General features: G+C 47.4%; 3 protein-coding genes and 1 long non-coding RNA gene across 8 annotated transcripts; 2 read left to right on the forward strand and 2 right to left on the reverse strand.

Annotated features, from left to right (window-relative positions):
- Positions 1 to 8,462: 8,462 nt before the first annotated feature.
- Positions 8,463 to 22,883, reverse strand: LOC143693414 (uncharacterized). The gene is made up of 3 exons (XR_013181079.1): positions 22,834 to 22,883; positions 21,356 to 21,468; positions 8,463 to 8,532 (listed from the first exon to the last, which is right to left on the reverse strand). It is a non-coding gene; the product is annotated as an uncharacterized LOC143693414 (long non-coding RNA).
- Positions 13,301 to 26,504, forward strand: GJA5 (gap junction protein alpha 5). The gene is made up of 2 exons (XM_077174548.1): positions 13,301 to 13,522; positions 23,611 to 26,504. Exon 2 carries the CDS (start codon positions 23,660 to 23,662, stop codon positions 24,770 to 24,772), a length of 1,113 nt encoding a protein of 370 aa, XP_077030663.1. The 5' UTR covers positions 13,301 to 13,522; positions 23,611 to 23,659; the 3' UTR covers positions 24,773 to 26,504.
- A 13,133-nt stretch (positions 26,505 to 39,637) lies between these two features.
- Positions 39,638 to 47,606, forward strand: ACP6 (acid phosphatase 6, lysophosphatidic). Its single transcript, XM_054654680.2, has 10 exons — positions 39,638 to 39,968; positions 41,379 to 41,510; positions 41,604 to 41,734; positions 42,363 to 42,442; positions 43,169 to 43,256; positions 44,694 to 44,826; positions 45,556 to 45,659; positions 46,873 to 46,968; positions 47,152 to 47,317; positions 47,432 to 47,606. The coding sequence occupies exons 1-10, from the start codon at positions 39,774 to 39,776 to the stop codon at positions 47,570 to 47,572; spliced, it is 1,266 nt and encodes a 421-aa protein (XP_054510655.2). The 5' UTR covers positions 39,638 to 39,773; the 3' UTR covers positions 47,573 to 47,606.
- A 6,217-nt stretch (positions 47,607 to 53,823) lies between these two features.
- BCL9 (BCL9 transcription coactivator) lies at positions 53,824 to 111,466 on the reverse strand. Of its 5 annotated transcripts, none has more exons than XM_077174553.1 (9): positions 111,224 to 111,466; positions 68,504 to 68,586; positions 65,199 to 65,505; positions 63,300 to 63,616; positions 62,206 to 62,395; positions 61,636 to 61,735; positions 58,989 to 61,218; positions 57,058 to 57,318; positions 53,824 to 55,980 (listed from the first exon to the last, which is right to left on the reverse strand). In XM_077174553.1, exons 3-9 carry the CDS (start codon positions 65,249 to 65,251, stop codon positions 54,899 to 54,901), a joined length of 4,233 nt encoding a protein of 1,410 aa, XP_077030668.1. In that variant the 5' UTR covers positions 65,252 to 65,505; positions 68,504 to 68,586; positions 111,224 to 111,466; the 3' UTR covers positions 53,824 to 54,898. The 5 variants fall into 5 exon arrangements, with proteins under 5 accessions (XP_077030668.1, XP_077030667.1, XP_077030664.1 ...); XM_077174552.1 differs by having other exon boundaries at positions 53,824 to 56,016; positions 63,300 to 63,613; positions 111,224 to 111,465; XM_077174549.1 differs by having other exon boundaries at positions 53,824 to 56,016; positions 111,224 to 111,465.
- Positions 111,467 to 143,347: the final 31,881 nt, after the last annotated feature.

Raw genomic sequence — 143,347 nt, forward strand, 5'->3', positions numbered from 1 at the left:
AGAAAGCAGAGTTAGTGCACACATTCTGTTTTTCAAAGCTGGTGTACGTTTTGTCTCAGGACTGACTGCCTCCCTGCCAGCTTGTACTCAGTGCCCAGCACAGAGCAAGCTTGGGAATTCTGGGGCCCAGAGCTTGGCTCACTCTGCTCATGGAGACACCACAGACACAAAAAGCTGGAACCACTTGGCTCTGCAAAAGCCAACCCTGCTCCAGCACTGACCAGCACATCAGTCCAGAGCTACACAAAGTAGCCACTGCATCAGCTTACCAGTATAGCAAAGGTGTTGATTTTGTCCTTATCCACTTATTTGGGCAGCCAGAAGTTGAGGAATCCATCACCTTATCCACTACCAAAAAGCAGTCCAATAAATGCAGCAGGTTACAGTTTAAGGGATTTAATTTCTCCTCTCTCCCTGAGCTCAGTGGCACGGTCATACTTTCATTGTTTACTTTGTGACCTTCCTCCTCTTCGAAAGCCAGTGTGCTCTCAGTGAAGGTCCAGCTAAAACTCACACACTGAAGGGACCAAGGCAGAGGTTGCAGTCTGATCCCACTGTCACCAGTACTGTTGAACAGTCAGTGTGTTCCCTGACCATTTATTCTCAGGCCAGTGACGTTCTCCCAGGATGATTTAGGAGCTTGGCTTGATGAAAACAGCCCCCACAAGACAGCCTGGACAGAAACACCCAGCGTGGGGTCTGAGGGAGGAAGGGAGGCAGAGGAAAGCCAAATGGACATGAGCTGTGCCACATCAGTTGCTCTCAAGATGAGCAGAGCAGTCTCTCATCAATATTAAGACATTGTGTTTTCACCTCCAGCAGGTTTGGGCAATTGTGCCTCTCTTGTCATGGAACTGCTCACAAGAATGCTTCCTACAACCTTTTCTGTGAGGAGTTAAGGTTATCCTGGAGCCTGGAATACTTAAAGATCACTACACTTCCTCTGCCAGAGCAGCAGCTCATATTCCTGCCAGGGTTTTCCACTGCTGCCTCACTGCTTTGTCTCCTGGCCATTTCAGGTTACTCCATCACTGGAGTCCAGGCTACAGGACTCGTGCCATGGTGTCTCAGAGCAGGAGAGATGGCTCTTTGGGACAGCCTCAGAAACCCCCTGGCACATGAAAAGAAAGATGTCAATCTATGAGGCACTTGAGCAATTGTTCCCTAAATGGAATGGGAACTCGGAGGCAGGAATAGTCCCTGTGGAACCTGGGGACAAAGCATCCTCTGCCAGAGGAGTCTCAGCCACAGAACAATGCTCCAGGGAAAGCAAACAAATCCAGAATGTCTGTATCCGTTTTTCAGGACTCCTTCTTACTGAGAAAAGCCAGCCATGAATAAAAGTTGATATATTCATTTCTAACCAGGAAAACCCAAGCAACCAAAACAAAAAAGGCCATTTTTCTAGGTGCATATCTGTCAGATACACTCTGACAGATATGCACCTAGAAAAAGTAAATAAATATGTGTTAAAATGTGGAAGAGACCTCCTCAATGAGCAATTTAACCCCTCAAATAAAAAATGTTATTAATGCCGTGGGACATATGTGCCTATGTATAACATTACTTACCAGATAGGTACATGGGTAGGTAGATGCATTTGCACTAGTTACAATTTTGGTCATGTTCTTGTTCCTTTTCAGGTTGCTACCATATATTTTAAACAGTATCTGTGCTTAGGGATATGTCCCTTTCTTATTTTTTTTCTCTGTTACACTGGCAAACTACTTCATTATTTTCCTTCTTTTTACTTATTCATGATCTGTAGCAAAGCTTCCTTCTCAAACCAAGGCCACTTGGCCCCCGTAACAGCCTGATCTGAGGATTATTTTTTTAAATAACACAAATAATTTCTCCTTTTACTACTTCTCTTGAAATGCTGAAGAAATTCTGTACATTTATATGATTTACCAGTATAAAAGATGCTGCATTGACCTTGACCTGCTGCAGACCATCTGCTCCCAACAATTCACAATCATGGCATCATTCAGGTGGGAAGGCACATCCAGAGACTTGAACTTCTCATTCTTTAATTTTATCAGCTGAGACCAGCCTCCCTTTTTGACAGCAGTTCTTCCAGCAGCCCACCTTTATTTCCAGACAGCCTAGGAGTGTAGCCTGATGGTGGCAGAGCTCAGGAGGGGTATAGCTCAGAGCACAAACTGTTATCAGATAGAGCTGCTTGGAGGCTGCTCTGGGCAATACAAGAAGCCTCAAACAGGTCCAGAACTCTGAGGGCCTTAAGATGGCTTAAGGTACAAAAATGATGGATCTTCTCTGCTGTGTCTCCATTCTCCTTCACTGCACCTCACAACCCAGTCCAGAATGAATTTCTCCATGTTACCCACACTGACCATGTCACCACAGTTCTGCTCCAGCACCTGGACATGCTGTAGGGCATTTCTGACCATCACCAGCTAGGTTCAGACACTTGGACAGGAGGTAACAGCAGACTAAAGGAAGCAGAAGGCCCAGAAATTTCCATCTTTGGAGAACTCTGACCATTACCAAGGCCAGATAATATTAATGTTGGCATCACATGAAGTTTCTTCATCTCCATCATCTTTTTTTTTCATAGCTGAACCATCCCACAGCTTTGTTGTGCTTGGAAACCAAATGTGAGTTCCCATGCAGGCCAGCACAGAGCAGATTGCCTGCACAAAGCAGGCCAGACACCAGTGCACAGATCACCACTGACTTTTGCATGGATTCCTCTCAGGCTGGTCTATTTGCTTACACAGCTGCAGGCTCCTCGTTCACATCACTTGGGCAGCTGAAAGATAATTTTGCATTGTTCCTGTGCTGGAGTTTTCACATGGGCCCACTTTTCAGGGTGGAGAATGATTCTTTTTAAGTATATGAAGAAGTTTATCAAAGCATCTTTTCTAATGCAAGAATGATCAGAGTTCTGAGAGGAGGAGGAGGAGGAGAAACTGAAAGGATTGCTCAGGTGGAAGGAAAAGTTGTGTGACCTGGATTAGAAGGAATTTGACTGGAAGACTGGCTTGGATTTCTCCAGACCTACCAGACAGAAATGGAAGAAGAGCTTCTCTCAGAAGTATTTGGGAGAGGGTTGTGGGGAGTTCTGGAGCTCATGGGGCCAGCATGGACAGCCACAGGAGCTTCAGGAGAAACACTGAAGTCAGGTTTAGATTTGCCCTGGACTGTGCTACTCTGAGAGTTCTCCAGCTCTGAGGAATCTGATGGCATTAAGGCATCAGCCTCTACTCTCAAGACAGCATTTCTCATGTTTTCCAAACAATTCGGGAACTGCGAATCGGCGCAGATTTCTCAGCTCAGTAATTGTGGTGTTGCCTCAGCATTTTTCTATCAAGATTCTTCAAAGCCCTTTAGATTCTCTCCCCAAATGCAGCCATCCATCCTCCTCCATGAAATCCCAGACCTTACTGATTATTACCAATAAAGTTATTGATGTTGGAAATGCTGATACAGGAAGATGAGGCTATTTAGGAACGTTTTGCCAGATGCTGGTTGAGCGATACCGCATCATTTCATGCAGCACATCACGAAACCTCTTTCTTCCCTGCTGTGTTAAATTGTTACTTTCCCTGAGGGGGAAACATGGCTCTTCACAAATCTGGCCTGAGAGGAAAGTGGGGGAAGAGTGTGGGAATAGCAGACAACATCAAGGATTCCCATTTCCCTGTTCTTTGCTTCTTGTGAGCAGTCTTGCCTTTAACCACTGCCACTCATTTTCTGAAGTGCTCTTTCAGTGGCCACATCCTGTGCTGCCTCTGGTTTGGTGACAGCACTCCTAAATACTGAGAGCACTGTCAGAAAAATCAGTCTTGGGTTCCTCTTGGGCTGAAAGAACCAATTTACTGCTCTCCTTCAACAGGCATAGGGTAATTATAGGAAGTCTCTATGCCACATCACATGGGTATCACATGTAAAACCCATATATCCTACTAATGTGCACTGCTTAGGCACCTCTGTTTCTCACAGACAGAAAGATGAAACTGAACACCCCCAACCAGGAAAAAAATTACTTATTGTTTTGATAGCTGTTTTTTCACATCCCAATTGAACCTGAGGGGTAGTTTTTAAGGAAAATAAATTTCACACTTCTCACCAAGAAGCCAAACAGAACTGCAAGATTCAGAACAAAACCAATGAATTTATAGGTACTTCAGCTTGTTTCAATCAAGTTTAAATATTTCTTCCTTTTCCACCATTTCAAGGAAAGCAATAAACATCAGCAAGCAAACACAATCCTCTCTGGCATCACTTACTGGTCAGATTTTATCCCCAGGTTTCTGCATGAGCTCATACAGGGGTTTTTCCACTGTGCAAGCCCATTTGAACAACATCTGTCAATGACTAAGTCAGAGAGATAAAAGACATTAACCCACAAATGAAACATTTCTGTACAGGTAGCAATTTTGGGGATAGTTTTCTCTTAGGTATCCTGTGGTCATACTTCATCTTTGCCTCCATTTAGCATTAAAAATGAGAAGCTCCAGCATGCAAAGGGCCCAGTGAAAATGCAGTGCCTGGATTTATATGGAGCAAGGCATCACACTATGTATGAGCACCAAGAGGGAGTTCAAATTAAATTAAATGGGAAGCTAAGTGGGGAAAGCCCTGTGTTGGGTCACTGGCAGGACTTCAGTCCTCAGGGAACTCCCTAGCCTGCTCCCCACTCCTTGTAGCTTTAAAGATGAGCTTGTGGGCACCTGGAGAGCCAGCAGGGCTCCCTGTGTGGCTGTGGGGAGAAGGCAGGACACCACTTCCCTGGCTTTGTGCTGCAGGTGACTCATGCACACACCTGTTTCCTCTGCAGCCCCTCACCTCTCTGGGCAGGGGGCTGGCAGACAGACAGACAGACAGGGTTCCACCAGGAAACCCAGGTGTCCAGAAAAACAATTCAGGAGATTTGAATTGACCAAATCCTTCACCCTTCCAGAAAGCAAAACTGGGTACAAATCTTTTCCAAGCTTTCCTGTGGTAAATCCTCAGGACACCACGTGCCTGATGCATGCCTGTGAGAGGATTTGCCTTTATGCAGCCACACAGAAGTGCAGCATGAAGGAGCAGGGCTGCCTGCTTCTCTCACAGGGCTCATGGCACACTTGGGAAAGGAAAGCCCCTTAAAAGGCATTTTTCCCTGCCCCACATCACTGCTGGCCTTGTGAGCTCTTGTACACACACAGATATTTGGTATTCTAGTACAAAATGCACCCTTCTAATCTGCTTGGGCCAGCAGTGTCCTCCTGCCCCTTCCCCCTTCCCCCCCATTTGCTGTGATTTACTTTGCAGAAGGCTTCAGAATCCAGCCAACACACATCACAAAATTGGTGGGAAAAATCACGATTCGTGAATTTTTTCAATTAATCAAGTTCTTAATTTTACCCAGGAGGTCATGCCTTGAGATTCTTTCAGACCATCACAAAAGAGAACAAGCTGGCTGGGAGCAATAAGCACCATCTGAGAATCCTCCCATAGCTCAGGCTGTTTATTTTTCAGTTTCACTCACCATCACCCGAGCACATGTCTCTTTTCCCTCAAATCCTTTCAGCTGCTTCTTCCTCTGAAGCTGACTTCCAGGGAAAGCTCTGGAGATCCTTGCCTTCAGAGCAGATTCACATCCTGATTTCTCTTCCCTCTGTGGACAAAGAATGGAGCAGGCTGAGGTCCTTCTACCCCACAGCTTGCTTTAGGAAGAGACATGTGCTTGTGATTCTTTCCACCTCTGCAGACTTTTCCTAAGGCCCCAAGATTTAGAGCTGGGATCTTGCAGCAGCACAACTCCGGGATGGGAGAGCTGATCAGAGAGATAAAAGACATTAATTCACAAATGAAACATTTCTGAACAGGTAGCAATTCTGGGGATAGTTTCCTCTTTGGTGTCCTGTGGTCATACTTTATATTTTCCCTAGCCTATTTTTATACTATACATTTCACCCCAGGAACTTGGTGCAGGCACTGGCACCACATGGCTCCATGTCACAGCTTTCTGGGGTGAGAAGTCCCCCAGCAGCAGGCTAGGACCTGCTGTCATTCCAGGAGTTTCTGAGAAACCATGCTGGGTCCTGAAGAAACAAAGAAAAAAAATTTAAAAAAAAACCCCAGAAGTTTCAACAATCTCCATCATTTTCCAGTCTATGACATTTGTACACAGAGGGACCTTACCCACACAGCTGGCCCCAAGCTGTAACTATATCAAGCCACTCACATGACCAATACTTTGCAGGATCTCAGCCTCAGGGGCTACCAAGAGTCCAGCAGGCCTGAGAGACTGACAAAAAGGCTCTCACAGCTCACATTCAGGATCAAAACACCACTTACTAGAACAAAGCACAGATTAAGTGATACCAGCCCAGATGAGACAGACCCCAAATAAGTGCAAATAAAATATTTTTCTGCTGCCAGAATACCATCATGTGTTTTGCACATGGCATCTCTTCCTGCAGAGGCTATGGAGAAGTGATTCCACTATCTGCCTTGGAATTCCCCCAGGAAAGTTGGCCTGGCTGGCAGTGGAGGGTGCCTAACTTCCAGACTATTAACTTACACTGCAATCAATGCAACTCAAGAATGTACTTAATTTTAAGTAAACACCTACAGAATGTGATAAACTAGGATGCTGCATTGCTCAGTGCACTTCTTTGGCTGATTTGTTCACCAAGGCAGTACCTCAGAGGGACAGAAATCACAGAAACCTTCTAAAAGCTGCAAGGATACCTTAAATAAAGGGAAGGCCGTTGCATTTAGATTAAAATTACCCAGTTTTTAAGACCCAGTTTCTTAGGCCCTTACAGAGATAATGCACTCAAAGTGACTCTTTTATAAACACCAAACCTGGATAAATGAAAAGGAACGTATAAACCAAGATCTTCTATCACTTGCCAATACAAGATGCATTATTGCCCCAGGCCTCAGAGAGAACTGCAGCTTTGCATTCCCACTTTTAGTTAAGCTAATGAGGAGAAGAAGGAAGAGAATTTTTGAGGTGGGCTCTTCTTCCTTTCATCTGAAAAGTGGTTACTGAGCTGTGCATAGCTCTGCGAGCTCAGTCCCGCAGCGCCCGAGTTCCCAGAGACTGCACTGCTGAAAGGAGAGGTGAGTTCTGCCTATATCCTCCCTGGAAGCTGGTTCAACACTCAGTTAGCAGAGGGCCCTCTGAACGAGGGATGTGGCTTTGCACTGGGGAAAGGTTGCAGATGCTTCTCAGTTGCCTGTTTTATGAGGCTCCTCAGGAAGGCTCATGCTCGCAGACACTTTGTGCCTCTGATGGTTTGGCTGCCTGTTCTTCTCACCAGCCACATGCCAGCATGACTTCATGGTGTGGCTGCTTTGGGGAGCTGGATGGGGAAGCAGACTGCAGCTGCTTCTGGAGGATATAAATATTTTTTGCACTCGAGGGGCTCCAGCAGTCCAACAGGGTCAGGGACACCTGGGCTCTATTCCTGGCTCTCCTGCAGACCTGCTGCATTGTTTCACTCCTTCCAGTGGCTCTAAATGAAGACCTTTTCCTGCCAAATTTCTTTTCTTAGGTGTGAGGCTTCCACTTGAAAAATTGAGCCACAGCAAGGAATTTGGGGTGATGGGACTGGCCTGTGAATTTGATCCATTCATTTGATAACAAATCCCACAAAAGCCATTGCACTGGTGAACACCACAAATGGCTCACAGGCCAACCTTACTCACACCATTTACCAGTTAGCCATCTGCTCCCTTCAGATATTATTTTATGGCTTTCCTTTGTTTTCACTAAGGCCCAAACAGGAATGAAATTGTGGGTCCTGTAGCTAGCCCTTTTAAATAAATAGTCCTGCCATCACTCTAATAAGTTTGACAAGTTGGTCACAGGCCCTGGGCAGGAAGCTAATAAACTTCAAGTTGCTTTTCTATTGTTTTCCTAAAACAATTTGACTTCCTTTCTGATAGCCTCAAATTCCTTCAATAAAAATAGAGTAGCTGGGAGCCAGAGGAAGAGCTGAACCCGAGCCAAGCTGTGCTCACAATGCCGCCTGCGTAAGATCACATTTTATCCTGATCCACGAAGACCCTTTAAAAGAATAGCAGGCAGACAGCTGCCAGTGCATGTCAGGAACAGCTCAGGAGTGAGTCTCCCCCAGCACTGGTCCTCCAGGCTGCAGGGGATGTCCAGCCAGTGAGGCAGTGTCAGAGCACAGGCTGAGCTCCTGCCTGCCCGCAGTGTCCTCCCTCAGCCACTTCAGGATCTCTTCTGGGAGCCCGAGGCTGGCACAGAGCTGGGCTGTGCTACAGCTCACCCACCCTGCAGTCAGCTTCACCTGCTCCTCTCTCTACCTGTGCAGGCTCAGCAAAAAAGAGGTAAAGGTCTGTTCTTTCTTTTCTTCTTTTGGAAACATATCTATGAATATATTTATACACACATACTTCTGTTGGGTAGCAATTCATCCCACTGGAAGTTTGCAGGACAAGATGAATGTCTGGTGGCTAGCTAGATGAGGACTCCTTGCTTTAAAATGACTTGCTGATCCTTTGGACACATCCTTTATGCTCTCCCCGGTCTGGTTCCTCCACCTGTAAAACAAGGAGGGTGTTTATAGGAGCTGCAATTTCATTATCATCTGCAAAGCACTTCTCAACTACTCAGAGATGCTGCAGAGTTGAGAAGTGGAGGCAGGAGGGCTGAGAGGGCAGTACTTTGTTTCCAGTAACATAAAGCTGACAGCTGAGCATTTACTTTGGGATAGATGGCAATTTCTCTTCAGTGAGATGAAAACCTCTTCCAGTTTTTCTTGTTGAAAACTTTACTGGAAAATGAGTCTGACACAGAGTGATGTTTCACAACTGGCTGTTTCTTGTTTCCTCTTTTCTCACTCTGTGCTGGTATGGTACTCTGGCTTGGGAAGATGAAAACATCCATCCACACGGAATAAGTTGGGATTTTTACTAAATGAGGAACTGTAACTATAAAACTGTTCTTATTCAGGGGCCTTTGCTACTCCTCTTCCCTTGGGCCCAGCCTGTCCTTGGGAATTTGCCTCCTGCTGGAGGATGCCTTCAAACTGTCTCCAGAGTCTAATGTAAAACAGAGAACTTCCCTCTCTGGCCTTCTCTTTCAATCATACCCGTGAATGGGGATTTGAGATAAAATGTTCCATCAGGAAAGTACCTGTGGAGAAGGTACTAAGGTGCTTTAGAGAGGTGCCTGTCCAGCATGGAACATATGAGAACCAGAATAAGTGCAGTGCTGTGGCCAGGCAGCAGAGATGAACTCAGCCACCGTTGGGTGGTGGCTATTTCTGAAATTTCTCAATGCAGCAAACCTTCAGAAACAAAAGTCCTTCAGACAATCTCTTTCAGTTTTCACATCTCAAGAGAGCATCCAGCTGCATTTGAAACAGCCTTCCAGCAAAGCCAGATGCTGTGGGAGCACCTGTTTTTTGTGAAGAAACTCTTTAATATGTGAGCTCTCATCTGTACTGCTGCATATCTGCAGACCTTCTCCATGCATCCTCTTGGCTTGCTCTTATTGTTTGTTTAAATCTCAGGCACAGAGTGAATCCCTCCATTAAATATCCATGGGATCAGTGCTGAAAAACTCATTACACAAACTCTGCTCCAGATTTACCTGGCTTTTGTATGCAAGGGTGCAGATCTGATAAGGCACTGAGGCCAGTACAGGAAATAGAATGAAAAAGGGACCTCTTGGCTTATCAGGTTCAATCCCTTTGAATAACGGGCAAGTACAAACCAAATGGCCTTTTCTAAACTTACTAAACTCTGTCCTAAATCTCATTAGGTTTCCACCCTAACTTGTGCTGCTAAAATGCTGTTCCAGCACCTCCTTGCCAGCTCTGTTGCTTAGAAACCTTCTGATTTCCAACCTAAATTCATTCATGGCCAATTTATATCTATTTATTCTTGTGCCACATTGTCCTTTAGCTTATGTAGCTCTGCTCTCTCCTGAGCACTTACTTTCCCAACCCCCAATCCCTAAAAGTATTTATAGGCAGCAAATCTCTCCTCTCTTAACCTTTGTTCTGCCAGACTAAGTAACTAAGCTCCCTTATAGTATTCACCCTGCAGGCACATCACACCGTGGTTTAATTACTTTGTGTAGCTGCACTAGCATGAAATTCAGTGCAAAATAATTAATGCTGAAAAGCTCAAACTGGTAGCACATCTATTTTCAAATCAGCTCAAATATCTCTGTGCAGTCCCTGCTGTGACCGATAAGTAAACACGCTGTTGGCTGAGACACTTCCATCCCTCTGACCACCCCGCTGCCTTCCTCTGCACCTGCTCCAGGCTGGATATCCTCCGTGCATGTGGGGAAGCAGCACTGCAGACACTGTTTTGGAGAAGTCTCATCCTCCTGGATGACATTACTTCCACTCACTGCAACTGGAAATGCTGCTACATCCTCAAAGTTTGCTTGCCTCTTTTCACCCCCATGTAGCATCGCTGGTTCCTCCTCCTTTGAGCCATGAACTTTCCTCATCTTTCTCCATCTCCTTCTCCTGGGAGATGGAGATTTCTGTTACTCTTCAAACAAGTTCTTAGTGTGTGACTCTGCACTCTCCCACTTAACCTCACCTTGATCACTCTAGTCACAAAGAGCCTTCAGCTCTGGCAGTGCTGGAATCCACCTCTGCCCTCATGATACCTCCCAGCTTGGTTTCACCAGCAGATTTCATTAGCGTTTCTACATTCCGTGCCAAGGTAATTAACAAAAATATAAAAAAAAGATCAGTCCTAAGAGCAATCTTTAAGCAGCCTCACAGATAATTTCCCTTCAACCTATTAAGGAACTGGTGTATCAATTCTGCCAGTCTCTTACTCACTTGAGGATTTATTTAATAATCCCTGTCTTCTTCAGCTGAATCTTCTACACTAATTTCCTTCTTCTGGGACATCATATCATACGGTTTACTGAACTCCAGGTAGATAAGGGTTGCTCTGTTTCTTGTACCTAGGGGGTCAGGAATCCTAATCCAAGAAAGCTCTTAAGTTTTGATCAAAAGATAGCACATGTTGTTTTATTTTCCTTTTCCCTCCCAGTTTTATTTCTGCTTTCCTTCAAATTGCATTGCACAGCATCACAAACTGCTGTGATCTGCAAGCTGCACATGGCAAGCTGTCAGCTGTTCTCCCCATTCCCACTGTTGGGGACAGCATTCTCTTCCACTTGCTCTCCTCACTTAAGTCAGACAAGTTTTGAATAACAGGCTCTTGGGGAGGGGAGTCAAAATTCTTTTTCCCTGCTAAAGATTGAGCAAACCAGCTATTTTTCTAGCTGATGGGTTGGAGAAGCTGCCAGGACTCCTCTGTTTTCCCTTGAAGAGGCTGCAGTAGAGAGAGGGAAGGGATGACACATTGAGGGGCTGGCTGAAGTATCCATACAACATCTTTACTCCTCTTTCTGTCTTTTGCCTCCCTGCCTGCCTTCTACCATTTCCTTTTCGTGCATCAAAATCCAAATAGTTACCTCTAGCGCCAAAACAGAAAGAGCTCTCAACAGGTACCTCCTGTGCATCATGCATGAGTTGGACAGAAACCTTCTCCCCTCCCTCTCACATTCAGCAGAACCAGACTGTATCTGCTGGGTTCAGGATTACCTCTGTATGGCACTCAGGAACAGCCCTTGGGCAGGAAGCACAGAGGAGTGAGCAGGGAGAATCAGACCTGATCACCCTGAGTGCACAGCAAAGTGTCAGCCATGCAGGGAGGTGAGTGCATTTCAGACAGCTCTCTCACAGGACCTGTCTCTCTACAGCATGTGAAAAACACTTGACAAGCCTTATCCCTAGCCTATCCCAAAGCCATCTGTGAGCTGGACCTGTATTATTAACACCTTTTTTTTGGACACTTCTATGATGAGTTCCTTGACAATCTCACTGGCATAAAATCAACATGAGTTTACATAATAATGCTTCGTGGAAATTACTCTACAAAGTCAAAAAGCTGGAATGATATTCTCCTTCCCATGAATTTCCATTGCAGATACACAACTGCCACACAGGAGAGGGAGAAACAACTCCAGAAACATTTCCATTTTCTTAAAAGCCACAGAAGGGCTTTCAATAGAGTTAGAAATGAAGCAGCAGGTGACTATACATGTCTCCATACCAGGAGGTTACTGAGCTGCTGTGGGAATTTACTTGTCCTGCATCCTGCACTAACCATCAGTGAGGATACAGCCCTCCTGGAAAAGAGTTACACTTCTAACTTCAGAGTGAGAGTGTCCACACAGGACATGCTTCCAGAGATAGCCTCTGCACACAACTGTCCTTTGTAGACTGGCTTTCAATCTGGTGACTAAAGGAGGTGGTAAATTAGTGGGAGGAAAATTATTAGAAGAGTTTCCAGCATTGTGTCTTAGTCCCTGGACTGCTTTGGTTTCATGATCTGCACTCACTGATGCATAGAGACCACCAGGCAATGCTCTGGGTGGAGATATCCAACCTGGGAAGGATTGCTGGAGGGACAACCATCAAAGCTTGTGTGCAGCAAGTTGGTTCTCAGGTCAGCAGAGTCTTCTGTGCAAATCTCACTCTCCTGCCACTGATTCTTTGAGACCTTTATCAAAGCCAGAAGGCATCTCTGATTCTGCCTCCTCGCTGGGCCATTCCTGATGTGCAGGAATCAGAGGCTCAGCTTGACACACACATGAAATACAAGACCTTCAGACACTTGATACGTCAAAAACATTTTTAAGAGAGGCCCAAACACTCATGAGTCTGACTGTGTGTGCAGGGAGGTGGTGGTAGCGTGGTGTGACAAAAAACACCTCTCTTGACAGGCAGATTATTCTCTACTTATCAGTAAGGGGGCATGTAAAAAGTCTCTGGGAGGATTTGGTGCCCTTTAGGACAAGGCTGCAGCTGTGCTGGGCCCCTGGTCCAAGCCAGCAGAGCAAGTTCTGTGTGATTTGAAGAGGTGGAAGACCCTGCTCCACATGAACCTCTGCTTTGCCAGATTAGGCTTGAACGAGTCAGAAATACGTCCTTTGTCGGTTGAATTGTCTTTTGTCTTGTGTGGAAAAAGCTTTCCAGGGTCTGGCTGGTGTAACTGTGGGGCAAGGCTGTCTCTTTTCATCTGGGGAAGGCTTAGAGTGTTATCTGTGGGAAGATGTGCAAAGGAGCAGTAGGAGCAGCGGCTGGGCTGAAAGGGACTGCGCGAAGCCAGCAGCGAGTGCATCCTGCCGGCATGAGGAGGGTGGCACCGGGAGAGGCTGAGAATGAGAGGGAGGAATGAGATCCATGGTCTTTAAAGGAGAAACAACAGGAAACCAGGTTTGAAAATAGAAAGATTAGTCTGGAGGGGGTGGGAGAGACAAGAAAAGTAGGTGAAGAAAGAAGAGGGGGAAAGGCGGAGAGGCAGTGGGGAAGACAGAAAGTGACACAGAAAGGGGGTGGAGAAAAAGAGAGGAAGAGAGAGAGAGAGAACCATATTAAAGGAATAAAACGAAGCAACTGAGGAGAACAAGGAGTTCAACTTCACTACAAAAAGGGAAAGTGCCAAAGCAAGGAAAGGAGACTGAAGACAAGACACTGGAAATCAGGTAAGAAACCAAGAGGGGGAAATAATAGAACTGCAGAAGTGCTGATGGTAGATCAAGTTATTACACTCAAGGGGAAAACAGCACAAGGGGGAAAAGGGATTTGGAGAGGCAGGAAAAGAAGGGTGGCCAAAAAATAACTTTTAAAAAAATTACTTTTTTTTTTCATTTTCTCTTCAAAACATTCCCGTAGTAACATGGTGGGCTTGGGACATTTTAAAAATTAAATTGTTTTACCTCAGGCAGCTAGAGAATTAAGAAGTAACTTCCCTGCCATGAACATAGATACCAATAGATTTCAATGTATAGGAAAGCACAATAAGAGCCCCAAACATCCTCCCTCAGACAGTATAAAGTGCAAATTGCCATTTCTGTCAGATCCCATTTCAACATGCTGTCAAGCTGCTCGGGGGACAGTGGTGAAGGGAACTCTTACCTAGGAGAGGCTCTCGGGGTGTAAACACTTTATCAAGTGTCTGCATTAACTGCCTATATTCTGAAGTGCGCAGAATGCTTTCAAAATATTGCAGTTTCTTTTCCTTGAGAGTACAGTGTCCTGGCTGGTGTGTGTCATGGAGCCTGGGAATGTAACTCCAGAGTAGAGAAGTGCCTCGCTGGTATCTCGCAGTCACACGTTCTGTGCGCGCCGCCAGGGAATGAATGCCTTTCTCCTCCATCCCCACACTGCCCGTGGCAGCCTCAGCAAGGAGCCACACAGACCTGAAGGGACAAATGTCCTCTCCCAGATCAGCAGCTGCTGCTCTTTTTATTTTCCTTTCTAACTTCCCCCCCCCCACCCCCTTTTTGTACTTGGAATAGTTATGCAATTACATTTCTGCAATTTAACACTGCTTTTTCAAAGAATACCTCCCCTTGAGAATATGGTAGCCCTGGAACACACCCACCTGGAAAGAGGCAATCTCACTGAATGTAAAGGTTGCTGACTAATTGCCACCTCAGATCTGTGGTGGCTCCTTTGATTTCCTGAAGGCTGCCTATTTGTCGTGTCTAAGGAGCTTTGTGGCATCCTGGTTTTAACAACTTCGGTAAACTGAGGCAGAGCCCCTGTCCCTCAAGTGCTGTGACAACATTTAGATGATCACATAAGTGGTTTTTCTGGACGAATCTCAGCTAAAAAAGTCCTGTGCTGAATGAGCCTTAAGCATTGAAGTCTCCCTCCATCATAATAAACTTATCAAAATGCCTTGGTGAAGCAGTGTGGATGAAAGTTTTCCCCTACTGCTGTCTATGTGCTCCTCTCTTTTAAGAACTTCATGCATGTAACACGCGTGTGCTTATGTGTGTGCAGCTAGGAGCAGCTTAAACTGTTATTCAGAAGCCTCACAGTATCCAGCATTTGTATCAGGAGCCAAAAATTTCTGCATTTACTGCTATTTTCAAAATCTAGTCTGAGAAAAGCACACATTTCTAACTTTGTTCCCTTTTTCCTTGGGAGCAGAGCAATACTTTAGGAGAATTCCTGAGGCTTCAGGGTTTAAAATACTCATCAGGCTCTTGTCGCTTGGGAACTATGTTAAGTATTCCTGTTACTATAAGTATTTGGGGTTGGTTGTTGGTTTTGTTTTTTTTTTTTTTTTTTACTCAACAGTATATATTATCACAATATTTTTAGTATTATATGTGTATTAAAAAAATTAAGCTCTGACAGAAAATACAGAACTTCATACCTTAGCTTCTCTTCTCTTTTTGACCTTCAGACAGATTTCACACATTCTGCACACATTTGCCCACTTTCTGACTTATCCTGCAGCATTGAAAATAGACAAGGAGGAATGAGTAATTCAGCACTACCCCATGCCATTAGGGAGCACAGTTTGGAGACTGCTCCATGCTTTGGGTGCTGTTGTAAGAGGCACGAGGATAGAGGCTTAAAATTAGAAATAATTCCCAGAAGACAACAGAGAGACTTCAATATTTGGGGGGAGATCAATTTTATTGCTATTGATAAGCAACTGAGAGATCTCTGTGAGCAATACTCAGCATGCTAGCTCTTCCCTGAAACAAAGAAATATTCATGCCACACAGCATGCAATGAGCAGAGAGATGCACGCTTTTAAGTCTCTCCAGTGTATCTTTGAAGAAGGGTCAGGGGGTTTTAATGTAAGAACCACAGGGTTTACATTTATATTTCTGCCTTTCTCCATTTTTTATGTCATTATAAACATGCTCTGAGAATGGCTGAGAATTTCCATATGAAACTGCTCTCCCTTAGAAGCAGAAAAGCTGACAGATGCCTTGGTCAGGGCACAGGGTGGCTTGGAAAGTGAAGCAGTCTGGCAAGGGTGACCCCTGCAGAGCTCCAGGGTCTTCTGCTGCACTCAGATGTCTGGTGAAGAAAGGAGGGAACAGTGGGATGGGAGAAAAACTGCCTCCAGTTTGTAATCAGATAAAGCTATCCAAGAGGACTGGGGTTAATTCTTGCTTCTTAGTCCAATTTCCTCTGTCATGATGAGACAAATCACTTAAGCTACATTTCCCCACAAATGCCCATTTCTTGTCTTTTGGGTCTCTGACTTCTACATGTGGTGCAACTGGTGGGAGTGATAAACTCTCCCACTCCAGCACAAACCAGACAGAGCTCTGCTCTGAATACACATTATACACACTGCTAAGTACACTGGGGGAAAAGGCACCAACAGATTAACCACATCACCAAAGAGCTTCCAAAATTAATGAACAGTTTTTATCTTAATCTCTCACTGCCTTAGTCCCTCTCCTCACACCATCTCCTCACCTCTGGGTGGTAATGAAAGTAAGTAGATTTATAATTGTGAGGCGATCAGATACTGTTGTGATGAAAGCCATAGGAAAACCCATAAGGAAACTAATAACTCTGCCTTTAGAGCTGGACTTGAATAATGTACAGTAAATGAGGCACAGGCCACCCACTGAACAATGAGGAGAAAACAAAACGTTGAATAGCTGCTGTTCAAGAAAGCCCCCGCCAGGCTGGCACAGAAGAAGGCAGGCATCCTGTGCAAAGAATGAGGTGACAATGTGAGGATGTGGTTAAGGACTCCAAGAGGCACAGGCACAAAGAGATTGAATTAAGATTACTGAGAACAGTAACCCCAGCATTTCCTAACTCCCTACTGCCGGGCTTTGCCAATTTAGTATTAGTTGGTTTCAAAGGGGGGATGTATTTTTCTGCATATATATATATATATATATATATATATATATATATATATGGTGCATACACTGAGTACAAAAAAATAATCCACTCACACAGCCAGACTGAGGCTAGGATACAGCAATGAGGCTGGAGTGTGAAACAAATCCCACAGATTTTTGGAAAGAAGGAAGAAATGAGATTTGACAAGGTAGTAATAAGTGGGAAATAGACAGTGGCTGAAAATGTCCCCTTTCTAAGGCTGAAAGAATTAGCAATTTGGGTGCTGTATAGAGTTAGCTGGTCAAAACTGCCCAGAAAGTGAGGCAACGCTCTCTGGGGGAGCTTGACTGTAGGGAAACCACAGGGAACTGATAGGCAGGGAGATACTGGGGTGAGAGGAAGGAAGAAAGGATGGGAAAAGTCTGAATGAGAGGTCTCTCCTTCTCCCATTACCTCTTCAGCCTGTTTTATGTCCACACTATAACAAGTTGCGTCTCATGCAGTCTGTGCACAAGCCTAAAATCACCTGGGCAGCTTTAATTGCTGCTATATTGTGCCCAGTGTGAGGCCTGCCATGCCTGCACACCTCCTTACACCAGCCTTCCCCACAGACTGAGCAGGGTTTGAGATCAGCTTCTCTCAGCAGAGCTCAGGGACAGCTTTTACTACGGCAGCCCCCAAATTTCTCAGCTTGTTTTTGTTTTCCAGAGTTCCCTGTGCCCTCTTTACCTATCTCCTCACCTCTGTTTTGCCCAGTTTAGTATCATCTGCAAATTCAGAATCCCAAGAGAATTAGAAGATGCTCCCTGCTTTTTAAATGTAAGCCTGGATACCACTATCATGTAACTATTTGATGCCAGCTTTTCAAAGACAGTGGGATAAATTCATCCCTCAGCTTGAACTCATCTGAGTTCAAGGTCTCTTCTGGTCTTAGTCTCCTGAGATTACACCAGGCAGAGCTTGGCCCTAATATTTGGATATATGAAAGCACATGGGGAGGAATAGCATTAGATGTTCTGGACAGACAACTAATAAAAATTCAACTGACTCCGAGTCTGCACCTTCCATTATCACTTCAGATGAAAATATTCTATATATTATTATCATCTGTGTGTGTAACACATCCCTGATGTACACACTTGAAGGTGCTGAGTGATTCCCCTCTGTCTGTGTCCCTGTGTGTGCAGGAGGTGACGGGTCATTCAGCTCCCTTATCTTCTCACCCACTCTCTTTTTCATGAACTCTGAGAGTTTCCACATTTGGAGAGGAGGGGGAAAGCACACCTCGTCAAGAATAACAAGCTGTCTGCAACTACAAGTAGGGCCAGTGGTCTGGATACCAGTATGACCCTTCCAGAATTCACAGTGAACTTGGGAGGAGCAGAAAGATAAGAAACATTGGATTTCTGTGTTGTAGGACAAGAGCTGTTAACACAGAGCTCTTCTTCTCCCCTGAGATTTCAGCTCTAGAGTCAAAGTCACTCTGATACTGGCTCAACACAGGACTTTGAACCCAAGGAACCAGAATGGAACCTATGCAAACATGTCAATTATTTTTCTTTAAAAGCATAAGTACAAAGCTATTTATTCCAGGTTCATGTGCAGATCAGAGTTACATATTTGGCTAAAGAACTGGCCTGGTTCAGGCAGAAACTTATCATAAGCATATGTGTGCATATATGAAGCCAGAGAGATGGTGTTTGGACAAAAATACCTAATAGGTAGTTGCTTCTCCATTGTATATCCATAGGAAGGAGCCAATGCCAGTAAACTCTGAACAAAAAGATACCTGTTGAGGTGGGCTTTAGCATCCCAAATCCCCTGTAATCCAAAGCACTGCACCCACTCTGCACAGCGCATTTCTAACTCTGTTCATCATTTAATGCTGTAAGCCAAAAAACAAAACAAAACAAAATGCCTCTGGTTCTACCAGGTGTACCCACTATAGAAGGGCAGCAGGACAGGGTTTTCTTTCAGGTAGCCAAAGTCAGTGTTGTCTGAGGGCACAGGAGAGAAGGGCTGTGGCCTGTAGAAGCAGATGTGCAGTAGAAGCAGTGTTGTGTTGCTGTTATGAGGTTTCAAAGGCAGTGTTACATAGAAAAAAGGAAACAATCTTGCAAGTCACAGCCTCTAAGCTCTGTCCCCAAACTGTCTCTGTGACCTCAAACAAGCATTTTGTCCCTTCCGTACCCCAGTGATCACCATCTGCAAGACAGAGGTGACAACATCTGCACTGCATGGGATGCTGAGGCTACTAACAAGGGGCTGGAGATTCTAAAGTAAAGCAGCATTAACCAACCTCCAGTGCAGAGCTTGAATTGTCCTTCCCAAGTGCCTACAGCTGTGAGTGCACAGTTTGGCACTGTGGGCCCCACTCCTGTCTGGGTTCAGCCTAACAAGGGTGAGCACAGAGCAAAGATCTCTGCCCACTCACCCACCATGATCTGTTGTGCCACGTGCTGGCCTGGACCTGTATGAGATAACACAGCTGGAGGGAGCAAAGCCACAGGCAACTCCTGACCATGCCCCAGCCAGCCTGGATGCCCCACTGCAATGTCACTGCTCACGTGCCCAGCACCCAGAGGGGACAGCTGCCTCCTCATTCAGTAGCTTGGAGGGGATGCACTTCTGGCGTGGCATCCTCAAACAGCCACGTGTCTGGAATGTGAGCCTCTTAAAACATCCTGGGCCCTCCACTTTGTAGTGAAATCTCATTTATTCCCAGAGACACACATTTGTACCTGATTGAGCAAATCACAGAGACTGAGCAAAAATGCAATGGCTTTGAATCCAATACTTTCCCCCTCCCTGGGAACTGTGCTTGCCTCACACAAAGGAGCTTTCCTTGGAGAGCCTCTCCACGTGCCCCTGGGATCTGCCACGGGGAAGAGGTGAGCCCAGCAAGGGAGAGCAGAAACAGTGTTATAACCAGACTCTCCACTTTATTTTAGAAACATCCCGCAGAGATGGCGACCTCCTGTCACCTTCCTTGTGGGAAAAGCTAGCTTGAAGTGTTGAGCTCAGCTATTTATATCCCTGCTGATAGTCTTGCCTGTCTTCTGAAGAGGGGAAAACTTTCTTCCTAGCCACCCCCAGGGAAATAAACTCATATAAAGTTGATTGCACAGGAACAGCCCTCCTGGCTCTCTGGTGTGGATTTGCTAGCTGTTCATCAGAGCCCTGGCTAACTCCAACCAGAATGAGCGAGCAGCAGTGATGTGAAATGCTCTCATGTCCTTCAGAGCACGTGGCATCACCAAGAGGATGGGCAAAACTGCTCAGAGGGCAACAGACACTTCCCCTCCCGCAGATAAAGGTAGTGCAAAAAAGGAATGGCAGAGAGCAGCCCGTGGCTGGTGAGCCAGCCTGGCATGCTAGCAGGTGCTGCCCTCACTGGGGTATTTTTATCGTGGAATTTGGCAGTCACAAGGCAGCCTGGAGCTGAGCAGACTCCATGCTTGGCCTGAGGGGTGATGCTCAGTTTTCCTCAGCTTCAGTGGTGCTGCAGGTGATGACTGAGCTGGGCTGGCCACGGTGCTGGGTTAGTGCCAAGCTGCCCTGGTCTGTGTCACACACGCTTCTCCCAGTGCCAGGGTCCCGTGACGGCGCCCAGCTCCCGTGGGGACCCAGCAAAAACCTGCCAGCAAAAAGCATGGAAGGGCAGTGGCACAGCCCATGGCTGCTCGTGAATATGCATGACCCTGCTGCCAAGACTGCCTTCCACCAGGTGCTGAGACCCCACAGAAATACCCAGAGGTGTTTTTTGCCCGGTTACACCAGAGTGAGATGAGATTTGTCCAACTGAGCCCAAACTAGGAATATAAAAGGCTGCAGATGCTCAGACGCTGAGAGGTCAAAGCATGTGAGGGCAACAGTAGTCTGGGACTGAGGGAAAAGAGCTATATGGAAAATTCCCAAGAATAGTAAAGCTATGAGGAGAAAGGCTAGGTCAGGGGCAGCTCTGCATAGCCAGGAAAAGCTGTCAGGAGGTGACAATCCTTCTTTTCTTGCTGGCAGCAGAGAACTAGATGCTCTCAAAGACCCTTGGTCTGGCGCTGCAAAAATAGCTCGCTAGTAAGTATCAAATGTCCAAGCCAAAAATGCTGCTCTAGGAGGGAAACTCCTCTTGGTTTCCAAAATCTGTTCCCCTGTGGCCAACTACGCCCTTGCAGGAGCCACCTCAGCTCTCTATGGGGCTGTAGCAGGATGATCTGGAGGCATCTCTGGGCAGTCCCTTCTTGAGACAGTCTGTGCAGGGGAGGGCAGAGGAAATGTCCCTACTTTCTAGCCTAAGCCTCATGACTACCAGCCTCAGATCCTTCTGATTTACAGCTTCTTGAAATATTCTGTGCATGTGTGAGACAGGTAAATTGCTGTTCTGCTTGCATCCCTCAGCATTTTTTATTTCTGGATTCCTCTTGCACTTATGTTTGCTTTACTTTGTGTCCTGCACATCCTGATTTTTACAATTTGCAAGTGTCTAGGCTTAGTAGCCATCCCTGGGGAAAGCAAGCTGTTATAAAACCCCAAACAACCTGCACACAGTAGAATGGATGGGAAGAGGGCCTCAGTTTGTGATTGTACTTCCCTGTGGCAGTAAGTAAAAACAGCCTTTGCACAGCCAGGGAGAACTGTGTTCATATTTACAGAGCCAAGCAAGGTGAAACAAGAAAAGGCATGTGTAAACAACATAAACTCACCTGGAAAAGTGCTGCCTTGTAAGGAATATTCCCCACATACAGCTGTGCTACAGCACAGTGATGTTGGACACAGTAACACTGAGCTGTAGGCAGCTGGTTGCCTTCTCTGCACTCTGGGGGAAAAAAAGCAAACACGCTGATCTCAGTGCCACAGTCTGTAAATATTTCCCATCACTGATTTATCTGCCTGTGTTTAATCCCCTGGTGCTCCTGGAATGAAGCCATATGCTAATTTCTCCAGAATGCAGTAACTGCACCAAAGCCATTTCAGAAGGTAAGACAGACCCACACATTCACCAGCTTCCACCAGTGCAAACGAGAGGAGTCAGAAAGACCAGCTGATTTTCTGTGTTACTGCTCCTCCAGCTCTGGGCTGGCTGCAGACCAAAGCTTCTGCATATGCCAAGCAGCCAGCAGGATCTCCATCAGCATGATTGCAGCATGCCTGCCAGGGTAGGAAAGAGCCAAACCCCATCCTTTGCTTCCTGTATGTGCTTTCTCCCTGCTCACATGGCTTCTGACAGGTAGTGGGGTAGCAAGGGGCCACTGCCCTGTCTCCTTTCCTGAGCAACCCTCACCTTCCCCAGGGCAGCCCTCAGCAGCACCAGGAACTTGAACATTCAACTTTTGATCTTTGTCCCATCCATCCTTGCAGCTGGACACAGCGCAGGAACAAAGCATGGGATGAATTATGGCGTGTGCTGCTACATTAAATTATATCACTCACATAACTAGAGGAGGGGATATTTTTCCCTCAACAAGTGTATTTGTTCTCCAGCTTTTGCTCACAGGAAATCTACACAATATTGCTACAGTAAATTTTCAGCTTTTAACAGTGTCTGCTCTCCACAAATGTTCTTTGCACTATAAAAATAATTGGCTCCTAAAGACAGGACAAGGAATAATAAAGGAGAGTTAACAATTTGGTCCCTGTGGCTTTGGGATTTACCTTGACTAGTGCTTTTAATATTTCATTATGATGATTATTTTTACATTAACTTATTAAAATGCTATTTTCCAAAAGAATGACTGTGGGAGGACATTAGCTCCAAGGTAATAGTGCATACTTTATAGCACCCAGCCCTTAACTCTCACCAGGGAGAGCTTTGCAGTGCCCTGGCAAGGTAAGTATGGTGAGCGTAACTGGATCAAATGATTGCTCAAGCACTCCCACAGAGCCCCACAAAAGATGGACTAAACCCACAGCTCTCTTTTTATCCATCAGGTTAAGTGATTTGGCCAGAAACAGTCAGTCAGAGTCAGAAACAAGACTGAAACAGGCTCTCCTTCATTTCCACTTTGCAATCCTACTCCCAGTCCAGCAAACCTTTCCTGTCATCAGACCACCTACCAACAGCACTTCCCAGGAGTGCTGGTCCTTGGGAGGCACTTCAAAGGAGGCATTTTTCTTTGTGTCTTTCATGTGAACTGTGAAATTTTCCTCATAATTTAAGAAAAGCAGAAGGAGCAAGACTCACCATTTAGATTTTGCAGCAGTTCCTTCTCAGAGAGGCATGACAAGGTGGCAGCAGATTAGGTTTCCAGAACTGGCACAGCCCACCAAAGTCTTTACACTCCCCTAAACATTTGCAGCTTGTAAATGAAACACTTACAACTGAAAACACTGCAAAACCAAAGCAAAACCTACAGACAGGGAGCAGGTGGGCAACAGAGAGATTTTCTCTGTGCTTCAGTGGTGGCACTGAGCTCATAAAGGAAACCCAGAGCTGCACACACTTCACACCCCAGTTGTTGGTGCAGGTATTACACAAAGGCAACATCTGACAGTGCCACTGCTCAGGCCAGGCTGTAGATCCCACTTATCTCCCAGGGGATCAGCCCACTAAGGATTTCCCAGGGTGCAGTCTACAGACAGATGAATACAGCTTTAATTTCCCAGTCCACAGAGGATGCAATATGCAGATCACAGTGAAAGGACTTTCTGAATCAAAAATAAATCTGGCTCACCCTCACGGTTTTGGGAACTCATTTAGCAGGCTGTGGATGAGTTCTATAAAAAAAAGATCACTTTTTGTTTCAGTAGCTGAATTTAAAAAGAAAAAGAAATCCCAAGAACAACACAAGGTTTCCAGCGGATGTGAAATACAGTTTTCAGCAAACCAGACCTCATTCATTCCAGGGCACATGAAAACATTTCCTCTGACACAAAACAAAAAAACCCATTTCACTCCATCCATTACCAGCCAGGCATTTCCTAACTCTCCTTAGAACCACTCTCTGTTCTCTCCCAACAGAGGCTTGCGCTCAGCTCTCAAGACTTCTCACCCCTCCTGGTGAGCAGCAATGGGGGAGTGGAGTTTCCTGGGAGACTTCCTCGAGAAGGTCCACAAACACTCCACGGTGGTGGGGAAGGTCTGGCTGACCGTGCTCTTCATCTTCCGGATGCTGGTGCTGGGAACGGCAGCGGAGTCCTCCTGGGGGGACGAGCAGTCTGACTTCATGTGCGACACGCAGCAGCCCGGCTGTGAGAACGTCTGCTACGACAAGGCCTTCCCCATCTCCCACGTGCGCTTCTGGGTCCTGCAGATCATCTTCGTCTCCACCCCATCCCTGGTGTACATGGGCCACGCCATGCACACGGTGCGCATGGAGGAGAAGAGGAAGATGAAGGAGGCAGAAATGGAGGCCCGAGAGAACAAAAATGGCGGTGACACGTACTACCAGCAGAAATGCTCCGTGGCAGAGAAGGAGACTAAGCTGTCTGGCTGGGATGAAGCAGGAGGCCAAATCATACTCAGGGGCAGCCTGCTGAACACCTATGTGTACAGCATTTTGATCCGGACCGCCATGGAAGTGGCCTTCATTGTGGGGCAGTATGTCCTGTACGGGATCTTCCTGGAGACCCTGTACATCTGCCAGCGGGCACCGTGCCCCCACCCTGTCAACTGCTACGTGTCCCGCCCCACGGAGAAGAACGTCTTCATCGTCTTCATGCTGGCTGTGGCAGTGCTCTCCCTCTTCCTCAGCCTGGCCGAGCTGTACCACCTGGGCTGGAAGAAAGCCAAAGAGAGGTGCTCCCGCTCCTACAAAGCCAGCCCCAGCACAGCCCCCGGCAGGCTGGAGTCTGCCCCGCAGGCAGAGAGGGCACAGATGTACACCCCGCCCCCGGATTTTAACCAGTGCCTGTCGAGTCCCAACGGGAAGTTCATCAGCCCCTTCAGCAACAAGATGGCCTCCCAGCAGAACACCGCCAACTTCGCCACCGAGAGGGTCCACGGCCAGGAGGACGCTGCTGGGGAAGGGCCCTTCATGAAGTCCAGCTACGTGGAGAGTCCAGAGGTGGCCAGTGAGTGTGCAGCACCCGCCTTCTCCGAGAGCTACTTCAATGAGAAACGCCGGCTCAGCAAGGCCAGCCGTGCCAGCAGCAAGGCGAGGTCGGATGATTTGTCTGTGTGACCTGTCTCCAGCAGGGATGAGGAGAAGGAGCTTTCCCAGCACTCAGTAAAACTTCTGCAAAGTGGACTCCAAATTCTTGCCCCTAACCTCCCTGTTTTAATATCCTCTCTCTATCCTGTCCAGACAGCACCTCTCACAGCTCAAGGCAGGGGCAGCCACAGGCACTGAAGAGAGACATCAGTCTTGGGCTATGAAGCCCTCAGCTGTTTTTTCACCATGGGACCCACAGGGATTAGAGACTCCCCACCCTTAGGCTGGTAGAGCACAGGCCAGCAGACTCCTGCCCAGTGAGTATCCACTGTGACACTGTATTCAACAGACTGACTGGACCTTTACATCTTCTGTGGTCTCTGTTCAACACTTGCAACATCAGCTTGGCAGTTACACTGAGCTGAAGCTTCTCTCACCTGCAGGGAGCAGAAACACACCAGTCGGCTTTCTGAAAGAGAGATTTTTCTCATCTGCTTCATTTTGGCTCTTTCTAACCCTCCCTTTCTCTACCTGAGCCCAGATATTTTATACCAGTTTACCTACACAATAAATCCTACTTGAATTTTTTGACACTGTGTATATAACAACTCTTCCCCATAAATAAGGACATCTCTGGTCCCCAGTGCACAGCTGCCTCATGTCTAACATTGGAATCCCTTCCTCATTCCTAAGTCAGCAGAGCAGACTGGCCCCAGGGAAATCACTTAGATGACCAGTTGATGAAGACTGGGTAATTTTCCCAAGATACATATGTCATCAATCCTAAGCAAGACATCCATCACCAGAAATAGAGACTCTCCTGTGAGAACAGATATCTCACGAGTATCATGTAGAAACAAAGTGGTTTTCCCCTTTTTGAAACTCATCTTTCAAGCAATCTGAATTCTGCTGAAAGGGTGCTGCCAGCTGCCCACTTGAGAGAAAAGCATCCTCTGTTTATCTGCAGAAGAGGTACGGCCTGTGTCTTACCAACCTACCAAAACATTTCAGCATCCTCTGCAAGCAGAAAGAGTCCGGCTCAGGTCCTGCACATCATTCAGCTCCTGCCTGCTCTCTCAAGCTTGCCAGCCAGCACAGCTCAAGTTATTTGTCCCCACAGCAAGTGTCTGCTCTGCCCCCAGGCCATCCTCTCCACCCCATCCATCCCTAGCACACACAGTGCTAGAAATCACCCATGGACCAGATTTTTCCACCACTGTAGCCCCTCAGAGCAGCCCCTGAGGCTGCACTGTGAGTCTGGTGGGTGAGGTCTGCAGACAGCTCCCACTCCAGATACATTTCCTCAGTGCAGAGCTGACATCCCTCTGTTAAAGATCTGCTAAACAGAGCCAAGCTGCTCCCTGTTTACCCTGCACTGCCCTTTCAGACACAGGCCACAGCTTCCCAACACTGGACTGCACAAGCAAATGGCCTGGGACCAGCTGATGAGGGGACTGAGCCATTCCCTCTCTCAGGGCCACTGAAAGTGAATCCCTGCTCCTGATACACGGCTTTGGTACAGCTCCCTGTACATTTAAATACACATTCACACTCAGATGGGGGAAACCATGTTTTTGTTTGTAAGTTTTTATATATTTGTATTTTTTAATCCTGAAAAGACCGTGTGTGTTTTCCTTAACATGAGATTTTAGTCAGTCGTGTCTAGGTTTCTCCTAATAAAGTTCTAACTCCATCTCTCCTTGTGGATGTTTCTCCTCTCACATGGCTGAGAATGAGCTGCTAGCAGGGCTCAGGCTGCCCGCCAGCCTCTGCTGCTCAGAGATCACAAAAATTCCCATTGCCCAGAGTGGCAGGAATGAGGGGAGGGTTTGGCCAGGGGGATAAATAATAAACATCAGGAAATGATTGATTGACTGGATAACAGGAACCCCTCCAGCTCCCCTGCCTGCCTCTGCACTACCAAGAAAGGAGGAGCTGGTCAGGAAGAAGAGCTTCCATCCTCCTGCAAAGGCTTGCTCCCTGCATCTCCTTGCATATCCCAGCACACAGATATCTCTGTTCCCAGGGAGGACACCTATGATGTGAAGCCAACTCAGCAGGAAGAGGGAAGCAAAACCTGTCCCCCATGCATCTCATTGCTTGTCCATGCATTAAGTGAGCCCTGAAGTCTTTTTAAGAGCCAAGGCATTGAGAGAATCCACTGCTAACCATCTCTGCAGAGATCCTTTGGGTACTCAAATCTCTCAAGATGTATTTGCCCAGCCCAAAGAAATTCCTTTTCTTCCCTCAGTTATGTCCTTCCTCTGAAATTTATCCTTTGCTTTCCAACTTTCACAGGATCCCTCCTTCTGGCCTTGGATCCCCCTGTTCACTCAAAGGAAATGCCCTTCTTCACTTTCCCCACAGAATCTCCCATCCCGTGGGACTCTGCAGGCTGGGAAGCTGGAGACCAGTAAAGTACTGGGTCCCAGCAAGGAGCCTGAGAGGGGCCATAAAGAATGAATCCAGAATTCAATGAGGACACTGGGACAAGGACCCTTAACTGCTTTAGAAACTACAGGCACCCTTTAAGGAGCTGTGGTTTGGGGGTTTTCAGCTCAGGGGTGAGGATGCCAGCAGAGCAGCCACAGCCCCACAGTGCAGCAAGAAGGCTGCAGGATTGTTCCTGCAGACCCTGGGTTTTTAACTGGCATGTGTACAGCCCTGAGCATGCCTGTCCCCTAGGGTGCCACCTTGCTGCAAGAGACAGGCAATGGGGAAGCCGTGGAACACTTGGCCACTGAGTGACATTAAATTTAGTAAAGCCACTCAAGCATGAACACAGACCTTGTTTAATAAACTGTTTGTGGTTTAAAACCAGCAATAGCCCAAACTTTAAAAACTCTGAGCTACAGTCTCTGCTGGATGGCAAGGTAGAGCTGGAAAAAGAGGACAAGCGTCTCCTCTGGTGGTCTTTGAGACCAGGGGAGTACAACCATCCCAGTTCTCTCTCATCCTAGAGATTGGATGTATCAGAGCAAATAATTTTCCTCTGCCACTCATTTCTTAATGCCTCCACAGTTCTGTCTTCTAGGTATAACAAGTGGGGGATATTTGATGGATGGATGTTTGCACTAGCTGACAGACCATAAACTTGTGATTCTTGGAACCCACTGTCAAGGCTGGCCAGGCTGTCACACCATGGTAGGAGCACATTTACTACAGGCTGACCTGTCCTTTCAGACAGACTTAGTATACATTGCTTTGGACCAGATGGATGGATAGACAATCTTGTAGTAGCAACTTGAATTACCATTACATATTAAATTCAGTCCTTGGATAGGTACTCAATCTTTAAATGGCAGCATTACGAAGACAATGCCCTGAGAGGGAGAAAAGAGGAAACATGAGAGCTTTTCATTCTGTTCTTGCCCCTCTTTTCTCCAACTCTACCTGCTGGGACTGCTCAGACTCTCAGAACTGTGAATTCTCCAGCAACAGCTGGAACCAACATTTGACAGAAATGCCAACCACAGTTATCTCCTTGGTCAGCACACCTCAAACCATTTCCTCCTCTAGCTGATGTCTGAAGGAGCCAGAAGTCAGTTCTGATCTACAGTCTTGTGCTGATCAGCTGCTGAGCCTGAGATAGGAAGACAGAGGAACGTGTTTCAACTAGCCTTTAAAGCAGAAATACTTAATCCTATAAAAGGAAAACCTATATTTAAAAATACATAGAATGCCAAAACTAATAAAGTTTTGAACTGAGACAAGGTCATGCCTCTGAGTTCTTCTCCATGAACAGCACAGTGGGACAGCAGAGCAGGCTAAGAGAAATTTGAGGGAGAGGTTTAAAAGTAATGCCTGCCTGATCTAGAGGACAAGGATCAAGCAAGTTGTTTCCTCTTCCAGAATATGTGGGCAAGACAATACTCAAGCAAATTTAGTGCTGATAAAGTTTCAGACTGTTAGAAGGGAATAGGTAAGAACATGACAGCCTGCCCAATCCCCCTTCAAACCCTTTTCCATGAAGCATCACTGAGGCCAAGGAATTAGGAAGACCCAAACCCCAAAGAACAAAAGCACTGTGTGTTCACAGGAATGAGCCCATGCTTGACTGGACTGCAAATGGCCAGAGATTCAGAACTCAGAAAGTCAGCGTAGCATAGCAGAGAGCCTGACACACAGCAATGGCAGGTACTCCAGAGCAGCTTCCCTGCTGGCATTGCTGTCTCCTGGGAAGCCTGGGACTAACACAGGCACAAGGGGAACTGCTGCTCCCAGGGGAGCTCCCTTGGGATGCTCCCAGCAACCATGCCAGAAGGCTCTGAGTGCCCCTGAGGGAATCCAGCACCTCCTCCCAGCAGGGGTGACAGGAGGGGATCCTGTACAGGGCTGATGGCAGGTGCTGCACACATTTGTGAATAAAGAACATTTCAGTGATTCAGGTTAGCAGGGCACCAGAGGTATGGACAGACTGAGAATGAGGATGGAGAGTGGCAGCTCTATAAGATACACTTTGTAGGGGAAAAAACTCTGACTTTGAAGTGCAAAATTAATAGCTTTGCTTTTGCCTGAAGTGTTCGTTGCTTATATGGTCTAGATGATTAAAGATCTTTCTGGAGAGCTTGGGAATTCTAATATCATACATATATAACTTTGTCATGAAAATCTGATGACAGAAAAAGAAGGAGGATCAAATGAGCTTGTAAGACTCACTGCAGCCAAATAATGCAGAAATGCTTCATTTTTCCTCCAGTGAACATTGGTTCACATTTTTAAAAATGAATTTGCTGAGGCCACATTCACATACCACCACTGGTTTCCCACAGACCTTTGAGCAATTGAATTTGACGGGCAACAGAGTTCTCAGAAAGTAAATGTCAGTCAAGGAAACCAAATTTTAAATTCATATGGGCCAATATCCACCCCAGAGGCAGCTCTGTGTTCCTTCAGCCCTCAGGAAGAACGAACAATATTGTGTAACCAATCCAGTGCTGTGTAGCCAATCACAAACCAAACAACACACTTCCACTGGAGACTTTATGCAATAAATACTCCCCAAAAGACATTTTAAGGACAATTAAATTCATTTAGATTAGTAATAGCAAAAAACCAAAGAGAACTCTAATGTAATGCCTGCTGGAAATGGTGCTGACAACACCAAGCCAAGAGTTCAAGAAGTGTTTGGACAATGATGTGATCCTTGGGGTGTCCTGTGCAGGGCCAGGAATTGGATTTGCTGAGCCTGATGGGTCCCCTCCAACCCAACATATTCTATGATTCTGTGGTTCTATGATCACACTACAGCACCAGCACAAAACCTTCTCCCTGTCCTCTAACATGCCAGCCTTCACAGCCAACCCATTAACACAAACCCACTGGTCTCTGGGGGAATAAAAGCAATCATTCCACATACATTGGAAGAAAGTATTCCCCCAGAGCAAGTCAGAAAGCAAAATGCAGAAAAGCTGCAATATTTACATATTCCTTTAAAATTATTCCCTGACTGAGGCCTGTAGGACTGTTACATTAAGCCACTCTCCTCCCTTGAGGTGGCTACATTTTATTAGAAGATTAGGCAGGTTTTTTCTCTTTTCATTTCTGTATTACAAACTCTGTTTGCTGCCACATGACAGGCAAGAAAAACAACCTCACTGCAGCGTTTGCAGGAGCAAGACTGAGTCTGCTGCAACCCCTGCTATTTTTTGAGAGGACATCTCCACCTCTTGGGGCTGGATCACAGCAGGGAGCTGCTCAGGGATTACACAGAATCGTGGTTTGTGACTCACTATTCATATGCAAGAGCTCCTTTTTATGCTAAAGTTGTTTTAGACAGGAAAGGATAAAGCAGATGGGGCCAAATTAGGGGTCAAAATGAACTGGTAGGGACCCATGAGAGAGTTAAATTTCATGCTCTTATTGGACATGAACATAATCTTAGGAAGGCATGTCAGTGATGGTCAGCCATATGACAAAATAAAGAATGCAAAAGACACATTATAAGATTTTCCTAGAAACTGGATATGGGTGTGTGGCCATGACATTTTTATCAACAGCCCCAGCAAAACCCAGCACTCTCATATTCAGCTGCAAGCAGGGTTTCACTAGAAATCATGTTAACCACCAGCTCCTACCCTTAAAAGGCATCAGATTAGCAGCAAGAGGCAAGCCTGAGGTCAGAAACTTGCTGCTATTTGTTTGGGTTTTGGAGTAAATGCCGTGCCAGCTCTTCGGCCTGGGAACAAAGTTTGAGGTTGAAAAGTGCTTCTGACAAAACCAGTTTGATGTGTGCCAGGCTACAGGCAAGGCTTTTCAGAAACAAGTGTCCAAAATTAGACATTGCAAAATCATGTAGTCCAGTGAAACCATGTTTTCTTTCCCACCTTGCTTTTCTTCCACTTCAGCCCAGACTCAAGAAAACACTTAGGTACACAGTAGCAGAATATATATATATAGCTGGAAATTATTATAGAAATTTTTATATATTTATTTATTTATTTATTTATTTCTGCTATATATAGCAGAAATTATCACCATCTTTGCTCCATATTCACAGAAAAATGCATTTTTTTCCAATTCACATTAGTTTTTCACATTCAGTTCAATTCATTTTTTTTCAACCCTTGCAGACCATGAGAACTCTTTTCTCACCTGTTTTTTTTTTTTTTTCCTCTGAAATGAAATTTTGGATTATTTTTTCCCTCTGTGGCCTTGTATTTTCTTAGGATATAATTACACTTTGCTCTCCCTATTTCTAGCTTCACTAGACTAATCTCTGACATTTCCAGAGAAATGCCAAATTTGAGGACTTTCTGAAAAGTTCATTAAAGTACTCAGTCCTAAATCAACAACAAAGACATTCATTAAATGAAAGAGAACTTGGAATAATCCTCCCTGATTCCTGATGGATATCTCTGACCACTCAAGCACATCACAGTGAGGTACCTGAGAACTCCAGATCATCAAAGGAAAAAACATGAGATACTTTATCCCTTTTCCTGCCCTGGTGCACACGTGGCACACTCCAAAGCAGTCTCCCACACCCCAAATCAGGGCTGCCATCACACCAGGTGCATTTCTAAGCAAGCAGCGAGGCTGCAGAGCACATCCACCTCACAGCACCCCACATCCACAGCATCTCAGACACGCAGACACAGACAGGCTGCTCTGTACTTCCATGCAGTGTCACCTGCCATGTCACCCCCAGCATCTCTGCACCACAGACTGGCCTGCAGTGGGAGTCTGCAGCTTGCTCTGCTTCACTTCCCAAGACAAAGGTTAGAAGGATTTCAATCGTGATATCTTGCAAAAAGGAACAACATTTCTGACAGCTGACTGCTCTTATAACAGAAGCACTCTTACAATGAGAAGCAATATTTTAATTAACAGTTGGAAAGCACAGTCTAGGGATGAGGTAATTTCTAATTATTGTGATGGGATTTAAAAAGGGTGTGCAGTGGTACCAAGAAGTTACTGACCCCGTTGTAAATTATCAGGTAAGGTCCTCTCCCCTACACTAAGCAAACAGCCAGACCAGTCACCCCAGCATTAAAACCTACAAATCTGTGAAAAATTCACTGTGGTTGATACACTGCAGCTCATAATGACTATTTTTGTCCACAGTGCTGCTGTTTGTTTCAAACCATTTAGCAATATTCATTAGCTCCCCACTTCAAATTAGGGTAATTGAGAGTAAGAGAACATCCAATCAAGTTTTTTACTGAGGGAGAGATGCCCCTTTCCTTTCTCTGACTCAGGTGTTGACTCTGTTGAATTGCAGTCAGGTTTTACCAGGAATCTTTCTTCAAAAATGCCAAATGCATCATGAATAATGTTGCGCTGCTTCTTTCTTAAAATCTCACCATCACTGGAAATTTTAAGACATATGTTTTCCTCCCAGTTATGCTATTATTTTACAAGACAAGGACATTAAACTCCAATACCAAGACTGTTGTGCCTCTGACCCTTTTTTATGGCTGAAACCACAGACCCTCAAGCCCTCATGTGTGTCAACAATCCTTAAAATTAATACTAAAACATAGTCTTACAACAAAGACTATGTCAGCCATACCATTGTCTGGGATACTTCAAATTCTTCCTCTCCAGGAATCTCAGTCACCCACATTAAATGACTCCCAATTGAGACATGAGAACTGGCAGCAGCATAAATACCCACGGAGCACTGGCTGGTACAGCTGACAGACAGATGGGATCAGAACAGCAGCAAAAGATAACACTGAGCCTGGACAAGCAGCTCAGGCACCAGCCTGGAAATGTGGAGAGTGCCCTCAGGTTCCTACTCCAAGAAGTTTTATGTCTGACAACAGGCCAGTCATCTTTGGCTTTGCCTGCCTGAAATTCCCATCTGAAAAAATATAGTGAACCCTGCCTCCCACTAAGGAGGTGCTGAGAGCCTACAGGAATGCCATGACCTGAGATAGGCAATAAATGTACAGGGGAACCAGAATAAAAAACCTTTGTGTCTTCAGAAAAATCAGTTGCTGGGGAAGACAAATCAGGATAAAAGAGTTTAAACTCTGTGTCTTCATCAACACTGTGTGTGTACCCATGCAACATGCACAAAAGAAACCCAACTCTTTCCATTTTGTAATAGCAGTGTTTTCATATCCATAAGGGTCCAGAGCTGTCAGAAAAGACCTGAAGGAAAGGTTGTACCTGTCACTCAAACAGCTACTAATATAGTGTGAAAGAAAAGCTGAGCTCTTGCACATACAAAGCCTTCTGCATGTACTTTTGCTACCTCACAGCCTTCCTGCAGAGACAGGGAATAAGTGTTATTCCCATCTGCCAAAAGATAATCTGAGTTTGAACGGCCTGCTGAATGCTGCATGAGAAATTACTCTGATTTTGATTTAGCTCAAGCTCCCAGTGCTCCCTCGGTGTGTCAGGACCCAGTTTCAAGTTCATTACCTTCGTGTTTTGAATTAGTGCCTACTGCCTGCGTACAAATGTACTGTCTGCAGCCAACATTCCAACAGCTTTCCAAACCTGGGAAAACCCTCAGAAGAGATGCAGTTCACTCCTTCTAGCACTGTTGCATGAGTCAGGTTCCTGTGTGCTGGTGCCTGTTCTGCCATGGATTTCAGCAGCACCAGGGCACTTTGTTAAATCCCCTCCCAACACCATCACTTCTGGGTGGGCACCACGAATCATCAGAATGTGTGTAGGACTTCACCAGGGAATGGTGCAGATTAATAACTGCAACCTGCTTTGCACTGCATGGATGGGAGACACTTCCAAACTATGGACCATGAAATTAGTAAGAGACAACTATGTATTTCTTTAAATTATCAACAGCTGCTTTGTACTGGATTTCTCTTGCTGATTGCACAAAATACCAAAATGCATGTCCTTTATTTCTGAATGTAAAAAATCATAGTATGTCTCATGTCTCTGCTAGTTCTTGACTTGCAGAGGAGCATCCACCCCATGATTCTGCAACTGGTGTCACCCCAGATGTGGAGGCTGCCCAAACTCTGCCACAATTCAGTTGGTTTTACGCTTCCTCAGAGCTGGTGGTGGGGAGCTAACTGCTGTTGGCTCCCTGACATTTTACACCATCCAGTGCCTGTATCAGCCTGATATGCAAAACAGCTTCTCCATTTGACCATAAGAAGCACGTTAAAGAGACCTGCCATACATTTGCAATTAGGTGCTGAAAAATAAAGTGACAAGACTCAATGTCTGCTTTGAAAAGCTCTTGTTGAGACCAACAAGTCTGATTTCCACAAACCTGTAGGGGAAAATGTCATTTTTAAAAAGTTCCTTGTTTTTTGTTAATTTTTTTACTTTATTTTTTCCAGGGTATGGGAGCTGCAAGACCAAGAATAGCTGATGAGTTATTAACCTTTCAAAGCAGAGATTTGGCATGGGAATTCTGACAACCATCAATGTGAGCAATGCCGCCAGGCACCATTCACAATCCACAGCATCCTTCAAACCTGTCGGGGGTTTTTAGAAAGGGCTAAAAATAAATGCAGAAATGCAGCAATATATATTTACACACACACATATTATTGTTCAAAAAAAAGAACAGGTGGTCCTGCCAGCAGTGTAAACACAGATGACTCTTGAAAACAGCTAACAAACCCAGCTGAGCAGCCTTTCCTAGCCATGCAAGCAGCACTTTGAGAACTCTCCTTGAGTTCTCCCAGCCAGAATCATCTGGGATCCAGACTCTCTCTCATGACAAGGCCTGGGTACTCCCAAGTGTCTTGATTTCCTCCACCCAATATATTCACACAATTCTACCCTCTTGACCTCCTGTGGATTATTGCCCTTCTGAAAATAACACACATGGAACAGCTGGTGGGGCCAGAAATGTCTTAAATGTAAATAGCACAAGTCCCTGTTTTCTAGCTCCTCACCACTTGATCTGACCCCTATCCCCATGTAATGAAGAGGAGAATTCCCTGAAGGGGAAAAAGGATCAGGGCACTATGGACAGCCCAGAAGGATTCAAACAGCAAACGTGAGTGAATGCATGTTGAAACCCATCAAGTCCCCTACCTGCAGGGAAAGTGAAGAAGAAAACATGAAACAGTCCTGGAGTCTCAAAATTTATCCTAAACCTGCAGAAAAAAAAAAAAAGGAAAAAAAAGAAAAAAAAAGAAGGAAAAAACCCAAACCCACCAACATTTCAACTCAGATTTCAGTTATGTCTCCTCTGCCCACCACAGGAAGAAGACTGATGTCACAGGCTGAATCACACACATAAATCCTCCTGCATGGTCACTTCTCTCTGAGTATGAAAGCATGACAAAACAACTTTCCTAGGAGTCTGTAAGGCTCAACATCATCTCTTTGCAGCCCTTCTCACTGTTTTGAAAAAAAGCAAATGTAATTTATACTTACACCATCTCCTTTTTAATTTCACCTCATCCCAAAACATTTGGTCTAATAGAAATACCCTTGGTTCAATATATATCCATGAAAAGTAAATGAGGTGATAAAGCTTAGAAGTGCCAAATGGTTAAGTGCTGCCACAGGGGAGTACATCTGCCACAGCATCAGAGCACCGAGTCCCAGGATGCAGCATCTCGGGCACAGTGACAGACTGGCAGCTCTCCCACCACACCTGGACTGAAAAGGCACGGAGAGTCCACCTGACATGGCTGGGAACAGCTTATCCAGCTTGCTTCTGGAGGCTCCTACTTCCCTCAGCCTTCCTGTGCAAGGGAAAAACACTCTTTCAAAGCTGAAGAGAAAACCAGCCTGCTGTTCTCCCAGAGCGGCGCATAATTGAGTCGGCATGATGCCGCACACTACCAAATGCAGCAGATGGCTGCAGGCATCATCCAGTTTAGGATGACAAAGTTGGAACAAAAGAAAAACAGAAGGCAGGGAATGCATCTTCTGCTCTGGGTTACTGGGCAGGGGCTGAACTTTGGCTCACTCGGTCCACCGCCAGCACACAGCCAGCTTCCAGCTCTCCCACAGCCACACGGACAATGACCAAATGCCCAAGCCTGGAAATGACAAAGAAAAGTGAGGGGAAGCCACATCTTCCCAGGTAAAAGAGGCAGGAAACTACCAGCTGTCTGATGACCTTTCTAAAACACATAAAAGAAAATCTCCAAAAATCCCCTTACAATGCCAGCCCTAAATATGACAAGTCTGACTTCCGGGACTCTCCCACAAAACCTGCAGGAATTCAGAAATTAAATTATGACCTCTGTGTATTGACACACATCATTTCACTGCTGGAAGGTAAAGCACTGATGTGAAAGCATGCAGAAAATGAGACAAGATGCGTCAGACAGTGTACCATGAATGGTGCCTTGCAGGGAGGGCTCGGCCTGTGGTGGCATTTAGGGGTTTATTTTTGCCAAATCCACCCCAAAGGATCACAGACTTTAGGAGTGGAAACATTCCTTCCATTTCCCTAGGCGCCTTGCTCACAAAGCAGCTGCCTACAAGGTTCACCACAACAGACAGACTGGAGGAGACAAGAGTGATATGGCTCCACAGGAAGCTGCACAGCACACTCAAACAATTTATTTATAAAGTTCAGCCCTTTGTGAAGGCAATACAGCTTCCATGCCCAGACTGACTGGTTTATAATAGCCACTGTGGTCAGCAGTCCTTGCAGGACACAGAGACACCACCATTAGCTTCAGAATTGGGAATGGAGAAAGCTCTTTTGGCTGCAGGATGCAGCAGCCTGTGATCCCGAACATGAATCCTGCACATACTCCTGCCCATGCTGCATTTGAGATTTCAGTACCTGTGATTGCTTCAAGGGACCAGAGTGAAAGCACCTTCACTGAGCTCAGAAAGCCAGCCATGGGAACATTTTGGAGTGGAAGTAGTTTTTTGGAAGGGCAGGAAAACACTTTGTGCTACAGCAGAGCAGCCCGGACACCACCCAGAGGTGGAGCTGCCCCAAAACAAGGCTGGCACACAGAGATACCGTGCTTGGCAGGAGCTGCTTGTGGCCCACTTTGGGCAGTCACACCAGGCTGGTTAAGCCACCCTCCTCCAGCAGCCAGGCTCCCAGCCCAGCTGCAGCCTGTGTGGTGAAGAGCTGTGGGAGAACATTTCCAGTTCACTCTCCTTGCTGAGCAAAACGTGCTTGGGAAAGAAACCAAAGAAGTGAAGGCAACATGTGTATTTTCTGACCCCTACCAATCGGGGGAAAATAAACCAAACTCCCTAAGGGGCACCCAAATGCTATTTGTGCCTCTACCATACAAACATTTTATGGTAAATCTCTGATTTACACCATAAGGAGATAAAGATCTTTCATAGAATGATAGAATGGTTTGGGTTGGAAGGGGACCTTGAAGATCATCCAGCTCCAAACCCCCCCTATGGGCAGGAACACCAACTAGACCAGGTTGCTCAGAGCCCCATCCAACCTGGCCATCCTTTATCTTTGTTCAGGGACAAGGTGTTCACTTAGTGCGAAAAACAATAAACCACACCAACTCATGAGGTTAAATTGTTTCTTTTGTGAATATTTTTTAAGCATTATTTAATTTCAATCCATGTTGTGGAACAAAAAATCTAAAAATTGGCCTCATACCTTATCAATGTATCAGCCACACAATGACTGTGTGACTTGGTCAAACTACAAAACTCAGGCCTCACACCTTATCAATGTATCAGCCACACAATAACTGTGTGACTTGGTCAAACTACAAAGCTCACTATGACTCCGTTTCCTCTTCAAAAAAAGGAAGATGTAAACGCAAACTTATAAAACCAGAGTGTTCTGAGGCACGACACATTTTTGCAGCACTGTAAAAGGCAAATGATAGCAATCTAATATTTCGCAAAGATAGCAATCATTGCATTTTGGTTAAATTCCAACCAGGAGGAAATTTGCACTCTGCTTTCAGAGTGGAAAGTTTCCTGAAACTTGCTTGTTCATTAGAGCTCATTACTTTCCTTCAGTGAAAAAAATTTCACCCCTGGTGGCCATTGGATTAGCCTTCTGCTCCTCGTCTGGTCACAAAAAGCAACAGAAGGGTAAAAATAACAGGTCCTTTGAAAATGTTTCTGTAAAGATGGTGCATCTTAGAATAAATTTCTACACAGTTGGACAAAGGAAAAAAAACAGGGCAACACCATTTGCTAAAAAATTGACAGCCGCCTGCTATTTTGGAAATCTCTCCTCTAATTGCAGGCACCTGCTGTGGTGTGGTGTACTCTAAAATATATCTCACCAGTAATGCTGCTTGGCAGCAGCCAGGGCCACCCAGGAGGGACCCTGCAGTCCCAGGCTTCACAGGAAGTCCCTGTGAAGTTCCTGCACTTCACAGGAACTGGGGTTTTCTTCCAGGGTAACATTTGAGTGGAAATACAAATAAATTCAGTGTGAGCCTCTCTCCCTGCTCACTTCTATCACATCACCTCTATGTCTCTTCCACCCTCCCTCCCTCCTCTTAACTACTTTTTCCTGTTCCCTCTCCCCTCAGCATTCCTGACCCTTCGCTCTCTTGCAACAAAAAATTCAGGCTTGATTCCTTCATTTGTTGTTTTCTTAGCTTCTGAAATATTTTTTCCCATTCTCTCTTTGCTTTTGTTGTGCATCTGTGTTTCACATACTCTTAAGCTCAGAAAACTGAGGCAACCGTATCAGAACTGCAGGGATTTGAAAGAAACGAGGAGATGACCAAAATCCCTGCTCTGCAGGTTCTGGTGTCTCTGCCAGCCTCACACCACCTGCAGCGGCTCCTCCCTCTGGCCTTTGTGCAGGCCACCATCCTCTCCCTCCTCTTTCTCCTTCACCCTTGCCCTGCTCCGTGAAACACCTCCAGGGATTATGACTCCAACACCTCCCCGGGCAGCCCATCCCAATATCTAATCACCCTTTCTGTGAAGAAATTCCTCTGAATGTGCAGCCTGAACCTCCCCAGCACAGCTTGAGGCAGAGACCGAACCCCCCCTGGCCGCACCATCCTTTCGGGTGGCTGTAGAGCAGTGAGGTCCCCCCTGAGCCTCCCTCTCTCCAGACTCAACACCCCCAGCTCCCTCAGCGCCTTCTCACAACACTTGCGCCCCAGACCCTTCCCCTGACTCGCTCCAGCCCCTCAAGGCCTTTTCCGAAGTGAGAGGCCCAGAACTGGACACAGCGTTCGACGTGTGGCCGAGTACAGAGGGGCAATCCCTGCCCTGCTCCTGCTGGCCACGCTACTCCTGATCCAGGCCAGGGTGCCATTGGCCTCCTTGGCCACCTGGGCACACCTGGCTCAGTTCAATCGCTGTGACCAGCGCCCCGGGTCCTTTTACAGTGGGCCACCTTCCAGCCACTCTTCCCCGAGCCTGGAACGCTACACGGGGTTACTGTGCACACTGGCACCCCGCGAGGCCCCAGGGAAGATAACGAAACGCAAACGGCGAGGGAGGCACGTGAATGCCGGCAGCCTCGGGCGACGGCCGTGCCCCCATCGGGGCGGGAGCGCGGCCCGTCCCGCCCAGCGCCGCACGGTTCCCCGCGCGGCGCCCGCCGGAAGCCGCAGTCCCCGCCTGGTCCTCGTCCGTGCCCGTTTCCAGGCGGGGCTCAGCCGGGGACTGCGCTTCCCACCGTTCCCCGCGGTGCAGCCGGGCCGGCGGGGCCGCCATGGGCTGGGGGGTCCGGCTGTGGGTGCTGGGCGGCCTGGCCGCCTGGACGCAAAGGCGGCGGGCGGCGGCGGCGGCCGCCGAGTGGGGCGACAGCGAGGCCGGGCGGCGGCGGTATCTGGAGCTGAAGCTGGTGCAGGTTCTGTTCCGGCACGGGGCGCGCACCCCGCTGCGACCGATCCCGGGGCCAGAGCCGGTGAGCTCGGGACGGGACGGGTCGGGTCGGGGCAGGGTGGTGCGGAGTTGCCCCGAGCCGGCGGCGTGCCTGCCGCTGAGCTCCTGCCTTGCTCCCGGCACCCTGGTGGTTTGGCGTTTATTCCCCTTCCCGAAGCGATACCGAGAGTAATTTCCGAGGGGAAAGCAGCGGGATGTGGGAGCTTGCAGCCCATGCCGCGAGTGGCTGGAAAGCTGCCCAGTGGAAAAAGGCCTGGGGGTGCTGCTTGGCAGCGACTGAAGTGAGCCCGATGTGCCCGGGTGGCCGAGGATGCCAATGGCACCCCGGCCTGGAGCAGGAGTAGCGTGGGCAGCAGGAGCAGGGCAGGGATCATCCCTGTCCAGTTCTGGGTCCCTCAGTTCAGGAAGGACATTGAGGAGTGCTGGAGCGAGGCCAGAGAAAGGCCACGGACCTTGGGAAGGGTCTGGAGCACAAGTGTTAAGAGAAGCCACCGAGGGAGCTGGGGGTGTTTGGGCTGGAAAAGAGGAAGCTTAGGGGTGACCTTATCACTTTCTACAACTTCTTGAAAAGAGGTTGTAGCCAGTTATGGATCAGGCTTTTCTCCCAGGGAATAAGTGCAGGATGAGAGGAGACAGTCTTTATTTAATCTGTGCCCCAGGAGGTTCAGGTTGGACATTTGGAGGAATTTCTTCACAAAGAGGGGGATTAGACATTGGAATGGGCTGCCCAGGGAGGTGTTGGAGTCCCCATCCCTGGAGGAAGGACTGGAGGACGTGGCACTGTGGCCTAGTTGACACAGTGGTGCTCAGTCACTCGTTAGGCTTGATGATCTCAGAGGTCTTTTCCAACCTAATTAATTCTGTGATTCTTTAAAGTAGAACAGCAATAGCACATTAGTGGGACAGATGACAGCAGAGGGAACAATTGCTGCAACTACAGGAAGCCCTCAGGGGCAGGATACAGGGATGGGCATCCCGGGACTTTACTCCAAGGCCAAGCTGTGCACCTCAGAACAGGTGCTCAGCAAAGGTGTGGCTCCTGCCTCAGTGTTACCACAAGGGATCTGGCTTCCCCATCTTCCACTGAGGTGGCCTGGGGAGCCAGCAGGGGTTAGCTCAGGTAGTTTCCTGTAGCAGCTTTTAGATGTGTAACAAAGAGCAGCAATTGTGATTTCCTACAGATTCTTCTCCTGTAAGGGAAGTAAAGCAAGTACTGCATTTCCTGCACATCACATCTGCAAATCCAGAGAGTAGCACTGCTCTCATTTCTCTATGAGCTGTGTAAAGAGATCCCTTTGTCTCCGTGTTGTGTTGTTGGCAAGCCAGCACACTGTAACACTCCAACTTTAGTTTAATGCTCTTAAAAGTCCTTGGTTTAATGCCCTTGAAAGTTTTCCACTGAAGCCGTTTGTTTCTTTGTTTGTTTTTGAAGCGGGTGGAATGGCATCCCACTCTTTTAGATGTACCTCCTAAGACTAAGTTTGATTACATGGTGACAGACCTAAATGGAGGACCTCAACCTCCCTCGCTCTTGGATGAGGAATACTGTAAGACTGTTTTTAAGGTGAGAGTATATTTGCTGGTGGATTCCTCTTTCCTCTGTAGACTTTTTGATTTCCATGGTCCACTGGAGACCTCTCCTTCTCTTTGCTCTTAGGGTGGTGCAGTCGCAGGACAGCTGACCTGTGTGGGGATGCAGCAGATGTTCACCCTGGGGGAACGGCTGAGGAGAAACTATATGGAAGAAGTCCAGTTTCTTTCACCAACATTTAAGCCTGCTGAGGTCTTGTGAGTCTCTCAGTTCCCTCCTGGACCTTCCTTTCTCCCTGCCTCTTAACCAGTAGCCTTGTGCTAGGAAAAACTCTGACTAGCATATCCTTCTTCACCCCATAGCAAACTGTCTGCCCCCCCCTAGGCCTTCATCTTTGCTCAGCCTGCACTAGAAATCACTCATGATACAAAGCATCCAATTGCCCAGCAGTCCTGAGAGTGATGCCAGGGGCAGATTCATCTCACCTAGGCTGAGCCACTGGCAGTGCTGTTATGCACTTTTGTGGTGAGCCAAGAGAAACAGGCATTTCTGGAGCACTTTAACTCACTGCAAACAGCTGAAGTTCAGTGAGATGAAGCAACCCCTGCTGCTCACATCAGTAATGCTGAGAGCATCTGGCTTAGGATGAGATAAAAAAATCACACCAGAGAAGTGCCAGTTTATCTCCACTATCTCTGACATGCAGTTAAAGGGCAGTTCAGATTATAGGTGAATACCTAAGATATCTATAGTGACAAAAGATGAGTCCTACACAGATTTCCAAAGCCATGGTGGAATCCTCAGTTCCAGCAAGACCTCCCCAGCTGCAGCCATATTAACATGAAGGAGAAAGTGCTGCCTCACAAACTGCTTTCTCTCTTTCAGCATCCGTTCCACTAATATTTTCCGGAATCTGGAGTCCACACGCTGTGTGCTTGCTGGGCTGTACCAACAGCAGAATGAAGGTTGGGGAGACTTCTGAATAGTGCCTTTCCTTGCTTAGTCTTCCCTAGATGCTCACACCTTCTGTATCCTAACTCTCTCTGGCTCCTAGTTGTTACTTCTTCCTCGGTTCTTTGCTCTTGGCTCCCTTCCTCAGTTCTCCTGGTCCTGTAGATTCTTTACCAGCTTGTCACTTGTTCCCTCTCTTTGCATATCTTTCTGCTGCTCTTTCAGACCTGCTGAGGAGGTTAGTGTTAACCCTCTTCAAAATCAAGAAGGCAAAAAGTTCACACATCAGAAAAAGGTTTCTCAGGGAAACCCAAGTGTCTTGGATACAAGTTCAGTATCTGGAGTAACTTTCACCTGTATCCTGCAGTTGGTAACTACTTCTTCTAAAAATACGCTCTGCATTTTAAAGATCTCACATCTGCTCCTTCCACATTCAGTTCCACTAACAAGTAGAAGTGACTTGCCAGAGCTCCTTACACTTCATGACACAGAAAGTAATTTTTGGCACTAAGAAAAATGAACACACAACTGGGAAGCTTTATAAGGTGCACAGCAGGCATCCCTGTGGAAATAAATGCACAGAAACAAGTACAGTGGCTTGTGTTGCAGGTGATAGCTCAGGGGAAATTGCTAGTTGATAACACTGGACTTGAGCACAAAGACTGTGGGAGTGATTATAAAGCAGTCTAAAGAAACACAGATGCACTACTGATCACAGAAACTTCCTTCTTGTTCCACAGGACCTGTTGTCATTGTCACTGATGAAGCATGCTCTGAAATGCTCTACCCCAATTACCAGAACTGCCCGCGCCTGAAAGACTTGACCAGGTAATTGCCAGCAATATCTCCCCGTATGATTTCACTGCTGTTTCGTTTCAGCAGTAGTCATTTACAACAGCACATTTTCTTCCCATTTCCCAATTTCTTTCCCTACCACTTACTGTTCTTTGGGAATGGTTAGCTAGTTGTATAAAATACTTGGTAAGCGGAATTATACACCAGGCAGTGGCAGCAGAAGAAAATAAAATAGAGACTTTTCCTTGAAAGACCAGTTTAATTTAGTCAGTGTCTAGCAAACATTCATTACTAGCTAATGTACAGCTAGTCTGTAGCATTGCTGCAGGGCAGAATTAATGTCATCTACATCTCTTAACAAGCCTTTCAAGTGTGAACATATTGGGCCTCCTTTTTATATTCAGCTTCTGGTCTGGGGGTTATTTCAGCACTCCCGTCACATTCATACCTTGAAGAAACTGAAATATACTCAGCCTTGACACATTTAATGAAGGCTAATGAAGTGAAATAAGGAAGATCCTACATAGAACACTCATGTTTGTGGAGTCAAGTTCTCTGAAATGCCTGTGCCAGGTTTGGGTACAGGGCAGAAAATGAAAAAGAGAGGCAGATACATTACACTTTGGCTGGGTCGTACATTAGCATATTTTTGCCCAAAATTCAAGAGCTTTCAGAATTCACTTGCAAGAGCTCACTGTGTAATGCTTGACTCCGCAGGCAAAGGATTGGTCTAGACAGTGGTGAGGTGACAGTCCCTAAAAGCTGCATATTCAGCCTCCTTGACTAACGTCACCTGTCCAAAAAAGGAGTAAACTGCAGGGTCTGCTGCTCCCTGCCCCCCTCTGCTCACCAACTGCACCTTTTGTGACCATATCAAGGTAGATGTTTTGAGCTGCACTAAGCACTGCCTCAGCTTGCAGACTATCTAGGGAGTACAATGGCCAGCACGGATATTCTCAGCTAAATTCTTTAAAATAAAATTTAAAGCAGCATAAAGATGCAAATGGGTTCTAACAAAGCAAAAGTTGGATTTAAGCTACAAGCGAGTGTCTAGGTGTTTCCCATTTCCCACACTATACAGCAGTCAGTTTAAAGCTGCTTCTTTCATAAGGCAGTTAAAGGCTACTCCCTGAAGACACAGACCTGTACTGTTCCAGTATGACCAGATCTGTTAGCTGATACACAGCCCTTGCTTATGGGAGGCACTTCTGGGGTGTTCACATCTCATCTTAATTTTTCCTCCTGCCTTTGGGAGAGCAGAGAGCCAGCTCTGATCCTTGAAATCTGGATACAGCATCTGTCCTTTCTGCAGCTCAGAATCCCAACATCAGGAATGCCTCAGTATACTGCAGTGCTTCTCTTCTACCCCTTACTGATGTGGGAGAACTCCACTGGGCTGGGTGATGAGAAAAACAAAAGATAGAAAGCCTGCTGTGTGAAAAATTTTTGGTTTTCTTAATTCCTTTACAGGGATAGGTCAGAGAAAGCTATGCACCAGCCAGGTGTTTGTGATGACTTGGAAAAAATTAAGAAGAGTATGTGCATTAATGATGACGAGTCTGTGGATTTTTTTGTCCTCCTTGATAACATTTCTGCTGAGCAGGTGAGCCGAGCCTTTCTGCATCCCCTTACCATGTACATGGAGGAAATCACAGTGCCAGCACCCACAGATAGTAATGTGCACTCCAGTAGCTTTCTATGCAACCCAGAATGCTTATAGAAATAGCACGGCCTTTTGAAAAAAAGCAAGCTGTGGGGTCAGCCTTGCTGTGGGATGGATGAAGACTTGTCTCCAGTACCTTGAAATCCAGGGACAGCAAGCCTCCAAACCTCTTCCCTGCACTCCTCTAAGTATTTCTTTCAAGTGTAATGTAGAGCTAATAGAGACATTGGGGCTTGCTTCCCCATTATAAAGTGCTTTCCCTTTTTTGGCACTCAGCACTTAACAGTCATCTTAATCCCAGTTCCAGCACACTACCTGTGAGCCAGACTGCTTCTGCTACTGGAAGGAAGTTGGGCACATTTCTACCCCTCCTTAGTGCCTCTTTTTTGCTGGAGCTAATGATAACTGGTCTGCCAGCTGAATGGCTCAATGTGTTACACTCTCCATGGAACTGGATCCTTAAGAACAAACATCCATCCTTTTGGTACACAGAGCAAGTCTGTATGTTTAAAACCATCCTAAAAATCCTCACATGAGTATCACAGTACAATACTGTAGTACAAATGGTGTGACACGAGCAGCTGTTTTCTGTGGGCAGCCATCCATGTGTCTTCAGGCTGGGTTCAGAAAGAGTCAAACCCTACCACTCTGCTGTATTCCTCCTTCCAGGCACACAATTTGCCAAGCTCCCCTGTGCTGAAGAGCTTCCAGCAGACAGTGGAGCGCCGATGTGTTGACTCCATGCTTTACCTTCTGGGAGACAGTTGTTCCAGGTGATTGCCTGTGTCATGCCCCTGGCCTCAGTGGCTGTCTTACCTAGGGTGGATGTGCTAAACCAGCTTACTTCAGCAGACAGAAATGCTTTCCCATCTGCTGCATTCCCCCACCAGAGCCCACTCATGAGTCTTGTGCCTCAGCCATCTCAATGTAAAGTTCAGCACCTAGAGCCCTAGGAAAAAGGAGTGCACACTGAGGAGTGTGAGGAGACCGGGATGCCACTGAGATAGGCAGTGAAGGCCTCAGTTGCCACAGAGGTTTAAGTGAACCAGTGGCAAAAGCAAAAGCAAAGAGGAGATGCTTCCAGCCCATGCCCTGAGGCTGCCCTTGAAGTTGCACAAGTAGAGTCCAAATTCCAGCCTGGGAAGCTTATCCCAGGGATGGCACCTGCACAGCTCGGCTGAGAAGCGCTGGCGCTAGCGGAAAAAGTGATGCCAGGCCCTGCACACATGTAACGACTTGCAGAGAGAATCTGCTGCTACGTGCAGCTAATTACCTCCTCCACAGTTGTTTGTAAAGGCTGGCTGAGTTGCTAGCCTAGCAGTCATTTTCCTTTCAGATTCATTTGCAGCTGCCACATTCACCAGCTCTTCTCAGGTGGTAGTATAGGACTGTCTTTTCTTTACCATGTATTAGAGATCTCAGGTAATGAAAGACTGATTGATCCCATTCCCACAACACCCAGGAGAGTTAGTCACACACATCTTCCATTTCCACTGATGTATTCATTAGGTAGAGGGAGTTTCTTCCCACCAGATATTGTATAAAGATCATCTCTTTCTTTAATCTACTTTTTAAATACAACAACCACTTTCTTGAATCCTGCCTCTCCTCACCAAAGACCCCAACCACTTCAGCTGCTGTTTTGCAGCAGTTATCTTCCCTAGCTGAAACCCATGCACTCAAAAACCATACCAGGGAAACAAAACAGTCTAGAGAACAATCCAAGAGTTCCTAGATTGTCATTTACATGGCCACACCTCAGGAGACTGCTTGTTAACACCTCTCTTCTCCCATTCTGCAGTCATATTAGAGTGGTGACTGCACAACAGGTGAACTAAAAACTGGCCATATTAATTGCATTTAATAGTTCTTAGCTACACTCAGTGCAGGTGATCAAATCATAAGAGAAAAGCAGGTTCCCAAGTTTTCATGTATAATTGTGTGAAAGTTTTAAAACTAGTAAATTTATTTCTGCTTCTTTTCTAGAGAAATGCTTCAGATGAGTATTGGCCTCCTGTTCAATACCTTAGAGAAGAACATTAAAGCAGCAATAAATCCCTCAAATCCAGCTGAAAAGGCCAGGTACAGCACAGAACTCCTCCTCTAATCGTTATAAATTCTAACTTGATGGCACTGTGCAAAACTGGTCCAGAAAGACATTGAATGTGGGGGATTAAAAGGAGTGCTCACCAGCTAAAAAAAGCATGAGTGCTACTGCCTATCCATGGAGGAACACAGCTGACATTCCAGGTCTTTCTTTTCCAGAAAGCTCTTCCTCTACGCTTCTCATGACTCCACTCTTATTCCTCTCCTGCTGGCACTGGGCACCTTTGATAACAAGTGGCCACCTTATGCTGCTGATGTGACCCTGGAACTGTACCAGCACCGGCGCTCCAAGGAGTGGTTTGTGCGTGTGACCTACCAGGGAGAGGTGAGATCCCGTGGCAAGTCCCTCCTACAAATCTTGGGCTTGTGGTTCCACCATGCAGCAAAAAAGAGCTTTGGCAGTGCACAATGTCTGTGATTCTGTCTCTTTGCCTTGCAGGAGCAAGTGGTGAAAGGCTGTAAAACAGGTCTCTGCTCACTCGAAGAATTTCTGGAAGTTCTTTCACGGTACTCACTCACTCCAGAGAAGCACAGCAGCCTGTGCTGCAAAGTGGACAGGAGTTGGGAAACTAACTCATAATTAGTTATAAATTAAAGTTAGTTTATTGTCACAATCTTCGACTATTTTTCTTTATGTCCTTGCTAGCCTTCTCTATTCCAAATGTATTTTAGATGAGGGGACATTTTCCTACCAGACACAGGGTGGCACAGTGTCACTTTACACTGTTAGCAGCAGGCTGAAAGAAGCCACGTGACAGAATGGCTCAAGTTTACTTCTGAGGTGACCACACAAAAGCAGAGAGAGGCTGAAAACAGCAAGGGCGAGAACAGACCATTTAAAATTGCCCATCTGTATCAGGAATACCTCTTCCTCATATGCTGGGATTGTGGGATGAAGCCCAGCTTGCTCTGTGCTACCAGACTTGAAAGCTTTGACATAACATTGATTTTATGTTTGGTAAACTGCAGAAGCTATTGTGCCTTTCCCATTCTTTTGGCATGTTGGAGGGTTGCTCTCTGCAGACAGATGAGCCTCCCTAATTACACAGTATTTAGCTACCCCATCTTCTTGAGGGCATTTTCGTGCACAAGAAACATCTCCAAAGGGACAGCAAGCCTCCAAACCTCTTCCCTGCACTCCTCTAATTACGGAAATTCTGCCATGAACATGCAGAACAACCACAGTGGGCCAAGTACAAGAACACACAATCTTGGTGAACTCTGCTTAATGTGCTTTAAACAAGGAAGTCTGGGGAGCTGCTATCAACTTCAGCTTTGGGCAGCAGTGATCTATTTTGCCCTTGCTGAAAGAGGAATACAGCACTACTTCTGGCTGAGATGACAGCTTTGCCTTTGAGACAGTACTGGGAATCACAATGTTGCCAAAGTGATAGAATCAGAATGGTTTGGGTTGGAAGGGACCTTAAAGGTCATATACCATTCCAACCCCCTGCCATGGGCAGGGATGCCATCCACTTGAGCAGCTCAAAGCTCCAGCCTACCTGGTCTTAAACACTTTCAGGGATGGAGCATCCACAGCTTCTCTGAGCAATCTGTGCCAGTGGCTCACCACTCTCAAAATAAAGAATTCAACCTAAATCTCTCCTCTTTAGTCTAAAACTGTTCTCCCTTGTCCTATCACTGTCTGCCCATATAAAGAGTCACTCTCTTTCTTATAAGCCCCCCATTAGGCACTGCAAGGCTGCTCTAAAGTCCTTCTGGAGCCTTCTCTTTTCCTGGCTTAGCAGCCCCAACTCTCTTAGCCTGTTTTCATAACAGAAGTTTTCCAATCCTCTGATAATCTTTGTGGCCTCCTCTGAACTGATCTGTACAGGTCCACATCTTTCTTGTGCTGGGTGCCCCAGAGCTGGATGCAGCAGTGCAGTGGGATCTCACCAGAGCAGAGCAGAGGGGCAGAATCCCCTCCTTGACCTGCTGCCCACAGGGCTTTGGATGCAGCCCAGAAGATGGTTGGCTTTTTGGGCTGTGAGCACACAGTGCTGGCTCATGTCCAGCTTTTCATCCACCACAATTCCCAAGTGCTTCTCCACAGGGCTGCTCTCAATGACTTCTTCTCCTAGGCTGGTCTCATGTCTGGGATTGCCCTGACCCAGGTGCAGCACCATGTACTGGGACTTGTTGAACCTCACTAGGTTCTCACAGTCTCACTTCTCAAGTTTGTCCAGGTCCTTCTCTTGTGTCAATGGCACCACTTGACTTCATGTCCTCTGCAAACTTGCTGAGGGTGCACTTGATCTCACTGAATATTTAACTGAAAAAGATCTCCACATTTCAATAAGTAAATAAAACGTAGTCCCTACTTCCTTTGGGATAGGCAGGTTAAAATAGGGGGGACCATTTATTAAAATGGACCTGGAATTTAGGTTCTGTGTTACCTCTTCTTGCTTAGAGAAAAAAAATCACTTAATGTAAGCCATTGACAGATATGTGATGGAAGCACTACAGCACCTTTTCCCTAAGAAGAATGGGCTGGATTTACCCCTACCCTTTCATTAGCCTGCCCCCACCACAATTGCATGTTGACACATGCAACAGTGAAAAGAATAATTTGAATGCTAAATACAATGCTGGAAGTCTCATTAAACTGCTATTAGAAGCTGTCAAAAAAAGCAAACAAAACATTGTTATTTTCCATCAAGTTTTTGTACAGCCTGAAACCATAATGCCACTACATAAAAATCAATGCCTACCCCTCCTTAAGAACAGTGTGTTCTGCTCTAATCAAGCTCCCTCTTATACACAGTTTCAAGTATTTGGGGAACAGTGATGAAAATTTAGGTCTACGATTACAAGTTATTTGTGAGGCATGAACTGCTTGGAAAAAGGCATCAGGAACTTTGACCATACAAAAAGGGAATTCACATTCTTAAATAATAACTAGGAGCATCCCCAACAAAACTGACGAGCAGCCAGGTAAAAAATTGCAACACAGCAACAAGCCAGAGCACTCAGAAGCACAAGTTGCTCAAGAGGGCACTGCTTTTACACAATAAAGATCCTCCTATCACTCTAGGCAGGGTAACACTAAGTTCAGTAACAGCAGAAGACCTCAGAAAAGGAAGCCAGCTTCTTGGCAGTGGCTTGGAGGAAGGCACCACTGGAAACAGGTCTTTACTGTCTCTTGCAGGGTTTCTGCAGTGCCCCCTCTGCCCTGTTCTAGCCTTACCTTTCTCCTCAGTGTCCAAGTGGTTGGGCCATGCAATGGTCCATCCCACTGAGCACTTCCATGGTAGTTGTGGCCCACAGGATGAAGGAGAAGTTACTTCCGACCACAACTAGTGTAAATGATCATTTCAGAAGAGGATTGGTTGGACAGTGGAAGAGTTTTAATACCAAAAGACACAGGTAAGTGGGAGCTACTGTACTGCAAACACAGCATGGAAGAGCTGAGGCATTCCTGAGAATGTGGAATAAAAATTCTCAGAAATCAACAATTTCCCAGTATCCCGAACAAAACAGCATCATTTTTTTCATGTATCATTAACTATTTTAGGTTAAGAATTACTACCAACTGGCAAAGTGAAGCACATTTTAGTAAATACAGGCCTAAATCAAACATGGATCATTTTTCCTCAAGAAGTGTCACATTAGGGAACAGATTTCAGCCAGCAGCCAGTGAGGCTGCACAAGGAAAGCATTCACCATCATGAGTGCAGAAGGACACCACTGTCAGACATATTTTCTGAAAAATCCTTTCATTAGAATCTTTTCTCCTGAGAATCTGGGAAGCTTCAGCTTCTCCATGTTTTGCTACTTTGGAATGTGATTTGGAGAACTGTTTACCCAGCATGTGAAATTGTTTTTACTTGATGACCAATGACAGCCACCTGTGTCGAGGCTGTGAGCAGTCACAAGATTTTATTATTCTTTTTCCTTTCCTTGCTAGCTTTCTGAAGAAATCCTTTCTTCTATTCTTTTAGTATCATTTTAATATATAATTTTCTTTTAATATAATATATATAATAAAATAATAAATCAGCCTTCTGAAACATGGAGTCAAGATTCTCATCTCTTCCCTCGTCCTGGGACCCCTGTGAACAGCACCACACACCACCAATAAAATGTAGCCTGTCCTGCCACCTGAGTGAAAACCAGCACAGCAGGGAGCACACAAAGCACCTCAAAATTAAGCCCTGCATATACCCTATTTGATATAGTCCCAACATTTTGGGGCAACAAAAACTGGGGCATTTCAACTTACCCTCAGAAAGATTTGGGCACCCACATCTATCTGATCCAGGACACATGTATTGTACCAGAAGCACTACCAGCATTCAAATCCCAACCAAGACTGATGCAGACCAGATCTCCACACACTGGTCTGTCTTCTGAAATGCGATCCATTAGACTCCCCAAGGATGTCAGCACTAAACTCCTAAGGCTGGCTCCTTGCTGTCATCTTCTTTGGCAGATTAGCTATAGCCCATAATACAGGTACAAATCTCAAGTTTATTTGGACGGTGCTTAAAACTGCCAGTGTACTTCACAGATGACCTGAGTGCAAGTCTACTAATTTAAAACAAACAGATTTCAAATATTTTAAACTTTTGATTTAGCAGGCACATTACTTCGCGTTTCAGAAGTTCACCATCTGCTGGGTTTACCTTTTAAGTCTCTCCACACTCCGGCTGCGCAGCCATCTGGGATGAGATAATTTGAACAGCAGACTGTTTCCTCCCATGTTACTAGAGAGGAAGAGCAGCCAAGCATGTATGAATAAAGTCTATTTCATTCTTTCAAACAAAGGTGGAGGAGGATGATTGGAAAGCTTAAAAAAAAAGGGGGGGGTGGGGAAAGAAAACTAAAAATGGCAACCCACTTTCCATCTTCAACTGTACCATGACTACCAAAGCTGAGTCACAGTTTCTATTGATAAGCAGGAGGGAACAGAGCCTGACTTACAGATCCTCAGGTGAATCCGCAAGGCTGACAGCTAGAAAGCTTTTCCATTTGCAAAGCAAAAAGGGAAGAAGAAGAATCAGAGCAAAACAAAGACGTTCATCTACGCACATCTACACAATCATTTTCACAACTGGAGCCAGCTACGACCTTAGCAGCTCTTGCTCATCTGCTGGTGCAAACACTGAGGTTGAGTGCACCTATGTGTACTCAGGAGAATCCACATCTTCTGCACTTTCTGTAGGAAAAATCTCATTAAGATACTAAATGCCAGCATCATAAGTTAGACAGAAACAGAAGGAACTTTAATTATACAGAATGTTTAAAATGTATCCTCTCACTGTTCAGTGGCTTTGAAACAGTGAATTTCCTGTGCTAATTTTCCTAGAATAAGTCACAGCCACCTCAAATCCTTTGCTATTCAAAATCTTAACAGGCATAGGAGGCCCTACGACAGTTTAAAAAAATCCCAAAACCTTCTGCTCATTTCCATGTCGATCAAGAACTTTGCTTTGTTCAACATGGTAAAAACAGCCAGGAGTGATGGCAGAAGTGGCAACACTTAAAAAGGTTGCATTGTAACAATTCCCATGCAAGGTCCTCAAAAGGGAGCTGTGCAACCACTTAAAGAAGAGGTAATTCCGCTCTACAGAAATAACACTTACTGTGTCATTGTCATCTCTTTCCAAAATCTTGACAAGCCTGTGCTTCACGCTGCCTGTCTTGTCAGAGGGAAGCACCACAACAGACATCCTACACTTTGTCAAAAGAGTAATTCTCACCCAAAATCATCGTAAATTTGCATGACAGCACAAAGGTGAATTTGGAAGCAGACAACAGAAGGCTCTGAGGCTTGCGTGCCTCCAACAGTGCATGGCTTCACTCATTTTATAACACCAGCAACAAAAGTTTAGTAAATCAGCCACCAAGAGGAATTCTTTTTCCACCTGGTAAGGATCAGTTAACTAAAAATTCTAACACACAACACACAAGCATGTTAAAAATACTCATTCTCCACATGAATTTTCACACTAATGGCCAGCCCTCTGAAGAAACTACTCATTGAAATAGTTTTAAGTAGCAATAAGTGGAAGGAAGAACAGATTACCCACGCCATAGATAGTGCTGGGGGACCAGAGAACAGCTAGCCACAGAGCCCACACTCTGGCCTACAGATCCATATCTGGCTCGTGCTGGTATTCTCCAGGAGCAGGGCTCAACTCCCAATCCATGTTTTGTCATCCATCCTTTCACTCCTCATGGGCAGGACCATAAAACCTCCTTGCTGAAATCCTCTCAAAAGGCAAGTTTGAAAAGACAGGGGATTAGGAAGCAATCAATGAGAGCTGTGGCAAAGCAACAATTTACTCAGCAGGGCTGTCTTGATAAAAATCTGCTCACTGACAATTTCTCTCTCACCTTTGTTATTAAAGTTCATCCTTCCCCACCATCTCAGGCTCTCAGTGCTGGCAGTCAGAGACCTGACCAATCCAGAGTCCCCAGAGAGGGACACAATCCCAGTGCCTTGGCAGACTGACACTGCTGCTCAGGGGGAGCTCAAACCCGTGTACCTTGCAGCGCTGCAAACACTCTCCAGGAGGAAGTGACGGAGACAAGTTTCATCTGTTCCTTGACCCTCGACAAATTGAGGAAGTCTGCAAGTATAGTTCCTGGGGTGTTCTGAAATAAGACCTCACTCCAAGGGAAAACAAGCTCAGCTCAGGATTAAGTTAACAGAATTGCCTCAAAAGGAGCACACACAGCTGCCTATTGACCAGACTTTTAGGAGCTGTCAAAGTTTAGCCCACCTGGCCTCTAGGCTGGCTGTGATCACAAGGAAGAGCAAACAGTCATCTGGCCAGCTGTTTGATCTACACAGAAACAACTGGACTGGATAAAGGAGACAGTTCATTTTTGTAAGAAACAATATATTTTATTTTTCTGACACCACAGCCCTGGCGAGTGGTTTTGTACCAAATTTAATGGAGGTTACACAGAACGTTTTACGCTGGGGAGGAAAAAAAATAACCACAAAAAAAAATCCTGGATAACTTTTAGTGTCTGTTCCACTCCCACATTAATAAAATCACTTGGGGTTTCTAAGAAAAGGAGAATAGGAAACAGTGAGAGAGACTACTGTAGGATGTAACAGTGTCCAAGTCCAGCCCCTTCCTAAAAGTGGGAAGAGTCCCCACGTGAGGAGAGGCTCTCCTAGATTTACTCCCCAAAATAACACAATGTATTGCAGCTGCCATAGGAGGAGACAGAAGGGGACGGAGAGAGAGAGAAGCCTATTTAATAAAGAGTGGGAGGGAGAGACAGAAGGTGCTGGACAGCACGCCATAATTTGAAAAATATGTCCTTAACTTATTATTTATTTCTTTTAAAAGATTCCCCTCACTGAACTTAAGTTCCTTTTTGTGCTTTTCATTAATACTCTGCTCTGAGGTCGTAGTTTGGTTTTTCTATACATTGGAGTTGAAGGAAAATAGTCCGAAGTTCTGAAGATGGATTCTCCACCTAAAGTAAACAGCCTAGAATCCCATTCTCCTCTCACCCCAAAGACTAAAGTCTCTGCTAAAATCCCTTTTACAATATAGTACAGTACACAAAAAACCCCAAAAATAACCGAAAGTCCTGGGAGAAGCCAGTCCGAAGGACGTAAACATACAGAGAATGGTGCAACTTGTGACAAATGGCAATTCTCAAAATACAGCTACAGATTCTCAAAGCAGGTGCCGTCACGGGATACCCAAGTCCACAAAAATAATTTTTAAAAAATAAATCTTAAAAAAAAAACAACCTGTTAAAATGAATTTTTTTTTTTTTCAGGTAATTCCATACATTCGAGATTTCCCAAAGCATCCTCTGGTCTCTTTTCACCTATTGCATGGCCAAACTGTACTCCTGAAGCTCCCAAAAAAGCCCTCAGGACTTGGAATCTCATCTTGACAAGGATCAGAACATCCAGTCTTATGGTAGCAGCTTAAAACATCATGTTCCCTGGGTTTCCAGGGCCTTGGCTAAATCCTCCCATGCCAACATCAGCAGCCATACCTCGGGGCCTCATCTGGGGGGGAATCATGATGTTTTGTTGGGGTCCCATCATGCCCTGCATTGACATCATCATGCCAGGTGACCCCACGGGGCCCGGGTGGCTGTAGAGCCCGGCGGGGGCTCGGTCCTTGCCCGGGATCATGCCCACGGCGGCCACGGGGTTGCTCATGAGCGCGGGCTGGCCGGGCATGGCGGGCTGTGCTGGTGACATCATGCGGTGGTGCGGCCCCATCATGCCCTGCTGCAGGAAGGCCGGCGGCCTCATCGGGTTGTGACCGGGCATGGACGGAGCCGTGCCCAGAGGGATATCCGGAGTTCCCACCGGCCCGGGGCCCCCCATGCCGGGCAATGTTAGTCCCATCCTCGGGGTCTGCTCTCCTATCATCCCCTGCATGTGGGAGAAGCCAGGCCCGGGACCCTGCGGCTGCTTGCGGCCCGGCACCTCCCCACGAGGGAAATACTGTAGTGTCTGGCTGGGCTTCTCCGACGGGATAATCCTGGACAGGTCAAACTCGGGTATTCCTGTGGCTCCGGGACGGATCACCTCCTGCAGCTCTGGATCAGTGAAAACCGAAGGCATGTTGTTTCCAAGAACAGTGAAGGAGTCTGGACCGCCAGGGCCTCCAGTCTTGCAAAGTGCTGGATCTGTCGAACTTTGGGGCAGGTTGGTAGGACGCCCCAGAGGTCCTTCTCCGTGGAAGCCCATTCCCGCAGGGAAGTTGCCTTGTCCACCGCTGGGCCCGTTGTGTGGAAATGGCACCTGCTGTGGAGGGGACTGTACGGGAGGGAACCCCTGCGGGAAGCCCAGGCGTCCTTGAGGTACCATTGGAGACTCCTGGGAACCATGCCCCATCATTGGGTTGTGTGACATCAGGCCGGGTCCCACGGGGACCCCGTGAGGAGGTATATTGGGTCCCATAGCATTTGGAGAGGGCATCTGGTTGTTATGGGAAAGAGGCTGGGTCATTCCCATTGGGCTAAGGGTTGGCATTGGACCCACTGGGTTTGGACCTGAAATTCGAGGATTCTGAGAATTAATGCCCATTCCTAGGGAAGAAACAAGGAATCACATTTAGACAACAACCAGTAATAATCAATAAAGCCATCAGAGAGCTTTCTGCAAGGTTACCAAGTCTGCACACACACAAAAGACAGTGCTAGTAAAAAAACCATCAGCAGTGGCTTTGAAAAGTGCTATTTTAACCAGAATTTTTTTGCCACTTGAACAGCCATCTCCCTAAACTTGTCACTGCCCTACCAGTGACAAAAGCCTGCTCCATAAAGAGGATTTCAATCCAAACCATACTTTTACTACCTCCCTGGCAGTCTGGATGACACAGGCAGTAGCAAACATGTCTGTGACAGATTATCAGCATATGGACACTTGTCCACTGGGAAGTGACCAGAACTCCTTTCAAAACTCAGCAGTGATAAATCAGGTAACCTTCATAAGACTAAGAGACACTGATCAATGAGGTTAATGAGTTACCATCATGAACTTATTCAATTAGCCAGCTTTCCCCAGATATATTCAACCATTACTGTGTGAAACACACTGCAAAGCTACAGGTAAACTCATCAAGAATTCATCACCAATTGCCACTCTCTTGAAACATCCACTCATCACCTTTTTCAACTACTAATTCAATAGGGTGGAGGTGCTACAGCCTAGTTTTATGTTTTTGATGATTCAGTGTCCAAACAAACCCCCCAAAATCAGTGAAACTTCTATGGCACTGCCTTAGGACAGGAGAGATGAAGTTTCCTCTGGACAACACATTGTAGGTCCAACCCTTAATCCCATGAGCAGCCTTCATTCACACAAACAATTCCAGTCTGCCTGAGAGAGAATCTCTCCCATACATAAGTGCTTTCCACATTAGACACCTTCTGAAGAATGCACACTTTCTGAACAGAAAAAAGCAGTTGCAAGGAGAATTTCCATCTCAGAGAATTGCAAATGTTTCCTCGAAAACAACCCATGGCTACATATTCCTCAAGTTTTTTCCCATCTCACTGTCTTCATTTGATGAGGTTTCCATGAAATCACCCTGATGCCTTGTGCTTATGTCCCTTTGATTTTCTTACCTGGTACGCTGTTCATAGGTGGCAAGTTTGGGGAGCGTGCTGGAGGGGAGTCGTCATCCGAGCTGGCCACAGTTTTGATGGCATCATGATAGAGCGGTGTAGAGCTGGGCATGGCAAATTTGGACATCCTGGACATCATAATGGAGAGGGGATTCTGGGACAGGGTTGGCTCTGGAGGCATTGTGTAAGGACTGCTAGAGGGAAGATTTCCAGGGAGAGTCGCAGGAGCAGACTGGCTGACTGTGGAAGGAGGTGGACCACCTTAGGAAAAAAAAAGAAAAGAAAAAGAGCATGAATTTAAATTTTTCTCCTTCTTACTGTTTTCCTTAAATCAAACTCTTTTCCCCTAGAAATCTCTAGGAAATCAAACTCTTTTCCCCTAGAAATCTTTCCTATTGCAAGACTTTACATGACTAATGCAGTCAATGATTATGAAAGGTAACCAGAAAAACAAACCTATTGGTCAAGTTGATTAATATGTTATCCTACTGTATAACACTTCTAACTAGAACTATCTTGAAGCCTCCACAAATCCACATGAAGAATTACCAGTTTAGTCTGAAAATTCTGCTATTCAATTTCCATACACTGAAGACAGACTTAGATACCAGAGCTAGCCATAAAAATCAAAATCTAAAATCAAAAAAGACATAGGCAGCACAAGGCAAGCTGTAGCAGATATTATGCTGAGACATGCGAGTACATTTCTGACAAGCTGCATCAGGAACTACAAGTAAAACCCCCTGTTTACGTTGCATTTCTTGTTTCATACAGAGATATTAGCTGCTTATTCCAGTGAAAGAAGCATCCTCTGCACCTATTAGCTTAATGTCATCCCTTCCTCTCACAAAACTAGAAGTAACTAAACTGCACTTCCAATGTCCTTTTTTCTTCAGTGATGAATTTTATGCCACCCAGACCAATGTGCAGATGCTAAACTGAAGTTGTGCTCTCACTGAAAATTCACTGCACATTCCTCAGCCCCTCCCAATCAAAAGAGGAAATGAGAATAGAGAATACAAAAAAACCGCAATGCCAAAAGATCCATGGTTTGGAAGAGCTGCATGTCAAAGCATTCATTAAGCATTAAGTAAGGCACAGACTGAAGCACTTGGGTGCCCTCCCGAGCCGCCCACCCCACTGGCACATCCCGGCCCCGGTCCCCGCTGTTACCCGCGGCAGCACTAGAGGGCAACGTGGGCAAAGGGCTCCACTTTTCCAGCCAGGAGAATTTCTCGGGCGGGGAGGCTGCCCAGAGCTGAGGAAGCCTGGACTGAAGGGCGGGTGAGCTTTGAGAAGGTGGGAGCAGAAGTGTGCCAGCAGCGGGACCCCAAGGTCCCAGGCACAGCACGGCTTAGCATGCAACCAAATGTTATGTACAGTGGTGCTTAGATGGCTCCAAAATGCTTGAAGTCTGAACAACTGAATCACAACTTCCTGTCTGCAATGTAAACCTAGAAAGGACCAACCATTCCTGACCTGTGTCTAGATACACAGCTGGTTAACTGCTCAACATGTCTTTGTAGGAACCTTTTATACCAAAGTGCTTTAATAACATCAATGGGATCTTCTCTGTTGTGCTACAGTGACTATGAGCTATGGAAGAACAGCACAAGACCCTTCCAAGGAGAGATTTCTCCCATCAATTCTCCACATCTTTTCACACCTCTTAACCCCATCCTTTTGCTTTTACATCCTCAGAGTGATCAGCCCTGAGCTCAACACATGGGAGGCAGGGTGCAAACCCACAAATGCAACCCTCCGCTTGCATGGCCACCCACCAAACCCTCAGCACAGCCCCCCTCAAATAGGGAAAGGGCCATCCAGCTCATATCCTGCTGCAGGAGCCCTCCCCCCTCCCTTTGCTGCACATCTTGGATGACCCAACATGAACCAAAGCACCAAATCTGGCTAGCAGAGGCAGCACTCACCCGACTCCACGTTCCCCAGCATGGCTGGAGAAGACATGGTTAGAGACGCCTTGTGGTTCGGGGGAATCCCAGGGCTCTGCAAAGGAGGCTTTGGAGATGAAGTCCATCCAGGAGAAGGTGCGGGGAGAGACGGAGACTTGAGGTGGACAGGAGAAGCAGCAGCAGACCCCAAGACAGGGGGGGATTTAATGGAGGCAGCAGCAGCTGCGGCAGTGGGGCCCGCGAGCATTCCTGCCAGCTGGGAGGGCGTCTGAGGGGACTTAAGGTTCCCCGAGGGAGACCCCATCATGGGAGACTGGACCTGGCGCATGGTGGGGGACTTCAGGGGGTTGATTCCTGGCGAATGCACCTGGCCAGCCGCAGAGATATCCAAGGGCTTGCGGCCGAGGCTGCGCTGTGCAGGGGGAGCAGTGTTGAGGCTATTCGGGTTACTGGTGGGATTGAGAGGTAGTGGCGGCATGTGGCTGAGCCGGTTGTTAGTCCTTTGGTCAGGCCCCATCTGTTCTCTGAGATTCCGCAGACCGACTCCTGGGCCCTGAGACATGGGAAGGAAAGGCCTGGGACCCATGCCATACTCCTGCTGCGGGTGCTCCCCAAACGGCAGCGGCACCATTTTCTGCTGAGAGGAGAGCATCTCTGACACGCCGGGGCGCAGCTTCATCATCTCTTCCGGCCCGACTCCTGCCTCCCTCAGCTTCTGAGGGACCAGGGGTGGGTTGGAGCCCATGCTGACATTCATGCCCATGTCCCCCTTCATGCTGCCAGGGCCCATCCCAAACTCCAGCTCCCTGCTAGAAGCCATTTGTGGGGGTATTCCTTTTGGGAAGTCCCCCCTAGATGGGCTCATCGGTCCTTCTACCGGCATGCGAGGGAAGATGGGGTTGTTCCCAGGCTCCATGTGTCTCTGGGAGGGCATCATTCTGTTGATCTCCATGCCGGGCCTGATGCCTTCCATGTTCAGACCAGGAGGGAGGCCCATCTGTTTCTCAGCCAGCTGCTGCTGATAGAGCTCTTCAGGCAGGCCCTGCGGATTGGGGAACCGCTCCCCTCGGCCAGGGCCACTGAAGACACCCTGACCAGGAGGGAAGTTTCGCCCATCTGGGATTTTTGGCACGTCATCTGGCCAACTAACTCCTGAAAGCCCAGGCCGTGAGGCGGGATTCGGGACATTGGGGCCTTCCATGTCAGGGTTCATCATTCCTGCAAAACCAGGCAGGCGCATCTGGCTCCCGGGCACGTTGGGATGAGGGGCCATGCCCCTGGGGGGCAGAGAGTGGGACATGTTCATGCCTTCAGGGAAGGGCTCCGGACCCCCAGGTCCCCAGCCCTCACCAGGGGTCATCTGGTAGGGAGGGGGAGGACCTCGGACCACCCCACGCGGCCCATGCTGGTGGACCATCATGTCCTGCAGAGAACACTGCTGCACAACCACCTGCTCTTGCTTCCTTCTCTTCTCCTCGTAAAACTCCTGCTGCAGCTTGAGCCAGGCCACCTGCTCAGGAGTCATGTGGTCCAGGTGGTCTGGGCCTATGGCTCCTGACTGGGAGTTCATTGGTGGTGGCCCCATTTCATCTGGGGAAAAAGGCATGTCCCTGTGTCCTTGAGGGCCAAACGGAGCCCCTCCATCTGTCCGAGACCCCGACCCTTTGCCTAAACTTTGGGATTGAGCCATCATAGCCTGTATCGGCCCTTCGGGTTTCTTTTGGGGACCATCCAGCACCCCAGCATTTGGGGGTGGCCCCCCACTTTGCCCTCCCGCAAACTCCTTCTCATCAGGGAAGAGCATGCGCTGGATGTCCCTCAGGGTCTGCAACGAGCGCTCTCGGTGCTCCAGCTGCTCCTGTGACAGTCCATCAGGGTTCTCACCCAAACTGGATGGGTCCCCACCAGACCCCTGCTGGGGAGGGCCTTTGGGGTCTGCAGCAGAGCTATTGCTACCTTGGGAAACTGGGCTAACCGCTCGATTATTGGGGGTTGAACTCTGCCCAAATCCTTCTGTCTGCAACGGGGTAGAGTTGGCAGGGCTGCCCACAGACATCACTTTGCTTTCCACACTGGGACTGTCCTGATCTATGGGACATGGGGGGCCAGTGGGTTTGGATACTGGCGCTGACACGGGCGGAGTCGGCTGCATTTTGGCGTTCTGGGGAGGGTTCTGGTCCTGGGCAGCGGGGGGCTGGGGCTGTGGCAGGGGCTTGGGTTCAGTCCGAAGTGCAGTGATCTGAGGATTCTGCAAGAGAAAGGCACACTCAGTCACTTGCTCTTCTTACAGCCATGTCACATAAGCAGCAGTGCAAACAAAACACCCAATCTCAATCCCAACAGCCCAAAATTTGCTTTCATGCAGCAATTACACAGCTGCCTTTTGGCAATGCAGAAACCTACTTTGCTGAAGGCATTACTGCAGGGACCCCTTTTGTCTGTGCTAGCTCTACATGACCTACAGGTTGGAAATACATTACCCAAATATTGCAAGACTCTAACTCTTCTTTGGATGACCCAAGACATTTATTTGCAGACAGTCTGAATGACAACTGTCTGTCTTCCTAAAACATATTTCAGAGTGTAAATAATCATCCATCTCTCTGAACCAGACACAGGCACATTTACAATTTCCCCTTCTCACCCCCATGCAGGTATTCCCTACCAAGGGTACAGTGTTTCGTTCCGCCTTGCTGTTTGAGATGTTCTGGATATGAAAGGACACGATGGTTTCCACCTGTCCCTTCAGCACAGCTTCTGCAGCCCTGCAAAGACAGACAGGCAGATGCAGATATCCAGTTGAAACCAAGAATCAACTTTTCTTAACTGGCCTCCTTTCTATCTTTCAGCTGGCAAAAGGCAGAAAGATTTAGCCACACATATTTCACTCTAGATGAGTAGCAAAAGAAAAATGCTGACGTCTACAAACTCATCAGCATTCAGGGTTCATGTCTCAGTTTAAGCCATCCTGGCTTCTATTCATTGCATGGATTGCAAAACAATATCCACCAGTATTTGCCAAAAAAAATTATATACCCATACTTCAGAGAATTAAGCAATTACTTCTCAGAGCAAAGAAGGCAGGGATATGGTCCACTCCAACCTCTTCAGCATCCCCAAAACAAGTAATGACTTTTTGCTACTTGATGCAGAAAATGCCCTTGATAATCTCTTAAAAGATGAGCACAAATGTAATGCCTGCTCCCAGAAGACATTCAAGCAGCTACCTACTTACTTGTTGGCCATCTCAGTAGAAAAGACGTAAACCACTTTGGATGGAGTCTTCTGCCCACTTGCTGGCTCCAAAGTGGCAGTCAGACCATGGGAAGGTGTGGAAGACCTTGGGGCTGAAGCATTTGAAGGAGTCATGGAGTGTGGTGTGTGCTGAGACTCCTGGGATTTCACATGATCAGCAGAATTGCAGTCTGGAAAGGGACAAAGGGGAAAAGAAGGGAATTACTATCATGGGATCTCTTTGCAAATCAATTCTGGAAACTGATCAGAGCTTTTTCTCCTCTGAAATTTTCTGCTTCTTCCACAAGCACCACTAGAGGCAATTCTTCTATTACACTACATATCTTTCCTCTAAAGCCTTGGGGTCCTTCAAGCAACACTGGGAGAAAGCTCCTCTTGTGTCCCTTTCCAAAGAAAGTAGCAGTTCCCACAACTGATCCTTTGAATTCTCCAATGACCACATAAAGCAGGAAAACTACACTTTTATGTAGAAACAAAGATAAATATGTCTGCCTCACGAAAACACTCTTGCAAAACTTTACTTTTTCTTTTGCTCAGCCACCTCAGCTAGGTGACCTAGCAAATGGACAACAAAGATGGACAACTGAACATATGGTCTGGTTTTGCACTGCCTCACAGAGGCAATGTTGGAGCCAGGAACAGAAATCCCAGCTCTCTGGCTTGTGTTACCAGTCAGGGTGCTACGGGTTATGTATCTATGTTGACAAAACAGACCTGCATATTGTTAAAACCCCAGTTACAACAGAACAGTTCCTGAAAGGCCAAAGGCCAGAAGGAGACCAACAGGTTGCATTTGTACTTTTAAATCCTCTGGGGGAGTTTAAGAGTTACAAAGGAACTTTCCCACCAGAGTCAGGTCTGGGCTCTAACCGAGCGTGAACAAGACATTTACCAATGCCAGCTAGGACAACCTCTCCTCTTTGCCTGCTTTCAAGACCTTTAGACTTCATTGGCTGGAACTTTGAGAAGCTCAGACAAACAAAATGTCTCACTAATACTTGCAGAGCAATTCTCCATCTCACAGAAGATTCAGACTAATTGTCTGCACTTGCACATGAACCCTAGCAAACGTACCTTTGATTTCTGGGTCATCATTAGGAGTCCCAGCTTCCCTCTGTTCAAAGGAGTCTGCTGAAATGCTCCTCTCTCTCTTCCCCTTCCCCTTGGCACCATTTCCAGCCCCATTCTTCAGCCCCATACTCCCACCCGGGCCCGGGAGCACTTTGGGGGTGTGACCTCCACTTTTGGGGTCACAGGGAGAGGGCTGGGATTGGCTGGTGGAGCCCCCTTGTTTGCCTTGGTTGGAAAATTTGGAATCCAGCTGAGGGTTGCCAGACGGGGACATCACTGTAGGGGGACGGACCATCACCTCCTGCTTTGATTTGGGGCTGCTGGGGAGAGAGGAGAAAAAAAAAGAAAAGGAAAAAGTGACAAATCACACCATTGATTCATTCAGCCCTGTAGGAACAGATTAGAGTGAAGCAGAAACAACCACTGTCACCTTTACAAGCTAAGACAATTGCTGACAAATAAAAAATGCCTGCAAGCTTAGAGTCATGCAGGTGCTTTTTTGAACATGCCCTGAAAGGGTTATTATCCAAGATGAAATCTCATTGCTCAAGAAGGCACCAGGGCAAACCACAGACCTGCCAGATCCCAGAAACTGCTGTCACATGAGGACCCACCTCTGGCACTTCTGTCAATAAAGACAACGGTTTCTATGTGCACAGAGAAGCACCTCACACCAAGACCAGCTCAGAGTAAACAAACAAGGCACTATAAAGTTGCCCTCACCATTCTCCTGGACCCCAACTACACTGCAGCTCTGATCAGCAGACCCCCCCCCAACCCCTCCCTTGCACCTCCCTATCCAGTTCTACAGGGAGCACAAGGAAAACCCAGCATTACTGCAGCATTCGTCATCCACCGGGGCGAGCTGCCAGAGAAACACAAACCTCTGACCGTGAAAACAATTAAACCAGCTACAACCTGCCCCTGAATAAGGAAAGAGAAGGATACCATCTCCAAGCACACTCCTGCAAAATGGGGCAGATGAATTCTCCTCAGTTTGCCAAAGGAGACTCAGTCTTTCATTCCTCTTCCACTGAGCAAATTGCATCCCAAAAATATTTTGCTCCTCTGGGTTCTACAGGTGTTAGGCACCCCTTCCCTCCTCACTCTCCACTTACTCCATAGCTATTGGATCTTCTGCATTGTGTTTTAGCATCACCACTATCACTTCCAACAGGCAGTGCTTCCTAGCATCCTCACTGTGGTACTCACACAAGATGTCCTTCCTTTGGACAGACATCTGACTCAGAAGCATTCCCTCTGAAATACTGCTAAGCTCCAGATGACCTCTAGGAGTAAATACTCAAACTCAAGAATGCTGTCAATCAGAACCATCCTAAGTCCCTGGACACTGCTTTTCTTTCATATTTTTCCCTTTCCAAATTAGTGGAGAATAAATGCTGACCTGCTGCACTGGCAAGTGACTGATGCAGAGGATCTCAGTGCTCAGCTGATCAGTTCTCCAGGCTGCTCAAGCCAATAATATGGAGAAAGCATTTTGTGTGAAAGTACAGACAGAGTACTTCTGATGCCCAACTATCTCTCAGAAAATAGATAATTAGAAGAGGAGAAAAGGAAAAAAAAACCACGATAGAAACAGCAGGTTAACTCTCCTTCAGGTTTCATGTCTCCAGCCTATCCAGGCACCTGGTGAAAGGGAGGAGAGCACAAGGAATGGAGAATCCATGCCCCATGGGTTTACAGCTTTCAGCTCATCCTGAGCCTTGCAAGCATGGAGACCACCAGCACTGTGCACCCACTGCTCAGATACTCAGCAGGCTGATGGCAGCACAGAGGGAGCAGGAAGCCACATTGCCACAGTCCTTGGGCTAATCCAGCAGCAGAGCAGGGATGGCTATGTGCACCAACCCAGAGCAGCTGACTGCAGCCTCTTCTCCTTACCTCTGTGTGTTGCCTGACGGGGAGTTCCTCACTTTGGGGTTACTGGAATGCATTGACAGAAATCCTGAGCTCACAGTCTCACACACACGCAGATGGGCTCTCGTCAAGTTCCTCTGGGGAGCGTGCCGCCAGAGGCAGCGTCGAAGCGCTTCCTGCCACCCGCTTCTCTCAGTGCTGGCTGCCTGCTTGCCTTTTTTCTCTTTGCTCCTCGCTGCTTTTGCACTGGGCACTTCCCTCCTGCAGCTCCAGCATTCTCTAGATGCGTGCCTCCTGCTGCCCAGGGGAAGTCTCGCATCTCCAGGGCACACTGCAAACCACCCCACAAGGAGAGAACAGAAAACCAATGAGGAACTTCCCAAGCAGATGTGTCTGCTGTGAAGAAATGCATGGCAATTCTTCCCCCATTCCCAAGAAGAGAGAGAAGAAGAGCTTTCAGACAGATGTGTATTTCAGACCAGAGGCAGCCCTGGCTGGCCATTCAGTTTACAGCCATTCAGTTTACAGGCAGTGAGGCCATCTTCCCTTTGTCCAAAGCAAATCATTCTGGAGTCAACAAAACAGGGAAGCACCTTGTATCTAAACACTTACATTCTGCATCTGTGCTCAACTTAAAGACACTTCAAAAGTCAGTAGGAAGCCAAAAGTACAAATCCCCAACATGACTTAGCTATCCAAAATTCCCCTGTGAATGGCCGTAATCTGATATTTCTTAAGAACATAAACTCTACTTAAATCTTTTGTCTCTTTGGTCCAATATACCCAGACACATGTTCAATGATGTGTGCTAAGAGTTACACAAAGGGAGAAAAATAAAATAAAATGCCTTCCTGACCACCTGTAAGTTACTGCTCTGTGTGATTACTCTGAAAGCATGAGAGGTTAGTCACTCATCATATCTATTAGAAAGGTGAAAAAAGCACTGGAGTAGTACCCAGCTAAATTTGCTCAGCAACACACCACACATTATTGAGGCTTTTAAAAAAAAAGGCACAAAAAAAGCAGCTGCTTTTTCAGCTTCTTTCTAAGAAACAATATGCATGACGCAGGCAGTAAGGCACATAAAGCTGCTTCTGGAGGTGGAAACTATTGAACATTACTGTTTATGTGCTCTGGGCTAAATTATTTTGGAACAAATTTCTGTCTTGTTTATGTTTCAACAAAATCTCTCCTGTTCATCTCACCTACTCAGATGCAAATCCACTTAATTTAGAATCTAACCAAGATTTATTGTTAATGTATTAAGCATTGCTAGTTAAATATTATTCAAATGTAAATATTCCCGATATTCCTTCTCAGCACCAAAGAAGTAGTTTCTTCCCATATATACCAAATGAAACAAAATAAACCTTATTAGAATGGGAGTGTCTTGAATTTTATGAAGAAACTACTGTTCAAGCTGCATTTCAAAACAAAAAATTGGCTTATGTGCTGATGACAACAGAGGATTAAAAGACATGGGCACTCTATGATCACCTCTGGCCAAGCAGTTACCAGCAACTTGTAGTATTAAGCACCACAGTTTTTCAGTTCCCCAAATTTGTACAGTTGTGAGGTTGTGCTGTTACACATCTTAGTGACTTTGTGCTGCTCTACTTTAATATGATCCACACTGCACTAGTTGTGTGAAGTTCTGCATCACCTACAAAAATTCTCCTCTCTACCCCACATCTCCTTAATGAGTCAGAGAAGTCATCCTACTGCCTATTCTCACCTCCACAGTGCTGCATGAACCTATTAAAATGTGGGGAATGTTTCTGCAGCAAATGTCTCATTTTAAAGTCCTCTTATCAGGCATAATCAGATGAACTCCAGTCTGAGCCACACACTCCAGAGGACCCACACGCCTCTCTGGGGCTTTAGCTGGTTATCCCACTGATTTTGGGAACAATGTTGGAGTTGCCCTATCCCTATTGTTCCTACTATCATGTTGCAATTACAGCTGGTTCTATACAGATACATTAAAGAGGAGACAAAATCTCTTCACACATATCTAAATTGTATCATCTTTGCATGCAAATTTGGCTCCCATGTCTGTTTTCTTAAATAAAACTGTAACATTATCAAGAGCACCCAACTCTGCCTTCCAAGAGACTGACACATCTGTAAAAGCCAGTGGAACTCTGTGAAACTTCTGCATCCTCACTAAAGGTGAAGGTGTGACTGAAAATACAGTGAATTCCAGGTTAAAAAAAAAATGAGAACAGGAGTAGCAGCATAACAGTGAGCAGAGCTTGATGTTTACAGCAGGATGTAATGCTTGCATGATGAACTTAAGTATTCTGGTTGCTTAATCCTCAGCTTTTCCTTTTGGATATTTATACATTATTTTACCTTTTATTACAAGATGAGAATTGTCTCAAGGGTCCCAGTCTTGCACAGTGCAATGGGAAAACATGAAGATAAGAATCACAATCACACTGGCTACACAGTATTCTTGACATCACCAAACTTTCAAGTACTTCACCCAGGGGTGGGAGGAGAACCCTCCAATTTGTTAACCTTACATTTTTATTATTCTATATGCACATCTTCCATATATTCGAAGTGATGTGCTGTGCAAGGGAACTGTGTTTTCCAATCTCAGTTTAAATTTATTCTTACCAGAAAGAGCTATAAAGGATACATCAATATATTCATTGAAGGAACAACAGTAACTCAACTTCCTCAGCTTCTTATTTCTGCACACAGGGAATGTACCATCTTTTATAATGTGAAATGGAATGTCTCATGATTTTTCTCAATGCACTTCTAACACATATATGCCTGGGAATCTAGGGTTCAATAATGGAAGAGCTCTAGAGAAATGTATTTTTGCAGCTGGAGTCTGCCTACTATAGCAAAGCCTGTATCATTGCTTTAAAATTAGAGGTAGGGTCAGTGACAGTGAATGGTCAAACCACTTTTCAAGACATTTTGGAAATCTACATCCAAGGCTGTATTTTCAGGATGGCTTTAAGGTATGGCAGGCAAAGGTTACAGAGAAATGGGATGGTTCAGCTGGCTACTCATTCTCACCACATCAGGGAAAGATCTGAATGGGAACTAACCCAATGAGAACAACAAAAATTTCTATTCAGCTGGATTTTCCCCCTGACCTGGTTGATATCATGTAACCGCATCACTATCATTACAAGCTCAGAAGAGGAGGTGAGAACAGGTGAAAATGTAGCCCCACCCCATTTGCTTGCAGCCTACAATTTGGATGGCTTTAAATTAATTCAAACTTTAACTGCATAGACAAAAGAGATGGATCTGCATTCATGAAGATAGATTGGAGACCCTTGTTTTTCCAACAAGTAGCTTACCAAGACCCCTGGTGTCACGACACTGCAGTACTCATCGTGGAGGCCATGAGTTGCAAACCACTTGTCTCACAAAAAACAGTCACCTGGAAAAAGGAGAGAAAAGGTTTCACCAACAAGAACTCCCAGCTAAGCTGTACACCCCTTCCTGCATTCAACCACAGAAGCAGAGAAATCAAAAGCTGCTCTGAACCACCAAGGGGAAGCCTCTGCTCAGCCTGGAAAGATTTATCAGCACCCAAGAAGCCACCATCAGACTGAAGACTCTGAAGATCCACGCTGCCCATGGAGGGGAGATAGGGCAGACCTCCTTTAGCACTCCCAGGTTTAGCCAGCTGGATTCCCATGAGCTCATCTGTGCTTAGAGAAGCTGGCACAAAGCTTGGGCATGTCATCTTCCCTTCTCTGCACCCACCTCTCTTCAAAGGCTCACCTTCCCCTCACAATGTGCCCAGCAACTCCTGCCAAACCCTTGTGCTTCATAGAGGCAACCTCCTCCACAGCCAGACAATGTATAAACAGAAACATCAAATATCAGGTAAAGCCAGGCAATCACATCTAGGGGAAAACCAGGCAGGTTTTAGAAGGAGGAAGCACTGCTCTGGCAGCTCCTACTTCACATCATTGCATACCCTACAGGAGGAAGGGAATCCAAAGCAAGTATAAGTGCCTGAAAGTTCAGCAATACAAGGAAACACAGGCTCTGAAGAGCAGCTTACTGCTAAATTTGAGGTTAGCAAAAAAACCAGCAGTGACCTGCCAGCTTCTCCCTCACCCGCTGTGAAAACTGTAGAGGCTGCAAGACAGTATGAATCCAAACAACACTCACACTGTCAGGGCCAGTGTGGTATCTCAGAGCACTCTCAGCTATTTACACAGCATGGACAGCCTCGCAGTTAAAGTACAACTGCAAACTGAAATCACTACCAAAATTTTTCTGGGTAATCCCAACGCATTCTGCTGACCAGGTCTCCTGACAGAAACACAGGAGCTGGAGGCTCAACTAGTTATGCATTGTGAAAGCCTGTGCATATTCTCTTCCCTCCAATGTTCTCCATTATCTACTGCAGCTTCACCTTAATAACGTAGCAACGTGCTGCCATGTAATCCACTTCACAAAACCAAACTACAAAGCTAGTCCCAAACAATGCAGCTACATTCTCCACCCAGTCCAGCCAAATCAAACAATGAAATCATCAACGTGATAGACCATCCTTATCTAGCCAAGTCACACCTGCAGACAGAAGCTGAAACAAACACCTATCGCAACAAGCTGCTTCATCCAGTAAAACTCACCACAGCAGCACAACCATCCCTGAATCCAATTACCCAGTTATATCTCCTCTCCCCTTTCCCCCACCCCACCCAACGAAACAATACAGGCTAAGCCATGCCAGTGCCAATACTGACACACCTCTACCAGAGCAGGGACAGGAATCACCTTTTCCTTTGAAGAGGAAAGCGTGTGAACACCAGCACACATCAGGATGGAGAGAATCTATCACCGGCATTGCTCAGAGCTCTATTCCTTGAAACATTCAATCCCAGCCTTGCAGACCATCGCTCAGGACGGCAAGAGGGGCATCATCCATCTTTTAGGCTACCCAGTTACTGCACTGCAATTCCATTCCCTAGTGTCCCATCTCTGCTGCTCACCTGCACAAGGCCCTGATAGCACAAGGAAGTTTGCTTCACAGTGAATTTAAGGGCAAAAGGCTGACAGCATGCACACAATGCAGCTACCGAAGAGTAATTAATGAGATGCAAATTCACATCTCAGTTTGCCTTTCAGTTAAATATTTTGACCACCCCTGTACTTCCATGAACCAGCCACCATATTACTGCACTGCAAATAGAAGGTTTAAAAAAAATTCAAACTAACTAATTCCTATTTTATGGCCCTAAGCTGGAGAAGCTTGATAGTGACAAGTGGTCAAGTACTTGGAGGTATATATCATTATGGCTATTCCAGCAGGAACAGCTGCAGTTATCACTGATTCACTTCAGTCTTTTCTCCCTCTTTGAGGAGGAGAATGTGGAGAGATGAAATAAAAGCATACCAAGTAGATAAAAGTATCAGACTTGTGGCCTGACTGTGACATGAAGCATTAAAGGCAAGAAACCTTTCTCTGCATACAAGAAAGAGCACACTGCTATTTTCCACATGGCCTTTCTGAGACTGTCAGTCTGTGCTGGACTGAGGGTGGTGAGAGCTCAAAATCAGCATGGAAAAAGAAAAAAGGCTGGAGACCTGCTGCTGCAGAAAACAAATGATAACTTTGAATGCAAGCTGAGCCTGCACCCTGAATTGTATCTCTGACAGTGGAATGGGTAAGGAAGGAGAGAGAGTGGGATAAGAGATTGCTCAGGGAAGAACAGAAGCTTTAGAAGGAACCCAGAATAGCAGCAGCAGGAGGTATTTGAGCAACCACTGATCCTGACAGCCACCAGGAAGCAAACTTCTGCAAGTGCATCCACCAGTGGATTCCCTGTGTGACCTGAGAGGTGGGGCAAGGCAATGAATCAGCCAACGCGCTCCTTCAGCACATTTTTACTGGGAAGGGCACCTCCAATTTCTCCGACCCTCATTCAACCACATGAGAGGGAGAATAGCTGTCCTGGCAAAAGGTGACTCCACTACACCCAAGAGCTACCACTGGTTTTCATCACGTGCTGCACTTAGCAGATTTGTTGAGCATTTGCTTATTTTACACACTTGCAGCTGAGCTGCACATTACTTTTTAATAAGCTGCTGTTTAATAAAGTGCTTGATTACACACCTCATTGATAAGGAGAGCGACTGGCAAACAAGGAGGACACAGGAAGTGTTATTCAAAGCTTTTATTGAGCTGTCCGACTTCCTTAAGATCATGTAAAAGCAAATAGATAAAATGACATTAATATTCTACACCCCATACATCTCCCTATGACACCTGAGGATAGAGGGACACAAGACACTTCAATCCCTTGAAGCAGTCCAAATTTTTAGATAGGGCTCCCTACCAAGGGCTATTAAATACACCTTTAAATCTGTCTCTGCCTCCTAGCAAAAGCTGTCCTCCTCATCCTTTCCCAGGAATGGATAAAGCCTGTCAAACTACTAGGATTGAACCCATCATCATTCAAATAGGTCTGTCAAAAATGCAACCTTACCTTCTGCACACCAGCTCTGTACTGGACCCAGGAAAGCAACTTCAACCAGTGTAAACCAATCCAACTCTATCCCATCCAACACTTGTGAAGATATAAATAATATTCAGGAGACAACTTTCCTGTTTCATCCCACAAGGTGTCCATGTGCTCACTGGCACAAAGGAGGCAGTGCTGACTGATGGCAAAGGCATGGATTAACTTATGCTTATTGAAATACATTTGTGCCCATCTTCTGCCAGGTCCCTCTGCCCTTTTTTCATAAACAAGGGCAGAAAATACCTCAGGTACCTTCAGATGGGTAACTTGGATGCTCCAGGGTAGGTAGAGGTAAGTTGTTCATCTAAGGTGATTAGATAACAACTCACAGCCAGTTATCAGTTTCTAGATGGTCCTAACTTACCCTGAAACAGTACGGACTTTCCTATGTTCGTGTCATAACAATAAAAAATGATGCACAAAGTTCTCACAGTCTCCCAGAGAATTCCATCTTACTACATCAGAGAAATCACTGCTATTCCAAAGTCTGCACAGCATTATCTCTATGTTCACAGTTTTATACCAGAAATTACTCCTTGCAACCTCCACAGGGAAAATACCTTCTCCTGCACGTGAGGTGTAAGCATCCCTGTTGAACTCTAAATGAGTAGGTTATTGCCTACAACTAGATCCAGCCCTGAAGCACAGAGAAAGGGGCTGAGCAAAGACAGATTCACCTCAATTAGCACCTTGAAGACCAACAGACACAGACAGGAAAAGGGCATCAAGATTCTATGCCATTACATGGGGAGAAGTTCCCTTGAGTTGTTTCTTTTAATGTAAGAATTTAGGACCAGAGGATAAGCCTCCCAGAAACTGTAAGAATATTTAATCAGGCCCATGCAAATGCAGTGTGGTCACACAATGCAGCTCCTCTCAAATAAGACAGTACAGACACCCTTCCTCCCAGCCCCTATCACCACAGATGGGGACCTTTCCCAAAGAACAAATCTCTCCTGAAGTCCATTCAAAACAACAAAGGCCACAGAAAATCCAACCTTTTCCTCTACATCCTTAAAATGTGCAGTGAAGACAATCACTGTCAAAGCACAATACAAACTCAAAGGCTCAGAGAATTAAGTGTTGTATGAGTTTCTCATGCCACTATCCCCTTTTCTGAGAAAATGGTATCTCTAGCAACTATTCTCTTCCTTCTGACAAGTGCATGGATAACCAACAGTAGCCATGATATAAAGGCTGTGTAAGTAATCATTCTTTTTAGGTACTTTAAAAAATCATTCTAAAACAGTCTTTTGCAACAGACATGTTGCCCGCTACTCTCACAAGTGTAACTTTCAAGAGTTGTGAATAATACTAACACTTCTTGTCAAACAGACAACTGTATGTCCATTAAACTTTATTTTTAATGTATTTAACAACATTTCAGTGCATTATTAATCCAGTAGGGATGCATGGCTGTCCTAGACAGCTTCTGACTCTGTACAACTCCTTCTCCAAAGCAGTGGAGGAGACAGACACTTATGGACGCTGGTGATCAAATTCAAGGTGTACACAGACAAACACTGAGAGCTTTTCAATTTCCCATCTGCTATTATGTAAAAAACACTTGATCTACTTGGTTCACTTGGGACTGGAACAAGCTCTTGGCAGATTCTGACACAGTTCCAGAAATCAGCCTGGGGAAAAAGCCAAGAGAAAAATTCTTTCAAAAACCCCTCAAAGCCTAAGCTACAGCTATCTGCTTCTGCACAGGAACATTATGAACACTTCCCCTCAGCGTTCCTGCCATTTCAGCTGCAGCAGCAGCAGTGGCACTGGCAGGTGCGGGTCAGCCGGGGCGTCGCGCTCCCTGTCACGACATGGTTGCGCTCCCTGTCACGACATCGCGCTGACCTCAGCTCAGCCTGGCGCAGCTGCCAGCATCACTTCAGCTCCACCTCTGCTAGCAGGGCTGGGAGCAGCCTATGTACTTTACAAGTGCAGTTTGGAGCTCCCTGTGTGGAGCATCACTCACCTGAGCAGCAGTCGGGCTGCCATGGAGTGCCCAGCTATTGTAAACACCAATAAAGATCAAAAGCTCGAGCAATAAGGGATTTTTCAAGAAACATTTTAACAGTATTTCACTAATGTATGACAGGCTTCTGCAGCTTTCCATGTCATGTTAGCAGTTAATAGCCTTAGCATCAGTCAGCATTGCATGCAGGAGTCAGTGGGTAATGAGAGTTCTCTATGCCCTGCTTTCATAGCTTTGGCTTCTGTCAAAACTTCATTTACTTTTCAGGAGTTAGGAGAAGCCACAGGCAATCTCCTTCCTCTCACTTCTCTGGGTTTATTTTTTGAAAAATTTAAATAAGGACATCAGCATGAACAACCACAGGTGAAAGACACCTGTGTCAAACTTGCCAGCAGGCCATTCTCTAGAAACTTATCTGTTGAAAGGGGCTGGGGGAAAATATGCTGAAATACTGGATAGGGAGACAGGACAAAAGAGACAGCAGTTTGCTCTTCTACAAGTATTAACACCAGACTGCTTAAACAAAAGGCTTGGGAGAAACAAGTCCCTAATCAGTTCAGCACAGAAAAAACCCAAGTGCTTTTTCCTTCCCTTTCGGCATCCCTTCAACAGGCTTCCAGAATGAAAGATAAGAAGCAATCCTCAGGCGTAACTCCTTGGGCTGCAGTCTTGTCAGTTTTCATAAGCTAAGTGGGGCTGGGATGGGTCAGTACAGGACAGAGCTCCTCTGAGAAAAACCCAGTGCTACAGCAAGCAGTAATTCCGCACTCTGCTGCAAGGGGACACGACACACGACACCAGCCGGAATTGCTGGGGGCGAGCCGTACACCTTCCTTCATGTCAACCTTCACCTTTACAGCTCTCCGCTCTCTCTCCTCCCAAATGAGCACTTTTCCAAGGCCCCCCTGAGCATCACTACCTTCGAGCACTGCCTGCCAGACCAGTTTTCGCTCAGGACTGTCACCACCAGCCATCCCTCTGCTCTGCTCCTCTGCACGAGCCCTCCTGCTGTTCTCAGGCACCTGGGGAGCTCAACACCACAAACCCAGCATTCCCATGGGAGCAGAGCTGAAGAGCTACTACATCCCTGCAGCTTACTGCTGGGTAAAATGTGTGCCAGGGTGTGCTTGTCCCTGGTGCACTGAACCTCTCATTCCCTTGCTTTTAGACCCACATCAGGCATGTGAGAGGCAGCATGACCCTCAGTGACACAGTGCAGTGATTTCACACTGGCTTCCCAGCTATTAAACACAGGATCCTCCGCACAGCAATGACTCTTCTAAGGAGTAAGGCACTTCAAAGAACTCCAGCAAGCAAAAACTGCATGTACACAGTACTCCACGATGCTACATGATTATATCAAAGCTGCTGGGATGAAAAACTGACATTTGATAAATAACATGAGGTCACCTCAAAGATCTCAGAACACTGCATGTAAAAATGTTATTTTGACAAGAAATTAAGCAATTGTATAATCAGGTCTATTATCAAATCTACTGCTTTGACACGATCTTATAAAAGTACGAGGAGCATGCAATTCCAATTGCTGCAGGATCCTCCCTCACTCAACACAAGATGTAGGCATTTAATATTCCTCTAGTTAGCCACGCATGTACAGCACATCCTAACGCACTTCAAAGTATTTACTGTGCTGTATAAACACAGCGCTATTTTCAAAGCCTCATAACTGTCAAATCAAAGCTGCCTTTCACTAAAGCATTCAGAAGCATTTCTGCTGGATGGTGGCTATTTGCCTGACAGTTTCAACCTTCTATGCCCCAACCACAAGAAGGTTAATTTTTTTTAATATATGCATATATATATATAAAATTATTATTTTCAAGAGGCAGAAAAAAGTGTTTTCTTGCTAACGAGCTGTCAAATCATTTTGACCTGAAGTTTTTTTAGTTTTTTTTCTAATACATACATATAAAATGTGGTGGAAAACTTCCATTCCACCATCAGAAGTTCTGAAAAGAGTTTCTCCATACACAGGATTGCCTCAACTGTCCATTGTACCAGCTGTCTCTGTTGAGGCAGGCTGTGGCTGCTCACCTCAACAGGCTACAACTTGGTTTTATATTACACTGCAAATACATTTCTAATCAATCCTCAAACAAATCCAGATTGGTACACAGATAGAACATTGCCATTTCACAGGCAGTGGAACAGTGATATCAAGACACCTGAAGAAGTCCGTTTAGTAAAATGCAGAAAGCAGAGCTCTGAGCAACCTGAAGAATGGTCTGCACTGCTTGATCTTACCCAGTGTTTTTATCAGTGAACCACTAAACCAGAGTTTTTGTGCAGGTCTTCACAACTCTGTGCACACTGCAAAGGTGGCAAGGATAGCTTGACACAACATACACAGGCAGACTCACAGACTTAAAGCAATTTGTAGAGCGTAAGTAACATGGTCGAGTAGATAAATCACAGGCACGTTCAGAGCCGAGCTCTGTTCCCAAGTTTGCCACCAAATCCAAGCAACCCTGGCTTTACACGAGCCCATGGGCCCCAGCCACCCTGCTGATAAGGTAGAACAGATATCTGCACCCTTTGTTCAGAAGGCACAGAGGACAACCACAGGCACAAGGAGACCATCAGTGACAAGGTGGGTCAGTGATTTAAAGCTCTCCTGCTCTGCTACTCTGCAGACAGAGCCTCACCAGAGGAGGAAAAACACAGCAGCACTGCTTTCTTTAGAGGCCAAACAGCCATGAAAACAAGACACCCAGCTCAGAGTAATTGCCAGTGCTAGGAGCTGAACAGGCAGCTGTGTGGCTATCTGTGCCTGAACAACAACTGCTCTGAACTCAATACAGAAAACAGCAAGCTCTCCCTCGATTCCATATGCAGCTGAATTATTGTGTATATCATCCACTCTTTATGCCATCAACTGTACCACTAAGGAGCACGTAAAACCAGTATTGCTTTCGAGACTACAGCACCCAATTTTCAGTGAAATCTCAGAGGACATTGCTCCATCTCTCTTTGTTGAAAGAAATCATGTCAGTGGTAAAAGGCACTTCTTCCTTCCTTCGAAAGGATTTCATTGATCCTGCCTAGGTTTTAAAAAACAAATAGGCCAACCACCTTATAGTCCCCTGTTCATCTCCCTTCCCTATTCCACAAGCATCTTCTTGGAGGCCAAACAAGGAAAATCCCACTTCTGCTTTTAAGTCTGTCTGGAAAAAAAAGGGATCTCTCTAAAGAGATAACATTCATTCTTCAGATATAGTTAACTGCAATTTCATAACAGTATTTAAAATAAATTCAATTAGTGTTGTCAAAGTAGATCAAAACCAGAGTGCTCAGATTCAACTCTACAAAAGAATATGGAAGAACAACCCACAGAAGTAGGAATAAAGAAAATGTAAAAAGTTGTGAGGCAGCAGTTCACTTCATAATAGCCACATTTACCAGATTTCAGGATGGTTCACCGGGATCCAACCAGAAGTCTATGGCACATCTCATATGCTGGTTCTCAATCAAGTTCCCAGAGAGGAGTGTGAGAACCCTGCAGCAAACCCAGGCACAACAGGCTATTCCATCCCTCCCTTTCCCAATATAGAAGCACAACTGCTAGAGCAGAATAAAAAAGAAGGCTTAGACCACAGGCTTAATACCTCTTCCAAAATTTCTACTGCCACTGATTATGATAATTGAATATTCTTCATATTCTTAAAGACATCTGATGCTTTTTAACTCTTGTTGAATTCTTGCTCCTCAGCAAGATTCTCACAGCATGAGTTTCACTGCTTAATTGCAACCATACTAAATAGTCTATCGTCAATTTACAGTACATGTTCTGTATCAACAGAAAGTCTTGAGGCAGCAGAAACTCTTCCCTAGCAAAGCCCCAACACTCTGCTGTTGGCCCTGCTTAAAGCTTCTTCAAGAGGGCTTCTCTTTTGATACCTTGCATATACGTTCAGAGATGATTTTTGGCAAAAAGAACAAGGTAAGCTGGAGGAACTGTTCTCAGGCAAGGGAAGCTGTAACAAACAGGTGTAAAAAACATTTAGCAAGTTTAGCAGACTCTTAGCAATGTAGTTAGATGAGCATTCCTTTTGGCAGCACTGCCAGCTTAGAGAACTGCTGGTACCAATATTTACTCCCACCCCTGCACCACACTGTCTGATGTGCCCGTGGCCAAACAGCAAACCAGTCTGGCAAACTGATGCAGGCTAAGTATCATCATTTCTTTGCCAGGCTACTTCTAATCCAGATCAGCTCCCTGATCCGTTCCAGCATCCAGCTGCTCCAAAACAGCAGCACCAGCACACACAGCAGGATGGTGCAAAGTCAAAACAGATGAGCACCAAGGACTCCTCAAAACCCAGCTCTAGCACTGAAGGAAGAGCTCAAAAGAATAAAAACGGAGGGCAGCTCTGCCAACAGGTAAGGGTGCACTCTCAAAGCACACCCCTGCTTCTTCAAAAGTATAAATCAAAAGTGAACACTGGAACAGTTCACTTGGATTCAGCACATTAAATGTCACCTGTTGTTGCTAACCAGTATTTATAAGCCTGCATGTTCTTAAAGGCAACCCTTCGGAAATTTCCCAACAGATAGATTTTTTTTGTTCAAGTTCTTCAAGATTATCTGGACTTCCTAATTATGAATAAAGTTCCTGTTCTTCTGGACTTGTGTAGTCCCTACTACAAAGGAGGTCAAGCTCCAAAACAATTAAACTTTTAAAGCAGTAAAAAAAAAAAAAAAAAACGAAAACCTAACAGACAAGTAAGGGTACATAGGGGAAAGCTCTTTTAAATTCAATAGGCAGAGCACTGCTTGAACAAAAATTCGGCAATGAAATCTCCTTCCATTCACAAATTGCTCTGAAAAACTGAGTTAACACCTTTATTTTGCCAGCAGGAAGACTAGAGGGACTCCAGCAGAGCTTGTAAGCAGGAAATCCAAGCCCACAGCAAAACTTGCTGGGTTAAAGGACTTCATATCTGTGTAAACAGACCACAGACCTTAGGGAGGCTCAGAGATTTCTGTGAAGTCCAAGGCCACACAAACGAGTTAGAAGGATTTTATGAAGGCTGCCTGCATTGCTATGAAGAAATTCTGACAAACTTCTACAAAGCAGAACAGAAAAAACCCTGCAAGGTAGCACAGCTCACATTTAAGATAAAATTAGTTTGAATACTCACTGGAATGTAATTGCTTCACAGGATAAAGTTGTTGTTGCTGTTTGGAGTTGGGGTTTTTTTTCCTATTGAATTTATAAAAGACCAGCAAAATTCCTAAGCCATAGGCACAGTTTGTGAGGCAAGAGAATTGACACAGCATGTCAAGAATTCAGAGGAAAAAACAACATCTAGGAAGAAACATGTAGAAATAGGTGTGGGAAGTCAATGTGCTGCAGAGTAGCAAGCCTTTGAATAGCTGGGAAATATGGATCAAAGGTACTCCATTCTTATCCACATCAAACATATAAACTGCTCAGAAAAGCTGTAGTATATGAATATTTTAGCCTTGTGGCTTACAGTCGCCTCAGTTTCTATATTTGGATATTTGGTGACAAATGCAGTTTGGCTGTGGACTAACCCTAACTAAAAACAATCCAAGCACATGAACTGTAAAGATGAAATGTAAGATGGGGGGGGAAGGAGGGGGAAAGCACAGGGAAGAAAGAGTCCACACCCTTTGTATCCATAATATCCAAAAGAGATCTACAAAGTTTCTGGTTGTATGACCAGAAACCTATTTCTTTTCTTTCACATTAAAATGCAGGTCCTAGCTTAGAAGATTGTGTTGACCAATAAACAAATTAACTCATCACAAGAGAGAAAAGCAAAATAACTCCCCAAAACAAACAAGGGGAAAAAAAAAAAACCCTAGTGTACAAAAAGATGGTCACAACACTGCTATCATAGTCCAGCTACTCCCCCACACCAGAGCAAATCACAATTTTTCCCAGGACCTCTTTAGACATCTAGGAGCTAAATAATCTGTATTGGGAAAACTACACTGGAAAGTCATAAACAGAACTTTTACTAAACACTGCAAAAATCAAGTGCACGGGCAAAATACATTCCCAAAAGAATTTATCACGTTAACCTGACCAAAGATGAGCAGCTGAATGGGAGGGGGACTTACACAAAAACTTGTTTAGGGTGGGGGGTTTTTTTGCTTGGTTTTGTTCACACTTATTTAACGTCAATGATTGATTAACATTTTGGATAAAGGAGGTCTTTGTTAGTGATTCAGCATCTCCACCCCTTCAATTAAGGTGTTAAGAGTTCACACAAGTGCAGTGAGACCCAAGATCCCCAGACCCCTCTCCACAATAAAATCCCGACCCAAAAAAAACAGATTAAAAAAACAAAACAAAACAAAAACGCACTTGCCCCACTGAGAAAATTCCAAAATCCCAAAACTAACATCGTTGCTAACTCCAAGTCAAAAAAAGAAAGATGCCTTTCTTTTGTTGTTTGAGGAGAGGCCAGCAAGGGAGACAGGGAAAGAATATGAGCCCTTGAGCCATTTTTATGCACTGAGTAAGAAAAAAAGGACACATTCATTAAAAATAATCTCTTTGGAGATCACTGTTAAAAGAAAAAAAATCCACACCGCGTAACAGAGCCATCATGCCAACTTGTCCAAAATGGCTATAAAACCTCGGGAAAACAACGCCTGTAGTTCAGGCAGGAAAGCAGATCCCTGTGCCATGGGATGCAGGCGTGTGCACTCCTGCAAGCACAGCTCCTCTGCCGCAGAATGGACACAAAACGACTCCACTCCGTGTGTGTGCCCCCATCAGCTGCCCAGTTCCACACCTGCAACACCCCGCTTCAGCCGGACACACCTCAGAGAAAGCAGGACACAGGCAAACCAAAAGAAGTGGGGATAAAGCTGTTAAAGTATGTTAATTCTTTCATTGGATTTCATATAATGCCTTGCCTAGCTTCCCAACGGTTGTTATTGTAATATCTCGAGCAATCGCTGATCAAATAATTCAACAAAACAGGAAAAAAAATCTGCATCACTTTTTTTCCTCATGCTTTTAAAGATTTGATACATTTAAGGATCCTTCAGAGCATCCAATGTCTGTGTGGGCTTTTCACAGAGAAACCAAGGACAAAATACTTTCAAGGAAAATAAAAATGTTACTGGAACCCCTAAAAACAGAGAGAGCTATCTCCCCCGCTTCCTCCAACTGTGTTTTGACAGAAAATCATCCAGTCACCAACAAGGAGCCTTAAGGAGACAAACTTGACTTGGCACAGCCCTTTCTTCTCTGCCCAGACCAAGGAGAAGGTGTTACTTTACCAGGTAAGGGCTACCAGACTTGATGTTTCTCTCCCAAAAGTGAGGTTCATGGTTATTTCCTGACCAGCTTCAGAGTCCATGTTAGGTCTGGCATCTGAAGAATTAAAGCATCTTTCCTTTCACCTTGGTGGGTTTTGAATCACTCCACAACCAGCTCCCATCTGACACTTATTTCATTCTTCCTTTGCTGCATGACAATTTTTTGATTTCTCATGTAGTTTACTATTAAAGCACTAATCATGTAATCATCCCACCTTAATATTTTACACCCAAATAGCAACCCACCAATGACTGTCACATCAGATTCTTCCCATCTGTCTCCTCATGCTTTGTCTACCCTCCCTGAGTAAAATCCACCTTCCATATCCCAAACAATCCATCTTCAGAGGCCTTTTTAGACCCATCAGCTACACAGAACCTGGGGACAGGGAGCTGGACAACACAGAAATACAGGCTTCTCTCTCCTCCTAGAAGTGGAGCCTTGCTGCCTTGCATGCATCCACCTGTCCCACCATTTCCCTAAGCATTTGAGGTCTCTACTGTTCATTTTTTTTCCTCATCGTCTAACCCTTAACCTCATGAAACTTCAGATTTAGTCTCTCTTCCCCCTTTGCAGCCAGCCAGAGCACAGATTCCCTCTCATGCATACACACACACAGAGCTTCTCCTCTACCTAGTAGGAATCCTTCCAAATAAACACATTTCCCCTGCCTTGACAGATACTGCTCTTCCCCACAATCCCCATGTACAAGATCCCCTCCCACACTTAGTATCTCACCTACTAGTTCGATACTACAGGCTCAGCTTCCCTGGATTCCTGCTCCCCTGGTCTATCTACACTGCCTCCCAGCTCTGGAGCCCCACAATTTCCCTCATGACCCATGTGCACCACCTCCCTCCTGCTGAAAGCACTTCCTACCTCATATTCTGGCTCCCAGTGCTACCCCAATCCCACTCCCATTTCTCTTTCTTACAACGATTCAAGTCCCAACTCCTCACATGCTTCCCTTCATGTACCACTCTCCCCAGCCAACCTCATACCCATTTCTTCACCCAGCTCTCCACATCTTTTCCTGTTCAGTACTTCTGCACCACATCCCTTCCTCAGGCATGTCCCAGGTGATCTAATGTCCCACACATCATCTCCCACCCTCTCACTGTGTGTTTCACCTTGTATCCCTCTCCCTACACCCCTGTGACCCAGCCCCTCACTTCAGCTGAACCACAGAGTTCACACACACAGCTCCCGCCCCACTTTTACACCACCTTCTTTCTCCTAGGACAATCTTCACTCCCAATCCAACAGCCCCTCCCATCCGATGTCCCAGCCCCTCACTGAGATTGGAATCTCACAACCACCTCTCTAGTCCACCCAACACGGCCCGAAGGCACTTCCACACACCTCAGGGCAGCACAGATCACCCCAATGCTGCACCCACAGCCCCACAGAGCACAGCCCCAGTGCCCGATACACCTCAGGGCAGCACCCACAGCCCCACAGAGCACAGCCCCAGTGCCCCACGCACTTCAGGGCAGCACAGATCACCCCAATGCTGCACCCACAGCCCCACAGAGCACAGCCCCAGTGCCCCACACACCTCTCCACACAGCAGAGAGCCCCAGCGCATCCCCCGCACCACCGAGCATCCCACACATCCCTCCACCAGGCGCAGCTCTTGGAGCATCCCATGCACCACACCGCGACCCAGGACAGCCCACACATGCCTCCTCCCAGCACATCCCCTGTGGCATCCCATACATTCCTCCATATATCACAGCCCCCGGGGCATCCCCTGCACCACGACGCCGGGCACAGCATTCCATGTGCCGCTCCACACAGCACAACCTCCAGGGCTCCCAGTGCACCCCAAAGCACCCCACACATCACAAGGAGCCCTATGCCCCCCACGCCTCCTTCCATGGAGCACAGCTCCTGGAGCATCCCCTGCTCCCAACACGTCCCTCCATGGAGCACATCCTCCAGGCATCCCCTGCTCCCCACGGAGCACAGCTTCCAGAATATCCCCCATGCCCCACACACCCCTCCATGGAGCACAGCTCCCGCAGCATCCCATGCTCCCCACACATCTCTCCATGGAGCACGGCTCCCGGAACATCCTCTGCTCCCCACACATCCCTCCATGGAGCACATCCCCCAGGTATCCCCTGCTCCCCACACATTCCATGGAGCACAGCTCCCGGAGCATCCCCTGCTCCCCACACATCCCTCCACGGAGCACATCCCCTGCTCCCCACACATGCCTCCATGGATCACAGCCCCCCAGGCACCCCATGCAACCCCTGGGCTCCCCTCGCCGCCTCCTTTGGGGCACCCCCGGGACCCCCCCCAACTCCCGAACTTGGTGCGGGTGCCGGTGCCCGGTGCCCGCCCCGCACTCACCGCGCTCAGCCCGTGGCCGGCGGGGGCGGCGCGGCGGCTCCGTCCCCCTCCCGCACACACACACAGGCTCCATTGTCCGCCGGCGCCTCCCCCCCCCCCGCTCCCCGCGCACATGGTACCGCCCAGCGCAGCCCCTCGCTCCCGCTCCCCCCGCCCGCTCTCCCCCCCCCCCCCCGCTTCTCCCCACACTGGTTCCAATCCCCCCCCCCCCCCCCCCCGCGCCCCCCTCCCGCCGCGTCCCGCAACCCGCGGAGAGAGGAATGGTACCGCCCGTCGCGCGCGCCCCGCCCCGGCAATGGTACCGTCCGCTACTCACTCGGCCGGCGGCGGGACCGCCTCTCGCTCCCCGCGCCGCGCAGTGGTCTCGCCCGGCCCCCCCGCCCCGCCTCTCCCCGGCCAGAGGGCGGGGACTGCGGCCCTTCCCCCTTCTCCGCGCGGTGGTACCAGCCGGGCTCTTAAAGAGACAGGCTCCCCTCGGTCTCGCGGCCCCGCCCCTTCATTAACATAGCCCGGCCCCCGCCCCGCGGCGGCCACGCCCCCTCCTCCCCTTTTAAAGAGACCGCGCGCCCGGGGCTCTTCTTAAACGGGCCGCCTCCCCCGCCACCCCCCCGCTTCCCTCCACCCCAAACTCCCCTCCGCCGAGTCGGGCGCCGAGAATGGCCCTCAGCGCCCCGGTTCTCCGGGTGGCGGGAAGGGCGCTCCCCGCGCTCCCGGTGCCCGCCAGGTACCGCAGGGGAGGCGCCCCCGGTGGGGCCGGGGAGGGGCCCTGGCGCTCCCCCTGAGGCGGCGCGCGCGGGGGGCCCGCCCCCACCCTGCCCCCCCGACCCCAGCGGCGGCACCCCCTTAACGGAAACGGCGCGCGGGGCCCCTGAGGGGATGCGGGATACGGGATGCGGGATAGAGGATGCGGGATAGGGCACGGCGCCGCCCGGCCCCAAGCTGGTGCCCTGCCCGCCCTGCTCGGCACCGGCCCGCCCAGGCCCGCGCCGCTGCCGGTGCCGTGGTACCCCCGCCTCTGCCTCGCTGCCTCCCCCCTCTCCGCCCCGCGAGGGGGATTCCACGCGCCCTGGGGAGCCGAGGCGGCCACCGGGAATCGCCGCCAGCCCAATGGTGGCACGGCCCGGGGGAGCCGCTGGACCGTCGTGTAGCGGCGCGGGCCGCTGGCACATGTCCCTGCCTTCCGCACGTTTCTGAGGAACGCGGGATGAGAGCGGGAGGGGGGGATTAGTGGAGGAGAAGCGCGTCCCTCCTCTCAGGGGGCTGAGCACCCCGACTGCCCACCCGCCGAGAGACCCGAGGGCTTTCTTCTGAGGAGAGAAAAAGCCAGGATAAGCAGCAGCTTGGAACTGAACAGGGAGGGACCAGGCAGTAATGGCAAACAGACACAACCTATCAACTCCTAAAAATGCTCAAGGGCCCCATCCTGGACAAATGCTCCGTGTTTGGGGGATTAGACATCAATGTAGTTTGGTTTCAAACTGGCAGTGAAGAGTTTTGAAGATTTGTAGCAATCCCCCGCCCTTTTCAGTCTGAGACTTACTCTGTGAAAAGACGGCTTTCAACATCCACTAATCCTTCTCCTTCACCTCCACAAAATGTTCTTAAAATGGGCGCTCTCGTGGCTGTAAGGAAGAGGTTTCCAAGCCACCGGTGGCACACCGATGCAGCCGAACAGAGAAAGTCAGCGGATCAGTTTTGCTTATCCGCGCTGCCTGAATAACCTGTTTAGCCAATACAACATCAGTGAACAGAAATGCAGTGTCCTCCCTCCCCCTTTATCCTCAAACGACCCATTCTTTGTCCAACTCCCACTTTTAAGTAACTCAAGTCTTTGGAAGAAGACCCTTTTAGCGCAACATTCACGCTGGGCGTTGCTCTTGGCAGATAAAACCACCTCCTCTCTTTGCTCAGCCCTCAATCCCTTTTTCTCTTTTTGTCCCTCTCTTCTCCTCCCCTTGTCCTTGCTCACTTGCAAACACTGTTAAAGAACTCTTTACAGCTTCCTGAACACTGCAACAGTTGCTAATTATCACCTCTTACCCCAGATAGATACTCTTCCTTCAGGGACACACTTCTTAACAGCGGGGTTTCAGTCCCTTCTGGTTGGCAGACCAGAGACTCGAAGCATTTCCCGCTGGACAGACTTCCAGCCCACTGACACCTTTTCTAGACAAGTCCCTGGGGCTACAAGTTCCCAGGATCCACGACCCGAAGGTGGAAATCTTTGGTCTCTGACAAGTCTTTCCACTCACTGACGCCAGCCCCACCTGCATCTTTCCAGCGATCGCGACCAGCACCTTCCACAGCTGAAGTGTCGGTGAAACTGGAACCACCACCTTTGCTGCCATCGGTTCCACACTCTCCTCTACATGATGTTTAAACTTTGCCCATTTTTACATTGATACGGGTCTCTCTTAATGCAACACCTGCAATTCCTCCTGTCCTTCACGCATCCCACCATGCTGGCCAGCATGGTGCAAGGAAGAGAATGTACCTCTCAGTGCTTCCCACAGAAGATCCAGTCCCACTCTCACCGACACCAGGAACCCATCGTGGTTCACTTAAAAGGAAGTTGCTTGCCCTGGGCAGTAGAGGCTGGGATTTTTCTAAGGAGCCTAAGGAAGCCAGGCACCCGACTTCCGTTTTCCAAAGGTACCTTTGAAAATCCTACTCTGTGCCTCAATCCCGACACATGGAACAGCAGTGATAAAATACAAGGAGTTAGCGAACTGCCTTTTTTGTTCTCCTCCCTCCTCCGACCCAGTACTTCGCTGCCTGGTTCCTTTAGGAGTTAGACCGGGGAAAACGAGCACAAAATGCTACTAGTTTGCAGATGCTGTGGTTCCTCCGACTCCCCTCCCATCCCCCCGACCCCATCCCCCCACATTTCAAACAGTTATAAATGACTGTGCAACTCTGCAGGCAGCGGTCTCAAATAACCACACCAAGCCTCTCCCCTCCAACGGCTTTAAGTCTCTTCCTTCCTCTCTTTGGGGCTCCGGAGAGCAGCGATCAAGGTGCTCTGCTTCACTCTCAAGAGTTAAGTTGCTGCTTCACCCACCACCTTTGGGAATCCACCACAGCAGTGAATTCCCAAGGCTGTCCTTGAAGGGTTTTACCATGGGAACTGACAACAACAGGCTCCAAAACGATCCTAACTGGTTCTAAGTCGAGATTTCAGGTAGCAGAGCCCCAGATGTTGGGACTGTCCCCACCAGCCTCGAGAGCAGCCCCCTGTATTGAGGCCTTGCCCTCCCTTGGCCAAGCTCATAAAAGCTGCCCCGGAGAAAGCAGCTGTCCCGACTCTTTAGAGCACTCCGCAAATCCAAGAACATCTTGGAAGCATTACAGCTCTCACCACACTGTGTATGCTCTCCTCACAACTCCCCGTCTGCAGCGAGGGCAGGAGATCAGCCTGTCTATTCAAAAGCACGGCCCTCTTCCATTAGAGCAACCCAAGCCTAAGGAAAGTTGCCACGGGAGCTCTGGTTCTTCGGAGCAGACAGATCAGACGAGATAGCCCAGCCAGCAAAATACATTTGCATGACACTTTCTGTACATGGTTCAGAGCATGGCACACCCCGATCGCAGCTTTTATTCTCTTCAAGGGCCTGGCCCTGCAAACACTTAATTTTACATGTGTAAGTAGAGTCCCACTGAAGCACAATGGAGCTACTCATGCAAATAACATTGAGAGCGTGTAGGGCTGTGGCTCTGTTTCACTGTTCCATCTGCAGCAGACCCAGTTTTAGAGGATCCTGCCATGCTCTCTCAGTTATTGCTGCTCACTTGTGCCAGTTAAACTATTTATGTAGCTACATGCATAGGTGAGCTGTTTAAACGATCCAACTTTTTTTTAAAAGCCCTGCTAACAAGAACAAAACCTTAACACCAGACCAGCCCTGATGTAGATTTCATCCCCACAAGCAGCTGAACTGGCACAACTGGAGGAGGTGGAAACATCTGAGAAACAGGAACTTTTGAAGATGGAGTCGAGTGAGGGAAGGTGAAATGGAGACATGGATCCTCAGCGTGTGAAGGCTGGAGACATTACCCTTTTCTGAAGTCACACCCTGCTCCTGACCATCGACTGTTTGAAGTGAAGCCTTCTCCAACCAACTCATTCCACGTGAAACACTTCCACCTCAAATACAACAGTAGATTGGGCCTTTTCAATCAATAATTTTTAAAAAAACCTTGCCTCAAGGAGAGCTGTCAGCAGTAAGAGTCTGCCTACAATCCCTATACCCAGGATCATGGACAGGCGCTTCTCCTTGCAGGTAAAGGATGTCAACACCATGCACCATGTAGCCAGTACATTGCTGCTTCTGCAGTCACGGGATCCCTTGCTATTAGCTTCGGCGTGGCACATTTGGGCCATGCAAAGTGTTCTCTACAATTTATTTTTTTTTAGTTTATGGGCTATTCTATCTCTAGCAACTCTGTGCTGAAATTGCATCACATATTTCCTGTCTGCCGAGGCAAGATTTCCCTCTTTCAGTGCGATTATAACCTTCCAGCAGGGAAGCTCCACTAACTCCTTAAGAGCTTTGCTCTCTACACTGCTTCCCGACCCGCATTCGTGCAGACCTGCACAAAGTAGGTGTAAAACACCATCACTGCTGGAAATTAAGAGCACACACCATTAGGAGGATGTTTTGCTTTGTTTGTTTGCTTTAGGTTTGGCGGTTTTTTGCCCTCTTTTGTGCTCCCGTGTAAATGATCAGAGGAGCTGTGGGACAAGAGAGATCAGTCTCTATGAAACCATTTTCTTACAAGCTTTCAGGTTTACCCTGCTGCATGCTCTAATGAGCCTTCTCGAAAGGAAACAACCCATTTCTGTAAGGAATCCAGGTGATTATGGTTTGCATACCGCCGTGATCTCTCTGCATGGGCACAGGGGAGTTGCCTTCATGAATCTTGCTGCAGGATGAAGTCTAAAGCTGGACAGTGTGAAAGAGAAATGGGAAAGGACCACAGGGAGGGGTACTTTAACATCTATTGTTAACTTGGAAAAAAAACCTTCTTTCAGAAAATCTTTTATTTATTGTAAATCATTCCTAAAAGATTAGGAAATCAGGCCTGGGGGAGGGGGAGAGATTGTTGTGGCTTTCTTTCTTGTTCAGTTTCTTTTAGTATTAGACATTAACCCGAGTCTCCTCAGTTTTGCTGAGCCTCTATCCTGCAAACCACCAGAGAATATTTTTAACATACTTTGTGTGAACAGTCCCTCTGCATCCCATCGTGGGTGGGACTTCACAGCCTCCCAGAGGAGGGAAATGCCTCTCTACTCACACCAATGTCAATTTTCACATACAGTCACACACATCCCCTCCAAAACACACACACACGCAAACCCCACTTGTGTCTCCACTGCTGGTGAAAAAACTACCTGTAAGTCACCTACAGCAATGACTACTCTCCAGCTGGCTGCACAGGGCATGGAGCTGTGCTGAGACTGGCTGATGGATCTGACCAGCACTGGCTGCACATCACCCCAAGGCAACAGTGTGCAGATGATGGCAAATTCACCTGGGCAAGAGAGGCCCTGCTCTCGCTTTCCTGTCTGCACTGAAAAGAGAGAAACAGTTGATGTCGTGTTTTCCTGTTCACAAGAGCACCCAAACAATCTAAGCCTTAATCAGGTTTGGGCGGGAACATGGGACTGTGCCTGTGGTTATAATATTCTTCTGGACATCCACAGAGACTTATAGTTGATCTGCCCACTTGAAGACATTATCTCCCATCAAAAACTCTGATGTGATGAACAAATCCCGTGCATTAAAAGATTCCAGTTGCAGGATGCTCTTGCCCAATTTAGAGAGTCTTTTCTCAAGTCAATAAGCAGGTATGAGGCAAGTATCATGCAGCCATAGAGATAAATGCTCAGCTCTATCTCCTATGATTTAAAAAAAAACATGGAGAAGAAAAAGAGGGAAAGAACAGATACTGATTCAGAAGGGAAATCAGGTAAACAGAATCTGGGGAAGCATATGCTCATGCAACACATGAAAAATATGAATTCATACCAAACAAAGGTGGGAAATTTTGGCACAGAGAAGACTTCAGAACCAATGATTGCACAGGAATACTGCTTCCACCACACGGTCCCCACTTATAGGGAACTGCTAACACACACTGAGTGCTGTGGTCCTGCCAGGAGAATTTGTCTTTGGAATTGCCTGACCCTTGAGCCTCTCAAGATTCTCAGCCATGTCTTCACACTCCCTTTGAATGTGTATGGCCATCTTTGACATCAATGAGAACAGACATGGCAGCAGCTCACAAAATTGCCAAACTCACCTCCTGCTTCCTTTCAGCCACCTGCTGAGCCTGGTACAAGCCACCAAGCCCCCTTACACAGCCACACAGCCACGTTCTCTGTGCTGCCTGCCCACAGCTCCGGGACACACATGTGCACCTCCACGGTGTAAAACCGAGCAAACAAAATTTCGTTCCCAAAGCAACATTTCTGAGAAAGCCACGACCAGATGAAGAAAGCACCTCTCATTAGAAGCATCCTTCTCACAGGATAAATAGGAGGCTAAGTCTGCCCTCAGACAGACAGAAGAAGTCATCTGTCGCCAACACATACAACAGCTCTCCTGACATAAGGGGCTTTTTGTGCCTTCCAGCACTGCTCCTCCAGCATCCAGCTGCTCAGGGTACCCGCCTGCTGCACAACAGGCCAGCAACACGGACAGATTCCACTCATGCTACCCATACAAGCACCACGGAGTTGTTTGAGGGAAAAATTTCGCTCATGTCTCTCCTTCAAGGCTACGAAAAAATAAAAACAACTTCAGCATGAATTCCCCTCTAGACTGTGCACAAAGAAACCAAGCCCCCACCGTACCGCAGACTGGCCCATTAAAGCGAATGGTTAAATTCTTGCTATGAAAAAGTAGGCGTTGTTGTCTGTTTTGCGAGGCAGAAATCAATATTCCCGCCTCCTCTCCTTCTGCTATTTCACCTTGAGATACTCATGCTCAGTTAGATGAGATCTGAGTCTTACTCACTGTTACTGCAACTTTTCTCTTTCCAGCATTTCACAGGGTCACGGGTGTTCTTAGAGTCCTAACCTGCCTGTAATTTACCACTCAGCTCCCTAAACTGATCACCACTGGTGACTGAAGTAGTGACTGATTTTCCTTCCAAATCACACCACTGCAGCCATTTCTAACTATTTATCTACACCTTCTATCTCCATCATTTTCCTCCCTGTGTCCTCCAATAACAACCCTCTTTCTGCCACAGCCTCTCTCTTCTCCGGACCCCTATAATTCACTCCCTGGTGCTAGCCTCTCCCGTACCGTGGCCATCTTGTAGAAATTATGTTTTATTGTGAAATGCCCCTTCTGCTCCCACTCTCCCTCTAATCTAACTCTGGGGGGTAGCTTGGTTTAGTCTATAAATTTGGGGAGTGGGGGCTGGGCAAGGGGGGAAGGACCTGGGTGGCTGATGCTCAGCCCAGGCAAGCCTGCAGCAATGTTGGCTGGGCAGAGACAGGCAGGGGAAGATAAGCCAGTACCGTACCTCAACAGCTGCTCCTTCAGCCAGGTTTCCCTGCGGCAGTTCAGATCCAGGGCCTGGACCGATTCCCACAGATCAGGTAGCAATAATGCCAGGCTGACTGGGCTGTTCTGATGAGCCCTCTTGGATGCAGCTCTGCCTACAATCATGCCTGCCTCTGTCACCTAAGGATTAGACAACTGCAATATGGTCTGTTTGGCACCATGCTTTAAATCCATTCATAAACTGAAGGCAGTGCAGAATTCAGCGCTCAGTTAGATAAGCCATGTCTCTCACCCACGATCATTCTCACATTTGTGCTCCATTTTAATGCCATCTGACCGCTGGCTCCCAGACAGATTTTAACATGTTCCTCTTGACCTCTAATGCCTCACAACGCAGAACCCTCCCCAGCAGACATATCACCTCTTATATTTCCTAGAAGCTGAAAAGACACCAGATACTCTAGCACAGGTACCTAGGAGAGTAGAGTTGAGGGTTGTTCAGTCTTTAGTTTGCCATTGTTTGCTGGTGACAGTCTGATGAAATTGCTTGAGTTATAATGAAGACAGTTTTCATTATCTGTCATTTAAAAATGTCAAGGGAGCTTAGACTGAATGGATAGGTGCAACCTGTTGTTTTAAACAGCTTTTGATGAAAGAAATACATTTCAAAAGTACCAGCCACTGATTTTCAGGTGTTGTACCAAAATTACATAAAACAGAGAGATGCCTCCAAAGAAAACACACAGATTTCCCCCCTTGCTCTTTAGATTAGACATTGGCTTATCATCAGTATGGTGCTGACTTTGTCCTGCAGTAATCACCAGCTTTCAGGTCTGCAAGATCTTAGATGATAGAGGACAACACCAACAAACACAGGACTCTTCATTATTAGAGGGCACTTGAGAGTTTTGGCTTAGCTATATAAATGCCTCGCTCTTGTTCTTTTCCATTTTTACTTATGCACTTTTATGGTGCAAACTGTGGACCACTTTAGCAACAGATGTCATGACTGGACATACTTCTGCCCAAACATTTTGCTAGTCCCTCTCTGTTAGTGGTGCTGGCCTCTCACAGCTGAACTGCAATAACAGACTGCATGAATGTTCCCAGTCCATCTGAGCACAAAATCTGCCAGCTTATTTTAAATCATACCGGGCTATTCCCCAGCAGGAATACATCTGCTGACAATACCTGCCTTGCAGGTCCTCAGAGACACCTAGGACAGCATGCTTCTTTCCATCTATACCCTTTTATTTCAGAGCATCCATTTAACAAGTGAGCTGGTGCCGCACAAGGGACCAGCCTTGATAATGGAACTCTGATGGGACACTCCCTGTGCCTTGACTTGCCTACAACACGGGCTGTTCCTACACACAACCTGCATCTTTTGCCTGCCCTCTCTGTCAAACCAAGTTAAAATTAATGCTAGCAGTCCATCCAGCATGCAAGAAATGCAGGTAATACTGTGTGCACTGTCCTTAGAAATCACTTGTATTTTTGGGAATTGCTTTTATTTGAGCATCCAGCATCAAAGAGTGTAGCAAGAATCTCCTGTAAAAATTTAAATGCTAAAGCCTAGATACCTTCCACTTTAGAATCCAATAACAGATTGCTGCGGCTCTGTCCAGTGACACAACTTCGCCCTGCCTGGATCCCATGCAAGTCAGCTGGCTTCCTCTTCCAAGTCCTTATTTCCCCCATGTGCAGAGACTGAGTGTCCCCTGGGTGCTCCTGCTCTTGGTGGTGTATATGATGTTCAAAACTAGGATGATAATGAGGAAGGAGAGAAGAGCTGAGCCTTAGGATGGTGGCTTCTGAAAGTCACAGATGTGAGGAAGAAATAAGAGCTGTTCTGAGACCTGATCACTTCGTCGTCTTGTTTCCATTAGGACAATGTTTCCCAGGCATTTACTTGAGTCATCCTTACAAAGCATCTCCCAAAGAAAAGGGTTTATGTTCCTGGCAACATGTTCCAAAAAACCACGTCCCCAGCTCCCTGCTGCCATAAGCAAGCACAACTCCAATGATTTCAATAAAGCTGCACTTTCTGTGGCCCTAAGGCTATAACACTACAGTAAACAAAGCCAAATTCCATAAGCCAGATGCTTTAAGGCCTGAATCCAAGTCTTCAACATCTTAGAGATACGATCCACCAAAAGATGGCTGAACCCACACCATCAGCTGGCTCTCACTGAGATGTTTCAGCCACCAGCAGAAGATAGACCCCAGGGCCTCATCCTGGGGCACAGAAATGGCTGGTGGACACCAGCACACTCCTTGAAAGGGCAGTGGTACCTCACTCCTCTAGGATCTGTGCTGGGCCAGCACTCTCAGCCTTCCTGCTGAGTCCTCTGCCCTCCCCAAAAAAGAAATCTCTGTTCCCCACTCTAGTGGCCACAAGGATGAGTTTGAGAAATGAAATGCTGACACCAAAAACAAACGACTTTACAATATCTGCTACTTATCCCTCCAGTCTCTTTATCTCCCCATTGTACAGCTTGTTTTCCCTTTACATCTAAAACATCCCAACAAACATCCCTCAGTCCAAGGAAGGGCCAGATCAAGGCTCTTGCCAGATTAGTGTGGGATCCACTGGCACAAGGTGAAAGCAGACCCATGGCTCAGTTAGATGACAATGCACATCCTGGAGTAATAAGGATGTGATGCAGGATAGTTGTGCAGGACTGAGTGAACACAGCAAATGAATGGTCTTTCCAGCTTCAGAAGTGGTCCCTGAAGAGCAGCAGTAAGGGACTCTGGCTTGATAGTACAGTCTGGGGAATGTACTGCACACAGCTCCAGTGAGTAATGCTGAAAATCCATAGGCAAAGGAAACGTTTTAAAACAGAGGAGGAAAATCTACTTGAAATCAATACTGCGAAGGTCTCTAAAAGGAAACACTCTGCAAAAAAGGACACATTTGCCACATATAAATCTTTAATGATATCTTGTAGTTTTAACAAAGCATTAAAAACCCAAACAAACAAAAAAAAAGAAACCCCAGTTGCTGTAATACACCTGAGAGAGCAAACATCCTCACATGGCAAAATATGATTTTCACACCTGGTAAATGAAATAACTCTGCTGCATCCCAAGGCCAGGGTTAGGGTCTAAGGTGAGCTGTTAATGGAAGGTTAAGAGACCACAAAACGGCCCTTCAGGGAGCACCTTTCAGATGCTCTTTTCATGTACAGTAGTGCACAGTAATCAGAAGGCAGTGGCACCACATACTGAAGTCACTGTCACTGACAGTGGCTCTAACTGTGCAGTCACCAGTTGATAGCTGGGATTAAGATAGCTGGCTCACGTGTGCCCATGCTCCTCTGACTCAGGAGAAGGCTCATGCTCTTGTAAGAGCAATCCTGGATTCTTTCATCTCCCTCCTGGCATGCCTTCTGCAGCACACCAGGGTTAACCACTCACCCTCTTCTCTCAGATGAAGAGTGAAGCTGCAGAGCTGAGACAACAAACTTTGCAACCACATACAGCTAAAGCCTCTGCACTGTTAAAAGAAAAGCAAGCACAGAAAATCAAGGAAAATCCTGATCACAGGCCATGCTGGTAGGAACCCAATGACATTCAGAATCTGTCCTGTATCAGCATGCTAGACTGCTGGATCCAGGCACGATGGAGACACAATTTGCCAATCATTCAGGGACATGAGAGAAGTGAGGCCTGTGGGGAGCCAACAAGCCCCAGAGGTACATACAGATATTTACAACAGAAAATCCAAGTGGAATCAGCAAGAGGAAGAAGCAAAGAGAAAAACACTACATGAACTAGCACCACCCAAGACACATGGCCTAACAAGAAGCTTTAGAGTATCTGGCTCCATAAATTAGACTGTGATTCCCAGATCTTTAGCTCCCAGCTCCTGCTGATTTCTGAGTATAAAGGGGATGTTTGTCACTCCCAAGATCAGACGCCAGCTCGAATGCCTTTCAAGAAGTACACAGATGAGCATGTTCCTAGGGAAGAACGAGCTACAGCTAAGCCTTCAAACGAGCACAAGGAGAACCTCCTGCCCACAGACAGGAAAGTGGTAACCTCCTTCACTTCCTTTGTGGCTTTAACCTAAACCACAACTCCTCCCTTTGGGTTAGAAGTCTCTTCCACTCATTCAGATGTTTGTCAGCTTGTCTCTCTAATACCCAGCATTCGTCACTGCCACATAGGGAAAAAAACCCCAGCTCTCTTCTTTTTTTCTCTCTCCCACACCCCTTTTACAGTTTCTTCCCTAAACAAGAATGGCTTCAATGCATGGGAAAGCAAGTCTAAACTACAGCTCTTCAGGCACAGGCACAGAAATTAGCAATTGCAACATGAGGGGGCAGGGAGAAAGGAGACGTTGGCATACAGGCTACACCAACATTTGGGAATGCTGGCAGTGAGGAAACATTGCTGCCAGCAGGAAGAGTGATGCCAAAATAACTCACAGGGCTTTTCCATGAGTGCAAGCACTCTTTCCCAGCCCAGGGTGCAACATCCCTCCTGCTACCCAGGAGAGCTTCAGAGCATGGATGAGGTGCTGGAAGCAAGGGCACAGAGGGATGAGCACAGGGAAGAGCTGTTGTGCCACTCGGGAGGCCCTCTCTTTGTCCATGCATAGGGAGGTGAGAAGAAGAGGCCCCAAGATCCCCAGTGTGGGGCAGGGAGAGGAGGCAGCTCCCCCTCGGAGATCCCATCATCTGCTGAATCCGGGTTTAACGATGTGACAAACAGTGGCTCCCACCCAAAACACTCCCGGTCCAGAGGCTTAACCTGATGATATCCAGGTGATGCCGCGGTTTTTAGAGACAGCTGAGCTTTGTGAAAGATTTGAGCAGTTTTTGGAGCAGGCATTTTTTGCTACGTGCCTTTACCAGGTAGTTAGAGAGGTATTCAGTGGGAAACCTCTCCCACAGCTCCCATTGCAACACACAACCGGGCAGGCACACACGGTGCTGGGTGATGCAGTCACTCCCTTGCCACCTGCCACTCCCAGGACAGTTCAGGACTATGTGGTGAGAAAGAACAAGCTTTTTATTCCTTCCAGATTTTCAGAAATTTCAAATAACTGTTCAACATCTGATCAGGTTAAAAAAAAAAAAAAGAAAAAGTAGTTTTCAAAATTTCTATCTAGAAACCGACTAAATGAATTAAATGCAAGGTTTCATTTTACCTTCTTGAAATGTTTCATTTTGACAGCTTTAAAATTTTTCTCCATTTTTTTTTCCAAGATGAAACACAAAACTGGAGTCAACTTTTCCTGAAAATAGCAACAATTCTGGCAAATCAGCAATTTTCTAAGAAAAATTATCTCTGGAGAAAAATCCCAGCAAAACCTAGTTCTGTTATTTCCTCCCAACACCACACAAGAATATGCCTCCATGGTGTAATTCTCCCTTAAGTTTCATAGCAACTCTGATTCAGACATATTGCACACACAGATATTAGAATATGCCTTTGACATCACCAGCACAATGCAAAACAGTGTATATACAATATGGCCAAGCAACGCTGCTATGGAAACCCTTGCTTTGAATTCCCGTGCATGGGGTGTTTAAATTCTTATCCCTAATATTGCTTTAACAGAATTCTGTGCACTTTATTTGCTCAAGTCATCTCCTTCCTTCTGGAAAAGAAAGATGTTTTTGTGGGTGAAGCAGAAGGTGATGAGACCTGCACTGCATTCCTGGTGCTGCCACATCCACCAGCTCCATGAGCTGCAGCAAGAGAAGTAACTGATCTGTGCCTCAGTTTCTGCAGCTGTAGAATGGAAACAAGATGACGTGTTACTTCGGATGTGACTCGAATGTGCTTAGAAATCCTTTGTGACAACCAGAGGATACATGCATTCCTATTTGTTACTTTCTGTAGGCGAGGAGTTACTGTCCTCTACAGACCTATGCTGATGATCTCTCTGTGTTGGAGAACCAAATCAGGAAGTACAGTCGCCCACTCATGTAGCGAACAGATAAGTAATAAAGCAGCACACTTGCCAACTCCTAAGGAGGTGGTTTCTTAAAAAGACATAGGAAGCTTTCGTGTTTTGATGCTGACTAATTTCAGAAAGTTCCCATTATCACTCTCTTCATTTTAAACTTCTTCAAAAAACATGTTTACCTGATATTCTGAAGGGTCCTCTGCTGGGAAAGATCAGATCAGCCAGACTGAAGGTAGCACTGCTGGAAGAGGACTCTGTCTGTCCATCTCCTCCAGTTGCCAGATACTCCTGGTGGCCCTAGCAGTACCTTCCAGGTCCCACCTCGCCAAGGAGAGGACACTGCAGCCAGCAGTGGCCATCTGAAACTGTGCCAGCTGCATCCTGGGACACACAGCACCACCTCCCACAAAATCTGAGCAGAATGTGCAACCTAATAACCATCACCCAGCAGCCAAACTCACCCCTGCAATCCAGTGATCGCAAATGCAGATTAACTCACTTGCATTTGTCTGATGGTGTAATTGCCAGACTGCACATTCAAATGAGTATTTGTTTAACTGTGTGATACACAGATAGAGCTGATACACTTGAGGCCAAATTTACCCCTGTTGTAATTTCCCTAACTCCAGTAGCAATTACTCAAAGGACTAATTTGGCCCACAGTGTTTCCTAGTACATGTGATTCATCATTTCTTTCCTATAACAAAGAATAATACACTGTTTCAATCAGTGGTGATGTCCTGGCCTCCTTGAGGCTGCCGGACTCCCTGCTTAATCAGACATAAAACAAATCACTTGCAGAGGCAGAGGCGTACAAGCATGCTTTAATTACAATATTGTAACACCAATTAGAGATCTATCTAATCGAGGACTCAGTACTTCCTACTCGAGTATTACTCCCATGTTGGGATAATTACTGCTAATTAAGCTTGGAACTAATTAGGCCAAATGATCTCATTTATACCAACATAGATGACTTCTAGGAGTTCACACACGCACAAAAAAAGTCCAAGGGTGATTTTATCATTCCTGGACCCATCAGCACTTCACTTTCAAAATGGACTGTCCTTTCCCAATGGATAATCCCTGCTAGAACTTAAGTCCCAGATCTCAGATGATCACACACTCTCCCAAGGTGGAGAAACACTCTGAAGGCCTTTCAGCTGGTTGGCCCAAGTCACCTTCTATTCTAAACGACACAGTGGATTAACAGAATCATGTCCCATCATGGCCCGGTTAATTCCAAACCTCCAGGCCACTCTCACAGAGTTATTGTTACAGTCCTCAGTGCACTTAGCACTACCCACACCCCCAGGATAGCTGCACACAACAAGGAGGTTTGCTGTAGGGTGTAGTGCAGTGTTAAGACAATAACTGAAAAATAAAACCCAAAACAACTCTTAAACACACCAACAATCACAGGTACTTGTTGAATGATTTGCATCAATCCTAGTTAAAAATAAATAAAATACACTCAGTAATGGTAGCTCAGCTGTGCTGTACTTGATGGCTGAGGGCAGGGGCTGACTCTGGCTAATGGAGTTTGTGCTACAGGACTTCCCATGTTCACAGCGTGACTGTATCCAACAAAGTAGGCTTCATACTGCAGTCAGAAAAATAAAAGACAGCCCATGAAGCTGTTTATTTTGCAGTTTCTCCTCCTCCCCTCCAGCCCCAAAATTCTGCACCAGCTCAGCACCAAGATTCTCAGGTTGAAGTGTCACCAAGGCAACTTCCATTTAGACCTGCTCCTGGCTCATGGAAACAAGTCACAAGCAGTAAGGAGGGTGTTCCCCGCCCAATGGTTGAACGTGGTGGGGTAAAACAAACCTTAAAAATAAAACCTTTACATTTTTTCTGGGTATTTTGGTGACTATGAGTTAGCTTCTCACCCAAAGACAGTTTGCACCAATGGCATGATTTCCTCCTCCAGTATTGGCTGATTTCAGATTCATGGCTGGGTGAAAGAAGAATGCCACCTACCAGAACAGCAGTTCCACCTCTCTTAAGTGACCAGACATCTTGCAGATGAAAGGAAGGACCAGTATCCAAGGTCTGGCTGGGGGCACCCATCTGTCTGCACTATGAACTTCACAAACCTATCTAGTCTCCTGTCCCTGGGTACCTCAACACCTCTGCTTTGCCTGTTGCATCTGCAGAGGCTGCAAACCAGCAGGTCTGTGTTCACAGACACTACAGGTAACTCAGGAAGGGTTCAGTTACAGTCACTGCACATCCATTCTTCCAACTCCTGCCTCAAAATCAAGCCTTAAAGGACCCACTTCAAGGTGCAGCATTGCTTGCTCCTCACTTCTGGCTTTCTCTCACCAGCTGCCTTTATTACTCCTAAAGCCTCCTCCTAAACACATCATTTTCTCACGCTTTCTTGTACCTCAGGCTGGAATCCTGAAGCTGCTGAACCCAGGAATTCACCATTGTCTCCAGGTCTTCTTCCAGCCTGCCCCTTTATCCTCACAGCAATCATTGTTCCCTGGTGAGTCACAGACATCCCCCCCCCTTTCTCGCCTCCAAATGCCTCCTGAACAATCTTCTCTTTTCCAAAGCCTGTCAAAACTGAGCCCAGCAGGATTCCCTACACCAACCTGACCTGGTTACAATACCTCCTGGAACTGATCCTCCAGCTGTCTGTGAAATTTCTGTAGAAGTGCCACTTCTTTATGCAGTACCATTAGCAGAAGTCTAATAAATAATGCACAGGAATAACACAATCCCCAATAAACAATGTACTGCTTCTTCTCCTATTTTCTTAAGTGAGCAACATGGATCCTAAATCTGATCTCCCCCTCCAGTTGTTACCCAATCCTCATCTCAGCTACCAAACTCTCTCCTCCCTCCCCTAGCAAGCCTGTCATTCCTTTCTTCCCAGCTGCCAGAGGCTTCTCTGCTGCCTCCTCCAGCCCAAATACACTGGCAGACATGAATGCAAGCGTCCACACAACACAATTGCAAACATCCAGTCTCAGGTTGCATGCTGAAAATGCACGTTTCCATACACTGCATGAGCTGAATATCATATTTATTTGGGTATCTGCTGGAACCCCTGAAGGAAGAGGTGAGTTGGAGGAGATCTTCCAATGAAAACAAAATCACTGAACCTGAAGTCTGGGCAAGACAGTAGTAGATATATGATCAGGGCAGTCTTCAGCAGAAGCACACATTGGGCCCAGGGGGCCTCTGAATGGCTTCTTTAGCGTTAAAAGGGAGGAATTCAGGAGCTTTAGATCAGAAGTACATCCCAGACGGGCATTAGACTCTAATAAATAAGGTGCTTTACACTGACTGAGTGCTAGAAACCTCCCAGCATCCTCCCCACGGTCTGCATACAGGCATCTCTACAGTCACTGGTGGTTTGGATGGCAGAAACCAAGCAAACAATCACCCCATGTCACAGAGGAGGGAAGGGAAGCAACATGCAGCTGAAGGAACATCAAGCCACAGCCACGACAGAAAGCACCATGAATTTGGTGCTTGGCATCTGTTTGTAGGCACAAAAAGCCTGTTTTCCAGCTTTAATTTGGGATTGCAATAAATCCTTCAGGACAGACACTGTCTCTTTCCAGGGTCTGGACAGCACACTGCACAATGGGACTCCAGCCCCATATCAGCACTTCAGCATGCAGTGTACAAATATTTACTGTCATCAGCAGCCTGCAGAGAGAGGCTGTCTCAGATGGACCTCCCCAGGGGCATCTGCAGAGATGATGGAAGTCTGAGTCAGTGACCTAAGACCCAGACCTGGGGAGCTCACTGCAAGTAACAGTTCAGCATGTCCTCCTTATAGACAGGTTCCTTTTTTTTTTTTTTTTCAAACACTCACTGATTTGGGGGTCTTAGCATTTTTTTTTCTGAGCAAATCCCATCATCTTTTCCAGGGTCTGCATGCATGCAGAGTTGGTAGCCAGCCCGGCATGGCCCTAAATGGTCAACCCTATATTTGAAAATAAGAGGCAAAAAGCACAAAGAAACACACACAGGCAAGAAATAAAAAAAAAATTCTCATTCTCCCAGCACACCAGCCATGGGAAAACATGCAGGGTCCCAGCAGCAAGATGGCAGGAGTGTGGGGATGTTGGCCCTGTCCCTCACATCCTGAATATCTGGACTGGTTCCAGCTCCTTTTACAAAAGGAAAAGCAAAGGGGCTGCTGCTTACTGCAGGCAGCTACCAGGTTCATAACCTCAGCCCTCCCAGGAGCTCAGGCTCTCATTGAGTAAGGCAGGGACACATACCTAAGTCTGAGGTTTAGAAACAAGATGTATTTATTTGTTATTATTTTCAGTTATCTGAGTGCGGTAAAGGTCAGAACACTTATCTTCTGGGGTTGGTTCCTGCTCCCACTCATGTGGTTCAGAACCAATTGAATGATTTTCTGCATACTTCTCAAGCAGAAAAAAAAATCCAGGGGGAATGAAACCTGATACAGGGCATTTTCTAAAGAGGATCTGTGGGAAACAAGGATCCACCGCAATGGGAGGAAGGGCTTGTGGGCATTCCTGGGTACCTCCTCCCCAGTCTCTGTTACACACAATGAAACATGAATAAAGATGACTGAGGAGGCCACAGTTTTTACCTACATTTTAGCCTCAGCTGATATCAAGGACTGGAGTGCACAGTATCACCTATGTGATACTCCCAGAGCTGCATTTTGGGTGACAAGATTCAAGGACATAGCTGCCTATCCTGTGCCCTGTGCACTGGCTGCTCCATAATCTCCAAGATTAATTTATGCAAAACATGGGAAGATGTGCTTTTTCCTTTTGCAATGAATGACTTCATTAACCTTTCAGGAGCTTGCCAATAGTGAAGTAGAAGCAATGGGAAAATCACACTTCTGGGAAAAGGGGACTTCTGCCGTGTAGCTAAGAGCACATACCTGGGAGAGGCCAGAGACCAGCAAATGATGGAGCCTGTTTTAGGAATCTGCCTTCCTGCCCTGCTCTCTCTCACACCCTCCAGTCTGTGCCCTGCTCTTGCAATGGTCCTCCTCCCCTGACTTCTGACAGCTGAGGGCATGACCACGGAGACAAGGAAGCCAGATGGGAAGGCAAATGAGGCAGAGGGTTTTAGACAGAGTCTGGAAAGAGACCTAGCCCAGAGGCAGAGCAGGAGGGAAAAAGCAGGTAAAACAGGTGAAGCAGGTATGGAGAGGGAGAAAAACTGCTGTGGGAAAAACGGGAAAAGGTGCACAGCACCTCATACGAAGCACGAGGGAGATCATCCAGCATACTAAGGAAGGGTTGAGTGTTGCAGAGACAGAAGGAAGAAATCAGGAACTGTCTGGTCAGGGGAACTGAGGCTCATGACTTTAATGAGTCTGGGACTGAGTGACACCTGGCAGGGAGAAATGTGCTACCCAGGAGTAGAGCTAAACTCCACTGGGGGCCAAAAAGTCACCATGCCCTGTTCTGCAGGACACTGGATGAAGTTCAGCACGTGGCCATCTCCTTGACCTCTTGGTGCCTTGCTGTCAGGAACACCTCATGAGCCCTGATTTGGCTGTCTCTCCCATCAGCCCAGATGCAGCCACCTCTCCTTGCCTTGAAAAGGGGACTTCTCCATGCCATTTGTCCCCTATGTGTGAAGAAAACAGAGTCCATGAGGGGATATAAAGAACCCAGCATTTCTTAATTGCTGCTACTGGGCTTGATCCTTGCAGCCAAAATCCTGTCCCTGAAGAGAGGTGATTAAATACACCTCAACCACCCTGGCTGGCTTGGAGGAAACTCTATCCCACATCAGATAGTGGGATAGTCTCCTCCTGGGATCAGGTGGCTCTCTCAGGCAGATGGGAGAGGGGTTCTCCCTAAGGCAGTGACCCTGCTGTTCCTGTCCTGTCACAACAGCAGGACACTAAGCACAGGTCTCCCAGGAACACAGCACAGTTGTCTTGACCTGCTGGGCACTGGCTTGTGGGCTCAATGCAACTCTCCATCAGGATGCACAGGGCTTCCCAGACCTCTGGTGCTCAGCCTCTCCCTCCTCCATCATGGCTTTCCCTGGCACAGCATAGGGCTGTGGAAGTGACACATGGGACAGTCATCCTCTCAACAACCAGACATGTCAACAGGCAGCCAGGCACAACACAACCCATGTTTTCAGAACAGAGTGTCTAGAGCCAGGGGGAAGTCAGGGGAATGGCAACAGGACAATGGGACCAGAGAAAGTCACAAGGTCATGTCCAAGGAGGTAAGGTGACGTCAGGAGACAACATTTGAGACTACAGACTTCATCAAGCTTCCAGGCAGAAACAAAGTGCTCAGACATTAAAGTGACAACCATGCTGCAGCTCAGAACAGGACTCGAGGCAGCTCCATCCAGAGCCAGCAGCACACACATGCAGGGAGCCTCACCTTGCTCCCTCAGAGGGCAACCCCCACCCTGCAGGGGCTGTCCAGCTGATCCCACACCCTGTCCTTCTCCCTCAGGCCTGGCCAGCCAGCCCTGCCAGCAGCTCCCAGGGACACGCAGCCGGCAGCAACAAAAAGGGGTCCGTGGTGGAGACACACATAAGGGAGGAATTTGGAGGATAAACCAGAGGGAAGCGATAGGAGTGCGCGGCGCATGAATAGTGGGGGAGGGTAGGAGATACAGGGTGAGAGAAGAAAATGACATGAACAGAAGGAAGAGAGCTGCAAATAGAAGGGGATATGGAAACAGCAGAGAGAGACAGATTGCAAGAGCGGTGGAAGTAGAGGAGACCTAAAGGGACAGAATATAATAATAACAACTCTTAAAATGAGAGGAAAAGGGGAGAGAGGAGAGGAGAAAGGAAAAAAAGGTAGAGAGGAGAAGGGAGAGGGGTGAGGGGAGAGGGGAGGGATTTATGATTTCCTGGAGAGGGAAGACAAATGCCCTGCATGTTTTTCTCCTTAGTTTTCAAAGGTTTTGTGGAAGCAGAGTGAAGACTTGTCATCCCCATTTAAGAAGGGAGGAGCTACGGCACAGAGACAGAGAGGCAGTGAATGAGTGAGGTGGTAGAAAGAAGCTTGGCTCCCTACTTCGAGTCTTCCATCAAAGACACAGGTGAAGAACAGTCTAGACTTTCTTCTCCTGAGCACACCACAGAGAATCCACCACTCAAAGATGGCAGGAAGAGAGCCTGCTAGAAAAGTAAGAGATAACTCAAAGTAATGAGAGAAAAAGAGGGTTACCTGCTTTTTTTTTTTTGCCAGCACCACCAAGGTCTCTGAAGACCTCTCTGTGTTTAGATGTATTCAGGGTAAATGAACCTAGAACACACCAAAATGAGCACTGTCTGAGTGCTTACGTGGGGAGCTGCTCATAGGGAGATGTTGCAGCATGGGTTCAGGTGCTTGCCAACCCTCCCAGCCCACAGCCAGCTACAAGGAAAATGGAAGGAGGGTGCATGGGAGGCTACATGAAAAGGGCTCTGCTCCTGCAATGCTGACTGATGTCTTTTGTTTGCAGCTTTTTTTTTTTTTTCAGGTGTCTAAAATTTATCCAGTTTAATTTGTACCACCTTTGTGTTTCAGCTGCCACTATGGAAAACAGGCTTTTTTTGCCTACAAACAGACACCAAGCCCCCAAGCACACGTACACCCGAGCCAAACATAGTTTGCAAGAGCCTTGAATAAACCAAATACCTGGTGCCTGCTTGAACTCCCACATGCACTTGGGCAAACAGAGCTTCCCAGTTACTCCCAGCACACAGGAACCCAAAGGATCCAGCATTTTCCTAATCTCAGACAACACTACTTTATGGCTTGCTAGCAGAAGAATTGTCTAGGATTCCCTCATCAATGACTGACGAAGGTCTCTCTGCTATAAATTGATGTTAATGGCAGGTTGTGTACCTTGTTTGTTTATTGCCAAGGAGGAATGTTTGCCGTGGCTGTCAAGTTTACAAAAATATTTCCATGGCTTCAGACAGCTTGGCATTTTTACATGCAGCTGAGAGAGTGGGTGAATGTACAGATGAAAAATTGAAGAAACATTATTGAGGTTGGAAAAATAATATCTCCTAGCACCACCAAGGTGGCTTAGAAAGGCCAGGGAGGTCAGCGATATTTCTGAATAAAATGCATTTTTTCCCCACCAGGGGTTTCTGAAGAGCTGGCAATAATTAAGCATTACAACACCTTTCTGAAGTAGATAACCCAGTGGAGGCCATCTGAGGTTAAAGGACTTGCCCGTGATCACACAAAGCAAATCAGCGGCAGAGAAGAGAATTAAACCCAACAGGCTTAGCTTCCATGACCCAAGTCCCACACACCTGGCTGAAGTCCAGATGGAAGGACAGGAGCTGTACCAGCTGTGGAGCTGACTGTCAAGCACAGGTCTTCCCAGGCAGTCTAGCAATTGGGCAAAGAGCTGAGTGACAGGCACCCACCCCAACTTCAGACAGTAATTGTGAAAACAAGTGACAGAAGGCTGGGAAGCAGTGCCTAGTTACCAACCACGGTGCCAAGTGGATTAAATATACATCGATAGATTCAATTACAAAGAGCAGCGTGCAAAATGGAAGTGATTGCAGTCAAGGACCCAGGATGGCAGGAAATAACCTCAAAATAAAATCACGGGTTTCAGTAAGGAGAAATCCATGCCTCCAGAACTCCTGGAGAAAGTTCAGCTGTCAGTCCCCAGGGGTACTGTCCCAGGCCACCCCAGGCTGGGAGGGTACAGTGACACCCAAGCCCTGAGGGCTAGTGAGAAGCCTGCAGGACTCAAGTTTAGTGGGCTGAGAGAGATCCATATCACCTAATGCTGAGCAGCCCTTTGTTATCACTGTCACCAGAGAAGCTGGAGAGTGAAGTGCAGAGAAAGTGAGCTGTTCTCCTGTGTCCTCCCCCCCAGCTGCCTGCATCTCCCTGGGGCAGGGCTGAGGCACACCACTGAGTGAGGAGGAGGAGATCTGCTTCACACTTTGGGAGTCCTGGGCTGGAATATCCAAGGACATCCTTCCCAGCATGGATATTTATCCTTGCATCCATCTGTGCCCTACTGCACATTCTGTTTTGGGGGGCCCTGAAAGTACTGGATTTGGCAGAAGGTAAGGTCAGATCCTGACAGCATTGACAAACACAGCAGTTCAGTGCTCCTCATCTGTAGGGGGAACAGGAGCTCACTCTGCTCTCCTTCACCCATGCATTTCCCCAGGATTTCAAAGTGTTATGGAATTTTCATTGCAACCCCCCAGCCACCTCCATCCTGGACTTATCACGACACGTGCACTGCCATGATCACTAGTAAAAGATTTAATTTCCTTCTTCTTGGAGCAAAAATAGAAAGGATAATCATTCAGCACTCCATACACACAGCTGTCACCTGAAAAATGCAGGTGAACACAGTTAAATGCACAGGCAAGTACAATCTCAGACCATTTTTTGGTACCTGGAGAACTAGACCAGCAGTGTTTTGCATGCAAGATTACAGGTCTGTGTGTAGTTGCATTTTCACATTCCATTACTGCAATTGCACACAGCCAGTTACGTGCCCTAGCAGCAGCTTACAAAAGCAATTGCTGCTAAACATACAAAAATCCAGCCCCCAGATGCACGCGCGCAGGACTAAAAAACTGGTCCTTATTTTTCTGCCACAGAAAAGATGTGTGTTTGCTGGCTGTGCCTGCTCCCTGTGCAAACAGCACACCAGCATGTTTCCTTGCATTTGTATGTGGAGCCACATATTCATTCAAGCTTTGCAATAACCTAAAATGCATACAGCATTTTGCAATTAGAAGCATCCCAAAAATGCAAAAAAGGCCCCAGTTTTTGCATAAAAAATTCTTCTCCCAGCAAGCAACTGTAACCACCTCTCCAGCCAGAATGTACTGTCTGTTTAAGGCTTCAGAGAACACAGTGCTTACCCTTTAAGACAGTAAGAGATGAATACTTTTTTTCATTTAAACTATAGGGAGTTTTACCTAGATAGACTGCAATTTCCTGAGCTCAAATCTGGCAAAGTGCCCAGGGCTAAGACCACTCCCCCTTCTTCTTTTGGCAAAAATTACCATGGCGTCTTTAATAGTCAGAAGTAGTTTTTAGGGTTTTGTTTTCACAAAAAGATGCTGAGAAAAACCCAGTTGCAAGCAAGCAAGCAAGCCTGGGTGCTGCAGAACTTCTAAGAACTAGACTGATGTTCAACATCTGAAGAGTACTATCCCCAAATACTCTACCAAGGGATGGTTCAGTTCTGAGTCACAGGGAAGTGGACTGAATCACAAATAGCCATTCCTGCTAACTGCTCCCACCCCCTCCCACCCAGCCCAAGTTTACAATCCAAGCAGTGACCAGGTTGAGGTTAGCTTGGGAAAGCTGATGAGATCACAGTCTGGGGAGATACAGCCTCAGACAGCCTCAAGATTCTGTTAACCGGCTCCTTGTTTCGCGTGGAGACACGGACAGCAGTTGTTCCACCAGGTTTACCATATGTTTATAATATTGTTGTTATGGGAATACATGTCCAGTCCATGTCACTGGCAAGTTGTGCTGCTTTCTGCTGGAAGGACAAAGCAGAATTCACTGTCCAACAGCGCGCATACCTCGAGCAGAAGTTGCCGTCGCGTGAGTCACGCTCGGTGCAAAACCACACGCTTTGTCCATGGGCTGGTGTGTGTCTGCACACACACACACACACACAGCCCTTTGGGGTGCTGGGCAAGCATCACCCCATCACACAGACTGCAGCAGGAAGCTCCATGCCAGCTTTAAGGCAATTTGCTTAAGGCTTCCCATCAGATCAGTGCCAGGACCTCAAGCTCTGTGAGACCTCCACGTCTGATGGCCATTTCTCACACGGGACAAGTGAAGGATAAAGCAGGGCCTCAGTTAGGGTCACAACTCTGCATCACACAGAAAAAATATTTGCTTCCCCATGTGTCCCAAGATGGTGTTTAGGGCAGTGAGTTGGCTTATGGGACACAGGAGTTACATGTTTGTGTGTGAGAGACTGTTTGACTGTCGTCAGAACTACAGTGCCTGGGCTGCCTGCACCCTTAAAGCATAGGGCAGGGAGCACCAGTGGTGCTCCCATCTCCAGTGGCTCAAGTGGCTCTGCCATGCAGAAGCAGCACTGAATAACTGCTGAGGAGAAATCTCTCATCTGACAGCCCCCAACAAAATTCAGGCTGGAGGAGTGAAATGCATTTTGTTTACTGCCAGCCCCACCAACTCCTGAGCTGCCACTGAAGACCTCTGAAGCGAGAGCAGCTGACTGGAACAGCACACCACCGGTTCAAAGGAAAACCAATTTACCCATTTAGTCTCCTTCCAGACATCAGCAAACAGCATAAGAAATGGCCAACTCCCCTCCCCGCCTCCACCCCCCCCAGCCCTGACACGTTGCCATTTTCTGTCCCCGTCTCCATGCAGCTCGTCACATCCCATGCCGCAGTTGAGGAACGCCGTGCAGGGTTTAATTGTGCGCACGTTCTCCGGGGAAGGGCGGCATGGGATGTCCACAAAGGAGCGGAGGCAGGAGGCCAAGGCTGGTTATTGGCCTCGAGTCATACTTGCTGATTGGCGCGTCAAGGATTTTAAAGTGCATAGCTGATCAGATCAGCAGCTTGTCCTAGAAGGAGAAAAGTGACATAAAATATGCACAAGCCTTCCTTCTGTCCTGACAGCAGGTTGAGTTTTCAGATGATGTGGAAACAGCAGCCTGCTCTCCTCCCCCCAACATGGTCTCCTCTCCTGCCTTTGCTGCAGCGCTGCCGTCTTGTTCCCGACTCCAGAGCCTCTGCTCCCTCCCCAGCCTTCGTGCCGAGGCTCAGACTCTGGCCAAGGGGCTCCATGCCACTGTTTTTATGCCCACTCAGCCCTCGGCCTTTCTTCTCAGCATGCCAAGCAGGGGCTCATTAGTGTTCCCTGTTGTTAAGCTTTTGTGGCTCAAGCCCGTCCAGCGCCAAGCTGGAACAGAAAGGCCATCAAATCCCCATCCAGGAGGGTGCAAAACTTCCCTGTGCTGCCAGCCCAGCTGGAATTCAAACAGGTGATCCTGGAGAGGAAAGGTGGAGCGTGCACGCGTGCAATCTGCATGTGTGGGAGCAGCGTGTGAGCTCTGCCTGCAACGAGCTGGTGCTGCTTCAGCTTTCTCTCAAAGAGAGTGACTTGGGGTACATTTGACCTGAGATCTGTCCTCTGCACGTGTGTAACATTTTATTTGTGCATGCCAGACACCTGTGGTACGTCCCGGCCCCATCATGGGAATGCTGCCACGAATGGAAAAGCTAGAACACGTCACATACTGGTTTAAAGTCTCAGCCACCTCACATGCAGTTGGTGCTATCGCAAAGTTGGCTGCCATACACTACTGCTACCAGGCTGAGGGAACAAGCTATCCTGTAAACTGAGGAAAACACGAGAGCTGGGCCATGTCCACGCAGGAGCCACGCTCACAACACGTGCACATTGCCCCTCAAGAGGAAGGATGTGCGACTCAAGCAGGTGTGTTTGCACAAACTTGCTGTTTCCATGTGTGTGGAGGTGCTGGGTGCGTGGAAACATCAATAAAGCAATAAAGGTCTATTTCATCCCTGCGCTTCACAAGGGACAGGTGACTTTCTCCTTGCTACTGTCAGATTCCAGCAAAATAAACAGAAATTTACAAGGATATTTTAACAGAAGGCCCCTCTACCAGAGAAGCCACCTATGGAAAAGGGAAGCCACATGCTTTCTCCTCATTCTCCCAAATACAATTCTTGCCCAAGTCACAATCACTCCAGCTACAAAATCTCTTCCCCTCACCAAATGCCCCAAACTCTGCCAAGTTAGAAAACTCAGTCTCTGTGATCTTTCATACTGGAAAGTCCTGCTACATCACACTTAGCTTAGCTGTGCTTTAGCCTTGCCCATGCCCTGATTCAGTTCAAGATTTCCCCTCTTTTAAAGTCCTCCAAGGAGACAGTCCAAGGTCTTCCTTAGACATCCTTCCTCCCCACTCCCCCGTCTGTCTACATCCCCTCTCCACGGGTTTTCCACCCAGCTTCAGAACCATAGGTGCTGGAGCCACCTCCTTCTTCTCCCCAGGTCCAGCTGCCTTGCCTACAACAGGCATTTTTCCTCCCTACCTCATTGCCTGACAAGTCTGCTTTCAAACATGATCTGATACTTCTCCCCCTCCTGTGACGATAAGCCTCAGAGTCTCTCTCCCTGCTTCTCACATACCTCCATCACTGGACTGATTGTAAGGCATGTGGGATAAAGGTATCATGGAAAACGTTACAGCAAATCACAGGGTTTTGCTTTGATTCTTTTCCTGCTTATTTATTTATTTTTTGAAGGGAGGTAACAAGTCAGAGAGAAGCTGGCTGAGATTTCTGCCGTACATTTTTTTTGCAGCAGCAAGATCCTCCATCTTCCTTGCTGGATTGAATAGGGTCTCAGGACAATTTAGACTCCCTCCCCCATCTCCCATTCCTGCTCATATTCTTCAACACATGATGCTCTCCTCCCAGCATTGACTGGGAAAGCACATATCCTCACTCTCTCCCCCTCTTCCAGCTCCTGCCTCGCATAGGTTGTGCCAGGACATTAGGATGACGAACATTTGTGCAGCTCAGAATCTTGTAGGTTATTTTTTAACAAAACAACTAGAATCAATGAAACCTGAACGACGGCACACGACAAACTTAAAAGACCTCGTGAGAATGCACCTAGCATTTCAGGAGGCTTTCTGTGTCTCAAGCCACAACGAAAAAAATATCCCTCCAAATTTAACCAAAGCCAGTACCGATACTGTGATAATCCCGGGTGTGAGGAGCAGGAATTCTCTCCCCTTTGCTGGTTTTTTGGTATTTTTTTTTTTTTTGGCTCTTGCACATTACCACCTCACCAACAGCAGGATAACAGCCACAAAACCTCCGGCAAGAGAGCGAGCAAGCAGGCTTCACGTTGCTGCTCTCACGCCGAGCTCGATATTTACTTGCTGATAAACGGCAACTGTAAATACATCTCATCTAATCTCCCGACATCCAGGAAGGGGAAAAACATCTCCCATCCCCGCGGCGCTCTGCCTGGCTCCGGAGGCAGCGGGATGGAGGGCTGACAAAAGACCCCGGCTTTCCACCCTCCCCCGCGGGGCTTCTCCCCGCCGCGGGGCAGCGGGGCCGGCGCCCGCCCCGGGCTCTCCCCCCGGCCCTTCCTCGCCTCGAAAGCCGCCGGGACGGAAGCCAACAGGTGGAAGGCGCTTTTTGTCCCTCCCGCGCCCGCTCCCGGGATCCCCCCGGCCGGCGCGGTGCCTCCCCGGAGGGGGAAACTGAGGCACGGCGCCGCGGCCGCCGCAAAACTTTCCTGGGCCGAGCCGGGGCCGCCAGGAGCAGCCCGAGGCTGACTGCGGCACACGCGGCTCGGCCGGGGGAGCGGCGGCGGCGGGCGGGGAGCGGCCCCGGGGGCGGCGGCGCCGGCTCGGAACCCCCGCCCGCCCTCCCCGCCCGCCCGCGGCCGGCGCTTACCTGTCTCAGGCGGCCAGGGCGCGGGGCGGCATGGCGGGGACGGCGGGGAGCGGGGCCGGGCGGGCGCTACGGCAGCACCGGGGCAACTCACGGGGAAGCCGTGCCGGGCCTTTTGTCTGCGCGGGGCGGCGGGGCGGCGGGGCCGCCTCCCCCCGCGGGCGCCGCGGCGCTTGGTACGGCCCAGGCATTCATGCCAAGCGGCTTTCACACATGGAGGCTTGTCTCCAGCGGCTGCTGACAAGCCACAAACAAGGCGGCCCCCTCCCTCCTCCTCCTCCTCCCGCCTCCCGCCTCCCTCCTCCTCCTCCTCCTCCTCCGCCGGCCTCCTCCATGCGAACTCCAACTCCGGTGACAGGCGCGGGGCAGGGAGAAGGGCGCCCGCCGCCTCCCCGCGAACATGGCAGGAGCTTTTCCCCTGGCCCTGAGGGATCGGGGCATTCCCGGCTCCCTCCGGCACCAAAGCCGCCGAGTAAAGAGCCCGGGTCCGCCGCGTCCCGCCCTCGGCAGCGCCGCCACGAACCATGGCTCCAGCCCTCCGGCTCCTCGAGGATCGGCCCAGGAGCCGGCCAGGAATTCGCCCCGCTTCCCCCTTCCCAAGGTCGTGCAAATAACCGGGCACGGAGACACACACGGAGACGAGGGCCTCGGGGTCAGTTTCATCCCGCAGCAGCGCGGTGTGCGAGGCAAAGGGAAAAGAAGGGGGAGAAACCACAAAAAGCCAAGCCCTCGTGGACTCTCAAAAATTTTTACAGCCGACCATTACTGTAAACAGAGAGAAAGCCTAGTTGTCCAGGGAGAAAGTCTGGGTGTCACAAGGCACGGCCAGCTCTTAGAACCCAATACACCCACAATAGGCCTGGCCCAACAGCGAGGCCACATTGAGTCCAGGCTTGCAGAGATTTGAGCTGAGTTTTTTCAGCCACTTCAACCGAGAGGGTTCCCTAGCCATGCAGGTTTGCACGGCCTCCATCCAGCAGAAGCCAACCCAAAACATAGCCCCTGTGAATCATTAAACTCTGCTGCCTTGCGTACGGGTTCAGCAGGGTTCAGTCGGCCCAGAAAGCAAACCACATGACCGACTGTCATAAGTTTCGTAACAAAACCACAAAACTCAATCTCAAAAAACACATCCCTGTCCAGGGATAACAAAAGATTTTTTTTTTTTCCTCCGAGTCTCACCAGTAAAGGTCTGGTGGAGCCCAGAAGAGTGTTGCACAAGAATCAGCTGGTTTCATTTAATAAAAGTAATTATAATAATCATAATAATCACCAGTTGGATAGCTTTTGTTGTCCAATGATCTCAAAGACATTTTACTAACCCAGACAAGTATTTTTATCTAAATTTAACAAGTGGTAAAACATTTGGGCAGATGAAGTGACCTACTCAAGGTCATCTCAGCTGTAACAGAAGGGAAAACGCACATTTTTGAACTCAAATGCTCAACAGAAAAGCCACTTCCCAAAAACAGAGCTCCTACAATTCCCCCAAAACTCAGAAAAGTTTTGTTCAAGTTGCAGTTTTGCTGAAAGAAATTTTAACCAGGTCTAATTTGTAGCTTGGATAGGGCAGATGTTGTAGCTAGGGCAGATGCAGGTGAGGTTCTTCCCAGGAAAGAGGAATAGAGAATCAAATGGTGAAGGAAGACTACAACCAAGGTTGACTGAGGAGAAAGGAGAAAGGGAAGAGCAGAGCCAGGAGAGAAGGCTGGAAAATCAGAGACACACCTACAAATTTCCCAGCTGGAAGAGCAGGATAGCTCCAAGAGATTTGGGTGAAAGGTTCAAAGGGAAGAGTATAAAAAGGTGGAAGAACGCAGAGTGGAATTTGACCTGCAGGAAAACCAAATAAACCACTTGCAGTTGGGCACTTGAGAGTTGGTAGGGTGCACTCACACCAAAGCCTTGGCCAAGGTGTCAGCCCCAAACTGGCTGCTCAAGCACCCTGGCCTTGGCAGGCGCTGGGAGCTGGTCCTCCAGAGAGGATCACTGCCACTCTCAGCCTGGTGGAAGCAAAGCCAGAGCATGGACAGAGCAGTCATCGTGTCCAGCTTCACCTCCCAGTCTCCACAGGGCAGCAGCTGTGCCTGCTGGTGCACAGGGTTCTGCAGAGCCTGACATTCATCTCCAGGTTTTGGAGTCCTTAAAGGGAAAAAAGACTCCCTGTATTGTCACAGGTTGAAGCCTGATGGTTTCAAGTGTCCACATGCTGCTAATGGGGTGAAACAAGCTAAGTTTACCTTCTCTGGGAATGCTTTCACCCAGTGGATAGCCTTTCTCCACTGCTCCAAATCTCACTCTTTAGAGTCACTTTTCAACCTTGATGAACATGACTTGGTCTTCCTTTCCAGTCCCTGGACTTCCTAATGCCTAATCAGCTCTGGATGAGGCCACATCTTCTAGTAACTGCTGAGAGCTGCTGCTCTTGGCAGGATGGATTTTCCCTCTTCCTTCATTTCCATAACGTTTCCCTTGTGTTTACTTTCCCACTGCTCCCCTCATGGCCGCAGTTCAGGACAGCATGTAAGCACATGTTTAATCTCATTGATCTCGTGGCACTCAAAGGAAAATGTGGGTCCCTTTGCCCAGCTCCTACCTGTGAATTTTTTGTTAAAGAGATACAAGGTAGAAAGTCAGAAGTGGTGGACTGGAGCATGGGGTTCCCCTTCCTCTCTGCCAAAAGCTCAAACAGCCAGGCTGCTGATTCCTGTGGGTGCTTCCTCTCCTGGGTGTGTATGTGTGCCCAGGGAAGCCACAGTGCTTTTAGGAAAATCATAATGCCTGTGGCAGAAGAGGTGAGCATGCCCTCTCCAGAACAGCCAGCACCTTGGGAGCTGGAGCACATCCATGGGACATGCAGACAGGAAAGCCCCAGAAGGAAGCATGGGCTGGGTCTTCCATATATCCTCCGTGAGGGCTTCAACCCCTTTGGACACTGCACCTTAAAAAGAAGGGTCAGCCTCTCTGGGGGCTCACAGAGCTCATCCTGGAGTTGTGGTCCCCTAGGCAAGGAGGAACTTCATGTCTGGCCTTTTCCTACTGCTGCTGTTGTGCTTAGCCTTGTCAGGTGGGAGCCCTTCCCAGGGAGGTGCAGAGCAGAGCCATGGGGCCTCATGGTCAAATCTGGTGGGTGTGAGGGGTCTGGGCATCCCCAGCACATGGCATGAGCTAAACAAGGATTTACAGGATCACATTTTGCAGTGAGCTGTCTAAACTCCGCCTGGGTCCTGCTTTAGGAGAATAGGAGCTTCCCTTTATTTGGCTCATCTCTCAAGTAAGAATTGTGATGTCCCTTTCTTGCACATCTATAGGTTTAGATCATGGTGGAAGATTTGGGGGGCAGCAGGAAAAATAGCCCCATTTCATTATGTGCATGTGCAATGTCTTAAATAACAGGACCCCAGCCCCAGTTCTGTGGAGGTGACTGCTGTAAAACAAGCAGCATGGCATAGGAGAGTCTGACCCCCATAGACAGAGAATATATCTAAGTTTCCTTGCCTGCTACACTGAAGCTGTTCCCCCCTCTACAAATACATCAAGGATGTGTAAAAACCCCTCTGTTTGTCCTGTTTTCCAAGCTACACCTGCACCATATAGATGTTCTGTGAGTACAGGGTAGAGCAGACACCTTCAGAGCACGCTGGGCAAACTGTACATATGCAGATCATCTGCACAGCAGGTCTGACAATTTTTGGATTCATTAGACATAGTGTGTGAATGCTATACAGTTCACCTCTCCAGTGTGCAGTCAACCTATCCTGAATTTCTGGATGTTCAGCAGTCCAACTGTCTGAAAGGCCTGATGGGCATGTGGAAATTCTGGATGAGCATATGCAGTATTGAGATTTCATCCCCAGCAAATTCCCAGGTGGAGAAAGACGAGATGTCCAAGGAAATAGGCACATGGAAGCTCACAGTGCTGAAAAAGAAGGGCTGGTTCAGCTGTACCTGTGCAGCAGCCATCCATATCTCTTCTGGTCTATGCTTCTCTGCCTTGCCCAGCACTTTTCTTCTCATTGAGCTCCTAAAAGCTGCAGTTTTGGGTCTGCTCTGCTGCCCTGAACTTGCATAGCTTTCTGTGGATGCCTGTGCACACACATCCTGTCTTATAATGTGTGGACTGCTCGTATTTGCTGCCTGTCCCTCTGTCCCTTGGAGTAAATGTCCTGAAGTGACATTTTACACCATTCCAGAGAGTCTTTTGCTCAACCCCATCAGTATTTCCCCTTGTCAATACAGACCATCTAATATCACTGCTAGAGATGCTTCATTCCTGGTCGCACCTCAGACAAAATATCCTCAAGAAAATCTCAGGAATCCCATTATTGCTAATTTTCAAGCCATCTGTTACTTTTCTTGAAGTCCCTGGTCTTCAATTCATGAACTTATGCAAGATCAGCTTCACTAAAAAAAAAGGAAAAGTAACTTTTGTAGCTCGTGAAAGGCTCTGACACTGGAATGGCAGAAGAGGACCCTGAAGTGATGGCGCGTGTGTGTGATTTCTGAGATTTCTCAGATTTCTGAGCCGATGCCCTGAATTTCAGGTCCTGGCTCTCAGCGTTGCTCTCTGGGGGTGGCACTGCGGGCCGGGCCGGGTTTCGCCCGTTCCGCTGGAGGCAGAGGATGCTCCGAGGAGGAGAGGGCGGCTGCCCCAGAGGGATCCCGAGGCGTCCCGGGCCGGAGGGGGCCGTTCCCTGGCCGTGCATTGTTTCCCGGTGCTGTCATGCCGTGAGCTGGTGCCGGCTGTGGTTGTAACCAGCAGGCGGAGCTGGGCTGGATAAACAAGCCAGAGCTATTCATAGCCATGAGGAGGGCAGAGCGCTCCTCTCCTAGCAACACAGCCAGGAGAAGAGCAGGAGAGCTCTGCCCAGCTGGTGGAGAAATGTGTGTGCGAAATGTTGGTGTTCTTCCCTTCCTTCCATCGCTGTGCGGGGCCCGGAGCCCTCTCACCTGCTGCTCTCCCTCACTCCAAAACCTCGGTTTGGTCTCATGCGAGTGGTGGCCAGCTCTGTTCCCTGGGCTTCCATCAGTGAAAATGTCCTTGCCTGGTTTAAAACGAGCAGGAGATGAGGGTGGAAAGGTGGGGGGCAAACCCGAGAGCTCCTGGGAAGGGCTTGAGCAGGGACACCTCTGCCCTGCTGCCTGTCCCAGGGTGGGTGCTGGACCCTCCTTGACCCATAAATACCCACAAGCAGCTGGAGGGCTGCTGCACTGTGCCATTCCACTGTTCACTTCTTACATCAAAACCTGCAGGTAGGCTCTGATTTATTTCCTTGGACGAGTGAAGTGAGGCTGGTGCGGCACGGAAACAAATTGTCCAGAGCAGCTGTGGATATCTCATCCCTGGAAGTGTTCAAGGCCAGGTTGGATGGGGCTTTGAGCAATCTGGTCTCGTGGAAAGGAGGGTTTGGAACCATGGCAGGAGAGTTTGGAAATAGATGATCTTTAAGTTCTCTTCCAACCCAAACCATTCTGTGAAATCTTATGGCATGGCTCTGTAAGCTTTGGGAGCAGGGATGTGATAAAGCCATGGGCATAGCTCTGTAAGCTTTGGGAGCAGGGATGTGATAAAGCCATGGGCATAGCTCTGTAAGCTTTGGGAGCAGGGATGTGATAAAGCCATGGCAGGGCAAGTGGACCAGGTAAGTGTGCAGAGACAGCTTGCAGAGGAAGCTAGCACACCCAGCCGTTTGAAAAATTAGGCATGTAGTAGCAAGGTACTGACAAGTGTTCCACACACCTGTAACACTGCCAGTAAATCAAGCAAAGGCATTTGTCAGCTTGTCATTAGGAGAGTAATGAGGTAAGTACAACAGAATTTAGGGCAAGCAATGAGGCCAGCATCCCTCTGCAGTAGATTTGGCCAGAGACAAAGAAGAGTCAAAGTTTAAAAGCAAACAAGACTCCAAGCAGAGGGAGCTCAGTCCTTAATGAAGAGCCTGCCTTGTTCTGACCTCTGCATGGTGCAGGCTGAATTGGATTTTTGGGAAGGACCAAGGCTGCCTTCATCCTGCTCCTGCCAGGAGAGGCAGACACCTCAGGACCCCACACTTCTGATTTCACCAGTCCAGGCTCATAGCAAATGCCCTGAAATCAGCATACAGGTATTTTGATCTCTGGCAGACCACGATGAGCAGATTGCTGACGTGCACAATAGTTTTCCAGCAAGGCTGCAATGTGTGAATTTAATAAATTGTAGGGAACAAAAAAGGAGGGGAAAACATCAGAAGCTCAATTTCAATGTCTATCTGAAAGCTGCATACTAGGCCTCCAGATCTCTCACAAAACATGCCACCACTTGAACTCCAGGAGTAATTAAATTTTATGGAGTTTGGCGAGAAGAGAGGGCCTCAACTCATAGTTTACCATTTGGTTACAAACTGCTTGCTAAATAGCAGGAGAATGATCAAATCCAGGAATACTGGGTTCTGCTCCTTGCTGTAGGAGCTAGAGGTTAAAACAGTAAAGGGGCCAATCCAGTCATGTAATTTGGCCCATCCAGATGAAAGGCAGAGTAGCTGAAGGAGTAAGAGAAATGTATTCTGGTCTCAATTGTTGCCACATTGTGCAGCTTTTTTTCTTTATTTTTGCATTGCAGGATGGTTAGGGCTTGCAAGGGGTCACAAAACGAAGCCTTGGCCAGCAAGTAAAGTTAGGAAGTGCCCTGTAATGTGGGTGAAATAGCAGTAGGGGAAAGCCAGGGATGTAAGGTGTGCTTCCTCCCTGAGTCTGCAGGGAATTCAGCCCGGGACTCTCACGTAATGATCTCACTGATTCAGCTGAAAAAGCAAAAGCCCAGTACAGCTAAGAGTACGTGATAGAAACAATGATAAGGCAAGAGAGAGGGAAGAAAAAAGAACAATTGATTTAATGCCTTCTTCATTTGTATTTAAATAAATAAAGATGCCAATAGAAGGCTCTAGGCACCTTACCACACAATTAACACAACCAAAGAGAAACCAGACTATGCACCACTCCCAAGCAGCATGAAATGATTATCCAGAATGTGCTCTGCCACCTCCCAGAGGAAAAAAAGGACTCGCCCCAGCCCTCAGAGCCTCTCTCTCCAAAGGGTGACATTTGCAATGTGCTTGCCTTGCAGGCATCTGCTGGGGAAGGGGGACAGCACAGCCCTGGGAGCCGCTGGTGCCCTGCCAGGGACACCCCTGCACCTCTGAGGAGACACAAAGCGCTCCTAGCGAGGAGCACGCTGGAAAGGGATGCAACGTTCTGCTCCTCTTCCTTAGCAGAAAAATGTTGGCTCACCCGAGCCCCTGTTGACACTGAAGAATATTGCTGGCCCTGGTATAACGAGCTGGAAAACTTCTGTGTCCTAATGAAAAAAAGGGAAGGAAAAAACCCCGTGATTTCACCGGCAGTTGTTTGACTAGCAGGACTGTTACAAGCTCCGAGCCATAATGCTGTTAGTGTTTCTCCCACCACCAGGCAGCTCGAATTGTTTCTGTTTCCCATTAGCATCTCTTGCCCAATGCTGCAGCTGCACACACACACACACACACACACACACACTCTCTCCTCTCGCTGCCGGTGGCGCCGGGGCTGGAGCTGACCCTGCTCCCAGCCCTCATCTCCAGGGACACAGCCTTTTCCTTGGGTTCAGGTGGGTGAACCTCGACCACACCTCGTGTGCAGAGACTGCTTTTGCAGCAGTCACACTCAAGTGCTAAGCCAGTTGTCAGAACCCAGGACATCTCTCTGGCTGCCCTGGATGGCTCCAGCCCCTGCCAGGGGGGCTCAGAGACCTTGGGACAGAGCCCAAGACCCCTGTACCTTTGCTTTTGACCCATGGAAAAAATTACCAACCTTATATGAGGATTTACAAGCCATGAAAGTTTAAGTAGAATGATAGTTAGTTTGTCACAGGGTGAAAAGTAGAATTTTGGGGTTTTTAGAATGGGGGCTCGGCGTCCCAAGATGGAGGGATTTGGGTGTGCCTTGTCCTTCTTTCTACTTCTTCTTTCTAGCCTCCATCTTCTGGGTGATGGTGGCACTTTTGGATTGGTTTAGGGTCGAGACACACTGTCTAACATGGGTGATAGGTATTGGAAAATTATTGTAAATAATGTACACATAGTTTTTAGTATAAAAAGACAACACCACCCTGAAGGTGGTCAGTCTGCCATGGACTGACCTGCTGAACAGACCTCAGCAGGTCAGGAAAAGAATGTTAGAGATACCAGCAAATAAACAACCTTAAAAACCAGAACAGAAGAATCCTGACTCCTTCTTCGGTTGCCGGGCTGGGAAAAGAGACTCTCTAACACATTCTGGGGTCATCCTGACCACAGAGACCCCTGAGAGCCAGTCACTCTCAGACTGGGGCAGAGTGCCCCAAAGTCCCCTGTGGGTGAATGCTTTGTGCTGCAGGAGGGTCCCTCGTGTCCTCTCCCAGCCCCACATCTCACAGAGAAGCCCCCAAGAAGCTCCAGTGCTGCAGGGCAGGCTCAAGGGCACAAATGAAGCCAGCAGGACAGATCAGGGACTGGGATCAGGCAGGGGAATGGGGTGTACCTGGGTGTGTTGGTCCAAAGAAACCTTGCAAAGATGGGGCATTCAGATAGAACCCAGAGTCAGAGGGCACAGAGGCTCTGGGTGCCACAAGTGGGGACAGTGTGGGAATCAAGACTTCATTGGATCATAGAATCAAAGTATCTTAGGAAACGCTGGGTTGGAAGGGACCCATCAGGGTCATCAAATCCAACTCCTGGCCCTAGGCAGGACAGCCCAGGAGTCACACCACGTGACTGAGAGCAGTGTCCAAACACTTCTTGAGCTCTGTCAGGCCTGGTGCTGTGACCACTGCCCTGGGGAGCCTGTTCAGTGCCCAACCACCCTCTGGGTGAAAAACATTTTCCTGATATCCCACCTAAGCCTCCCCTGACTCATCTTCCTGCCATTCCCTTGGGTCCTGTCAGAGTGAAGAGAGCGGTGCCTGCCCCTCTGCTTCCCCTCATGAGGGTGTTGAAGCCCACAATGAGGTCTCCCCTCAGTCTCCTCCAGGCTGAACAGGCCAGTGACCTCAGCCATTTGTCAGAAGGCTTCCCCTCCAGTCCCTTCACCATCCTCGTGGCCTCCTTTGGACACTCTCCAATGGCTTCGTGTCTTTTTTATATTGTGGCACCCAAAACTCCCCCAGGGCTGGAGGTGAGGCTGCCCCAGCCCAGAGCAGAGCAGAACAATCCCCTCCCTTGCCCAGCTGGTGATGCTGGGCCTGGTGCCCCCAGGACAGGGATGTCCCTCCTGGCTGCCAGGGCACTGCTGACTCAGATTCAGCATCAACCAGGACCCCCAGGGCCCTTTCCATGGCACTGCTCTCCAGCCCCTCACTCCCCAGGCTATACACACAACGAGGGTTATCCTGTCCCAGGTGCACAGTCTGGCACTTGCCCTTGTACATCTTCATACAGCTGGTGATCACTCATCTCTTAATTTCTCAAGGTCTCTCTGCAGGTCCTGCATACACTTGAGGGAGTCAACAGCTCCTCCCAATTAAGTCTTGTCAGTGAATTTACTCAGTATTCCTGCCAGTCCTCTGTCCAAGTTGTTAATGACAATACTGAAGATCACTGGTCCCAGGATGGAACCAGCCTGGTGTCCCCCCCATTCACTGTGACTTGTGCCTGACCTGTGAGCCAGTTGCTCACCCACTGTGTAACACAGTTATCCATCTGTGTGCCAGACACTTTGTCCAGAAGGAGACTGTGAGAAGCACTATCAAAAGCTATGCTGAAGTCCAAAGAGGTTATATCTATGATTTTCCTGCTAATTGGTGTTTGATTGTTGACTTTTTCCTGCCCAAGTATCAGGCAAACTGCAGTTGCTGGAAAAAAACCTCTGCTGCAGTAAAGGCTCTGTGCTGTTGTGTTCTGAGCTCCCTGCTCCAGACTGAGCAGGAGCTCTACCCAGACCATCTGGGTGACTGCTCAGGTGCTGTGGGGCAAGCTCAGACTGGCACAATGCACAGTTCTGAGCACTGGACAAAAGAAGGAGCTTGTCTGAGTGGGCAAGGGCAGGAGCAGAGCGTGGCTGGCTCTCCAGAGCTCTGGCAGATCCGGTGTGCAGAGCAGAGCAGCCTCCAGGTCACGAGCCAGCCACGTACAGAGACAGACATCACCTCCAGCCTTTGTAGCCTGGCAGGACTTGAAAGCACAAGTCTTGAACCACAGATAGAGGTCTTGCCAGGTTAATCCTCACATCTTCTCATCTCTGGCTCTGCCCTCACAGTTGACATCTGACCATCTGTTCTGACAGAACCCTAAATTTTTGCAGGATGAAGTTACAAAGAAGAGACTTTCAACACTCCAGTAACTTTCATTTGTCTTTGGGTTCTCTACAGGTTCACAGTCACCAACTACAGCAATAACCAGAGTGATCCTTATGAAGCAAGGCAGGGTTGCCAAAAGCAGGGGCAGATCTGAAGGTCCTTGGGAATCACAGTTGGATACACCTCTGCAGTGATGGGGATGACTCCTGGCAACAAGGCTGCCCTTATGGAACACCTCATGATCTGGCAGGTCAGCCACTGCCCTGCAGAGCCAGTCTGCATGGTCCCACAGTGTTTGCCACCTTGGTGACCCTGACACCTATGCAGTGCAGAGCACAGGGTTCTGCTGCTGCTAAATCTGTGCCAGAGCATGCAGGCATAGCAGAGCTCATGGGACAGGAGCTGGCCTGGGTCCAGTCCTATCCTGCTTCCTTGGTTCAGCAGTGTGCCTTCTGCAGCAAGCCTTGCCCTTATTGCTTTGTGAGTGGCTCCAAAAAGGTGCCATGACTTCATGGGATCAAGGCCAGAGCTTTGAAGTCTGCAGGGGCACAGTGACTTGGGTTTCACTGGCAGGACATCCTTGCACCACCTTTTGCTGTGTGAAGATGTTTGCAGTATCCAGGGGAGGCAAAAGGAGGAATGAGTGGCATCAGGAGTTCTGCCTCTGGCTGGGGAATCCAGAGAGGTCGTCCCAAGGTGCTCTCAGGTGTGCTTTGTCACCTGCCCCAGTGCCAGGTGTGCCTCAGCACACGCACCCCCATAACCCCAGCCCAGCAGCCATCATCACCCTCCTCTCAGTGGGCACTGCCTGGCTCGGAGCCTTCTCCTCGAGTTTCCATCAAGTGCCAGAAAAGCTCCCTCTCTCCTGTCCCTGGTGGCCAGAGCTCACATTTGGCAAGCAGAGCCCAGCAATCCTGTGGAAAGGCATGCTCAAATAGAGGAGCTGAATATATCTCCTTCCTCATCCAGCAATTATTCTGCTTGCTTTCCCCATTCTGGGTGCCCAGCCTGAGTGCCTCTGCCTCGGCGCACGCTGGATGCGCTCCCAGCCGTGCTCAGCCCTGAGTGTCAGCTGGGAGCACACGCAGCCACAACATCAGGCATGATCCCTGATCCCAAACAGCACCAGCTGTCACCACCTCAGCCCTCTGGGACTCAGCAGAATGGGGTTTTTCTAGTGTGCACATTCTTGGGGCCAGCCCCAAGCCTCAGAAACCCACCCGAGCTGTGCATTCCTCAGCAAGCCCCAGTGCAAACCACCGTCCCAACAAGGAGAAGCCGTGGTCACTGTGCTGCCTGCTCGGGGACAGGCTGCTGGCAGAGGGAGGGCTGACACTCCTGAGGCTCAGGGAAGCTCCTGGCAGTCTCTCAGCAGGCCCCTGGGCAGGGAACTCATCCCATCCTCGGGTGCAGAGATGGCCAGCAGAGCTCCCCAGGGAGCTCCAGTGACATCCATGGAGGCAGGAGTGAGCCAGGGCAGGCAGTGTGGACTCTGTGGGATGATGCACAGAGGGAAACCTCTCCTATCAAACATCTAGCCTTGGAATAGTCTGAGTGACCTCATCTGGCTCCCAGTGTACTCCAAGCATGAAGGCTGATGTCAAAACTATGCAGCTTAGGGTGGGAAAACCTTCCAGTGTGTTTCTGCTAGGAATATTGCCACTGGCTCCAGGTGGGAGTGGGTTTGGGGCTGAGGGAAGGAGACAGAGGAGGAATCAACCTGCACTTCTCAAAGCTGTGCAGCTTTGAGATGGAGGCAGGGGTAGCAAAGGGAGCACATCCAGACAGGAACAAACTGACATCTGGAGCTATCTGCCTCCATAACTCTCTGTCTCTCCAGTACTTATTGTTTCTACCACAGGAGTGATTAGTGCCCCCACCAAGGTCAGGGCCTTGGAGAGGCGCAATGAGGAACAGCTCCTGCCCCGATCAGCTGAGCTGCAGCAGAGATCAAGGGCACAGGAAAGGGGGACAGAGGTGGGAAATGACTTCCCAACATGGCACGGGCTGGGAGAAGAGCTGGGATCACAGCCACGGGTCTCTCCAGCTCCCTGCTGCCCCTCTCCCCCAGCCCAGTGCCCTCGGCACAGAAACCACAGACGCTCCTCCCCAGCTCCACGGCTGCAGAGTTAATGAGTCAGGTCTGTGAATTAGTTAATTTCCAGGAGGGTTCTTTCATGACAAACACCACACAGCAGGCATTTTACATCTACAGCTACAGGAGCAGCCTCTAAGCCCACAACCCTTTGTCAAGAGTAAAAATAGAAAACAGTCACAGTAGATGGGAAGAGACAGGAATAAGGCAAGGGCAGGGAAAGATGGAAGCACTACAAGTTCTGCAGAAGAACGGAGGTTTCAAAAATGTCCAATTATCTCCAGAATCTGCCTGAAACACACTTGTTTCAGCAAGATGGTAAAGAGGGTGGCTCAGGGCTACGCAAAGCCATCTCTAACTGGGATTCAAACACCTTAGACTCATTACTCAATAATTAGGGAGCCCATCCTAGCCCAGAAGTCACATCTTGCCACATTGGCTGAAGCTGAACAAGGCCCTTGCATTTCCATCCCACTGGGATCAGGGGGACCAGCAGTGGGGTGGCCTTAGCAGTGCTCAGGGCCCCAGAGGTGAGGAGCAGACAAGGCAGAGGGAGAGCTTCAAGCAGGGGCAACAACTGCAGCCCCCAGAGCCCCTGTGGAGGAGCGATGAGGAACACTGGGGCAAAAATATCCGTGGGGAAGGATTCCTTTTGGAGAGAGAGGGGTGCAGGAGGGGCACCCAGGAAAGAGCAGCTCTACCCATAAGCACAGCTGTGCTGGGCCAGCTCAGAGCTCTGGGCAGCCCTCTAACCCGTCTCCAAGTGCCACGGGAGGAGATGATGCTGGGGGACAAGAGCAGCCTTCCCAGGGACAATCCTCCTCTCCTGAGCTGAGCTTGCCAGCACAGGGGTAGCAGTGGGTCCACAGAGAGCACCAAGTGGGCACAAGCAGGGCTGTGGAAGGCAGAGCTGCTGCACAGTTGTGGTGTACAACAGGCACAGGGGAACTGTGCTTTTGGTGAGCAGTGTTTCCAGGGTGGGGAACTGGGGAGGGGTGGCGAAGGCACAGGCGAGTGGAAAAGAGGGGGACAAAGGAGATACTTTAGAAAATAATGGAGGAGATTGGTGAGGAATGGAGCAAGAGGGGATGGTTAGGTCTCTAGAAGATAACACAGTAAAGAAGGAAGAGGCTTTGGTGACAGGTGGTGGTGGAAGAACAAAGCAGAATAAAAGAGAGGCGGTGTAAGGAAGAGAGCGTGAACACAGTCAGGCTGAAATGAGAGACTGAAATAATGGTGGGGAGAGCACCCCTCAGACATCCTTCAGAAAGGAAGTGACAAAGTGAAAAAGGAAAAACAAAACCCATAAAATGCAAAGGGAAGAAGTGGGTATTTTATCACTGAGCGTGAGGTGATGCTGGTGTGCAGGAACCCAGTGATTGAAAAGCACAGGCAGGATGGTAAATTCCTCTACTTGGGCTTGCACACCACAGGCACAAATAACCTGGGGATGCAAGGACTGCCTGTTAAATTGGGGTGACACCCAGAAGAATGGCCCACCACCTTTCCTACTGTGTTTCTGGGCTGGGCCTGGAGCTCAGGCACCAATCCACCCAAGGCAAGAAATCCTGTGTCAGTGCCCCCCTGCTTCCACAGCCTGCTGGGGAGGACCCTACTGATCTGTGTCTGGGGATGCCAGCCTTGGAAGCACAGGAATCCTGCCTGCAGGGAGCCAGGGTGCTGAAAACACCAGGCTGCTTGGAACAATAAGGAGGTTCATCTCCTAACCTTGGGGGCTCTGCCTTTGGCCTGCACTGAAGGTTTAAAATAGGCACAGGGAGAGAATACCAGCACTCTGGGCTCCCCAGGATAAACGTGAGGCTGCTCTCAGCACACAGAGAGGAATCCAAACACCATATCTGTGGTCGTGGTCCCTGCTTCAGTGCTCTTACAAGGAGCATTTTATGTATTAAAATAAGATTTTCCCTGTAGCTTCCCTTTTAACACTGCTGGCTGTTCATCCTGGAAAACATGACTCAGGAAGAGGCTGTGGACATCTCCCTGAACATGAGGGGAGAGCAGGGAACATCAGAGAGCAGAAATCACATCCCTTGTCATACAGACACCACCCAGGAAGGCCAGGCTGCTGCTGCTCTGGAGGAGGGCTCGGGCAGAGCAGGGTTTGTGTGCTCTGCCACATGAAGCCCTTCCCTGCCTTGAGAGGATCAAAAGCATCGTTTACAGCTCAGATTATCAAAGCCAATCTTTTGGTCTCATTGGTCAAACTGGGGAAATCTCCCAAGTGCTTGTACTGCTAAAATAAGATCTTGTTCAGTGGAGATTATGCAGAACCATCTCTTTCCAGGCACATTTTGTTAGCAAGGGATTAACTAGGAATGTTGACATTTAAGTTGTTGTCACTGCATATTTGAGGCTGAGTGTACATTAATTACAGGGCAGCACAGCTCCCAGCCTCAAAGCTCCTTTTTTAACAGAAGAAGGAACCAAAGCTGAGCTTCCCAGTGTGTGAGAGGGGTCAGAACTCCAGGAAGGATTTCAAGGGGGAAGATCAGGGCACAAAGGGAGACAGGCTGGTGCTACAGAGGCAGCCTCAGCCAACACCATATTCAGGTGAATGGGGCAGTGTACACTGATGGCAGAGACTGTCATTTCATGCATCATTTTTTCGTATTTAAGGAACTGGGCAATTACTAAAATTTGATAAATATGGCAGAACCATATTTATCTCCAAAAGGGAAAGGGAGAAAAAAAAAAAAAGAAAGAGAAAGGATAATGTCATTTCTGCAACTTGGTTTGTCCTCTTGGTGCTTGGATGGCAGGTAACCTCCAGGGCCATGCTCCCCTTTATCCATCCTGGGCACCTCAGATGACTCTGAACTAAACCAGCTCAAAATATCAGTACAGCCATCCATCACATCTCATTCACGCTGGATTTCAAATCTCATTAGGATCCAAGAAGGCGCAGACAGAAATTCACAGTTTTGTTATTGTCCTAAGTATTTCCAGCACGAGTGCATCCAAAATACCACAAGAGCAATGGTGCCTCGGCACACGGACATATGGCAGGAGCAGGAAAAGCTGCTCCGGTGCAATTGTTCAGCTCCATTTCATGGAGAGAGCTGCACAGGGGGAGGGCTGAGTGCCGGGGAGAGGAACAGAGAAACACGCCAGGCTACACAGAGCTGACAGAGGGAGAGCAGGACGGCAGGGAGAGCCGGGCAGCGAGAGACGCGTGCGGCTCCAGGGGAGAGACAGCCACAGCGGCACGCACCCCCGAAGGAAAGGAAGGGAAAAAAGGCGGGGAGGGGGAGCTGGCGTGTGTAAGTGGAATGAAAATAAAGGGGAAAAGGCGGAAAAAGGTAGGAACAGGGAGGGAGGGAAAGGAAGGGAAGGGATGGGAGGGAAGGCGAGGGATGCGCGCTCGGGCGCCGCGGGAGCCCCGGCCCTACAGCGCCCCCTGCGGGCCGGGCGCGGAACTGCGGGCGGGGCTCCCCCTGCAGGGCGGCACCGCCGGGCGCCCCAACCCCGGGATCCCTCCGAACCCCCCCTAACCCGGGGGTGCCTCCGAACCCCCCCTAACCCGGGGAGTGCCTCCGAACCCCCCCTAACCCGGGGGGTCCCTCCGAACCCCCCAACCCGGGGGTGCCTCCGAGCCCTCCGTCATCCCGGGGGTCCCTCCGAGCCCTCCCTCATGCCGGGGGTGCCTCCGAGCCCTCCCACATCCTGGGGGTTCCTCCGAGCTCTCCCCCATGCCGGGGGTCCTTCCAAGCTCTCCCTCATCCCGGGGGTTTCTCCGAGCCCTCCCCCATTCCGGGGGTCCCTCCGAGCCCTCCCCCATCCCGGGGGTCTCTCCGAGCCCTCCCTCATGCCGGGGGTCTCTCCGAGCGCCCCGCCCTGCCGGGGACCCCTGCTCAGTGCTTTCTCTGAGTCTGGCGGCCCCGCTCCTGCAGCCCTCCCTCCCTCCCTCCCTGCCGCCCGCCCTTGTCAGAACGCTGTAGCTGCTGGCTGCTGCCCCAGTCTGAGAGGGAGCCCTGCCTCCTCCTTAAGAGGAGCTTTCTGGATAGATGGGACCCTCCTCAAGTGGCAGTGAGATGGAGAGACTCGGAGAAAGCTGCTATGTCCCCTCACCACCGCCGGGCAGTGAGGAAGATGCTGCCGGAGGAAGACGGGCGCAAGCTTGCAGCCCACAGCAGTGGCAGCCCTCAGCCTGCCCCGTACCTTTGCTCTTAGCACATGTAATCCAAGGACAACCCATGGGATCGTCCCTCCCGTGGGATAAGGGTCACAAAACCCTGGCAAAGGGACTGGGGTGACAGGGGACATCTCATCGCTGTGCTGAGAAAGGCCAGCAGAACCTGAACAGCTCCTACTCCTACCGCAGTGTGGAGGGACATCCTCACTTCTGAGCACAACACGGGGTGGCCATGGAGGTGTCTCGGATCTTTCACCAAGTAGCACAAGCTTTGGGCGTTCTTTCCTTCCCTCCGCGTGTGTGTGACCGCCACATTCCTCCTGGGCCGGGCGCTGGGAGCCCTTGGCCGAGCGCCGGGCCCAGCAGCAGCAGCAGCAGCAGCAGCAGCAGCAGCGGGGAGTGTTTAAGCGCCCCCCGGGGCCCTCCCGGCTGGGCGCAAAGTGCAGAAGCAGCTGCCTGTTTACAGTGGGAGGGTGCAAATTGGCCTTCGGGGAGAGCAGCACTGCATCTCCCTGCAGATCGGCTGAGAGGGAGCGGGGGGGAGACCTCCAGCTGAGGAAAACAACCAGGAAGGCGAGTATCTGCCATTTCCTAGGGGGAAAGGATTCAGAGGAGAGCTGTCTGAGTCTATTAACTGATGCTGGTTCCTGTGGAGAGATGGTGGCACACCGGTTTGCTTCAAATAGTCTGTTTCCATCTCTAATACCACCTTCAAGCATTCAGACCCAGACACACAGAACTCCCTTCCTGCTACCTTCTACGGCGTGTCTCTCACGGAGGATTTTATTTTCCTAACGGGAGACACGAAGCAGGGTTTGCAGTAAATGAAAAGAACCGTGTCCATTTGCATGGTTGCATAATCACGTTATACAGGGATCTTTCAGACTCTGGAGAGCAGAGAGAGAGAGAGAGAGAGAAAAGTGGGACGTCATGAGCGGGAGCTAAAAGCCAGATCTCTCGATGAGATCAAGGAATAGATGTGAAGTCAGTCAGATGGAGAAATGTCTGGGTAGCTCTTCCAAACAGCGAGAGTCGCAGGCTTAGCTCTGAACATAAACAAAGCGAGATGTTTCTGGGGGCTGGGCTAGGTTTTGTATAAACTCAGTTTCCTCTTCCATCATTGAAACCGGATGAGAAGAGCAGCCTGTAGCCAGGATCCTTCGCCTCTCTGCTGAGGGCTTGCACAGGGCTCAATTCCCAGGGTGCTCAGGCCAGGACCTTTCACCAGCATCATATTCACTGCAGAGTGAAAGAAAAATCGCTCACTTCATGCTGCTGAATGAAGAGCTCTATTTCCAGAATACACATTTGCCTCTTAGTAAATGGTAATTTACCAGCACTGGCAATATTCCCTTTTGGATCCCCTGGTGATCTTTGATTAGTCCAAGCCTCAGCCCAGGGTCACCCGAACCTCAGTCCTCTAAGAGAGAAAGCTTCACTTGAAATATAAACGCTATTAAATCAAAAGGGCAGATTTTCACAGAAAATCTCTGAAACAAGGGAAACAAAAACTGGACAAGTGTAGCTTGTCCTTCATAAGGATAGGAAATTATTTTGAAACCCAGCATCACTCATTTACTACCCTGTTACCCTAAAATTCCCACCTCCTGTTCCTTACTCCATTATTTGTTCTGATGTCGGCAGTGGGAGGGTAAGAACATCGCCATAAACATTTCATGGTCCACTTTGTACCTCAAGTACTTCTGTGAAATTTTAAAAATCTAGGACATTCAGCCATCGAAACCATTTGAAATGTTTAACCATCGGAAGGATTTCTCAGCTGCTCCCTGGAGTGTGAAGTCAAACATCGCCTATCCTGTGGAAAAGGGAGAGTGGGAGGACATGTTTTTTACATGTTGTACCTCTTCACCTCCTTTGCACAGTCTGATTTCTTGTTCACGGGGTAGTTAGCAGATACGGAATTTAAAGGAGATGTATCCTCAGCCAGACAGGACGGGGAAGCAACAGGTGCCCAATCTAAATTAACTGTCTCACCCTCAGGAGCAAAGCTGTCATCACCAGTCCTGAACTTGTTACGAGGAATAAAAGGCTAACCTGAGAGGCACAAGAGAGCCTTCCCTCCCCAAGCAGCCTGCAGCATATGGCAGCAGGAGCCTGCAGGATTTCCAGTGCCACGGAGCAGGACTGCCAGGGACTGCCTTCCCTCTGATGCCTGGACCTTTCTGCATCATGGGGGAAGTGTGAGGAGGCAATGGGTGACATGCAAACCTAGCCCACTGTGCTCACATTAAATTTCTCAACATGTGGTGCTTCATGTGAGTGGGATAACTGTCAGACATTGCCTCTAGAGGACACCTTCCTCAGTGGGCTTAGACTGCTCAGAAAATCCTGGATTCCTCCCCCAAGGCAGGCAGCTCCTGGTTCCCTGTCTCTGCACTGCTGTGCCACGTTCTGCCTGCTGCAACTGTACCGTGAAAATTGGGGCATTTATCTGCACCTCCATGCTCCACATAGACAGTTTAGCTAAGGACATCTCCTTTCACATCCTTGCTGCAACTGTGTGCTCCCAAGAGAAGCACCTAAACCTCCCAGGGACCATGAACAGTCCCAAGAGTGGGACTGGAAAGTAAGCTGAGAGAATTACAGTGCCACAGAAGGGATACCTGAGATACCTGCAAATGAGCTTGTGGAGGCTTTGGAAGAAGACCAGGAGCTCTGGGAGCTGACTAAAATGTACATGCAGCTGCCAGTTGCATCTGCAAACTGCTTGACATAAACCACTAGACACTGGCAGTAGAAAGTATGGGTCTTACAGATTTTGCAGAAAATAATATATTGCAGACTTGTTCTTTGAGATGTGAGGTGCCAAGTTATCTGCAGCATAAAATATGAACAGGACCTTTGCATCAAATGTCCTGCTAGTTTTCTGTCTGGAATGTCAAGAGGAGGGATGACACAGTATGTTTTAATTATAAGAATGTTAATTTTTGACCTGGACTGTGCCACATACACCTTACATGCTGGAACAAGGATCAGGTAGTAAGTAGAGGAGAGCTTCAAGCAGGACCCTGTAAGACAAGCAAGGGGTTAGCCTGAAGTTGGGAAGGGGCAGAACTGGGGAGAGAAGGTGATTTACTTTGTCTCTGCTTGCTCAGAGGCTTCTGCTTCCTTTGTGGCTGGGCATGTCTTCTGGATGGCACTCATGAAACAGAAGGGCAACCAGGAACAGGCTTACTCCAGCTAAAGCAGGATCCATGTGGAGAAAAGCTGTCTGAGCAGGAGAGCTCCAGCAGCAGTGGCAGAAGTGTGGGGCTGCCAGGAATGGCTAAGCCTGGCATTGGAGAGCACGTACCAGGGAGCTCACCAAGCCACAAGGCCAGACAAATCCTTCCCTGTTGGGAAGGATGAAAGTTTGACAAGAAAGTCTCACAGATATGTATGCTTAGCAGAAAGATTTTTAAATGTAGAGTCTGATGAAGGAACAGAGATGGAAGCAAGTTTTGATATAGAAGAAAAGAATTGTTGAGCTAGTCTTACTAGATAACTAAGAAGGCAAAAGGTGTATTAGTTAGAAGGGGTTTTTATGACTTAGCACTGCAAACTCACTGTGCTGTTCAAGATGTGCAAGTGGTGTAAACACCAGCAGACAGCTACCCAACCATCACAGGGCATGAGAGCCAGCAGGACCACCCTGTGCCAGGGTGAGTCCCAGTGAATCAGAGCTCTGTGATGCCAGTGCAGGGAATGGTTCCTGTGTTTTGAAAACCTTCACAGGTGCAGCTGGAACAGAGGGAGGCAAGCAGCAAATGCCCATGGAACAAAGTGCCAAGGCAATAACACTTGGGTACACTGGGGCAGCTCTGAAACTGAGTATTTCCCTCATCAGTGTCACTGCAAAGATGCCCAAAAAGAGTAGCACCCCAAGGGAGACGTGGTATGGAAACACTCAGAAAATGAATATCATTGTCAAGCTTTGATTTCCCATTCATGCAAAGATTTTTTTTTTTCATCTACTGGCAAAAAATAATCACTGTGGAGACAGTGGGAGTACCCTGTGGGGAAAAAAAAAAAAAAAAAAAAAAAAAAAAAAAAAAAAAAAAAAAAACCCTTTTCTAAAGAAGTTTACAAATAATGGTTCAGATCTCCTTCAAATTGACATTGAATCAGAAGAAATAAATGGAGCTACTCGGATTTGGTAAGGAAGTGATCCTATTGTTTTAATGTGATTTTGTTTTAATGATGTTGGAAGATGATGACAAATTGGCTCCCTCTGGTTTGGATTTTTCCAGACTGGCACAGGACAGATGCAACAAATGAAGAAGGCCAGTAGGACTATAAATGGAATAGAACTGTAGTTCCTACACTCAGCTATGCCTGTATCTCACATACCAGAACAAAAAAAAAAAAGAAAGGGAAAAAAAAAAAGGGGAGGGAGCTATGCTGACATGGTTAGGGCTTGTGTTAGTAAATTTAGGGTAAGATACATCTCAGAGCACTGCAAACCCTCAGGGCTTAGCATTAACTTGAAAAAAATTACCATATCTCTGGAAATGCAGTGCTAAAGGCACCCAAAAGAAAGTGATTTTTGTCATGCAGTGCCACTGCTGACCAAGAGCATGATTATAGTTCAGTCATTTTGACATTGGAAACCAAGGACACTGCCCTGTCCTGCCAGCCACCATGGTAATTCCCAGTGGCAGTGGGAATCCATCTCTGCATTTTCAGATATCTGCATCTTTGGTTTAACCTTGAGCCTGACTTGCAAAATTTCTATTCACAGCACATCAAACAGTTACTTCCATCCATTCACAACAGTTTTCTATGAAGTTTACATTTCCATCTTCATCAACACATTTTCCAAGGATGTGCATTTCATACAAGGTGAATTCTGCCTTGTCAAAGATCTCATGCTCACTGATTCCAGCCTGTCTCAGTATATACTCACATGTGTATTTATTTTACTTAACCTTAAAGCAAAGCAACTCAGCTTTGTTGTGTAGACGATCCTTATATTTTCTTGGTTTTGAGAATTTGTATACAGATAAACAACATTCAGGATCTGACATTTCACTTTGATTGCAAGTTGCTGTAATTAAGAACCAAAGCTTTATGAATTTTAATCATCAGCTGTAAGTGGTACATTATCTCTAGTTCACAATGAAAGCAATCAAGTGGACAAGATATTTTTAGAGACATTACTGTGGTAATATTACATTAAGTAGTGGTTAGTACACTATTTTCACACCCAGTGATTTCACACATTAATGCGGCTATAGATCAGCGTTAATGACAAGAGAAAGTTATTTTTCAAGTAGCATGAGAAGGGTGGTTAAAAGAGCTGCTGGGGATTTACACTCCAGCAGCAGGAGGGGCACCTCAGCAGGGCTGCAGCTGAAGATGCTCCAGCAGCAGGGGCTGCTTCCACTTCTGCTGGAGACCCAGGCAGGACTCCTGGATGGATCCAGGTTAATGACAGGGGCAGCATTTCCTCCCTGCTCCCTGGGAGGGAGGAGAGGACAGGAGGGGACAGCAAGGCAAAGTACACTGGTGCTGGCACTGAGCCTCGGGGCTGGTGAGAGGGATGACACACCACCTCTTGCACAAGGCTGCAAGACAACATTCACCCCTCTCCCCACACTTCCCAAATGATGCAGGAAGAGGGCACCGTAAAGAACAAATCAGAAACACCCTACGGCTGAAAGGTAAAATAAAAAAAATTAAAAAAAAAAAACAGGGAGTCTGGCACATTTTAAAGTTTCACTGTATGCTACTCCACGTGGATACAATGTTGTCCAGATAAACCTGTAAATACAGACATCTCTTCTTTCAAGGCAGGAGAGACTAATGCACAACTCACAGGGCCCCAAAAGGAGCACGTTTAAGTATTATCATCCTGCTGAAGGATGCCAGTTCATCCAAAAATTATTTGCCTGAAACTAAAACTAATTAGAAACACTGTTCTGGGAAGGAGAAATTCTTCCTTCTTCCTGGAGTCTCAGATCTGGGATAATAGAAGCTCTAGCAGCCTCACCCCAGACCTGCAGGCCATTTTATTTTACTGCAGAGGTCCTGTGGGGATGGCAGGGCTGGGATTTGGAGAGCTCAGCAGCCAGCTGTGCCAGGGAGAGAGAACACAACAGAGAGCTGGCTGTGTGTCACAGTGGCAGACAGCTGTTGTTCAGTGCATCTTGGATCCTGTTGGAAAGGCCCTCAGAGGGAGCCAGGTCTGCTCCACAGAAGGTGGCACTCAAGGGCTGATGCCTCTGCAGCCAGAACATGCTGATACCACCACCATTTGTAGCTCCAGTCCAAACCACCTGGTTACAGAGGCAGCTGTTGACAGCAGGAGCTTTCTGTGGCATCCAGATGCAGCGATGCAATGGCCTCTTCTGCTGCTCTCCCTCACACAGCACCAGTTACATTCCAATATCAGGCCAGCCCTCAAATCCAGTCCAGAATTTTTGTGTCAGTGTAGAAAGGTTGGACCGCTGCTCTGGGATATAGAGAAATGGTATGGAAACACCAATCAGACTTTAGGTACCACTAAAATGGTTCTTTCACAGTGTTTGCCTTCTTTTGTTACAGGGTAACCCAAGGAGCTCTGTCACAAAACAACCTGAAGTAGGAACACTGGGTTCTGCAGCCCACAGTAGGAGAGAAATCTCATATTTGAGCAATAAATAATGCCCTCTGACCTACTTGTGCACTGAAGAGTTATTTCTTTCTCAGGATGCTATAGATGCCTTCAGAAAGCAGCATTAGCTGCAAAAAAAATCAGGCCCTATTGGACAGAATATCCACAGGATATCCTATATCCACAGAAGTGTCACTGCAGTGCACACCAAGACTGTACAACTCAGGGAAAAAGCATTTTGAAATAAGCTACAAGAGAGAACAGGAAATATTCTACCTGAGAAGCTGAGAAAAATACACACTGTTAATGCACCTTACATAAAATCCTGTATGCTGTTTGTTCACTGCCCAGCTTTCCAGGCTGGGTTGTTTCTATGTGCAGAAGACATCAGTTGCAGCAGCAAAGCTTTTCTTGATACACAGCCTCTGTCTTCTGTTCCAGTCCCATTTCCCTACACCCTGTAGAAATGCACAAAGAATCTGGTTTCCCTGTACAGAAATTGGAGTCTGCCTCTGGAACAACCTCTTTTTCCTCTCTAGGAAATGCTCCCAGGTCTTCCCATGGGCCTTCCAGGTGGCAGCTCCACAGCTCCCTGTCACATATTTTTCAAACAGGTCATTTGAACCAGTGGTACCTTGTGTCAGGGCTGTGCCTTCATCAGGGTCCTCTCCCACTATGGGAAAGAAAATGAAATTGCTTCTTCATTAGTTCAGATGGGGGATGATTTACATATCCATCTATGCCTGTAATTAAAAACATAATGATAATAAAACACTAACTATGATAATAGAGGATGAAGTGTCTAATGGAGTGAGAGGTTTCTTGATCATGGATCCAGACCTGTACACATGGAAAGGTGTGCACTGACATCACACAGGGCTTGCTTCACTGCCTCCTTTTGCCTTTCCAGACTCGGTTATGTGTAAAATGCAAATTTGGCACCAGCTGGCACACACAGAGGTGTCTCTGCTAAGTGTGAGAGACACAAAGAACAGACACCTTTCTCTCATTCCCTTACATCAAAATGTGAATTCCCTTCTTTGGACTTCTGTGCAAACTGGGGTTCTAGTCAGTGCCCTGATGATGCCACACATGAATGCTCAAGAGGAATATGTAAAAGTGTCTCCAAGACACATCAAATCATTGGGATGGGAAGGGACCTCTGAAAATTGACTTGTTCAACCCTGATCAGAGATGTTTCAATTAGGGCAGCTTGCTTAGGCCTGCATCCAGTCAGATCTTTAATATTTTCATGTGCAGAGACTTCGTAACCTCCCTGGACAACCTGTTCCAGTATTCAACCCATCATCACAGTTTAAAAAAAAAAAAAAAGGTGTTTTTCAGATAAAACTTCTTGTGTTTCACCTTGTGCCTGTTGGCTGTTGTCCTTTCACTATATACCATGGGACAGAGTCTGTCTCTGTCTTCTTTCCATCAGGCATTTATGCGCACGGGTAAGATCAGACCCATCTCCAGTTTAGACAGTCCCAGCCCTCAGAAAGTGGAACTAAGTGTAACTCCAAGCCTGTAACTATTTTCCTGGTCCTCTGCTGGAACAGTTCCAATTCCAGCAGCATTGGCATTTCACTTTGTAGAACTTGATGAGACTCCCACTGGCCCATTTCTCTGAGCTGTTTAGGTCCCTTTGAACTGCAGCAGAACCATTTGGGATAAAGTGCCTTCTACAGAGTGTCTCCCTGGTATCAAACAGTTGAAGGCTGGCTTAAATCTGGAAGGTACAAGGCATCACTGTCTTGAAAAATTCAAGCCTTCCTGTTGGCCATTTAAATGTCTAAGCACCCTTAGAGGTTGTCTGAGAAGGACTTAGCTACGTGCAGATCACTGTGCCACCAGTACGAGATCACCGTGCAACCCAAAAGTCAAAAGCACCAAACCATGAGAGCTTTTACCAAAGTAATAAAACCTTAAAGGGATTTCCAAGCATTCTACAGAGGTCATGCCCATTCCAAAAGGCTTGAATCCACAGTTTTGTGGGTTGTTGTTTTTTTTTTTTTTTCTTCTCCTCAACAGTCTGCTGAGACTCTTTCTGTAACATTCCAGCTGTAAGGCCAGGAGGTGCCTTGTCCTGCTAGGTGTCTAGCAGGGTACCATAAATACTAAAAGAATTTCCTTGAGCAGATCATCTCCCTTTAAATGTTTATGGACTTTGTGGCTAGAGCACAGATTCTCCACAGTCCTTGAATAAATTCTGCTATTAGGCATTCTGTGCTTGCCCAGCCTTTGGAGACTCTTCTTAGTAAAAGATTTGAAACTTGGAATGTTTCACAATATGCAAAAATTATTGGTTTTGACTGTCAGTTGGAGGAGAGGGAAGTTTCATATCCAGAGAAGTTACTGCTCCTTCTCCATCAAACAGGAGACATGCATCAAGCAAGAGTTCTGTAGAGAACTCTCCCAGAACTTGTATTATTCAATATTTTCATTAATGACAAGAATGAAGAAACAGAGGCTGAGCTTATTAAACTTTTAGATGACACCTTGTTGGGAGAGGCTGCAAATATGCTGGAAAACAGATTTAGTATTCAAAACATCTTTGATTATTTGAGAAAGTCTGGGAAGAAAAAAAGGATGGAATTCAAAAAAGGCATGTAAAATTCTACAGTTGCTTAGGAAAAATCAGCTATTCAAATGTAGTAGACAGGGGCAGGACTGGCTACATGGGAGTTATGGTGTCAGTATTGGAAGGCAGGACTTGAACCACAAGGAAAGAAAGCCTAAAATGAGCCCAAAACTGCTACAAGTCTGAGCAGGCTCCATCACTGCAGGTCTTTAAGAGAAGGGCAAATGTTGGTCAAGAATGACAGACAGAGGCACCCATGCTGTTGGATAGAGGAATGGGCTAGAAGACATCCCAATGCACCCTTCAGTCCTGTTTTCTGACTTTTCAGTGATATTATATTTGATAAGAAGAAGAGTTTCACTGCTTGTTTCAGACTGGTGGGTGTCTGTACCTGTACCCCCTTTAAAACAGACCTAGTTCTCTGATGATGGGAGGTGACAAGAAAACCAACTTCTGCTTTTGGAAGTCTCTTCCAGAAGCTCTGCTCTCTGATCAGCAAAAGCCTTTCTCCAATTTCCTACCTCAAGGGATTCAAAAGCAGCTTTTCTCTTGACCTGACAGCCAATGAGTGCTAAAGAGTGTGGGGGAATGCTGAGTGCAGTGGAAGACTAAGACTAATAAAAGAAAGTTCAGCTCTGCTAACTGTTCAAGACATAAAGTTGGCCTACACACTTTCTTCATGGCAAATTGTTCTCAGAAACCAGGCTGGTCTCTTTCCTCAACTTACATAGACATGAGTGCTGAAGAATCCAACATGTTTATAGACCAAAAACTGTGCCAGACCTGAAAGAAACCTATTATAAGCAAGAATGTTGTGATTTTTTTTAAACCACATTTTTTTAAGTCCCAAAGTTGTGGTTTGAATTTGCTTCTCCCTGATTTAAATACAAGCTTTAGCTGAACCAGATAGAACATTCAAAATGTCCAGCTAAGAGGGCTATCACTGTGAGGGTAAAGCCTAATTCTGGAAAGACATGATCTAGTAATGCTTTGGAGACCCTCTATCCTATTAAATATGGAATAAGAAATTGTCCATATTACTGCCACTTGAGACCTAGCTTTTATAAAGTTTGAAGAAACTAAACTAATCACCATTAGAAAACAAGGGTCAGTAAGTGATAATTAAGTAGCTTGGGGATCTATTAAAAAACTTTAGAAATCAATGTTTACACTGTGTAGTTACAAATTAGCTGCAATGGGCATTGTTAAGGAACCATTTTTATACAACAAACACTGAATGTGTGCACATTAGAAGAGTTCTCCCATGATTAGAAATCACAGCACAACTCATTTTATCCCATCCCTAAATTAGAAACTTAATGCCTCAGTTTATTAGCAGAAGGAAATTCTATTACATTCAACCAATGCTAGGACAGAGAAAAGCACAAAATTTTGTGCAGCTCTGCAAAAAAAAGTTGTAACAAAGATGCTCACAATTACAGTTCCGTGCTTCAATGATTTAACAACTTCAGTGACTTTATGTCTGTGGAGTCACAAACATCTAGGAATTCTCCAGCGATGATGGCTTTCAGGAAGCAAAGCAGCTGCAGCAATGACAGTGGCAGTGACAACCACTGGGACTTTAGGAGGAAACAAAGCCCTCTCAGTGCTCAGCACATTGTACCTGAACACAAAATAGCATGGGAGAACTCCCATGTTCCATGTTGTCCAGGAATGCCTCCTAAGCAGGAACCCCAAGGAGCTCTGCATGGATCATTGTTGGAGCTCTGATCAGTGCTGTACACACAAGCCTCTGCACAATGGCACCTCCTCCAAGAGCTTCTGAAAGGCACAGATCCCCAAAGCTTCCCCAGGGACACAGGTTCAACTACACCACAAGGTGTCTGGTCACCTAAGAAATGTCCTGTTGCCACAGATGTCCCATGTTCTAACCCAGGTCCTCTGGAGAACCCATCCCATGGTTAGCAAAAAGCCCACTAAAATCTGCTTACTTTTCTGGACTACAGCCACTCTAAGCCAATACCACCAGTGTGGAAAGCAGCAATTTACACTCTCCCACTGGCCTGTGGAATTTGGGAAATGTGAATCTATTCCTCCATAGCATGCACTGCCTACAACAAACCCTTCAGGTGATGATGAGGTCTCCACAGAGCAATCTTCAGTTGTTGAGTCTCTCTGTTACTGAGCATCACTTGTGAAACACTGCCAATCCCAGGCTGCAAAATCACACCACGTTTTTGTTCCACTTTTCCCGTTTGCTTATCTCAACAAACCCACCCTCACTGCGATATCAGTTTCTGCTAGCACAGATGTGCCAATCCACTGCAACTGAGTAGTGCCAGCAGTGCAGCAGATTGACACTGCCCCCTTCCTGGCAGAGTTTCGGCATTGCTTTCCACTGCTGCGGTAAGTTTAGGCACCAGGGATTAGCTGGGATACAATAAGGCTGCACTGACCTGCAGTCCATTGACAGACAGGTTGTTATGAATATGAAATCCACTATTAAGAGATACCAGCGACCTGCTCCCTTACAAGGCTGCAGTGTCTTCCCTCAGAGACTGCCCTGCAATGTGAAAATGGCTGCTCAGGATTCCCACATCAAGCTGATGCCAGCCTGCTTCCCTAAGTTCCTTCCAGAGGGTGAGTGTTTGAGTGTTTTCCACCAGCATGCACTCCTCCATTTCACATTGCTTGTGTTTCTGACTATTGAGGGAGGCAGAGATGTCTCACGCTGCCTTCAGGCTCTAAATGGCTTTCTGTGTCTTTATTTTCCTGCAACACTTCAAGGATCAGTTTTCTTCATGCCTCAGAGAAGTGGTATCTAAATCGTTTTAAACTGAAACAGGGACAGAATAAGCTGTGCAAATCATTTTCTAGTAGAACCTTAATTACATCCTGCAGTGTCTCGTCCTCAGCAAACCACCAGCAATAAAATTCTGCATTTCATTTGAAAACTGACAAGGCTGGGTTTTTCTATTTTGTTTTCCCCAATTGACATATCCATAATCTAGCCTGGGACTTTGTTCCACAGAATTTTTGTCAAAGGCTCTAGAGAGTGTGCCTGCAACTACTAAATCTTTCTCAGGTTCGCATTCAATTTGCAAGTTATACAACTGTAGCTAAAGAAAGAGACGTTCTGTTTGCAGGAAGGTGTTTGCCAGATCCCCAATGGCAATGGCAAAAAGTGATTTATGATCAGTTTTAGTTAACATGGCCTCTCAAACAGATTTTTAAAAGTCTTTACAGCCATGGCCTAATGCCAATGCTTTTTCTATAGGAATGTGCTCAATTTCAGCTTGTGGTGATGTCCTGTGATTCAAAAGCAAAATGCAAATGGGTACAATTATTAAATGCATCCTCTTGATGAGACAAAGGGCTTTTTACTTTCCAAACATCCCCCCCATGCTCCACCACCACAAATTTTTCTTTTCCAGTTTTTGGTTTGTGCGGGGGTGCTGGTGACTTCAGTCCCTCAGTTCACAAGATGCTCACAATTACAGTTCTATGCTTCGATAATTTAACAACTCCCATGAATTAATGTCTATAGAGTCACAGACATCTAGGAATTCTCCACTGATGGTGGCCTGCAGGAAAAATAGTAGCTGCAGCAATGACACTGGTAGTGACAAGTGCTGTGTCCTTAGGAGGAACTAGAACTCAGTTTATCCTTCTGTGCAGGAGTCCTAGGTTTTCTTAACTCCAAGAAAGATGGATTTATCTGTACTGGTTTTAAGGGGTACAAATAAAAGGCCTTAGATATATTCCTGGCCCAATATTTAAAAGTGTATTTACATACTCAATTCACACTAAATAGGTGTCCTTCTTCCACTTTGGGGCTGCCAATATGAAAAAAAAAAATGTATGACACTGTCATCACTGTCATGAGCACAGGAATCCTCTGACACATACAAATCCCTCAAGGGATGAAACCAGTGCAGTTCTTGCATCTTCTCCCAAGCACCAGATGTAGTTGGTTTGTGTTGCTCACGCAGCATGCACAACTACTTAAACTTTGACCTTGGGCTTGAGCTACAGATGCCTTTCCCACTGTTTCTTGGTAGCTCCATTGTTTCCTTTGCCTTAACAAATCCTCAGGCTGGGTTGAGGGCTGGGTTACTGACTTCCTTCACTGGCACCCTCTGATGGGATTTCATCAAAACCCAACTCTGGGCTCTCCAGCATTGTTTTGCCCGGTCCAAACCCAAGGTTCTGCAGAGCCTGTAGAGTCTTAGTCTGAGCCTTCATTCATGAGCCCAACCCTTACTGGGTGTCCTGTTCTGGCACTACAATTCCCTGCAGTGCTCCAGTTGCTGTAACGCTTTTATAATTCCCCTCCTTTGCATAAAATAATTGAATATTCAATACCAAACATCCCCAAGCCATGTACTGCAGCTGTGGCCAGCCCTGAATCCTGACAGCCACAGTCCAACACCTCCACAGGGCTGCATGTTATGAGACACAGCTCAGAGCCGTGGGGAAAAGAAGCTCCACAAGGAGCACACCAACAGGAAACAATCTTGACTCTCCAGAAGCTGTGTGGCTTCTTATGAGAAAGACTGGACCCATCCCCAGAAGCCTTGGTAATGTCAGTCACAGGTTTTGGAGCTCAGCAGCCTGTACATTTTCCTTCTTCCCTCTGCTGAGATGGCCATTCTCCACAGGAAATATTCCCCATTATTAGAGGAATTCAGGAAGCCTAGGACTTCCATTTGGCACAAAAGGATGAATTAAAGGAGAAAAGCCCTCACTGCCACCCCTGCTCAAGCAGATAGCAGCAAAGAAAAACCAGACCACAGCTCTGAGAGAAACTCAACATGTAGGAAGCATGTTTTCTTCAACTCAATCTCAAAAGCAGCTTGGAGCACCCTTTTCTAACCTATGTTGAATATGTAAAGCAAGGACACCAGATTTACAGCCAAGAGATTTTCCATTCGGGGCACATGGAACAGGATGAAAGTAAATTTGTGGGTGTTTATGCTTGATTTGGCAGAGAAAAAAATGAGGGAGGGGCTGTGTTTGAGGGAGGGTATCAAAGATCAGAGCCAGATGCTCCTGCACGGAGCTCTGGATTTACAGGAAATTAAGAAGGTAGAGAAGGTGAGGCAAAGGCTGTGTTTGAAGTGAGAGTCAAGGGGTTCTGAGGCTTACAACCATCCAAGGTGCTTGGGGGGAACTACAGCACATGCCAAAACCACACCACAGTGGCCTGGGGTGCTTTCATTATACAAAGCCTGGGAGAGCAGAGGCAGTAAATGTAGCTTCAAAAGAAGCTTCATCTTAAAGTCTTAGCTCTCAGGGCCTATTAAACATTTATGCTGACTACCACTCCTACTATTTGCTTCAGAGAAAGTACCCGAAATAACCTTTGCTACAGAGTGAACTACTACAGCTCTACTGGCTGAGTAGGAGACTAGCAAAGAGCTGTGAGAAACAAACAGAAATGGTGTTGGAAGAGTGTGCTGATGTCTCTATTCAGTCAGCCAGGAAAGAAGCAGGAAAATCTGGTCTGGAACCTGAGAGGGAAGACAGAAAACTTTTCTAGAACTAATGGATGGAGTAGTGATGTAGAGATGGCTAAGACTGAGTGAGGCCAGTGGAGGCAAGTATAGATATTTAAAAGTATTGACAATTTTTTGTTTTTACCTTACTAAGGTTCACACTTTTGGGGGAGTCTTCAGACCAGCCTCCAGTTGAACCTGTGGCTACTGCACTTCTAAGGATTGTAGAGGAAAAGAAAGAAAGCAGACCCCTATGCAGAAATCAAAAGAAAGACAGAGGATCTCAAGGAGAAGATGGAAAGAAGGGATTAATTTTCCTGATTTGCTTAAAAAAATGTTTGGCCGTGCAACAAGGGTATAGGATGAGACAGCCAGAACTACTCAGGGCTTTCACTCTAGGAAGCTGTTACTATTAATAGCAGAAAATACACAAAGATTCCCTTATTCCCTCACAGGGACAACCCTGGTAGAGAGGGCTGTGCTGGCACTAGCACCTTCCAAGCAAGTGTTCGGAAAGTCCCTCAAAGTGACTTACTTCAATGGGTGCACACAGGATCCCGCAGACTCTGCCTGTAGGAGCTGCTGCCCTCCGGTCACACAGCCAGGGGTTGATCCCAATATTCACTTGGAGCCTTGCACAGAGCAAGCAGACTCGGTGCCTGGATTTTATCAGCTCTTGCAAATTCAGTAGAACTACTGGTCTCTGGAATTTAGCAGTCCTTGGGAAACCTTCACGCTCCTTGTCAGCACATGCTTTTCCTCTTTGGTCTGTTTTCTGGTAATTGTTTCTCCACCCAAACCTACAAATACCTACAGGACCAATTCAGTTTCACACAAAAGAGGCCTTTATGACTAGTGGAGTTGGAGGCTGTTGTGGCTAATCAATTAATCCTATAGAAACTTAGTGTAAATGTGGCTCCTTCCTATTAATGAGCAACCACAGCTCCTCTTCCTGAAAT

Source organism: Agelaius phoeniceus, chromosome 2, assembly GCF_051311805.1.
Source record: "Agelaius phoeniceus isolate bAgePho1 chromosome 2, bAgePho1.hap1, whole genome shotgun sequence".
NCBI lineage: Eukaryota > Metazoa > Chordata > Aves > Passeriformes > Icteridae > Agelaius > Agelaius phoeniceus.

Bases quoted from the DNA above. Each gene is read 5' to 3' on its own strand.
- GJA5 (XM_077174548.1), top strand. From the start codon at position 23,660: ATGGGGGAGTGGAGTTTCCTGGGAGACTTCCTCGAGAAGGTCCACAAA.
- BCL9 (XM_077174549.1), bottom strand. From the start codon at position 65,251: ATGCATTCCAGTAACCCCAAAGTGAGGAACTCCCCGTCAGGCAACACA. The intron at 61,219-61,635 runs GTAGGGAATACC...TTTCTCTTGCAG, and splicing joins AACGAAACACTGTACCCTTG to AATCCTCAGATCACTGCACT. The intron at 56,017-57,057 runs GTAAGAAAATCA...TTTCTTCCCTAG, and splicing joins ACCTATGAACAGCGTACCAG to GAATGGGCATTAATTCTCAG.
- ACP6 (XM_054654680.2), top strand. From the start codon at position 39,774: ATGGGCTGGGGGGTCCGGCTGTGGGTGCTGGGCGGCCTGGCCGCCTGG. The intron at 43,257-44,693 runs GTAATTGCCAGC...ATTCCTTTACAG, and splicing joins CGCCTGAAAGACTTGACCAG to GGATAGGTCAGAGAAAGCTA. The intron at 44,827-45,555 runs GTGAGCCGAGCC...TCCTCCTTCCAG, and splicing joins ATAACATTTCTGCTGAGCAG to GCACACAATTTGCCAAGCTC.